The 122,894-nt window shown below is 40.9% G+C and overlaps 21 protein-coding genes and 1 pseudogene across 33 annotated transcripts; 14 read left to right on the plus strand and 8 right to left on the minus strand.

Moving 5' to 3' along the window:
* Positions 1–3,389: 3,389 nt before the first annotated feature.
* Positions 3,390–5,219, plus strand: LOC116193113 (vegetative cell wall protein gp1-like). The gene has a single exon (XM_031521885.1). The coding sequence runs from the start codon at positions 3,505–3,507 to the stop codon at positions 4,882–4,884; it is 1,380 nt and encodes a 459-aa protein (XP_031377745.1). The 5' UTR covers positions 3,390–3,504; the 3' UTR covers positions 4,885–5,219.
* Positions 5,220–6,019: 800 nt separating this feature from the next.
* LOC116215250 (chaperone protein dnaJ 1, mitochondrial) lies at positions 6,020–12,126 on the minus strand. 3 transcript variants are annotated; one of them, XM_031550898.1, is made up of 19 exons: positions 11,847–12,126; positions 11,672–11,762; positions 11,511–11,600; positions 11,344–11,435; positions 10,828–10,911; positions 10,603–10,641; positions 10,262–10,372; positions 10,122–10,163; positions 9,936–10,023; positions 9,279–9,343; positions 9,115–9,177; positions 8,959–9,031; positions 8,564–8,655; positions 8,244–8,315; positions 7,915–7,971; positions 7,558–7,606; positions 7,271–7,340; positions 6,831–6,920; positions 6,020–6,478 (listed from the first exon to the last, which is right to left on the minus strand). In XM_031550898.1, exons 1-19 carry the CDS (start codon positions 11,871–11,873, stop codon positions 6,430–6,432), a joined length of 1,344 nt encoding a protein of 447 aa, XP_031406758.1. In that variant the 5' UTR covers positions 11,874–12,126; the 3' UTR covers positions 6,020–6,429. The 3 variants fall into 3 exon arrangements, with proteins under 3 accessions (XP_031406758.1, XP_031406751.1, XP_031406766.1); XM_031550891.1 differs by having other exon boundaries at positions 6,020–6,455; positions 11,847–12,125; XM_031550906.1 differs by having other exon boundaries at positions 6,020–6,491; positions 11,847–12,125.
* A 560-nt stretch (positions 12,127–12,686) lies between these two features.
* On the minus strand, positions 12,687–14,743 carry LOC116215271 (bet1-like protein At4g14600). Of its 2 annotated transcripts, none has more exons than XM_031550917.1 (4): positions 14,561–14,743; positions 14,336–14,459; positions 13,826–13,882; positions 12,687–13,157 (listed from the first exon to the last, which is right to left on the minus strand). In XM_031550917.1, the coding sequence occupies exons 1-4, from the start codon at positions 14,620–14,622 to the stop codon at positions 12,996–12,998; spliced, it is 405 nt and encodes a 134-aa protein (XP_031406777.1). In that variant the 5' UTR covers positions 14,623–14,743; the 3' UTR covers positions 12,687–12,995. The 2 variants fall into 2 exon arrangements, with proteins under 2 accessions (XP_031406777.1, XP_031406785.1); XM_031550925.1 differs by having other exon boundaries at positions 14,336–14,484; positions 14,561–14,704.
* Positions 14,744–19,613: 4,870 nt separating this feature from the next.
* On the plus strand, positions 19,614–26,591 carry LOC116192351 (pyridoxine/pyridoxamine 5'-phosphate oxidase 1, chloroplastic). Of its 2 annotated transcripts, none has more exons than XM_031520888.1 (14): positions 19,614–19,931; positions 20,708–20,884; positions 21,385–21,423; positions 22,138–22,305; positions 22,394–22,499; positions 22,951–23,117; positions 23,236–23,478; positions 23,824–23,912; positions 24,320–24,370; positions 24,471–24,561; positions 25,183–25,287; positions 25,406–25,476; positions 25,752–25,847; positions 25,992–26,591. In XM_031520888.1, the coding sequence occupies exons 1-14, from the start codon at positions 19,800–19,802 to the stop codon at positions 26,056–26,058; spliced, it is 1,602 nt and encodes a 533-aa protein (XP_031376748.1). In that variant the 5' UTR covers positions 19,614–19,799; the 3' UTR covers positions 26,059–26,591. The 2 variants fall into 2 exon arrangements, with proteins under 2 accessions (XP_031376748.1, XP_031376749.1); XM_031520889.1 differs by having other exon boundaries at positions 19,758–19,931; positions 20,692–20,884.
* Positions 26,592–29,271: 2,680 nt separating this feature from the next.
* On the minus strand, positions 29,272–32,996 carry LOC116212729 (transport inhibitor response 1-like protein). The gene is made up of 4 exons (XM_031547392.1): positions 32,313–32,996; positions 31,793–32,053; positions 30,750–31,251; positions 29,272–30,653 (listed from the first exon to the last, which is right to left on the minus strand). The coding sequence occupies exons 1-4, from the start codon at positions 32,660–32,662 to the stop codon at positions 29,892–29,894; spliced, it is 1,875 nt and encodes a 624-aa protein (XP_031403252.1). The 5' UTR covers positions 32,663–32,996; the 3' UTR covers positions 29,272–29,891.
* A 5,624-nt stretch (positions 32,997–38,620) lies between these two features.
* Positions 38,621–41,202, plus strand: LOC116192928 (GEM-like protein 1). The gene is made up of 4 exons (XM_031521634.1): positions 38,621–39,065; positions 39,493–39,594; positions 40,078–40,349; positions 40,709–41,202. Exons 1-4 carry the CDS (start codon positions 38,777–38,779, stop codon positions 40,886–40,888), a joined length of 843 nt encoding a protein of 280 aa, XP_031377494.1. The 5' UTR covers positions 38,621–38,776; the 3' UTR covers positions 40,889–41,202.
* Positions 41,203–42,094: 892 nt separating this feature from the next.
* On the plus strand, positions 42,095–43,530 carry LOC116196315. Its single transcript, XM_031525982.1, has 2 exons — positions 42,095–42,389; positions 42,871–43,530. The coding sequence occupies exons 1-2, from the start codon at positions 42,286–42,288 to the stop codon at positions 43,271–43,273; spliced, it is 507 nt and encodes a 168-aa protein (XP_031381842.1). The 5' UTR covers positions 42,095–42,285; the 3' UTR covers positions 43,274–43,530.
* A 3,688-nt stretch (positions 43,531–47,218) lies between these two features.
* LOC116195959 (high mobility group B protein 9) lies at positions 47,219–49,773 on the plus strand. Of its 2 annotated transcripts, none has more exons than XM_031525424.1 (6): positions 47,219–47,501; positions 48,007–48,085; positions 48,231–48,396; positions 48,485–48,571; positions 48,830–49,194; positions 49,476–49,773. In XM_031525424.1, exons 1-6 carry the CDS (start codon positions 47,359–47,361, stop codon positions 49,590–49,592), a joined length of 957 nt encoding a protein of 318 aa, XP_031381284.1. In that variant the 5' UTR covers positions 47,219–47,358; the 3' UTR covers positions 49,593–49,773. The 2 variants fall into 2 exon arrangements, with proteins under 2 accessions (XP_031381284.1, XP_031381275.1); XM_031525415.1 differs by having other exon boundaries at positions 47,221–47,501; positions 48,821–49,194.
* Positions 49,774–50,052: 279 nt separating this feature from the next.
* LOC116192135 (thiosulfate sulfurtransferase 16, chloroplastic-like) lies at positions 50,053–52,717 on the plus strand. Its single transcript, XM_031520592.1, has 7 exons — positions 50,053–50,133; positions 50,818–51,026; positions 51,130–51,243; positions 51,372–51,445; positions 51,657–51,727; positions 51,842–51,895; positions 52,344–52,717. The coding sequence occupies exons 2-7, from the start codon at positions 50,959–50,961 to the stop codon at positions 52,416–52,418; spliced, it is 456 nt and encodes a 151-aa protein (XP_031376452.1). The 5' UTR covers positions 50,053–50,133; positions 50,818–50,958; the 3' UTR covers positions 52,419–52,717.
* A 684-nt stretch (positions 52,718–53,401) lies between these two features.
* Positions 53,402–56,569, plus strand: LOC116213471 (meiotic recombination protein SPO11-1). Its single transcript, XM_031548434.1, has 15 exons — positions 53,402–53,478; positions 53,562–53,661; positions 53,793–53,866; positions 53,980–54,081; positions 54,406–54,479; positions 54,589–54,605; positions 54,862–54,931; positions 55,010–55,046; positions 55,253–55,300; positions 55,399–55,457; positions 55,527–55,558; positions 55,638–55,743; positions 55,975–56,095; positions 56,174–56,237; positions 56,338–56,569. Exons 1-15 carry the CDS (start codon positions 53,412–53,414, stop codon positions 56,462–56,464), a joined length of 1,098 nt encoding a protein of 365 aa, XP_031404294.1. The 5' UTR covers positions 53,402–53,411; the 3' UTR covers positions 56,465–56,569.
* On the minus strand, positions 56,475–57,565 carry LOC116213488 (U11/U12 small nuclear ribonucleoprotein 25 kDa protein). The gene is made up of 4 exons (XM_031548458.1): positions 57,226–57,565; positions 56,998–57,103; positions 56,828–56,927; positions 56,475–56,729 (listed from the first exon to the last, which is right to left on the minus strand). Exons 1-4 carry the CDS (start codon positions 57,476–57,478, stop codon positions 56,634–56,636), a joined length of 555 nt encoding a protein of 184 aa, XP_031404318.1. The 5' UTR covers positions 57,479–57,565; the 3' UTR covers positions 56,475–56,633.
* A 234-nt stretch (positions 57,566–57,799) lies between these two features.
* On the minus strand, positions 57,800–58,860 carry LOC116213479 (glutathione S-transferase-like). Its single transcript, XM_031548446.1, has 2 exons — positions 58,553–58,860; positions 57,800–58,461 (listed from the first exon to the last, which is right to left on the minus strand). Exons 1-2 carry the CDS (start codon positions 58,752–58,754, stop codon positions 57,998–58,000), a joined length of 666 nt encoding a protein of 221 aa, XP_031404306.1. The 5' UTR covers positions 58,755–58,860; the 3' UTR covers positions 57,800–57,997.
* Positions 58,861–59,265: 405 nt separating this feature from the next.
* LOC116213463 (mechanosensitive ion channel protein 5-like) lies at positions 59,266–62,914 on the plus strand. The gene is made up of 6 exons (XM_031548420.1): positions 59,266–60,578; positions 60,678–61,096; positions 61,264–61,387; positions 61,556–61,849; positions 61,931–62,133; positions 62,484–62,914. Exons 1-6 carry the CDS (start codon positions 59,811–59,813, stop codon positions 62,794–62,796), a joined length of 2,121 nt encoding a protein of 706 aa, XP_031404280.1. The 5' UTR covers positions 59,266–59,810; the 3' UTR covers positions 62,797–62,914.
* Positions 62,915–63,664: 750 nt separating this feature from the next.
* Positions 63,665–64,451, plus strand: LOC116202132 (plastocyanin). The gene has a single exon (XM_031533627.1). It carries the CDS (start codon positions 63,798–63,800, stop codon positions 64,305–64,307), a length of 510 nt encoding a protein of 169 aa, XP_031389487.1. The 5' UTR covers positions 63,665–63,797; the 3' UTR covers positions 64,308–64,451.
* Positions 64,452–64,551: 100 nt separating this feature from the next.
* On the minus strand, positions 64,552–69,104 carry LOC116202106 (phospholipase D delta-like). Of its 2 annotated transcripts, XM_031533625.1 has the most exons (10): positions 67,953–69,104; positions 67,571–67,687; positions 66,907–67,101; positions 66,369–66,650; positions 66,209–66,277; positions 65,973–66,120; positions 65,692–65,840; positions 65,412–65,588; positions 65,058–65,258; positions 64,552–64,973 (listed from the first exon to the last, which is right to left on the minus strand). In XM_031533625.1, the coding sequence occupies exons 1-10, from the start codon at positions 68,883–68,885 to the stop codon at positions 64,680–64,682; spliced, it is 2,565 nt and encodes an 854-aa protein (XP_031389485.1). In that variant the 5' UTR covers positions 68,886–69,104; the 3' UTR covers positions 64,552–64,679. The 2 variants fall into 2 exon arrangements, with proteins under 2 accessions (XP_031389485.1, XP_031389486.1); XM_031533626.1 differs by lacking the exon at positions 66,907–67,101.
* A 10,604-nt stretch (positions 69,105–79,708) lies between these two features.
* LOC116196022 lies at positions 79,709–81,184 on the plus strand (annotated as a pseudogene).
* Positions 81,185–85,024: 3,840 nt separating this feature from the next.
* Positions 85,025–86,548, plus strand: LOC116192567 (24-methylenesterol C-methyltransferase 2-like). Its single transcript, XM_031521149.1, has 2 exons — positions 85,025–85,609; positions 85,690–86,548. Exons 1-2 carry the CDS (start codon positions 85,130–85,132, stop codon positions 86,314–86,316), a joined length of 1,107 nt encoding a protein of 368 aa, XP_031377009.1. The 5' UTR covers positions 85,025–85,129; the 3' UTR covers positions 86,317–86,548.
* A 3,584-nt stretch (positions 86,549–90,132) lies between these two features.
* Positions 90,133–91,723, plus strand: LOC116193151 (thioredoxin-like protein CDSP32, chloroplastic). Its single transcript, XM_031521935.1, has 2 exons — positions 90,133–90,741; positions 91,121–91,723. Exons 1-2 carry the CDS (start codon positions 90,240–90,242, stop codon positions 91,528–91,530), a joined length of 912 nt encoding a protein of 303 aa, XP_031377795.1. The 5' UTR covers positions 90,133–90,239; the 3' UTR covers positions 91,531–91,723.
* Positions 91,724–99,756: 8,033 nt separating this feature from the next.
* Positions 99,757–100,972, minus strand: LOC116214623 (uncharacterized protein At1g76070). The gene has a single exon (XM_031550052.1). It carries the CDS (start codon positions 100,743–100,745, stop codon positions 99,909–99,911), a length of 837 nt encoding a protein of 278 aa, XP_031405912.1. The 5' UTR covers positions 100,746–100,972; the 3' UTR covers positions 99,757–99,908.
* Positions 100,973–102,448: 1,476 nt separating this feature from the next.
* Positions 102,449–104,407, plus strand: LOC116193843. 4 transcript variants are annotated; one of them, XR_004154335.1, is made up of 5 exons: positions 102,449–102,670; positions 103,096–103,214; positions 103,440–103,590; positions 103,701–103,785; positions 104,101–104,407. XR_004154335.1 is itself a non-coding variant. In XM_031522601.1 (4 exons), the coding sequence occupies exons 2-3, from the start codon at positions 103,109–103,111 to the stop codon at positions 103,577–103,579; spliced, it is 246 nt and encodes an 81-aa protein (XP_031378461.1). In that variant the 5' UTR covers positions 102,449–102,670; positions 103,096–103,108; the 3' UTR covers positions 103,580–103,590; positions 103,701–103,885. The 4 variants fall into 4 exon arrangements, 3 of the variants coding, with proteins under 3 accessions (XP_031378461.1, XP_031378454.1, XP_031378459.1); XM_031522601.1 differs by lacking the exon at positions 104,101–104,407 and having other exon boundaries at positions 103,701–103,885; XM_031522594.1 differs by lacking the exon at positions 104,101–104,407 and having other exon boundaries at positions 103,440–103,885.
* Positions 104,408–104,651: 244 nt separating this feature from the next.
* On the minus strand, positions 104,652–114,902 carry LOC116193810 (transportin-1-like). 4 transcript variants are annotated; one of them, XM_031522568.1, is made up of 30 exons: positions 114,584–114,900; positions 113,629–113,916; positions 113,355–113,444; positions 113,179–113,256; positions 113,009–113,089; positions 112,501–112,551; positions 112,217–112,302; positions 111,500–111,566; positions 111,346–111,402; positions 111,223–111,252; positions 111,033–111,092; positions 110,813–110,926; positions 109,889–110,002; positions 109,544–109,642; positions 108,972–109,097; positions 108,824–108,898; positions 108,641–108,712; positions 108,404–108,514; positions 107,773–107,856; positions 107,551–107,658; positions 106,914–107,015; positions 106,763–106,825; positions 106,591–106,665; positions 106,383–106,454; positions 106,180–106,304; positions 105,926–105,983; positions 105,779–105,847; positions 105,635–105,694; positions 104,955–105,096; positions 104,652–104,849 (listed from the first exon to the last, which is right to left on the minus strand). In XM_031522568.1, the coding sequence occupies exons 1-29, from the start codon at positions 114,758–114,760 to the stop codon at positions 105,013–105,015; spliced, it is 2,676 nt and encodes an 891-aa protein (XP_031378428.1). In that variant the 5' UTR covers positions 114,761–114,900; the 3' UTR covers positions 104,652–104,849; positions 104,955–105,012. The 4 variants fall into 4 exon arrangements, with proteins under 4 accessions (XP_031378428.1, XP_031378421.1, XP_031378435.1 ...); XM_031522561.1 differs by having other exon boundaries at positions 104,652–104,826; positions 114,584–114,899; XM_031522575.1 differs by having other exon boundaries at positions 104,652–104,826; positions 105,926–105,977; positions 114,584–114,898.
* Positions 114,903–114,994: 92 nt separating this feature from the next.
* LOC116193835 (probable prolyl 4-hydroxylase 3) lies at positions 114,995–118,251 on the plus strand. Its single transcript, XM_031522589.1, has 8 exons — positions 114,995–116,556; positions 116,649–116,739; positions 116,836–116,933; positions 117,050–117,147; positions 117,244–117,373; positions 117,498–117,685; positions 117,787–117,876; positions 117,963–118,251. The coding sequence occupies exons 1-7, from the start codon at positions 116,288–116,290 to the stop codon at positions 117,858–117,860; spliced, it is 948 nt and encodes a 315-aa protein (XP_031378449.1). The 5' UTR covers positions 114,995–116,287; the 3' UTR covers positions 117,861–117,876; positions 117,963–118,251.
* Positions 118,252–122,894: the final 4,643 nt, after the last annotated feature.

The raw sequence follows: 122,894 nt of genomic DNA on the forward strand, positions 1-122,894 counted from the left end.
GAGTTCATAGTCTGTTATGAGGCGTCCAATCATGGAATGTGGCTGCGAAATTTTGTCATAGGGCTGCTAATTTTGGATAGCATTGAAAGACCATTGAGGCTATTCTGTGATAATAATTATGTAGTTTTATATTCCAATAACAATAGGAGCTCATATTCCAATAACAATAGGAGCTCTTTGAAGTCTAAGCACGTCGACATCAAGCTCCTAGTTGTTAAAGAAGGAATTCAGAGTGGCCAGCTATCTATAGAACATATTGGTACAACTTCCATGCTTGTGAATCTGCTCACTAAAGGTATACCACCCTCAGTCTTTCACGGGCATGTAACTCATATGGGTATTATGTCTAATGAGGACACTGTGGTTTAGTGGGAGGTTGTACTATTTTGATACCATTCGTTGTATTAGCACATTATGGTTTATATGATTTATTCAGAATACAGTTTATGAGGCATTTCACTCTGAATTAAATATTATTTGATCTCACTAAGGAATATAGTGGATCAATTGGAAATAGGTATGTTTGGATCACATTGCATGTAATTTCCATGATGTATACCCATATTTGATCTATGGTATTGGATATATTAATAGACGTGATTATTAATGGGTCTAGCCATGATAAATGTGTGGCGAAGATCGCTTTGATCCTATATTAATATGTTCAAAGGACCAAATTGTTTGGGATGTTTGTTAGGATAACAATTAGGGTATTTATAAGGCAAAATGTAATACATAACTCTTCCGTAATATATATGTCGGCCCAAGTGGGAGATTGTTGAATTTTGTTTCAACGATGTGACCCGACATATATATATCACATTATGTATTATGTATTATCCTATTAATAAGCCCAATTAAGTGATCTAATAAGGTTTACAGTAATGGGCCTATCCGATATCTCGATAAAATAGGGAATCAATGTGCAAATACCATAAAGGGTAATTACTAATTTTATGATGGACAAAATTAGAATTACATAAACCTTGGGCACTAAAGTGCAATATAGGAGTTATAGTTCCCGAGCCGTACGTTGAATAGAGAGATACCATGAGGTCCCATTACTCAGAGAATCATACAACTCACGCTCTTAACTTACCGGCTTGGAAGACCACAAACTCCAATCGATCCCAAGCTATAGATTCAAGTACGCTTCCGATTCATCGAAATCTCTATGTATTCAACATGTGCGATCCTAGAAATTAGGAATTCGGTTCTAACAAGATGTAGATAGTTAGGGCTTTGGCTTCTTAAAAAATAAATAGTCTCATCCCATGTCGTTGACATGAGTTAATATTTCAATCGTTACTTTAATTTCTGTTTGTGCCAACCAAAATTAATTAGCTAATGAGTTTCACATGTATATGAGCAATATCTGCAACATGGACCATTTTCCCGACGAATTGAGTTTGTATTAGGATCGCACTGAGAGGGTTTGGGATGACTATATCATCCTATTCCTATATCGGTTAAAAAAAGTTAATACTAAGCCCTTCCCGAACTCGTTAGATTTTAAAGGAAAATTCTCAAACCGTACCCACTAATTTAACGAAAACTCACTGGAAACTCATTTTTCGCCCGCTAATAAGTTTGCAAGAAAAGTTTTATGAACTTATCATTATATCATATTGGGGTTTTTACCTAAAATAACCAATGGTTTGTCTGTTTTGTCAAATCTATCATATGCTTTTTTTTGGTCAAATCTATCACATGATTTACTTTTTTGCATCAAATCTATCCCGGCGTTATCTTTTCCGTTAACATTTAACGGCCATACTGACGTGGCACGTGGAGAGATATTGGGCCACACTTGCCACATAGGCGCCACGTCAGCACGGCCGTTAGATGTCAACGGAAAAGATAACGCCGAGATAGATTTGATGCAAAAAGTAAACTATAAGATAGATTTGACAAAAAAAATATATGATAAATTTGACAAAACGGGCAAATCATGGACCATTTTAGGTAAATACCCCTATCATATTTATAGAAAATAGTTTGATATAACAAAATGTATTCAAATACAAAGTACAAATTCCTAGCAAATAATTATACGAAAGAAAATAAATCACAATACTTATAAGTTCATAACATACTCGAGAAAAACGAACCACAACACTTATAAGTTCATAATATTTTCAAAAATAATAAAACACAGCACTTTCAAGTTCATAAAATATTACAAATACTAGAAATTGAAATTATAATAAAGGGAAAATAAAAGAAAATAATAAATGTTATTTTGTAAATATGAGTAATGTGGAGGGTAATTTAGTTAATATACGCTTAACGAGTTGGTATGGGGTTTGAGGTAAAATCCTAAATATTTCCCAAAACCTACATAATCTTGACCTCAAATTCCTAAACCCTTCTCATATCCCAACGGGTAAAACCCATTTAAGTACCTATGAAGGTTTGGGACGGGTGGCTAGTTTGTACTCCCAATGGCTTATGAATTCGATTATATTGGCTTATTAATTAATTCAAATGAATCCGTGAGAAAATACGCATATCGATTGGAGACCTCACCAAGATGAAAATATAGTCATATGGAAATGAAATTGTACTCTGCCAATACGAATGTAAAGTTTCTTTTCTTTTCTTTTTTCATTTGTTGTTATAACAAAATTTTCATATTCAATAACTCAATCGCGTCAGATATATATAACACTATTAACTCAGAGCAAGACGTTTAACACAATCGACTCCTCGATTGATTATACGCTTGTAATCACCCAAACTACAATTTAACTAATTAATCATACTAGAATAATTGGCCCATGAAAATAACTAAATCGACTTTGTCTTGGGGCACTTTGGGCGCATCTCAGAGGGGAACATGATGACCACATATTAGCTAGTAAATGGATCATTAGATGATAAATATTCAAATAATTAGAGGATAAAAGCAATCATTACTTTCTTTTTGAATAAAATTAAAGGATATCTGACCTTCGGTTGTATGAACTTGCAATTGTTAACTTGGTAATGAATTAGTCATATATATGCATTATACTTCAAATAGGAGGGACAAAACTGTTTAAGTAAGATCCCATGATGACTATTACTATATAATCTTCAAATACATACATGAATAAAATCTATTTGGAATACCTTATTATAAATAAGAATTAAGGGCCTAATTTTTTTCAGTTATAAAGGAGTTCTAACTATTGATAAGTTTAAAGAGAAATGTGATAATTAGAAGACAACTCAACGTTTATGCTTTATATATACATATAGCGAGCCAGCCAAGCAACCTTTCCTTGACATTAAAATTTAAAATTGGTTAATTACCCAAAAAAAAAATTGAAATTGGTTGAGGATTTTGGAAGGGAATTTCAACCCTCCAAACACACAAATTAGTACAAATAGAGCCACATTCCCTTGGCCATCTCCTCATCCCTTTCTCTCCTATTCTGAACACTTGCACTTCTCTAGTCAAGTACTATACTGAGGAAGAAAGGCAAATTCCATATCCAACACTACTTCCCTTGAGAAGCAATGAGCAATCCATATTACTCTCCTCCCCCGCCACCTCCACCAGCGCCGTGTACTCCTTCCCCACCTCCACCTCCACCTGCACCGCGTACCCCTTCCCCACCGCCGCCACCGGCCCACCCTCACAAGCCGCCACACCACCATCATCATCATCACCACCACCACCACCACCACCATCACCACAAGGTACCTCCTCCTCCACCTCCAGGGGGATATACTTACCCACCAACTCCCTCCGGAGGCAAATTTCCGCCACCATCTCATGAGGCCCCAACTCCGGAACCACCACCCAAGAGGGGCCAGTCTCCACCGGTTCCAACCCGCCCTCCAACACATCATGGGCCAGCACCACCACCGAAACCTGTCCACCCTCCAAAACCTTCCAAAACCCCGCCGCCATCCTATGGGGCTCCAACTCCGGCACCACCACCCAAGAGTGGCCCGTCTCCACCGGTTCCATCCCCTCCAGGACATCATGGACCGGCAGCGCCACCGAAGCCTGTCCACCCTCCGAAACCTTCCAAGACGCCGCCACCATCCCATGGGGCTCCAACTCCAGCAGCACCACCCAAGAGCGGCCCATCTCCACCGGTTCCATCCCCTCCAGGACATCATGGACCGGCAGCACCACCGAAGCCTGTCCACCCTCCGAAACCTTCCATGACCCCGCCACCATCCTATGGGGCTCCAACTCCGGCACCACCACCCAAGAGTGGCCAGTCTGCACCAGTTCCGTCCCCTCCAGGACATCACGGACCAGCAGCGCCACCAAAGCCCATCCACCCCCCGAAACCTTCCAAGACTCCAGCTTATCCACCTAAGCCTTCCAAGACCCCAGCTTCACCTCCAAAGTATCCACCAACTTACCCGCCAAAGCCTTCCAAGGGCCCGAGCTCACCCCCAAAATACCCACCAAAGGCCTCTCCGCCCTATCTTACCCCAACTCCTGGTGGCTACTCACCACCTGGCTATGGAGTGACACCACCGTCTCTGCCACCCTCTTCTACTGAGATTGTCGCCCCTCCCTCTGGCGGCCACCACACGACTATTATCATCGTCTGTGTTTCTTTAGGGTCAGTCTTCTTCCTGGCATTCCTAGCGGCAGGCCTGTTCTGCCTAGCTAAGAAGAAGAAAAAACCAGTGATGGTCCCTGCCGCTGCGCCAGTTATCGTGGAGGAACACGAGGTGGTCCACGAGAGAATAACCATGGGCCCAGGTGGTGTACAGGCCATGGCAGTAGATATCGAGGATGATGTCATAATTCACGGAGCTGGAGGGGTGGCAATAGTGGGCGCAGCTGCAGGGTGCGGAGGAGGGTCGCCCTGTTCACCTGGAAGGTCCGGAGCTCTCGCTCCCCCTCCAGGACATCGGCATAACTGTTAATCATCGATCTCTCAAGTTGCCCGTGACAAGTTCCAAAGCTATACATTGATCGTCGGTTGGACCTCGTTCATTTTTAATTTCTTTTTGGAACTATATAATAAGTCGGATTGGATTGAATCGTGTGCGAAGTTCAGATTTGTACCCAATCTCTACCTTTTCATGTGTTGCCGTTCTGTATAGGAAGATCGATTCTGGTGTTACTAGGAGGAGAATTATTGCAATTGGTTGTTATTTGTTATTTGTAATTTGTTTTACGTTTTGACTTGAATAAGTGTGATCGATGCGACACAAAAGTTGATGCATGCATGCATACTGGGCAGGTTCCTTACGGTATCCATACAGTGTTTGCACATGGGTAAAGTATTATTAATTTTTGGGGTGGTTAGCTTGGGCAAATTTTTGATTAGAAATTGGAAATCCACGTCAGTCAACGACCTATGCTACGATTGATCGACCGGATATAAAGGGAACACTTTCCTCTCACTTTACTTTACGGGACCGAATGTTTTAGGATCGCCTCGAGTTTAATCGTTCGTATAATGCTTTCCCTTGAAATTCATAGACCGAGTAACTAAATCACATACTCGATCAATTTTTTTTTTTTTGAGATATTATAAGGATTCCCGTGTCTCGTCACTGTATTTTTTTTTTATGCATTTGATCTACGGCCTCCATTTTATCAAAAAAAAATGCCAATATCAATTAAATATTTAGCATCCAACCTCCGATTTTGTAGTGTTACAAAGATAGCAAGTGTTCCTAATTAAATAATTTCCAATAGTAATTAGGTGTCGGCGGCTAATAATAGATATCGAAGTGTGCTGACCCGAGTAATTAATAAGTTAATTCATCACTACATTAGTAAAGCATCGTTTCGCCAGCGAACAATTGGTGCCAAATTGATGCTTGAAGCAAAGACAAGACCATCTTAATATATGTTTTCCAAACTACACAGGAACTGTCGTTATCTTTCTTGTTAGTCATGTCTCAAGGGACAATACCAAGATTGATTCCATGACATGAAAAATAGGAATATTTTCTCGCCTTCAATTAGTGAGCTTTGGTAGATGTCGCTACCCGATCGAACACTCACTACATCCGTGATTTCCAGCCTTACTTCAACAAGATTAAAACGGGCAAGAATCAGCGGAAAACTGAGAGATGAATAGCAATATATTTCTTTCAGAATGGAATTATTACACGTTCTATACAAATTATTTCTCTGCAAGTTAACTAATCCCATTAAACTGGGCAGCTGTGGGACCAGAAAGGGGGAAATTGCTTCCAATAAATTGGAGAAGAATATCAATGGTTCTCGCGACAAAATTGGGCACTCTCACCGAAAAGAACCCGTGCCAAGAAATAGTGGAGCGGATCCTTCATCCTTTCCTATGCGATTATCACTAGACCTCGAATCACCACTTGGTGACACCAAACCGCTTTGGCTCGGATTCAATGTGTTTTCTGAATCTCAAGCCATCATTCTCCTGAGCAACAGGAGGATGAGAATGAAGAGAGACATCTCGAGCATGAACTTAGGGCTCGTCACTTGTTCGAGGAGTTGGGGCCACCTGTAAGTTCAACCAGTAGATAGCTGCTGATAAAGCCTGTTAATCCAGTTCAGGATCGATCTCCATTACAGCCAGAAAAAATTAACTGAGGGATGCACTGATTAACAGGACGAAAAGAAGTTGAAAGAGAAATTTTTTGATTATTAATACGTTGGAAAACAAATGCATCAGCCAATTTAAAAGGAAGTTATCTCCTACAGTACTGAACACCGATTAGAAGAGCCTACGCATGCGAAAATCCTCAGAATCAGTCACTCAATTCGAAGTAAGATCCAGTAGACTTTAGAGTGGGTGCCACCATCCAGTTAAAAGAAGGCCAAAGAGTAATCCCACAAAAATCGAATATGGAATAAAATGAATGAAGTGAAAACATACCATTTTCCTTCAGAAGAGGCATTTTTCTCATTATTGATTTCCTCCTTCGCGAATTCCTCTAATATAGCGCGTTGGCGTTCATTGAGCTCTCTGAATAATAGCAAGAAATTCAACAAACAAATACATTTTGATTGATCAGCTGTGGGAAACGTGAAACAAGTTTGTAACTTATCCACAGGATGAAGCATTATTATGCATATCTGCAGTTTAAGCTAACAAAAAATGGAACTTAAACCAAGAGAGAGTTTAAAATCGATACTTAAAAGCTCAGTAGATGAGAAATCTCTGTTCAATTCAAGAACTGCTACGATGTAATCAAGTTTACCTCCTGATTTGCAAGACATACGCATAAATGATTCTAACCCAGCATTTTTTCAGATTAATAATGTGCAAGCCCATATATTCATCGTTATAGGTTCAATGATTTAAAGGTGACTTACGTAGGAAGATGAATCCGAAATCGCACATACTGATTTCCATGATTGACAAGAAAGCCATGCTTCGGAAGTCCTGCATCAATTTAAAAGGATAAGCACATCTTTGGTGGAAATCGAAACCAGAAAAATTCAAAATGAATAAAACAATAGACCCCCAAGGTTAGTGCAAGTGGGTAGGACGCCCATGTGCTTCTTGGGTAGTCCAGAGGTCATCAATTTGGATCCCCCCTGCACATGTAGCCTTTCGCAAGGCTGCTTATCAAAGAAAAAACTAATGAACTTCTGTCAACCTTTGCCTCTTAGTACCAGCAGCTGTCCATGCTGAACTCCATTTGGTATCTGAGAGGAATATGCAATTAGAGAAGAAATGGTAATATCCACAACAGCAGTTCTGCCTTACAAGTGATGGATCGAATATTAGCATGGAAAACATTTCCAAAGATATCGTCCCTTCATTCCTAAGGTAAAGAGGGACATATTGATAATACAATTCATCAGAATAAAACTTGATTCTGTCGAATCATAATAAAGATGATGCCACTCAAAAAGCTTCCTTCTTCATCCATATCTAAGATGACATCCTTAAATTTTGAAGTTGCTTAAAATCATAATTCTAGATAAGATCAGAAGGGACAAAATATACTAACTTTTACTTGTGTCTTCCCTGACAAAGTCGGTACTTCGACCTTGCCACCCAGAATTGCCTGTAATACAATAAATATCAAAGAGAGTCACCAGAAGTCCTGGGCAAACATTAGCATATGCAAATACACATCAAATTGTTCATATAAAAATATATCTAGAACCGCTGGTAAATTATACAATTTTGATAATGATATCAAAATATATGAGACAAGAATATTATTAGTCTACCTATAACAAAAAGAATATTATTAGTCTAAAATGTTCGCTTCTTGTTAAATTTATTAAAGAAAAAGGAGAAGAAAAATAGGGTCAAATTTGTGTCCTTTCTTACTTGTGTAAAGCTTATTCTCGAGTCCACATATACATCCGCACCATCTCTGATAAATATACGATCCTCAGCAACCTATAAGAACAAGACAGATAAGTACAAGAACTAACATTTAAGAACCTAATCCAGTTGGCAAGTGATAGAGGATAGTAAACGACAGGATACAAGTGATACAACACAAGATGCTGGTTGAGAGCACAGGTACAGAAACATACATGAAACTAGTGACAACAACGAACACAAATTCAAGTCAAACAGGAAGTGACATTACTTTGAGAATCAAATTGTTAAGGAAACATAAAGCAAGAAAGAGCAACTCGTGCCTTCAACTTGATGAACAAGTCGCCAGGCTGACTCCCTCGTGTACCCACATTACCAGCACCTGGGACACGAATTGTGTCTCCAGAATCAACACCTGCACCAACCCAAGAAAGTAAACGTGAAAAGGTCATCCACATTTTTTACAATCTTTCTCCTGAGGCAACTTATTTTCAGCCAATGCCAGAACATTATCTTCATCGACATTTTATCTTGGGACAAAAGAAAGGACAGAAATAATGGAAGCAAGCCCAGATATATCTTTTGCATCACAGGAAAAGAAAACCATAACACAGCCCATGCTTTCGTTTTCTTCTCTGGTCAGTACTGTGCAGTAAGACTATCTTAAAGTTACTAGGATGTTAGCTTTATAAGAAGGTGGCAGCAGAAAATAACCCACCAGCTGGAATTGTTACTTTAACCTCTTTAATGCCCTCAACAAGTCCGGACCCCTTGCATGACATACAATTCTCCTGCTCAAATGCAGAGATGCAATGAAGCAACACGTCAAGCATCAGGATGCTGTAATCCGTAGATGTTTAAGAGAATGTCAAACCTTAACGATTCTCCCTGAGCCTTTGCAGGTACTGCATGTTGATGTAAAGGGAGGAAGTGTGACCTGACCACATGAGAAAACATTCAAGACTAAGGGAAATGATATGATTGCAATTCTTCAGAGTAATATGCTAATTAATCAGCTATGATATATACAGCACTTACTTTCCCCAAACCTCTGCAGGTTGGACATACTCTTTTCCTGGCATCAATTGGATAGCCACGCCCATCTGCATTATGCCAAATTCATGTAATTCAAAAGACAAATGATGATCTCACAAATGATCTAAGATGAAGCACTATTGAAAAAAGATGAAAAGTTCTGATAGCAGATACTGCATCAATAAAACCTAGATAATCAAAAAACAGCGGTTCACTACCCAATAACTTAAAGTTGTCCAGAGTTCCTAGCAAATAATATCTAACAGCGGTTGTAGGCCATTAGGGCACTACAGCATTTCTTGTTATCATTGCCTCTCAACAACTCAAATTACAAATCCAATTATCCAATCAGTATTACTGGATATATAATAACCAATATAACTTTAAACTTCTTGTTCCACCTCCTGTTAATTGTGACACCATTAAAAACTGCATAATAATAGCAAAATCACAACAGTAATGGACCATACTTACCTCTCTACACAAGCAATGGGGCAAGGAGAATTTATGTAAAGCATGGTTCATGAGCTTATACTGATTTCCGTGTAATACGGGTATAGCAGTTTAATTCAACAGAATACACATATAAAAACATATAAAGAAAGAGATGCAACGATAATGGTGAAGCGGCACCACTAGGAAAAGCTGGGATTCACATACCACATAAATCACATGGCACATAGGCTTCAAAAGACAGATGCTTTGTGCATCCTTTTGCTGCCTCAACGAAAGAAAGTGACAGCTCCGCCTGTAAACTCGAAGTGTAAGATAGACATATGTTAGCTTCCGTATTTTAGTTAATCCTGAATCAAGTTGGGTGGGTGAGTGACTAGCGAGGAAGTCAACCTGAATATCAGATGCAAATCGATCGGTCTCGTCTTCAAATATCTGACATACATCAGAAGCTCTTTAAGTAACTGTGATTTATGTTTCGCTAAATTGGGGGAATGATTACAGAGAGTTCTAGAGAAAACAAAAGTTATTACCTCCGAAAAAATCTTTTGGAATGAACTAGAGAAATGCGCTCTATAATTGCGGGCAAAAGCCTCAGCATCTCCCTCATCAAATTCTACATCCGCCGAACTTCTGGAGCGTTTCTTCGTTGATCATAAGATTACAATGTAAAGTCAGTTTCATAAATATCAATTCTTAATAGAGAACATGTAAAAGACAAAAATATAATGCAGCCCAGTAAAACTTCGTGTAAGAACCGTGAGATATATATTTATATACATACATATATAATGAACTGAGAAATAGATATATCCAAAATTGCTGGAATACATGATTGGAAGGATCCAAAATGCAAGCAGGGAGAAGTTGTTACCCTGTCATACTGCGCTCTTTTTTCAGAATCTTGCAAAGTCTGAAATTAAACAGAATAAAAGATTAGCAAAACACAATACCAGAAGAATTCAACGCATGAGACCCTATTTTCTTTTTCTTTTTTTTATTCTTTTTTTTTTGTGGCTGAAAAATATACAAGAAACTTAAGCACTATAAGTTAGAGGGAAGAAAACGAGGTTATCTCCTCCACCCCACTTTCACAAACCTCATAAGCCTCTCTTATCTCCTGAAATTTTCTCTTAGCAGAAGGGTTATTCTTATTTGCATCGGGATGGTACTTCTTGGCAAGCTGCATGGAAGTATAGGAGCAGAAACTTCAATGAGTATGACTTTTGTATGTAACATAAAAACCTTAAACCAATGCCTAAGTTTCACCACAACTAACCAAATGTACTACAGCAGGATATCACATGATCAATGAGATACATAAGCACCAATTTCGCTTACCTCTAGGACTTTTAATCAGGGGATAATGAGACAAGTTCTTCTGACTATATCACATAAAGAATGGTTATAAGCACTACCATTGCATCACGCATTTGGATTCCCAGCAGACAAAACACTTGCATCACGCATTTGGACTCCCAGCAGACAAAACACTATCAAATATTAATATTAATGCCTATGGAGTACAAATTTAATAAATGGATGAATTGGCGGCCGAGGCAGTCCCTTGATTGATGTTCCCCCAAGGAATCATATGCACTCATGATGCACTCACCGCATGAAAGGCCTTCTTAATCTCGTCTCGACTAGCATTGTCCGAAACCCCAAGAATGTCATAGTAACTCCGCTCAGGGGACCAACCTGTGCCTAGAAATTGATCCCAAATAATCAAATTCGCCACTTACTATCGTGATAGCGATAAAAGTCAGATTGTAAACTAACCAGTGGCATGAAAATAACGGTATCCCATTTGCCTTTCCGGGGTTTCAGGATCAACAGATCTTCTGGTAGCAATGCTGCAGCTCTGCAGGGCTGATAAAATACATAGCATTAGACATTTTCCGAGTAGAGCAACCTAAGTCGAGTCAAACGTAATAGCTTACTCCGTGCAAGAAACACCGCTGTCTGTGGTGAAGAATCATTCGCAGCCCAACTCCCTTGACGAGCTATGGAAGAAAGCAACTGCCGCCGGCACTGTAAACGGCCGAAACAAGTCAACACGGAAACGAGAGCTGAATGAGAAAAAACAACTGAAATGGTTCGGCCGATGTTGCTCACCGATTTTAACCACCTCAATCTGATCATCGGAGGTCACACTGCCGGTCGCTGGACAGGGAGAACTTTGGCTTCGAATTGGGATTCTCGCAGGTTAGTGCTTAAAGGCAAGCAAGGAGGAGAAATGAAGGAAGAGGAAGGAATCCAATCGAAGGTGGTATCGAGCTCGTTAGGGTTCTTGTCTTGACCAAAACGGAACGGTCCCGCCGCCGATCGCCGAGAGGTTGCTGAACTTCGATCCTTAAGGCGAACTCCACTCTCCAGTCTTCCCGGTTTCGACAGCCTGCCGCCGAGTCAGAACATTTCCGATGATCCGGTTCAGTCAAGAACCGGTCTGATTAGTGCTAGGCATCTGGACCGGCTTTCTTCGACAACGACCGGCCAGGACACGCCGGATTGGCCTGAGCCCCCCCATTTCATCCGGGTGGGTTGGGCTTTTCACTGCTGGACCCAATTTTTTGAGGCTTTCGCAAGTCTTGGTCTGATTTTCCCATGTGAGACGGAGGAGGCTCTTTTTCTTTTTTCACGATTTATCTTTAATTTATTGATTGAGATTAATTCTATTTTTAATAATTTTCTTTCTCCTTCAGAGCTTTTTCATATTGAAGGGACCAAAAGTCGTGGAGGGTGAGTTATAGAAGATTATTATACAATTTCTAATGATATGAAAAAATAACTAATCAGGGGCTTGCTCAATTTCAAGCTTTTTAGGAAACTTAATGCATTTTTTTCTTTTTTTCTTTTTTTCTTTTAAAAAAATGAATGCATCTTAACATTCGATGCCACAGCCAATAATTAATATATTTACGAAAACAATGATGAGATGTAATCATCGAGAATAGCTAAGTAAATTGTCTCACCATCCATTGATGCTGAAATCAACCAGTCTGCAGACGCAGCAGCTTTCACATATTAGGCACAATGGTAGTTCAATTGACCACCAAGGGCAAAGATTCGGCGAAAAACTGGAAATCTACTCACCTTCACTATCAAAAAGAATCAAATGTCGAATAGAATTTAGAGCAAAGCCTTACTGCAAAACGACTTCACTTCAAATATCATATGATGTCTAAAGTTTACGATTGTACGAGCTAGAGAATGCAGCATATGAACATTGTTTGTTCAGTCTTCTGTGGGGTAGGGCAACAGATCTCATCTCCTAGACATTTTCGACAACATATAGACAATGAAGAAGACCAGTAACGCGAAGGCAATGACATGCATAACATTCCTTGAGCCATACTGGACAATGCTCTTGTTAAGCCTCCTGACATTGTTCTTCACTCCCGCTTCCGCTTTGATCATAATCATTTGCTGTCATGATACGAAGAAAAAACCTCTCGTTAAGGTGTTATGGCTCTTATGCAATACCCCACAACATATCAAGATTATAAAATATGCAAGAGGACAAAATATATAACATGTGCATCCTCCTCGGTAAACCACGGACTTTCTCCAGACACTCGTCATTGCCAATTTCTTCTTTAACAGTTCTTATGTTAGTGCTTGCTGTCAGGGATATATATGTTGCTTGGAATTTTGAGTGAGCTGCTGCAGCCATTATCATTTACTTCTATACTCACTGCTGTTTTGAATCATATCAGGAAAGAATGACAAGCATGTGCCAATTGAGACCAGCACTATGATTGCCCAGAACAGGCCCGTCCAAAACTCGAGTTCATTCCCAGTCTCTCTGTGAGCGGTGACTTCGTTCTCTACCGATAGGTCGTAGTTGTGAATGATGAATTCGAAAAGTTCGCAGTAAAACAAGCGCAAGAACATTGAAAATGCATTATACAATTGGTTTCCACTTTGCAACATACTAGTCTAGATAAATTTTTAGCCGTAGATCATTCAAATTGGGTTCATAATCCATCTAATGGACTGAATCACCGGGAAAGTTAGGTAAACTGCAGCCATACTTATCAAGCAATCCAGAAATCAAAAACGATAACTTAAGAGATTGGTGAGTAACTGCATACCAGCTGATTAAGAAAATCATTCTGAAATTTTGCTTCCGTATGTATATCTTGTGCTACCTGCATTAGAATCACTGAGGTATTAGTTTGGATCAAATAGATGTCAATGAATAAGAGTAAATATGCACATATGCAAGGAACACAGATTACCAAAATCTAAACCAGAAAACAAAATGGTCGGACCTCTAAAACCAGGAGATACCAAAATTGATCTTCCAGCAGAGAGGGAACTAATCAAATCGTACGTAACTAAGTATGTCTTCGATGACAGATTCTTAGGGCACATTCTTCGACCTGGACCGTGAGTTCATTGGACAAGAGCAGTAACGGAACTCCAGATACGGATACTTTCGTGGGAATAATACAAAATATATATATTTTACATCGATCAAAAGTTCAAGGTCCAGAAACCCTAGAATCGTAGCTGCGACAATCATGGTTCAACGCGAGAAAGTACATCAAATTTCAAAATAAGACGCATCAATTTGAAAGATTCAGGCCGAATGAACTCACGTTTCTCAACTGCCGGACTTGATTTCGAAGACCGCCGATCTCATCATCCAAGTCCCCGTGCATCGGATCGATTTGCAGCTGAATTTCATCAGAACCACCAACCGGCCTCGTACTAAGCCCCTCTCTGAACGTATAAGAATTCAACAAAACTGCATTAGACGGGAAACATGTAGAGGACTCAGCGACAGCAGGAGGTAGCCGGAAAACACCAAAGGACTGACTCACTGTGATCTGTAAGGAGAGGCGCCGCCGTACGAAGGACCGGCTCTGTTGAAATTGCTGGCCATCACGGAGGGATCTATCGAGCACAAGCCCCTCTGCCGATCCAAGAACAGCGCCGAAGATGATCACGAGGAGGAACCTGTCCCGGCGCGAAGGCCTCTGTTTCTTTAGCGGTTGAAATGGGGGAAGTGATGGCATGGCGGAAGATGAGCTGGCGGTAGAAAAGACACACTTGTCTTACGTGGCGCTTTTTTATTGGGCGCTCTTTGTCATCTCAGGCTCCTTACATATAAATCCAGAAACACCCAGTAAAATAACACGTCGGTCCTGAATATTTATGTTGTGCCAGACATAATGATCCTAGTATAATTTGGCGGTTTTTTTTTTTTTTTGTATATTTGCATTTAAAAGTCTAATGAGTTCTTAAGCCAGTTTAAATCAGATCAGTCCAAAAAAATAAAGTTTTCTAAATCAAGAACTCGAACTCAAGACTTTATTTAAAAAAAATAAGCGACAAATAACTTAAACCGCATAAATGCACTCCATAAATTCAGGCATCATTTAGTAATGGTCAATTTCATTCACTAAAAGAGAATAAGTTTTTTTTTTATTTTGCATGTCAAGCTCATGTTAGGGAAGATTATCTTCCCGAATGGCTCGAGTTCTATCTCAGCCAACCGAATGTACGAAATCAAGTTTTGTCTTTCACTGGGCTAGGAGGACCGCCTGATCTAACTTTGATCATGCCATACATTTAGTACATATCAAAGTAACAAAGATGGAGTTCCTGACTCACGAGTTGTTTGTAGGACTTAATGTCATATATCTTTAAGTTATCCGCAATTCATTATAATTCAAAAAAGACGGGTTTATTTCTCTTTAGTGGTATTGTAACTTCGCCTTAGTCATCATGTGGTGTACGGGCTCCTAGAACAATTGCCATCTCTTACGCTCTTTCTTTACTCGGGTCATAATTAACTTACTGATATTTCACCGCATATTGAGTAAAACTCCTTATTTTAAACATTCCATCGGAACTTTGAAAAAGCATATTTATAAGAAAATACAAGAAGAGCCCCTTAAGGATCTCGTTCGCATATTAGGAACAAAAAAAAATCTCACAATAACTTATTTTCCCCGTTTGCAGTAAGCGACGATCCCCGTGTTTCCATGATGGAAATCCTTTATCCTGGTTATTCTACCTTTTGTTGTTAAGGCAAATTCTAGGATGAAATGTTGATTTATGTTTGATGGTGAAACGCTATTTTTTTTCAATCCATCTATTTTGTAAGGCGACAGTTTCGCCTGTATAATTTTTAATTTTGTCTCAAATCTATCGGGGCACATATATAGTAAAGTAAATTTGGAGAGCCGCTTTGGGATTAAAAAAATGTTGATGACGTGGACATGTGGATGACTTGTCGATGATGTGGCCGTATTATAGTGGACCGATTTAGATGAAAAAATCGATTTATACGGGTCGATTTACTTTTGCAACATTCGTATAATAGAACCGATTTACGATTTAATAGAATGGCTCATAGAATCGATTTAATCGTTTTCAAGGATTGCGGGCAAGGCCGGCGGCGGCGGCGGCCACTGGCTTTTGCCCATAAATCGTTTGGTTTACTTTTGCAAAATTCATCTCAATTTACGATTTAATCGATTGGTTCACATGACCGATTTAATCGTTTTCAAGGTAAATTTGCCGCCAAGGCTAGTGGCGGCGGGGCGGCCACTCTGTTTTTGCCATAGATTGTTCGACAAACTTTTGCAACATTCGGTTTTCGTTTTGATTTACGCATTAATCGATGGGTTCATATAATTGATTTAATCATTTTCCCATAATTAAACTGGAAAATGACCTCCCGATAATTATAGGATACATGCAATCAGTTATTTTGATTTCCATTTAGAATTAAACGCTAGCTTGTGTTTCATGGTGGAACACAAATCGCAGCCATTAGATCACACCAACTCTTAACCTCATATGTCTATTATTTACATATTTTACCCCTAGTATTTGTATTCATTTATACTTTCTTTTTACAATTTTTGCCACAATACTATACCATGTTCTCGAATCTACCTTCCACTTGTACCAATCATATTCGACCACTTCATTGTTCATCGCCACATCACTAACTCGGCCATATCACATTAACATCTCATCCATGTGACCACAACATTAGCAGCACCAATAGGAGAACAGGTTCAAACCGATTTACAAGTATTATTCGGTTTACAAACATAAATGGTTTACAATTTTGATTGGTTTTAAACCCAAATCGGTTTTCGGCCGATTAGAAGCAGCCGACAATGGCTTCCAACAAAGGGTCTTTGAACGATGATATCTAACTCGGGGAAAATGTCAATGTTTGTTCGGTGATTGTTTCCGACAATTCGGTTTTGAATAATCATGTCCAACTCAATTTTCCGTGGGCCGTTTAAAAGCAGTCGACAATGACTTCTGACGATGAGGTTTTGAACGATGATATCCAACTCAAGCAACATGTCAATGTTTGATCGTTCTTGTTTTCGACGATTCGATTTTGAACAATCATGTCTATCTCGATAATTTTTCTTTTCTATTTTTATTCCGTTGATGGCTTTATCATTTGCTCTATTAATTTCTAAGGCAGTAGCCAACTACTGTCGACAGCGGTCGGCCGTGACCATTTATGGTCATTGGGGGCCATGTTTTTTGGTTAATTCCGATTACACTTTCATCGATATTTTTTTTCCTGAGCACACTTTCCTAATTTTCTCCCTAAAATCAAGGAAACATAATTTATGCAAAGCAAATTACATGGGTTCCATAATTATCACATGTTAATAAGTAAATAAAATACCTAATTTGTTTGGAAATTAGCGGGATTTCTAATTCGCTCCATCCAACTAACAAATATATGTGATTTTCTGTAAATTATCTGAGATTAATTTACCAGTATTGTTCCCCATAATCACAGTCATCTCGGAACAACTTCCCCTCTCACGTTTGAAACTGGGTGAGATTTGACTTATAATTCGCTCAGACGAATTATCATATTAGGACGAACTAACATATGTGTTTTTCATGGAAATTCTCCAAGATTTATTTACCAGTATTTGTTTCCTAAAATCATGGTCATTTCACGATAACTTTCCCTCCCACGTGAGAGAAGAGCTTTGGCATCGGCGACCAATGAATTCAAACAATAGTAACTGGTGCAATATTTTTAGGCGGGAGAACCAAATCTAATATTTCTCAAAATCCCAAATCCCGACTCATTTAGCTTTGCCCAACATGAATGTTGGGTCAAGCTAATTAATAAAATGAGGGACTAGCTCTATCCATCAGATTGCTTTGAACCAATATATATTATAAGTCGGACTAGTACAAATAAACGTCTATCACGTTACATACCCCTTCCAAATCTCGTAATGAATTAAATATTTAAAGGATGTTCATTTTAGAGATAGCAAACTGATATATTAGAGCTAATATGTCCCATTGCACTATCTATCAATCACCTTGAACTTTATAATTGTAATGTAAAATAACCATATAGCATTCTAGGACCATAATGTCGATTTGCATGTGAAATTCACCCTTAAAACCATTTTTATTGGTTACAAGTTAATACTATGTTTCATTGTTAGTTCGATCTAACTCACTAACTGGGTCGAGCCAACATGTGAATCTATAAAATATTATTCACTTTATGGGTTGGTCTGAACTTGTTCATTGTTAAGGTCGAGCCAACATCATCGTCTTAAATATTACGATTAATTTTTCATAAATGAAAATCAAAATAATTGATTGCATGTATCCCATTATTGTAGGGAGGTCAATTTTCAATTTAATTATGAGAAGTTAAAATCACTTAATTTAATAAAATTTATTATGGGAAGGTATCATCCGACCTAAAAAAAGTTCGCAGTTTACTTATAGGAAGTTAAAATCCCTTAATTTATTGGAATTTATTATGGAAGTTAAGATCCGACTGAATAAAACTTGCAGGCACTAGGATAGAAGGAAGACTTGGGTAGCAGGCGGACTCAGGTTGTCGTCACCTTCGTCATTGAACTTCGACAAAAGCTAGTGGCTACTAATAGCCTTGGGGGCAGTCTTACATTGAAAACAATTAAACCAATCATATCAACCCATTGATTAATGTGTAAATCAAAATGGAAACAAATGTTGCAAAAGTTTGCGAAACAATCTATGGCAAAACCAGAGTGGCTGCCCCGCCGCCACTAGCCTTGGCAGCGGATTTACTTGAAAATGATTAAACCGGTCATATGAACCAATCGATTAAATTGTAAATCAAGATGAATGTTTCAAAAGTAAACCAAACGATCTATGGGCAAAAGCTAGCGGCCGCCATCGCCGTTAATCTTGCCAGTGGTCCTTGAAAACTATTAAACCAATTCTATGAACTATTCTATTAAATCGAAAATCAGTTCTATTAAATTGAATGTTGCAAAAGTAAATTGACCCATATAAATCGGTTTTTTCATCTAAACCGGTCCACTATAATACAGCCACATCATCGACATGTCATCAACATTTCTTTTAACCCTTAGGCAGCCCTCCAAATTTATTTTACTATATATGTGCCCGATAGATTTGAGACGAAATTGAAAGTTATATGTGCGAAAATGTTACCTTACAAAATAGATGGACCGAAAAAAAGAGCGTTTACCATGGAACATAAATCAACATTCCATCATAGAATTTGCCAATATTTTTAATAATGTCTTTTTTTTGTGCTTCCAAATAGTCATTTGCTTCCGTAAAGAACGTATGGTCAAGTCGATCGAGTGGTTGATTTCAACCATTCCATAAGCATAGTTGATCGAGATGAAAGTTATTCCTCGTTTCGATAATAGAGTGCCATGTCCAAATGGGCCAAAATACACGGGGCAACATGGAATCTCAGCCTGAAGGCTAAAAAAAAAAAAAAAACAACAGCAGCAACAACAATTGGACTAATTTGTATGATATCCAATAGTTTCGGGGAGCTTATGCAAATAACCGCAAGACAGGCACTTTGGTCTCTTTCGAGTGGAGGAAGATGCAGCCACCGGTGCCTGCCGGGAACCACCGACCGCCACGCGCTCCATCTCCCCACTCAGAACGATTACGAGAAAGCTCGAGTCGGACCCCATAGAAGGGAAGGGTAGAGATGAAAAACAACTGTACTCGAGCAGCTACTTTCTGGAGCATTCGTCATCATCCTCGTCAGCACGTCGTAGGATGTGGTCACTTCTACGCACCAGAACCCGAACAATGACATGTTTCTTGCTCACCCAATCACTCCTTCCCCTTAGCTTCAACCTCTGTAAACCATCGCCGGTGCTCCACAACAACCTCTCCTCTCTCTTTCTGGTGAGTTTCTCTGCTACCCGCTTGAGCATTCAATGGGTTGATTGATGTGCGGCTGCTGAAACTGAAGCTACGTGCAAAGCCTAGGGGTAGCAATTCGGGAGATTGTTCTTGACGAATGAAATTTAAATATTGAATTGTTCTTGGAGTTTGAGGAAAATATTGCAGTTGGCAACAGTTGCAAAGCCTCTTATCGAATGTAGGTGGAGTTTGTTTTAAGAGGTTGAGTGTGAATATTGTGGTGCTGCTATAGAAACAAGAGATCGTTTATTCTTTTCTTGTACGGTTACGAAGGGCATCTGGTTGAGCATCATGAGCAGGATTAGAATATGCGAGTCTCAGGTTAATTGGAAAACAGAGGCAGACTGGATTCTTGCTCAAAAAGAGAGAAAGCTAGACACAGTAATTTTGAAGTTGATCTGGTCATATTATATATATTGTGTTTGGCTTGAAAGAAATAGAAGGGTTTTCAAGGAGGAGGTGATGTCGGTTTCTTCCATTGTCAAGAGAATATTGTTTTTTGTAAAGGCGATATTGCAGGTTTTCCCTAATCTCAAATACAAGTTAGGAAATACTGTTGTTTGGCTTGCATGCCACTGAGTGTGTTTAACATTGTATGGTTGAAAGTTTGGCATGCATGCCATTGAGTGTGAGTATGTTGTTTGCTCCTCAATGAGTGTTGTACTTGTCTTGCTTGTACATATGATTAATTAAAGTGGAAGTATCATCACTTATCCAAAAAAAGAAACTGAAGCTATGTTAGCCATGTGCGTTTTCAGGGTCTTTCCCGCTATAACCCGAGTTGGGGCCTTGCGACTCGCCCGCTCTGTTCAAGGCCACTCAGTGAGCTGCAAGCAATGGCCGAGGACTCTGTCACGTATCTGACACAGCGAGAAGCTGCTGAGATCGACGAGACCCTCATGGGTCCTCTTGGGTTTAGCATCGATCAGTTGATGGTCAGTTTCCTGAAACGATGAGTTGGTGTTGACTATAGTGTGCATTGGTGTATACTTGCTGCCTGGCTTCAGCTTAAGCATTCACATCAAATGAACTGCTTCACATGGCATTTGAGCCCCCAGACAAATACGGGTTCATGCTAGTTAGAGTAGTTAATGTCCAAAGTGTAATTAGACAACTTCTCCTATTGCCTTTGGCTTAAGCTTCTAGGACATGTTAGCTTCTGAGCATAAATAAAGAACCATGTTTTTGTTGCTTATCCACTCATAATCCTTGGTTTTTTGCCTGAGCTGAGGTACTGCTGATATGTGTGACGAATGTACTCGTTCAGTGCGCTGTCCTTGTCCTATCATCTTTAAGCTTTACAAAGCACTTACTAGCATGATTTTATTATGATGAAAGTATTCCCCCACTATGTTCTAGCACTTAAATATGGGTGTTGCTGCTGATTGAATCAAACTTTTACGAGTTGATTGCATGATGTGGTTGTCTCTTGTAGGAATTGGCTGGCCTGAGTGTGGCAACTTCAATAGCTGAGGTAATGGTTCTACGTGTCTTACTCTCTATTACTAGCTTGTAACATTTTTGTCGATGCACTCGTTGCTCTTTTGCAGTACATTTATTGTCATTTTCTTTGACTGGACCTGTAGTCATCATCTTAAACAAGGATAAAGAATGGGGAATTCCTTAGACTCAGACAGTTGTTGATGTCTCCACTATCTATATTTTTGAGCCCCAAAATCTGCATATCTTGTATTCTCCCCATGATATTCTTAAATAAAGATGTTCTTTATGCTTCATTGAGTATGGTTTCAACTCCATTGCTTAATTAGACTTGAAAATGGCTGATGCAGCAATCATATATACTGCAATAACATATACATAACATTAGTTACTGATTATACACACAAGCATGCACATGTGCACGCTGACTGTTAACAGTTCAGCCTGCCAGAAAATCTCTTGGACAATCCAAGAACATTCTAGTTAGCTAATTGCAGCTGTCCTTCAGTGTTGCAAAATTTTTTATTGGGAAGTCACAAAGTTTTATTGACACTTTATCAGTAGCATGGTATTTCTAGGCCCCTTATTTGCCTGTTTTTAATTGAAATTTCACATATTTAGCCACAATCAGTCTTTCAACCGATGGTCCTATATGTGGGAGGGAATTTGGATTTTAAGAGAGACATAGTTTTCAAAGATAAGCTTCTACATGGGTGGGTGAAAATTTGAAATGAAATTCTTTTGGCAGGTATATAAACCGAGTGAATATAACAAGGTTCTTGCTATTTGTGGGCCTGGTAACAATGGCGGCGATGGGCTTGTAGCTGCTCGTCATTTGTATCATTTTGGTTACAAACCTTGCATTTGTTATCCTAAGCGTACTCCAAAGCCTCTGTACACTGGCCTTGTTACTCAGGTACCAAAGATTGTACCGTTTATCTGAATCATTAGTTTATAGCTATTGACTGAAAGCTGAGTTGATTGTTGACCTCATGGTTTTGCAGCTCGAGTCCCTATCAGTCCCTTTCTTGTCAGTCGAAGATCTTCCCTCAGACTTATCAAAAGACTTCGATATTTTAGTGGATGCAATGTTCGGCTTTTCTTTCCATGGTAATTGTCTTCTTCTCATTACATTATAGAATTTATTCAATGGTTTTTTTATCATATGCGAGAGATATGTGTTATCTAGCTATATGCTGTTTTAAGATTATTCCTAACGTTATCCTATTGTCCTGTATCACTTCTGATAATTAGGGAGATGAATACTGGATTTAGTTGTTCGGCCTAATGTGAGTGACGGCTATCGTTCTCTCACGCCTTTTGAGAAGTTTCATTGCCATGATCCTAATCTGCTGAATCTGAAAAGGCAGTGTAAATAAAAATGCAGTCCAGTATGAATTACGGAAGGAACAAAAGATTAATATTTGTAATAAATAGTTGAAGTGGAAGTTTCTGTGGTAGTAATAGTGATATCTGATGACAAATGCATGATCTTTATACGGTGCTTCTCACAATTCTTATTTGATCTTTCATGATGCTTGCCCTCGAACACATTCTTCAGGTGCCCCAAGGCCACCTTTTGACAACCTGATCCAAAGGCTGGTTAGCTTGAACAGAGGTGATGTTGCAGGCAGAAAATCTCCTGTAATTGTTTCTGTAGATATTCCTTCTGGATGGCATGTTGAGGAAGGAGATGCTGGTGGTGAAGGAATCAAACCTGACATGTTGGTATGTTCCTTAGAGAGGCACAATGGTGTTTCATTTTTAAATTCAGAATTCATCAGCTAAAGTTTTAACATTAGTCATGCTAGTTTTTTCAACCGATATGCAACTTCATATATTCCAGGTTTCTTTAACTGCACCGAAGCTGGGGGCAAAGCAGTTTCGTGGTCCCCACCACTTTCTAGGCGGTAGATTTGTCCCTCCAGCTATTGCAGAAAAATGTAGGCTTCATCTTCCCCCATATCCCGGAACTTCCATGTGTGTCCGCATTGGTAAGGTCCGAAAAATTGACATCTCAGCAATGAGGGAAACCTATGTTTCTCCTGAGTTTCTTGAAGATCAGGTTGAGGCCAATCCTTTTGATCAGGTACTGGAGTACAATTTGAGGTCTCATTAATATCAAGAAAACATATACAAAATGTTATTGAAAATTTCCGTATTCAGGTATTCGAGGACCTGTACAACAGACTGTTAATATCTGAGATGCAACCAAAATGAGCATAATCATGATTGGAATGCCTACACGCGGGCGGTTTTGTGTTTGTAGCTAAGCTGCTGAGTTGTGTTCAGATATACATTTTGTCAACTGTATAATTGCCAGAGAATTAGCTGATTTTTATTATCTTTTACTTGGTCTTGTCTCCGGGGTAGTTTGTTGTAATGAGCTTGGACCTGTTATGGTGGTTTAATATATTCTGCTGTTGCTTTGCAGTTCAACAAGTGGTTTGAAGATGCAGTGGCTGCTGGGTTGAGGGAACCAAATGCAATGGCATTGTCAACTGCTGGAAAGAATGGAAAGCCGTAAGTTCTTTTACTTATTTATATTTTGGGGCTTTTCCCATATAACCAGATAATTATGTGCCTCTTCTCGAAGCCCATGTGTCAGCCATAAGTTTGCCAGTCTTCTGTCTTTCAATTACCTGTTTGGCTCTCTACTGTATCTACAAACTTCAGATGATCTTATTTTCGTTTTGTTTGTATTCATATAAATTTGTCTATTTGTAACCCACGATTTTGTTGTAACTTCCATACATCATTCGAGAACTTAACCAATTAGACTAGCGTCACATAATTTATTTACTGGTATAAATGATGTATTTTCCTAAAGTTCCTTATGTTAATTCATCCAGAAAAGATGGAAGAGTCTGTAAAGTTCATTATTACTTGGTTGCTCTCTACCTTAACTTGTGTATTACTATTTTGTACAGATCTTCTCGAATGGTGCTGCTTAAAGGAGTTGATAAGGATGGATTTGTTTGGTTAGTCTTTTGTGGTGCTATATTATGCCTTGCTTGCTTTTCTTCATGGAGAGTATTGATCTTTCTTTTCTGGACTTGATGCTAATATTTTTCAGTGCAGGTACACCAATTATGGAAGCCAAAAGGCACGCGAACTGTCCGAAAATCCTTGGGCGTCACTTCTTTTTTACTGGGATGGTCTTAACCGCCAGGTAACTCATCTAGTTCCATGTAATATTATACTTATTAAGGCCAAAATCCCTACTTTTCGGAATCACACTGTCGCAGGCTGGTGAGTAGCTTGGTCATGGGTGTTAACTGAGATCCAATATGTAGTACTGGACGAATAAAATAGCCTAAAAGGTCCTTGTACAAATATACACTCAATAAATTAGAGGAAATGAGTATGTCAATTCAATGGGTCCTCAGCCAATATGGCAATGGCTCTTTTCATTAGAATTGGACTGACTAGATAGTAGATTCCAGCCTAAGCAAACTAGACAAACCCGGCGGTTTATCTTTTCTGCTGAAAGAGATGATGATTGCCTTTTATTTTTTTCAAAACTATCTCGTGAAAGAAATAATTTTCCATGAGTCTGCATATATCTTGTGATTCCAGTATCTTCCAAGAAGTTGTCAGTTGTCACTGATTAGCACTAGATATATTGTAATGTCCTATTGTAAAATAATTGTCAGATGTTTATTCAGTAAAATACTTATATATTACAGACAGATCTCATCTTACTCTCTACTATTTTTCCAAGTCGTTTACATACAGTTATATTCACCACTCCTGGAGGATTATCTTTACTGATATAAACTTTGATTTCTAGGTAAGAGTGGAGGGATCAGTTGAGAAAGTCCCTGACCAAGAATCCGAGCAATACTTTCATAGTCGTCCTCGAGGGAGTCAAATTGGAGCAGTTGTCAGTAATCAAGTAAGTTTTTTTTTTGGCTGAGTAAGTAATCAAGTAAGTCTTCTATAAGAAGCTAATGAATATATGGAGATTATAGACAGCACGACAAAGTCTTGACATTTTCTGGGATTTCCTCCAGAGTTCAGTTGTTCCTGGAAGACAGGCCCTGCGCCAACAATATACAGAAATAGAGGAGAAGTTTTCAAACATGTAAGATTTAACATTTTAAATTATTTTTACTTTTTCGTATATCTAGATACTTGATACTGCAAACACATATTATATGGGCTTAGAAAGTAAAAATTTCTTGTTGGTATAAATGTGTTGAAATTCCAGATGGTGCAATAACTGAGTAGATTACTCTAAAGCGTGATGGTTTAAGTAAGAAAGAACACGAGAAATAAAGAAATTCCCTTTCTTCTCTTAGAATGAACAATGAGTAAGAGGAGCTAAATGTGCTTGCTCTCAATTTTTGCTATGATCAGGAGCGTGATTCCGAAACCCAAACACTGGGGAGGATACAGACTGAAGCCTGAGCTTTTCGAGTTTTGGCAAGGGCAGCCTTCTCGTTTGCATGATAGGTTCGTCTCTCTTTCATCATTCCCCCATGGGAATGGATCATGCTCATCTAATCCAATTATTATGGAATGTTCTCCACTAGTCATTCTTGTACACATTTCACATTGTCCATTCATCAGAGTAACCTATGAATGTTCTGTTGATAGGTTGCAGTATTCACCTCAAGAGATTGATGGGAAACGTGTGTGGAAAATTGTCCGTTTGGCTCCCTGACTATCGGCTTTGGCTTCATCTTTGTGAAAATCTCAGGATCTCAGTCAAGTTGCTTCTGTAACGAATAAGCAGGTACTCCTCTGATATTACCTCAGGTTAACAAGGCTTTTGACTAAACCTCGATGATCCTCGATCATTATCCTGGTCGTCATTGCATCATCGAAATCTTTGTGCGTTGCATGATTAGAGATTGACTCGTCCATTAATAAGAATATATTCTCCTCTTGTACTCATGGAAAACTCCAAATACAGGGAAATCACTTTTCTTTTAGTTGCAGTGGCATGGCAAATCATTTGGCATGCCTTGATAAACCTTATTCCTAGAAATAAAAAATAAAAAAAAATTAGTGGGTTAGCTGTGAGTTGACTACTCGATAATTCACTCACGGCACGTTTGGTCCGAGCGACCGAAAGCAAATGAAATGGAGCCATTGCATAGTGTAAGTCCTGGATCCGTTGCGTTTCTATGCTTTGATCACGCCATCAGTTTTGTATAAGTTATTTTATACTCAGATGTCAATTATTTTTTTTCTTGGATTGACTCTATTTGTCGGCTTAGTAAAAAGCATGTTCCCAAATGGATCTTCTCTTTATGGGATGGTTCTTAATGCTAAAGGACAGTTGGGGTTTACATGAGGGCGATGCGCCGTATTTTTGAGTCGGGTCCACTGTGAGAAAAACATGGGAACATTGAAGATCCCGACCACTTAATATCGGCTCGAGCTGTTCTATTTCCGATCTTATATTCGTGGAACAGATTGGAGGGTTGTCACAATCTGATAGGACGTTGATGAGGCAATAACGACCACAGATTAATCTCGATGCGTGTTTGAGGAAAACGAAGTTCCTGTATGCCCCGGATGGTTATATATGATTACGAGGTCGGGCGAGATCTAATTGTGCATCGGGTAATTTCGATAATAGTCAAATCTGCCTTGAGCTATGAATCTTTGTAGGTGACCTAAATCACTTGGATTAGTCTTCTATGTAATTTGACATGTGATGTGAGAGATCAGTTATCTTGATTTGTGAGATCTAATCCTGCCTTCCATAATAATTAAAAGGAAATATAAAAAGGAAGAAGAAAAGAGAGAGATAAAAAGTCTTTGGTCAAACATTCTTATTGGGCGATCTAGGATTACATTTCTTTGACAGTTTGACATAGACATAAGAAAAGCAGTTAATTATATGAAGAAATTCGGAAAAAAAAAAGACTTTCTTTTCTTTTAGCCTCGACTTTCTTCATGTATTATAAAATCAGGAAAATCTTTAACTGGCGGGGATAATTATTCTTATAATTTTCTCGGCCAATATTTCAAATATTTTCTTAAAAAAAAAATTTGTTGGCAGCTGCAAAATTTGAATCGTTGGCATGATCCTCAACGAAAGGGTTGAAACCTCGTTTGGTCGTACATGGATGAGTAGACAATTTAGGTTTATGTCACAACATGATTCCAGTTGGTGTCGAGTTATGGCGATGTATAAGGTGTTTGTCGATTAAAACAAGTGTAGTTAACAAACTCCAAAAATTGCCTACTGGCTCATGTAAGTTTACAAGGGCAAATAGGAACGAGTATAGTGGGGCTCTTGCTCGACCAAAGGATGTTGTGGAATAACTGAATCCTCGCCGAATTATGAGAGAGAAAAAATTTACTCTTGGAAACTATGAAATTAATGTTCTGTATTAAATGTCTAATATCTCGATATGTTGTCCCCTTTGTAGTAGTAGTAGTAATAATAATAATATGATATTCTGAAATTAATGCAGATAGAGGGAATTTAATATGTTTGAGGAGCAATTAAATGTACCCCAACTCCCACACTGTACACGAGGCCCCCAGGTTTGTCTTGGCCCTTCAGAGGGCCCACACCACATTCAAATGATCAGGTTGTGGTCCCACCTTGAGATGGGCAGTCACCAATCAGCCCAAAGCATCTGAACTCTGTCAGCCCAAACTCGACTCTTTCGCCCCTTTATATAATCAATCATCAAATAATAAGATTTAAGCTTGGAAATTAATGATCCACGTGATCACCAAACTGCGTCAACTTAATGCCCCCCCCCCAAAAAAAATTATTATATTTTTTTTCCTATTTCCTTTCTGAATACATCGGAAATTTCCTTCGAAAACGATACCGAATTGCACCGTACACTTTTTCTCAAGGGGGGCAAGCCGAAGACAATGACGCCTTGCACCGAAGGAAAGGAAAGGAAAGGGATGGAAGAACCAAAGGATAGGGGGGGGGGGGGGGGGGGGGGGGGGGGGCCCGGGACTCAATCATAGAGCATGTCAATTTTAATGTATATGTATATGGGTGAGATGAGAAAGCAAAGGCTGTAGTTCATCGGGTCATCCTAGAAAAGGGCTGACCGTTCCTCCCACCATAATAATAACAATAATAATACAATACAAAATGGATAAGAAAGCCATAGCCAAGTCTCTTCCATCCCCATTGTCATCTTATCCTTTTCCTTTATCTCCACCCGGGATCCGTACACCATGACTGACCTAGTCGCGGAATCGAAAGGTAATCATTGATCTATAGCGTCGATCGATTGAGTTCATTGATCTTATTTTTCGGCGTCGGAACAGAACAGGAAGATAAGGGGAGATTGGTCCCCTCGCTATGGCTGCTTACAACTAAGAAGACAAAGGGAAGTGAGCAAAGCTCTGTTCCCCATTTGCTCTCATTCCAAATTCGCATAGTCAGATCCCACTCCCACTATATGAATCTCTCTTTTAACAATCAACTGAAAAAGGGTATGATCTTCAATCGGAAAAAGGGGGTCAATGAATATACTGGATAAGGGGTATAAAAAGCAAAGATCCTCCGGTACAGCGGCTTCGATACGTATCGTACCAAAAGGACCACCGCATCAGTACTTGCACAGCCAGATCTATCGCGCGAAATGAGAATCAAAGAGGGAGTAGAATGATAACAAGTTCCAGATTGAGCGGATTAGTCTTGTATGACGGTCTAGTTCGGGAAAATTTCTGCTCCTTCGTGCCAAACGCGTCATTAAGATCGGGACCCCATGAGGCGGGGCCTCCAACATGTACCTGTACGACACTTTCCACGCATAATTGATGGGTGGGGCGTCTCAAACAGTCAATTTGGTGAATCCAACATTTAGGAAAAATAATTGAGGCCAAAAGGGGAGGAAGAGAAAATAAAAAGGAAAAAGACATGGAAGTCCCCACATTAGTATAGTTACATGGTCCATCTGAATAAAATTTTTTTGCTGGGCATTTATTATCCACTCACATTGCTAACAGTAACAACAATGATGGAATTCAACAACAGTCAGGGAGAGGGGGGAAAAAAGGGGCTACAACAACATTATGTGAGACAACTAAGGAAAAACCAAACATTTTCAGGAAGGGGGGGGGGGGGGGAAAAAAAAAAAAAGGCCGAGGACATCAGCTATCATCAGTTCTAACCATTTTAACTAAAACTAGGAATACAAGAGAAACATCAGAAGGGGCAAAAAAAAGAATTATCTCGCGAAAGAGGCTGACCGCTCGCTCGTCCGATATCCTCCCTTTTATCCTCTTCTTTTTATGTCGAATGAATAAGAGCGTAGGGGTGAAAGAAAAAGAGAAAATCTGAACACGTACCATTACAACATCTTCGTGCAGCCCGTTATTTTGCAAGATCCATCTGCTTGAGATTCATATTCTTCTCGTAGCTTCATTTGCCGAGCAAGGGCAGAATTTTACAAGGTGGAAGCACCTTTTTTGCGGGTTTATGTAAAACTCACCCGCAAAACTCGAGCTTTCCTTCCATGGCATGGAGTAATCAAGATGAACCCAACCGACTTGGCTGCCAGGCTATAATATGGTCACGGACTCGGATGTGTCGTTCCTAGGCCCATCGAGGGACCTGTACATGTAGAGCACATCGACCGCGCCATCATCCATCTTCTCGTTCCCTTCGTAACTTAGCAGCTCAACGACAAGCCGCGGCAATGCACGGGCGACTTCTCGGCAACCCTGACGGGATAAATGGCAAGAGGACATCCAAAGAAATCTCATGTTGTAGTAGTGGTGCAGCCCAGAGAGAAGGGCCGCATCCCCGAATGGGCTATCCCGAATCTCAAGCTTCTGCAAATTATGACAACCCTCGAGCACGTACTTAAGGCCAGTATCGCTGTCTCCGGCAAAGGCCACTGAAAGGGTCCTGACCAATTTCCCATACTTCCCAATGTAGGCAAAGGCCCTGTCTGTCATAAGGCCCGATGTGGCCAGTCGGGTGAGCTTCTTGCAGTTCATGACAATGGCCCCGAACCCTTCGTCCATGGGCTCTCTTGTCACATAATCAGGCTGGTGCCGGCCCATTATGCAGAGCCTGAACACGACAAGGTCAGGGCAGTTCTTGGACATGGCAATCACAGCGGCATTCGTCATACGCTGGCAGAAGTATAAAATAGATTCCAGCTTTGGACACCCCTCAGAGATTGCCTGGAGGCCTACCTCAGAGACGGGCCCTTCAGCATCCTCCTGAGGATCAAAAGGGAAAACCCGAAGCTCCCTCAGGTCCGGGCATGCGGCAGCCACAGCCTTGAGCCCCTCATCACACACAGAATCAAGAACCTGCATAATCACAAAGATGAGAAAGCTTCTTAGTCCACGTTATTTTTTGCATAAAAGGGAAGAAAATCAACATAAAAGAATATGCAGCTCATTTACCCAGAGTACTTGGAGTTTACGGCATTGACATATGATCGGCTTCAGCTGTTCCACATTGATATTGGCATGGCTCAGATTCAGCGACACGAGATTTGCGCAAACTGGGTAGATAGCAGGCAGATATTCCGGCACAATTTCCCTGAACCCAGAAAGACAGACTAAAGATTTACAGGCAGAGAAGGCTGACGCATAATCGTATTCCTGATCGCTGGCACCCTGAGCTTCTGAGGGTCCAAATGCACCGGTCCCGAGATGCGTGAGCTGCGGAGCTCTCACCATTAACCGATATAACTGTCCTAATGAGACTTCACGGTTCAGTCGAAGCTTCTTCAATGCCGGGGACCTCGCCACCAAACTCTCCAATGCCTCAAAGTTTATTGGGCATTCTACATAATCGAAAATGAGAGATTCGAGACAGGTTTCTCCCTCCGGGAAACAAGATATCCAATCCACACCATCATTCATAACCTCAGTATCACTTAGGTCAAGAACTCTGAGTTGACTGGAAAACATGAAAAAATCCAACAAGACATAAATCATCCACAAGCCCAAAATTCACATTACCCAAAAAAACACCCAACCAGTTCACTGTCCATACTCCAAGGAACATATATGACTTCAAGTTCCATATCATCACCAAAAGGGAATGAGTTTCTCGGTGAAAAGCAAATTAGTATTGGCAAACAGCAGTCTCTGGTAATTCATGTTCCAATTCATTGTAAATCTGTGCCGACTACAGTCCTTACTAAATTTGGGAGATAACAAGTTTATTGCAAAAGCAAGTCAAATCATAATTCTGACATCCACTAAACAGAAAGCCATTGCATCAATAACTGCTTGAACAAAGATATCGAGCGACTCCAAAGCTTCAAAAAAGAGAATGAGCAAAGGGAATCACAAATTGTGCAGAGAAATAACACGTCACGCGGAAAAGGCAAGATCATTTTCTCAAACGACATAAAGAAATTTCTAATCATTCAACATCAATAACCCAAAGGAACATCTGAGGAAAAAATTTCCATCTCCAAAGATCCACATTTTACCTGCACTTGCTGGCGATAGCTGCAAGTCCACCGGTCCCAAACCCATCACAGCACACCAGCTCCAGCTCCTTGAACCCGACGAACGAGTCTCCAAGCAGGCATAGATCCCTGTCTGTGAGGGACATCCGCTTCAAGTACACTCTCTCGAGCCAGGGGTACGCCTTGCCCATCGTAGCCACCCACGGTCCGAAGTGGGCCCCCCAGTTCAGCGGCATGAGGTTGAAGTCCGCGAACCTGGGCCGCCCCTTTATCGCCACCGACCTGAAAGTAGCAGACCCAAACGAGTGAGCCGTGAGTATCCTAATTCCGGGCCAAGTCCTCGATAGGCATAGGCAAACGAATTACAAGATTATGATTATTGGTGGATAGGTAAAAGTGTACAACTACAACAGTAGGCGGAATAATTACTCGGGCAAGGCTCCTAGTACTTACCGGTCCTAGTCCTAGTACAGATACTGTTTGTCACCGTGTCCATATGTAAGGTGTGATATGATTACCGACATGTAATCAGGGAGCTGACCTGACACGGGGGAAGCGGGCGGTGACGCGGGAAGGGGAGACAGAGTAGCAGTTGCCGATGAAGACGTGGGACCGGGTGAGGGCCTCGGTGCGGTACCAGGACTTGCAGACGAGGGAGGCGGCGTTGCGGTCCCTGCGGGCAGTGAGGAACTGGAGGACGTGCTCCAGGACGATCTCGAGGACCCGGTCGGGGTGGGGGCTGGGGTGGACGGCTGCGCAGTTCCGGGTCTTCTTGGATCCGGGATCCGGCGGTTGGGGACGGCCGGGCTCGTCATCCTCGGACATTGTCTCGGCGGGGCTGGGGCTGCAGTGGTTCTGGTGGTGGTGGTGGAGGTGGTTGTTCTCTGACATGGTAAAGGCTGAAGCTTTGATGGGTCTCTGTCTCAAGATTGGATCTTGATTTAGATCATTAGGTCAGAGAGACAGAGAGACAGAGAGAGAGAGGAAGGAGGGAGAAGAAAGGGATTAGTTTAATTGGTTGGATTGATGGAGGAAGTGGAGAGGGAAGGGGGAAGATGGGAAGAAAGAGAGGGTTTTCTTCCTCCTTCTTCCTGCTCTGCTCTGCTATGCTATGTTCTGTTCTGTTCTGTTCTGTTCATTGGGATTTTTGGGGTTTCTACCTTTTTTATTACTCTCTCTCTCTTTCTCTCTCTAACTCAACTCCATGATAGATATGATATGATATGATCTCTTTCTCTCTCTATCTGTGTCTCATGTCTGAACTATCCAATGGGTCTCCACTCTTTCTCCTCCCTGCATTATTTGCCTCCTTGCTTGCCCCAACCCCCCTCCCTTTACCTTTTCCTTGTCCTCTTACCAACCCTAAAAATATAAACAATTAAAATAACTTAATTATACAAACATAAATAAAATTAAATGAATGATCAGTCCTCGTAAACATTACGGTAGTAATTTAATCGACAAACATGTAATTACAACCGATCCGACACCCGATGTGATCGTCATGCAGAAGACGACGATTCGGGGATTCGAACTCAATCACCGATGTGAACTCTCTATCTGTGCAAGTCATGGTAGCCTACGGCTCGACTGGCTCCATCCTTTGTGATTGTTGATATATGTTCGTCCGTTATTTCTTATCGTTTCAAATATGAAATCTCATAGTCGCCGAATATTCTTCAGAAAGAAAAAGATTGGGAGTAAAATGTTTGTACATTGAATGTAAATCAGTATTTATTTCTTTGAACTCATTACCCGCATCTTGTTGATGTAACATGCCGTCTTCCTTAATCTCGATTGCACAATTTTCGGGTGATTAAAGCTAGTAATTTAAAACAAAGTAGATTCGGATAAAGCAAAGTGAAGAATGAAGGAGAGCGTGATGATGGCTTGTAATCCAAGAGAAGTGAAAATACTTTTTAGAGGGAGAATCGGATGAGTGGTGTGGTAATAATTATTGGAGAAAGCCATTATTATTGAAATTTAAATATGCTGTTTCTTTCTCTTTTTTTTTTGTTAATAAATTTTTACTGGTTTAAAAAAACTTGATGGGGAACCTAATATTGGCTTGCTAACTCTTAAAAGGAAGAGGTCTTTTACAAGTGCGACTCGAACTCCCCATGATGAGTGATATAAACATGCCATTATTTTATCATTCCTTGACAATAGCATTACCCTAAAAACAAAACAAAACAAAACAAAATTAAATTGTATAGTCAAAGGTATGGACAAAATTTCCAGGGAGTTGGTATGTATAAATCAATCACAGGCCAACTGGAGGTTCAATGATTTCATATAAAAAATATGTGTCACAGTTTGCATGCCGGGACTAATATTCCATTCCCTTTCGTAAAACGAGTGCCGTCTTTCTGGAATCACGAGACAAAAGCTCGTTCGGGATTTCAAATTTATCTGCCTAATTGGTAGAATGGATTGAAAGTGACTGCTCTGTGAATTATTTTAACGATAACGTAAACTCTTTGCTCCTTTGTTTTTAGGGAGATGACTCGTGGATCTAGAAGACGATTACAAGAATAAACGAGGAGGCGTGACAATGGAAATTTCAAGAATAGAAAACCGAGATCCCGAGAGGCGGCAGATCGTCACTACGCAGAGCGCCATCTCCATGTTCAAATGATCTTCGCCGATCAGCATCTCCTTCCTATACTAGGAATCTTAAATTTATCCATAACTTGTAAGAAGATGGAACGTCCAAATGGGTCATGAAAATAATTTCCAATCTCTTGAAAATATGAATTAAAACGGATTTTTTTCTCAACGAATTAATTAGTCGTAAGCTATAAACAGATTTGACATATCAATTATTAAGGAAAAAAGGGGCTTCAATGGCGTGGATCTAATAAATAATATCAACATAAATCTTTTTGCTTATAACGTCAAATGAGGAATGAGGGATTGCAAAAGTTTGCAAAAAGGTAAAACCAAACATTTTTAGTCCAATGATCGACCCTTTAATCCAATGAGCCATTTTTGGCTATGCAGCCCTCGAAAGAAACATCAACGAAGCATTTTTGCTAAATCGGCGCCATGCAAATCAGAGAAAAATCACTTTTTGGAGTTATCGTGAGATCAATGTTCGTTTTAGGTTCGAAATCAAGCCGAGTTCCCCGCTTTTCCGACTGACACGATATCGTCGGTACTTTTCACCATTCATATGCAAATGATTGGTTGGGCCCGGTTTAATTCTGAGTTTAGATGATCCATTAATGGAATCCTGAAATGCACACTGCATTGGGCTCTTAGTACCTAAAGGTGATGTTCAGAAAACAAGCCGAAAAAGGAATAGGGTTCCCCCTTAAGTCGGAAAATAAACTTTTGGATCAAAGGCCCGTCCGGTAAGGAAAAGAAACATAACCCGGATGCAGCTCCACACGCCGGCACGACTTCTGCTACATAAGATCCTAGTCGATCTTTATGCAATTGTTTCAAACAGTCGGAGAGTCTCAATGTTCGGCATACGAGTACATTTTTCATTTTCCATTATCCCGTACTAAACGTGCAATTCATGGACAAAAAGCCCAGAATCTTTACGCGAAGGAACCTTGGACTTTGTCTGGGGCAAAGATGTTAGGTTTGAGATCAATCGGAGCCCACAAGCCCATAATTTAATTTATAGGGACAAGGGGACTGGACTTGGGCTCCATATTTTGAGGGAGGGGGGAAAAGGCCTTCTCGAGTAGTGAAAGACCACCAATAAAGGTCTCGATTAACGTGATTGATTAATCGGGACGATATTAGATGGTTGTGATACATCATCTTGTGTTGAGTTTGCGTTATCGAGTCGAGAGACTAGTTTCTCGGAAAATGAGATATTTATGCACGTTCGTGTTTTTGAAAAATCCGCTGGTAATTCGTACTCATTTATAACACACTTCGTATTCAAGCTAGTGTCCTAAGCATACTAGTAAAAAATCGATTCCAATTAAGATGTGTGCAGATATATATATATATATATATATTTAGTAATGAAACAATCCGTATTACAAGAACAAAGCCCAAGAATGGGCCCTCACCCACAAAGACCCAACATCAAGGCCCACCCATACAAAACGAAAGCCCACCGACCAATTGAAAACCTTCAGACCCTAAAGCAAAATTAAAATGAGATGGCTACAATTATCTGTAAACTGCAGAGAAACAAAGTTGACAGTGGCAAAATCACAACCCTAGAGGTATTCTAATTTTCTTTTTTTAACTTTTTTTTAGAAATATCACAAAAAATAAAAACTTTTACATGTCTTGTGATATTATCACATGAACTCCGTTACAAATAACCGTTATATACGAGACTTTCTCCTCCTCCACACCCCGAGCTGGCATGCGGCCGCTGCTTCAGGAAATCATTACTAACTTCCCTTCCAAGATGCTTGATGCTTAGAATCCTCCCTTGGACAGCATTACGAATAGAGCTATATATATAAGGAGTATATGCTTCAGCATTATGAACCTTCTCATTTCTGGCTCTCCAAACATGGTAGATATAGGCATGCCAGGCCAACTTCAAAAGGATGACCTGAGTAGATCTACCTTTGAGATGCTTAACAGCCCAAGAAAATTCGAAATCCCAATCACCCACATTCCTATGAAAAATTATTCTTCTGCAACACCTCCCCCCCCCCCCAGATTTCTTCAGTGAACCTGCAGGTGAAGAAAAGATGGCTCCTGCTTTCCTGTTCTGCAACATGTTGTGTCTATTCCAACTTCCGAACGAGCAATTCTATCAAGCGTGGCTAGTCTATTATTGATAACCAACCAACTGATACAGCTATACCTTGGGATATATTGCTGGAACCAGACTAGTCTATACCATTCAACCTTCTTTCCTTCCTTCGTTCCTTCCTCAGAGAATCCCAAGCACTTGCTATTAGAAAATTTTCCCTTCTTGTTAGCTGTCCAAATTACAGCATCTTGCTTTCCTTCTGTCAAGTCAGTGCCTTCTATTCTATAATTTGCTTAATCAGTTGCCTCCTTTTGTCTCTACAATGCTCTCTCAGCCAGCTGGGATTATCAAATGCAGCGGCAACCGATGCATACAATGGGACCCCATATCTCTGTTTTTTCGAAACTTTTATCAAAGGGCGATGGTCATTCATGCTTGATAAGAGGATAAGCCACATCTCTTAGCTCTAGCAACTTCCTCCCTCCAAGCATAAGAGTGCATTCACTGGGTATATTTAGGTTCCAGAAGATCCTGCCCTCGATAAGATATTCGTTGACCTGACCAGGCTATCCAAAGAGATCCAGCCTTAATGAAAAGCAGCCAAACAAGTTTCAGATTACAATCTATGTTCCCAGTACTGAGATCCTTTAAATGCGTGCAGATAATTAGCCATACCCTGTAACAAAATAAATGATTTTTTGTAAGATTTGCAATAAATTAAATGGCGTGCTTTACTGTTGTTGTCTGTTAACAGTATCAGATGTATACTTACGATTAGAAAAGCAAATCTTGATTACGGTATGGCGACCACGACCGTATGCAAACTCATAATAAATCTTTGTTTCCTCACCATTTCTCAATTTTCTTTTTCTTGTTAACGAAGGATAATGCTTAAGAACTAAGTTTAAGGTGCACAAGTCAAAACTCAAGATTTTTTCTTCCCCAACATATTGTCTTTTTTTTTTTCTCTCCTAATTATATATATATTTTTTCTTGGCCCGGAGTGTATAGACTTCACCTTACTAATTCCGGGACTCTGTGAACCATCGATGGCACACGGAGAGGATAATCACACCAAAAGCGTTCCAGTGGCTCCAAGGGGTTTTCGAATCCGGGATCCGATTGATATATAAGCTCCTCCTTAACTATTAAACTAAACTCCTCAAAGTCTCTCCTCAATTATATCATTTATTCACACACACATATATATATAACTAAATATCCTTAATCTATTAATTGAAATTTCATGTTTAGACGTTTGGCAATAGTCATGAGATAATTATAAAGGATTTCGACCCATGTAAAAACGGTTGGCATGAAACACAGTTTGATAAGTGCATGTGCATGGTTTACATTCTGGAATATAATCGAGGGGATAAATTTAATTTTAAAGAGGTCACGAATTTTCGACTTTGAGACTGAAAAGTCGAAAGACTCGTCGTGATAATTTACAATAAAAAGAGTAAGAACGTCTTAAAATGTATTGTCGGGTCCTGATAGATCCCAATTTATTACTTCTTCGTATTTATGTGCGTAAACTCAATCCGTTCTATTATAAACTGTAGACTTTTTTTGCACTAACTGCAAATATCCAAAGACTTGTCATGATAATTTGCGATAAAAGAGTAAGTACGTCTAAAAATATCTTGTTGAGTCTTGATAAATCCCAATTTATTACTTCTTTTTCTTATTATTTACGTGTATAAACTCGACCCGTTCCATTATACTCCGTTTGGTTTCGCAGTTAAAATCATAAATTTAACTTTAACTTTAACTTAACACACTACACAACAAAAATACGCATTTCTCAAATCAAAAATTTATTCAACACACTACACAATCATATGTCATTTTCCACAATCAAAATCAAAATTACTTTGACTCTGAAATCAAACGCACCATAAATATTTTTTCCGGCAATAATTACATGCGTTAGCAAGAGGATGTGAAATGCTCCGAATTCTTTCATGTAGGAGAGTGTTTGATCATCTCGCATTTCATTTGGCTCGAAAGAAGGAATGGCTAGCATTTTTCAAATTTCAAATGATGGATCCGAGAAAATTTATTAATTATTAAGTAAAGAAAAATAAAATAAAATAAAATAAAATAAAGGAAACGTTCCGTGGGCGGCAGATGTTCATTTTGACCGTCTGGCTTTCACAACAATTCCGTACAAACAAAACAAAAGGGACCTTCGTTTTCAGATACAAACCGGAATCGTCGTATTGTTCTGTTCCCCAGATTTCTTCTCGAACTCTCCGAACTCCATAACTGAAAGCTCGCAAGATCCAAATCCCAACCCCAATCGGCCTCCCCTATTAACGATGGAGCAGAGCCAATCGGATCAATCCCACCCCCAGAAACCCACGGATCAATCCCACCCCGAGAAACCCACGCAGGAGCCCGACACCAAGCACGACAAGCTTCACTCCCCCGATTACTCTCCCTACCCAAAGCTCGACCCCGCCGACGTCGCCCCTCCTCCGGAGAACTGGTCCAACCTCACTGCCTCCGCCCCCCGAGCTCCGATCTCCGGCGACGCCGCCACCACCATGCCCGCCGAATCCAACCCCTATGTCACTCCCGCTCCTGCGCCACAGTCGTCAGTGAAGAGTGAGTTTCTTGTTGGAAAATTCGAGTGTGCAATCTGTAAATGCCCCCAATTAGCTGCCTTTTGGAATTTGATTGCCGTGCTTTAATTCCTGTTCATGTCATGTCAATTTAAAATGCCTCTAATCTCTCTATTAGTGTCGGATTGATTTGGTTCAGTAACTGGACAGATTTATTCCGTGTCTATGTTATCACGCTCGCGTGATTACGTGCTTTGGACACTCTGTCAGTTATTCAAGTCATCTGCTCGAAGCTCGTGGATTTTCGAATTATACACTCTAAGAAATGATTGAATCGTGTCTCTTTGCTGGTCGCTTGTAGTTATTACGGGGATGACATTTGGGATTTCCGGTAGTTTTATTTTGCTGAATATTGCCAACAATTTTTATTCATTGGGCACAGAGTTTCAAAATCTTGCTATTGTGGGCAGATACGGTGGACTCCGTGAAGGATGTGCTCGGGAAATGGGGCAAGAAAGCGGCTGAGGCAACTAAGAAGGGTCAGGACCTTGCTGGGAATATGTGGCAGCACCGTATGTCCCTACCCCATTTTACATATCCTGTTAATTTTGTGTCTTGAGAGTTACCAGTTGGTCGGTACCTTATACCATCGCACAATTCTCCTCAAACTTTAAATCCTAGCTATCTACTCTCTCGGTGAGCAAAGTATAACCAGACCAACATGAATCCGTGGTGTTTTTATTTGCTCTGCAAATAGCCTTGCCCCTTACAATATAGTTGAACTTGAAATGAGTGAGATATTGTTCAAGAGTCACTTGGATTGGAGGTCCTACTGAATGGTTACATTTGCTATTAATTATTAGGCAATAAGTCTTTAGACGTTATCATTTCTTGTAAAGCCTGCTCTGATCTTCAGTGTATCGACTCAAATACCATGAACCAATTTTAATTGAGTGTTTTGTAGTTTCTCTGAAAGCTACTCCTACTTTGTGCAGTTTCATTGTCTTAAATTGTATCATTTGTACGAGGCTATTAATTCTTTTTCCTATGAACAGTGAAAACAGGCCCTAGTTTTGCTGATGCTGCTGTTGGTAGAATTGCTCAAGGAACAAAGGTTCTTGCCGAAGGTGGTTACGAGAAGGTTTTCCGGCAAAATTTTGAGACTGTTCCCGAGGAACAGCTCCTGAAGTCGTATGCATGTTACTTGTCCACATCTGCTGGTCCTGTTATGGGCACTTTATATTTGTCCACAGCAAAGCTCGCATTCTGCAGTGACAATCCTCTCTCTTATAAAGTTGGTGAACAGACTGAATATAGTTACTATAAGGTTTGTTCCGCTCCTCGTAATTCTCTTTCTCTCCTTTGTGCTTTGTACCCGCCAAAGCATGAGCACGATTATTGTTGATTTCATGAGCTGGGATGATGTTAGTCTCTTGGATTTCATCTGGGTTTTACATTATTAGCTATTGTTGTTAGTTGATCTGTGCAGTCATTGGACATTGAAATTATATGCCATAGTGATACACATAACCGAACAACAATCTATCTTTTACCAATCATCTGAATATTTTGCTGAATTTCTCATTCTCGGCCATTCCTTTTATACTCTGTAGTTTCCCTTTGCTAAAACTCGTGACCAGGATGATGATTTATAGTTACCATCGTCTTTTCCTTGCATTCGCGTAGGTGGTCATTCCACGACATCATTTGAAGGCTGTGAACCCATCAACAAGCAGAGTCAATCAAGCCGAGAAGTACATCCAAGTGATCTCCATCGATAATCATGAATTCTGGTTCATGGGCTTCGTTCACTACGACAGTGCTGTCAAAAACCTGCAAGAAGCCATCCCGCCCAACGCCTTGTAATGCTCCGGACATGAATTTTGACATCAGAATCATACTGGAATGCCCTGGCCCGTGTATAGATCATGCTTGTTCTATGATAGCTCCAAAATCTGCGAATCTAAAAACCATCATGGTTAGATCTATTTATCTGTCGGACAAGAAGATGTAGACATTGTGTTCAGTTTTGTGAATGAGTGTTTCCCTTTGCATATCCAGTTCATGAACAGGGGATCGCTGTTGTATTATTCGTTTGCATCTCATTTGTAATATACTCCAATTTATTTATTTGAAACGGGTCCAATAATAGACATGTTGAATCCGTATGTTCCTGTTCAGATATGATTTTGTTCATCTGACTGACGAATGGACTCGAAGCTTTTTCGACACCTAGTTGCTTAATGAATAGGTTTCTATATTCCGTGTGTGGTGTGACTCAGATTGTCGTACATCGATGAGATGAAATAGATGCTATAAAATAAGCATATGCAATATGATATAATTGAATGACAATGTCACAGCGCATAAAGGAGTTAACTGTTAAATGAGAAAAATTCATGATCGTGATATAATACCACTTTCTTTAATCATCATGCGGCACACTAATCCATGATTCTTGCCCTAATGTGGGCAATCAATTACCACTGATCTTGGTTTTAAAGGTGGGCAATTATCAAAAAAAGGAAAAGAAATAAGAGAGATGGCCACCCAAATGCAATTTAATACAGTGTGTACATATATTATATAGTTTTTTCTTTCTTCTCCAACTCAGTTTCTGCCTCCCAACATGGTTGGCCCAGGACACATCCCCGATGAGAAAGTCGCGTTTCATTTGTATTCTATGATTGACTCCGTAAATATTATTTGAGTATTCAGGCATATAATGATGATTATAATAATATAAAAATATAGATTCCAAATCACGACACGCGATGCAATTAATAAATGGGTTAGCAGATTTTAACTGCACACAGGAGCCGAGGGCCCATTCAACTCGCTTCGTTGCCAAAGCAAATACTATGACAGAAAGGAGATTAATCTCAGCCAATATATGCTAAGCACAATTTCTCGTGATCCGATCCTAAAGGGGAAAAGAAAACGCGGATACCTCTTCATAGCAAGAACTTGTCAGAGAAGGAATGTCCCTGTGAGCCCCCTACCTTTGCAATTAAATTTTTATCGTTTATGGCAACTGCCTCAATTTATATCCATAAACAAATACGATACCTTTCGCGCCCACTCATAATGAAAAAGCCCTATAAATTACATACCATGATGATACAAATGCCCCCAACCAACCATGTTCATGGCTTCCTCCTTCTTCCCTTCGTGACCAATTCTCTCTCTCTCTCTCTCTCTCTCTCTCTATATATATATATATATATATATCTGTCTGCCTGTCTGTCTGGGTCTCTATCTTAATGGAGCAGCCTCGGACAAGAGGGGAGTGTTGCATGTGTGGGGATTATGGCTTATCCGAGGAGCTCTTCCAATGCAAGGTGTGCCAGTTCAGGTCCCAACACAGGTTCGTCCCAGAATTTCTCCAGCCAAACCTCCGTATATAATAGATACATCTAAGAATCAAATCATACGCATATATTTTGGTTTTCGTACTCGGGTTTTTGCAGAATACGAAAAGGGTTGCTACGTTTTCACACGTAAGAACTCCCCTCCGGCACGTTTTGCTTGACCTGCGGAGTCTGGGAAAATGCAAAGCCCGTGAATTTTTCGGTCACGAAACATCTCCTCCTCTTGACGTTTTCTTGATCATTTACCGTGAATAAGAACGATTTCCATTTTGAGAATGATATCAAGTCTTAGTAATGCGAAGTTTGGTAGGGCGGAACGGAGACTGGATCGAGTATATGCCGATCCATTTCCATTCCACTGTGCTGGACATGGCCTTACTAGGAAAAGCGGTAGTGTCGTTTTCAAAGAAGGCGAGCCATATTCATTGGAAGGATCGGAGTTACGTTTCTGATCGGATTGGACAAAACTCTCTGCAGATATTGTAGCAATCTATACCCGAAGGCCGATTCGTACCGGGTCTGCAACTGGTGTTTGAGCCGAGAGCAGGAGAAGGTGGCGACCCCAATATCCTCGGACTCTTCTTTGCTATCAAGCAAGAAGAGGAGCGGCGAAGGGGATGGAGTCAAGAAGACGAACGATGATGGTAAGTTAGGTGGTCGAAGTGCTAAAAATCTGGATGGGACTCTCAGCGTAAAGTCCAGAGGCTCGACCAGACCGTCCCCCGAGAGGGCTGCCAGGAAGAGGATCATTACGAGGAGGGAGCTGGAAGAGAAGCTGAGGAGGACGAAGGCAGCGGAGGACATGTCGAAACAGCAGCAACTTGGGTATAGGAACAAGGTGAGGAGGTATAAGCTTTTGGATGAGGTTTCAAGCTGTTAAGACAACGAGGACGAGGACGACGACCCTGATGATGAACTCGAACGGGACACACACACACACACACACACACACATATCAGTTCTTGTATATAATCAATCACATACTCTCTCTTTTTCACTTTTTTCTTTTTAAATCCTGGAGGGTATTTTCGATCCCCAAAAGTCATAGGTAGGAAGAATGTGTAGGCTGAAGAAATTGCTTGGAAGTTTTGGACCCGCGTCGGGTCATATCCAGTATTGCCCTCTTCAAGCCGTTCAGATCAGTTGCTTATATATATGCTCAACAGTTGATCGATACTGAATTCGACTGGAATAGGAAAATGCGGTGGGAAACCGAGGTTAGGACGCTCCAACTGAGACAATAATGGTTCGATATAGATCATTTGGAATAACAAACGAAATGTGTGGTTGTAGCTTGTTATTAGAGAAAGAACGTGGGAGGAGGGGTAATTGGACTATGAGCAAAACCGAGGAATCACCTCAATCCTACCCCTCAAACCTACCTACGAGATTTGTGGTATGTGTATTAGTAATATCGAGTTTACGCGAAATGGTATTAGCCGAATCATTATTTTGAAAGAAACTGATTCGAAACTCACTTGACATGGATTCTTATGATGATATGTGGGTATGGGCTGGAGCGCCACTATCGGGCTTATACTTCGCGAACATGCTTGAATTAATTCAATTGGATTTTTCTGGGGATCTATATATACAAATATTGTCATCTATCATTTGAATAATTTTTTTTTATTTAAAGAACTGGACGGGCCCGCCCAAGAATTTCATGATGAAATGTAACTTTAAGGATGATTTTTTTTTTCATTTTTAAATTTCCATCTTAACTAATTCGATTTTTGTAAGCCACCCAGTGGAGGTCTGGTATGGAAGGCGGAAACTGTCTCCTCGGATAACATAAGACCCCACTCTGACTTTGACTACTAAGATTATGAAGCTCATGCAGATGCAAGGTCAAAGATTGTTGCACTCTGATGAAGGAATGATAGTGCAGTGGCATAAGACGTCGATTATGAATCAAGAGATTTCGAGTTTAATTCTCATCAGTGTAGACGTATCTCTTTATTTCGCTTTATTTTCATTAATATACCGACTTATTGGCTTCCTTATGACCCGAAATAGGGATTTTTTTTTTTAATCACACTCTTCTTTTGAAACCCGCACAAACGGCTTTGATCTCTTGCCCCGTACCATCAGCTCCTTTGAAACTCGCCTGTGGCATAGAACTTCCCAACATTCCTCAGAACTTAATCGAAATATCAAAATGAAGGGGGGGGGGGGGGGGGGGGGGGGGGAGAAGATAATTACAAAAGCCCGTACGAAAGATCTACTCAGTGATACCTCGAGTAAGATACCGTCATATAAATTTAAATGGCTCGTTTCTTGGATACCGATGAGCTTCACTTTTTAGTTTTTACATGGAAATGGTAAAGAAATTCATCGAGAATGTAAATAGTTTGAAATGTTTATTGCATTTATTACTCATTTTAGCATGTCCTCGAGGCACTACTCAGCGTAGTCCGATTGCGTTTAAGAGTTCGATGGTTATTTCAATGTTCTAACATATGAACATTTGTAAACAGACGAAACAATGATTTTCACTCATGCTCAGAAATTGTCGTAGAACCTGCAAAACAAAACATGAATTTTTTATTTAATGGTCGTACAAAATTTTCGGGAGAAGATGGGAATCTGGAAAAATAAAAACGAAAGCTTCTGAGGAAAAGCTTGAAAAGAGCTTCGAAGCAGAGAAATGTCAGGTCAGGCTTCGACTGGCGATAACTGATAATTAATGAATGAGGAAGGAAGAAAACTTTCTTTCTACCGAGCAGAGCAGTGGAGTGAGCGAGTAATTAATGAGAGATAATTACATAAAAACGAATTAAAAATAAAAAGGGGTTAATGACCCAAAAAGTATTAACATTGATACCTTTTTTAATTTTAACACAAATTTTATTTTTTGGCTAAAAATGACACGAATATATATATATATTTTGTAAAGTTAGACATTTTTGTCTTTTTTCATCCATTTTGAAGATGTGACGGAAAACAGTATTTACGTGGCAAACAGTATTACCCCATGTTAGTAAAAATAATAAAAAAATTTAAGGAAAAATAAAAGAAGAAAGAAATGCTTTAATCGAAGAAAACATGAGGGCCTTGGCTAGTCACCGCAACCCCGATTAAGGTCGGTGACCTCAGAGGGCGTCAGCAACCCCAATCGGGAAGTGATAGTCGGGATCGAGGCCTTACCGGTCAAAATCGAGAGAATCCCCAGTGGTAGAGGTCGGGATCAAGGCATCACTCGTCGGAATCAGGATAACTCGTAATTTGAGGATTCCCCCGATTCCGGTTTATAGGTCTTCATCTCGTCCACCACTCCCCTAATTAGACTGGTTGGTGTTATTTGGGATCACCGGCAACTCCAATTGGGAGGCGGTGACACACCCTTTCTTCAATGAATGCCTCTCTCTCTCTCTCTATTTATTTTTTTGTTGAAGTGGCATGACACTGTTTACTCCATAGACACTGTTTTCGGCCAAGTCAGTAAAATAGATGGAAAATGACACAGACGCCTAACGTGGCAAGAAAATCAAAGTTTATGACTTTTTTTTATCAAAAATAAAGTTCGTGCTAAAATTGAAAAAATGACCAAAATTTTTATACTTTTTGGATCATTAACCAAAAATAAAAATGGTAAATTTCGACGACACTCATTATAATTTGTAAAATAGCTAGCGACACCTCCTGCTTTCAAAATTATCCACACACTACCCTTCCTTTCGCTAATTTCTATTGTTTTTCTTAAATCGGGCTAAATTTGGTACGAGTAAATAAATAATGTAACATGTCAGTTTGTACAGTTTCGTGACATGGGATTCACATGACAAAGTCAATGTTCTCTTGGTACTATGTCAGCGAAAGGACAAGTAGTATGTGGTTAATTTTTGAAAAGAGGTGTGTCGCTGGTCATTTTACAGATTATAGGGGGTGTTAAGAGTGTAAATGAGACGAGACTATTCGAGAATGGTTCGAGTTTGGCTCGATGAAAGCTCAAATTTGGCTCGCTCTTATTAAACTCAAGCTCGGCTTGAGCTCGCCAGTTAAACAAGCCGAGCCGAGTTTAGTGGTATTCGGCTCGTTAAGCTTGCGAGCCTAAATGAGTTTTTATATTATTATTATTACTATTATTATATGTTTTGTGATTTGAATTTGAGTACTATCAAGTTGTAATCGGTATTTTCGGATTATATATTTTGTATGGTATTGTTATTTTATAATTTATTTATAATCTTTTTTCTTTGAGTTTAAACGAGCTCGAACTCAAGCCTAAGCTTGAGCAGAGCCTCAGCCCGAACTTGAGCCTAAGCTCGACTTTTCTACTAGATTTGGCTCATTGGCCAAGCTTTACTTGAGTAGAGTCCAAACCTTTGATTTGTCTGACGAGTCGAGCTCAAGCTTGGACTTTCGAGCTTGATCAAACTCAAGCCCAAGTTTGAGCCTAGAAAAATTTTGACGAGCCCAAGCTTGAACCTTGTACATTTGGGCTCGGCTTGACTCATTCACACCTTTAAGGGTGTCGTCGAAATTTAACCAAATAAAAATTTTAATTTTCTCTTCTCTTTCAGAGTGCACCTTAATATTGAAAATCCTATGGAGCTCTAATTAATTCAGTTCGAGTCGAGTCAACCCACTAACGAATCAGAACTCTCTCAAGTGAATTTTCTTTATTTGACAAAACTCAAATCCGAAACATTACTTAAGGAAAACTTCTTGAACTAATTGTTGAGTAATTTTTTGTTCTCTTTCATTTTGTTCAAAAACCCCAGAAAAATCCAAATTTCCATAACCGTTACTTCACATTACACGCGGACTGCCCTCTCCTTTAATTTCCATTAGCCACCCCCATATTAACTGCATTCCCCCTTCTCCACTATTCGAGCACCATTTCTTCCTCTGAAGCAATACTTTTAGCTTTTTCTTGTGTTTGTGTGCGTGTGTTTTTTTTTTGGGGGGGTGGGGCTCTTTTCTGGTGGGGCCTCTTGATTTGCCGGCGAGGGGGGTATAATGTTGCCCGCGGCTGTGAGAGGCAAGGATGGCAGCTTCCGGTACCCAGCGGCGCTTGCCCCCCACGATGCCGTGGTGAGGGACCCAGCTGTCTTCCTGGACACTCTCCGGCGGTTCCATTTCTTGATGGGCACTAAGTTCATGTAAGCTTCCCCTTTCTTCTTCTTCTAACCCAAAAGTAACAAAGAAAACAAAAAAGAAAAAAAAAATCCTCTTTTTGATTTTTATTTTTGCAATTTCATGCGATTTATGTGTGGATTCTGTGAATAATGCTTGAGGTTCCCCCTGTTCTGCCAAAAAAAAAAACGTTTTTTATTTCATCGAGTGCACTTTTGGCAGTACTTGTCACTATTTGCCAATTTCCATTTGAGGGAGAACATGTTTGATGTTTCCTACTGTTGAACTTGATCTGAGGTGAAACTTTCCTCGTAATTATCGAGTAGGGAGTTCTCGCTCCGATGTCTAGGCTACGTGTCTTGAGAATTAGTCGGGTTGTCGGCTATCTTGAGAAGAAAAAGAAGCAAGTCAGCACCTTATGCCACTATACCTTTTCCTTGTTCTGCTGTTTTCCCCCCCTTTTTTGACTGAACATGTCCGCGTGTATTTCATGTTGCTCAACTCTGCTTTCTGGTCAAACTTGTCTAAAAGGATTCCCGTGATTGGCCGGAAAGAACTTGATCTGCACGTCCTCTACGTGGAAGTTACCAGCAGGGGCGGTTATGAAAAGGTTTAACCCCCGTCTCTGTCACACTTTTACTCATTGCAATGTTTGGCCACGGAAAAGTGCAAATGGATTGGGACGGAAGGAGCATGCAAAATGCAAGCATTCGATTTGTTCATCAATGCTTGAACCTCGAACTTTTCTTGTTTAGGTTGTTGCGGATAAGAAGTGGAGGGAAGTAGGCAACGTGTTCAGGTTCGGTCCGACGACGACGAGCGCTTCTTTTGTGTTGAAGAAGCACTACATGAGCCTCCTGTTTCACTACGAACAGGTTTACTTCTTTAAGCAGCAGGGACCACCACGGACTCCTCCATCAGGTACTAATGTTATTGTTGCGAATACGATGATTTTCTTCTTGTTTGATTTTGAGGGCATGGTTTTCAGAGTTCCCTCTTGTTTCCACAGTTTCTGAGCTTTCACATGAGCCGAAAATGCTGTTTAAGGACAGCCCCTCTGATACTAAAACAGATTGCCCCAATTGTGTAGGACCAGGTATGGCCTGATCTATACTTTCGTTCTTTATTGAACTCTTATGTTAAAAAAACATGGGGGTTGATCATTTTCGGAGGAAAAAGAGAATCAATGTGGTTTTTCTGGTTCTGATTATGTTCCGAGGCAGGAGCAATGTTTAGTTGGGAAAAAAAAAAGTGACTTATCCATGTGCTACACGGGTCTTAACCTTGTCCATCCTCGTACCACATAAAGATGGAGGATTATATTCTTTTTATACTATTCTCGTAGGAAAAGCAGGCTTTTCGGCCGTTGGGGTAATCGATGGGAAATTTGAATGTGGTTATCTGGTTTCGGTGAAACTTGGCTCGGAGATCCTAAAGGGTGTGCTTTTCCATCCTGTGGATCGGTCATGCCCAACTCCCTCTGTTGTTCCCCAATCTAATGCTTTGGTGCCTTATTCTCGTAAAACTCGGCATGGGCGAATGAAGAGGTGGAGCAGAAGAAGGGGAGACCCTAACTACCCCAAGCCCAATAGGAGCGGCTACAACTTCTTCTTCGCGGAAAAGCATTACAAGCTCAAGTCTCTGTATCCCAACAGGGAGAGGGAGTTCACTAAAATGATTGGTGAATCATGGAACAAACTCAGCCCCGAAGAGCGGATGGTAATTCTAATTGCTCGTATCTATTCCCTTTTGAGCTCAAACATATGGGAAAATCATATATTGTTGGGAACTAACTTGTTCATGCTCAAAGCCTCAAATCATGATTATTGAGTTTCTATTGCCTTTGAGAATGGACGATCGAGCTGATGCTCTTAGAGCAACCCCTGTTATTTCTTAGGCAGACTAGATCCGGCTGTTACTGTTTTATTCAATGGGGCCTACCTAACAACGTATCCTAGTCGAGGCTACTTTTTGATGCGGAGTCTAATTTGCTTTTACAGGTTTATCAAAAAATCGGGTTGAAAGATAAGGAGAGGTACAAGAGAGAACTGCAAGAGTACAAGGAAAAGTTGATGCTGGGGAAAAGCTCGGAAGCTGGGATGAAGCCCAACTGTTAAATGCAGAAGACGAAGAGATTCCTAGGATAGATTGACCAGTAGAAACATTGAACAACATCAAATGACTTATTCCTTCGATGCTTTAACTATTAACCCTTCTTGGTCTATAAGTATTGTAGTTTGGTACAAGAGAAGCTGTAATGTCTCCATCCTCATAAGTTCAATATTAAACTTGTCCTAATACTGCTTCGAATCTAAAATTATACCATTCCAAAGAGCAAATTGATACTTTAAGATCAAATCTTTAGAATAGGGTGGAAGTTGGTGATTTCGATTTTTATTTTGCGCTCTGGCCAACCAAACAACTAACAAGCCACTGCCCATTATTTTACAGCCAGAAGTGTTGGCTATTGATTAAAAATATCCGAGCTCCTAGTACTCGATCCGGTTTTGATTCCCTCTAAAATCTACGTGCCAAGTCACAGATATTATATATATATATATATCCAACTCTATACTACTGCCTCCTCAGACCTTCAGAAGGTCAGGACCAGGAGACTATTCACTATTGTCCTCAAGTCCTGCAATTCTCCATTGCAAGGTAACGATGTTAATTTTAGTGTGCTATTTTTCATGCTGAGATTCGTTTCTTCGTGTTTCTTGATCTGCATTTGCTTTAACTGCTTCAAGTAGAAGTACTGCGATTGCAATCTATCCCGGGCGAGGGAAAGGCCGTACAATGTGTGAAAAACTCCTGCGTGGATTGGTTATAGTCATTCTCTGCTGGTGTGAGGACATGACCCATACTCATCTTGATGTGGCTATTCATGCAATCCCTCGACCCATCTTGAGGTTACTGAGGCTCGTAGAGCACATCGAGCGCTGGCTTTAGGTCAGTAACGTTCCACGAGCAACATGAGTGAGCGAATACCATAGGATCGCAAACTCTATGCGAGACCACGTCGATTGTGTTGCTACGGTCAGTAGCACTAGGTTAGAACAGGGATATGAGAACCACATCTATTGGTGCTCGAGACGACCCGATTATGCAGTCGATACAGGTTTTCTAAGAAATGTCATTCACTGTTGAAGCATGGAAGTGAACCTTTTCCAAATTTTGAACCACCGAATTGTCTTTTTCTAGCTTGAAAGGAAATAAGATAAATTTCTTGACAGAGAAGAATGATCTGTCCTTCCTCAAATTACCTTCCTAATTTTTGCAAATTCCCCAAAAGGGCTTACCCTTGCAAGATATTTATTACTCCTTATGCCCCCGGTCAACCAGGAATTGCACAAGGCAAACAGAATTAGCTCACCGCGCGGGTTGCTGGCAAGCGTATATCAATATAGAGAGCGAAAGCAGAGAGACGCACGGTCCACCAAAAGACACAGAGGAGACAGTGACGAACTTATCCGAGACGTGACCATGGCTTCTCCGGTTGTCGTCTCCCGTTCCATGCTTTCGGCTCTTCGTCCCCGGTTCCACTCCTCCAGGTTTTCACTCATATGATGATAACCTTGTATCGCTCTCCTTTGTTCTGCTATAATTTCGATATTCCTGACTGCAAGGAACTGTTTGATTGTGCATTCGATCTAGGTGGGTTGCTAGCTTTGTGACGAGCGCCGAAACAGTCCATGAAGAACCGCGATCTGTTCTGGTCGATGCCGTGAAGGGTCTTCTCGATGCGGGACACAGTTATGTAGATGTCAGGTGATCAATATAGTTATGCTGGCGAATTCTTCCGATCCAATACAGTGGCTTCGTAAATACATTTGATCGGGATGTTTCGGACATCCTTTTCTGATTTGCTCTAAGATGTACAATTTTTTCATCTGTAGGACCTGTGATGAGTTTACTGCAGGGCATACCCCGGGAGCCATAAACATTCCTTACATGTTTAAGACCGGGACAGGTATATACAAAAATCGCGTACTATAATCCTTCTCAACTGCGCTTGCGTATTTCCACGCGAATTTGCTTCCGTTTGCAATGTTATCTGATTTTCGTTCGATGAATTTAGAGTGAAAACAGTTGTATGATATGTGAGTGGCTTGCGGTGTTCATGGTGTTTCGAGTAATTTCTAATTCTAATGAAAAGTTGTGTCATGGGCATATTGACCTAGGGATGGACAAAAATCCAAAGTTCTTAGAGGAAGTATCATCAAGCTTTGCCAAAGAAGACACATTTCTCCTGGTACATAATATATATATATATATATGTTTCGATTCACAACCATGTAGGCTGACTCCGACCCCGTGCTAGATTGCTTTTCTTCACGTAATTTGATCGATGTTATTGCTGCTTTAGGGATGCCAGAGTGGAAGGAGGTCTCTCATGGCCGCACATGATCTACATTCTGCTGTAAGTCTATGATCATATCTCAAGTTCAACCGTCAATCGATTGTAATTTACTTGAAAGCCTCAATGCAATCGACTAATCCAACATAAACTTGGCAATTCATCACCCAAAACGGCACAGTAACAACGGAAATTTATAACTATCAGTACAAATATGCTACCGCTGAAGCAATATATGTAAGCATGTTGAGCTTGGTTTTTGACTGTCTTCCTAGTATACAAACTGCTGTGGCAGAACTCAACAGCAAATATGACTTGAATAATTATAACTCGCGCGATAGAAGTTGTCAAGACTCGAAATGAGAACTGGCAACTTTGATCCCATTTTCTACTTGCACTTTGTTCACCAAATAGTCGAGCGTCACTGCTTATCACTTTTGCCGTTCCCTTTGACTGGTGGACCTATCACGCTAAAATCGGCCATGACCGTGCTTTTTTGTGTTTGTTGCAGGGTTTCCGGCATGTTATTAACGTTGCAGGAGGCTACTCAGCATGGGTACAGAATGGGCTGCCCACTGAAAAGTGACAATGAAGCAGGCAGCATCGGCTATTACCCTCCTAGAAGCACAATCTGGGCAAATGAAATCTCTTGTGAATCTGAACGTAAACGAATTTTATTCTCAATCGACGATGGTTCGATCCAACTCACTTCAGAAATTTGCTCATTTTTCGAGAGCTTCGGTTTGTTTTTATGCTTACTGTTCAGGAACTGTAAAATTTTACCAGGTCCTTTAGAATATTCTTTCTTATCCAACTCAAACGCTTAGCTTATTCATACGATTCGTTGTTTTGTAATGTTTCATCTGGGATTACAGTTTAAAGGCTTGTTTGGTTTCGAAGTGTGATTTTAAAATCACACTTTAATTTAATTTTACTCACAACAAAACAAAATAACTCATACAAAGTTAAAGAGTGGGTCCCATTTATATCACTCTTTTTTCTACAACAAAACAAAATAACTCATACAAAGTCAAATGATGGGCCAATACATAACTATTTATACTGCTCTTTTTCAAAATCAAAATCTGATTTTAAAATCCTACTTTGAAACCAAATGCAGCATAAGATACCCTCTCTCTTGCTCATCATGTACACTCTTACCGGACACTATGCGCTTAACGCATGTTGATTCAAAAAGTAAGACAAATATTTCGTAATATTTTTTAAGTGTGCACTACCTAGTATCCGGTAATCTAATGAATTCGAACTAAATCAAGTTCAAGCCGAGAAGGTCCACTAAGGCAGTCGGTATAAATATTTGTATTTTTGTCGAAAGAAAAAATCAAGCCACATGTTTGCTTTTCCATTTATTGAAACGTATTTAAAAGTAAAAATTATAGAGAAGAAGAAGAAGAAGAAGAAGAAGAAGATGAAATGGTTATTATTATGAGATGGGCCTTTTCAGGTCCAACTCTAGCCGGTCTGGAGTTACCCGATCCATAACCCGTGACCCGAACCGGACATTCCCCCTATAAGTAAGTTTGAGCTTGAGACTTGGCGCCTGGAGACGGAAATAGAAATGCTGGAGGAAATGGAGGGAAATGGAGCGATTCCCCAGTCCAGTGATGTGCTCAGAAAGATCAGAGGTTGGCGATCGTTCTTCTTCCATCTCGTCGCTCTTGATTGCAGTCCTCATCGATCAGTTTCAGGAGTTCTGATTTACTCGCAGAGCTCACGAAATCTATAGTGATGGATCTCAGCCGAGGACGCTCTCCGACTCTTTCGATCGACCGCTTCAAGAACTACTGCACTCGTCCAATGGGGAAATGGTGATCTCTCACGTCTATCTTCTGCATAATCGTATGAATTTTCGGGATGCATGGCAGCAAAAGGCGAATTGATTTTATGTATTGCATGGGATGAGCTTTCTTATTTGTGTTTATGGTTGCTCTCGTCGCAGCTGCTGCAGCTTGGATTTTCCACTCGGGAGGGAAATTTTGACTCTTCAGAGAGAATGCCATGCGCGCAGGCTTGGTGAGATTTGAATCGAATTTTCCTTCTTGACTCAATATCCCATGGTGTTTGCATTTCGAGTTAATTAGGCGGCCGTTGTTGTCAATTCCGTTGCGTCTCCTGATTGCTTTCAGATGTCCTGCTAAGGGTGCTTCTGATTGTTCAGCAACTCTTGCAAGAAAACCGGCAAGGGTCCAAGAGAGATATTTATTACATGCATCCCTCTGCTTTTTCAGGTGAATATGGGCGAGGATATGTATCTATGTAGAATATACATCCTGTGCTTTAGATTATTAGTGATCAAACGCTTCTCCAATGATCGACTGAATTTTGACTCCAATGCTAGCACGAATGAACATATATATAATGGTTAATGCAATTCTTAGGAATGCAGTATTGATAATATTGGCATCAATTGCCGATTACCTCAGAGAGGCAAACAACTGAAGATTGTCATTGGTTCCTAGATATGGTCAACTTGGATCATGGAGGATCTCTCTACAGAAGTCCTTCAGTACTCTCGGTCCATTTTCTCAGATTATTTGCTTTGTGTAGTGCAGAGCAGCCAGTGGTCGATCGGGCAATCAATGACGTCTGCATCATTCTACTGTGTAGTCGCCACAACTTAAATGTGGTAGGAACCTCTGAGATTTCTTAGTTTTAGAGAGTTTGGAATTTAAGTCTACTTCAATAGCAAATGGTCTAATCAACATTTGGCCTTTCTTTCCCTCCTCATATTGCAGGTTTCGGTTGCAAAGGGGTATGTTACTATGATCTGAGTTCATGTTCTTTGGGGCTGAAAAAAATAAGTGTCTTTCATAATTGTGTTGGACAAGAAATGTCAAGGAACTATCCAATTATAATGTGCTGTCAATTGGTTGTTCGAGTTTTAAGCTTAATGTAAGATTTTTAAAAGCCATGATATTGCTTCTGCATATATGTGACTTCATGGTTTATTGTTGTTCAGTTCAGCAAGCTTTTGTTCTTTCCTTTGCTTCGTTTTCTCTTTTCCACAGGTTGGTGATGGGCTGGTTAATTTTTACTGAGGCTGAGAGAAAGTTTGATTGCATAGCTAGTCTTAATACTGTGAGTACATAAAAGTTTGTTGCTTCCCTGTGGCCGTACCTACTTAATTGTGAGACTATCGTTTGCATTCCCTTGCAGGCCCACTCTGTTCCTGTGAATGTGGAAGAACTTAAAGGTATTCGAGTTGATCGGGCTTGTAGTATACATTTATATTTGGGTCATTAGAATGGTTTAAGTCCATCCTAATTGCATTAGAAAGTTGGTAAATGGATGGAATTCATCTCAACTTATCTGTATTGAAGGATCTAAAAATGGATCATGTTATTAGTGTTTCACGCACCATTTGATAGACTCACTTCTCTCCTTCAATCTTCCTAACAGATGTTACAAGTTCTGCCCAGTACATTCTAGTTGTGGAGAAGGAATCAGGTGAGATATCCATTTATCATTTACATGGAGAGAAGTTTGATCATTGAAATAGATTGTTTAGTTGACTAATTATCACTTTGGGAACTTTTGTTGGGTAGTCTTTCAGCGACTAGCAGATGACCGCTTCTGCAGTGCGAATCGCTGCATTGTCATTACAGTAAGCACATAAACCTACAAGCAGCTATGCTTATACATCTTTCCTCTCCTAAAATTATTCTTTCAACAGGGAAGAGGTTACCCAGATGTTCCCACGAGAAGGTATGCTCAACAAGAAGTCTTAACATTGTGAACACTGCATCTGTTCTTGTTTATGTATACGAACATCTCCCCTGACCAGGTTCTTGAGGCTCCTAATAGAGAAGTTGCACTTGCCAGTTTATTGCTTGGTAGATTGTGATCCATATGGCTTCGACATTCTGTCCACCTACCGATTTGGTTCCATGGTTTGTACCTGCATCTACATGTGTTCTAATATGTTTCCTGCAACCTGTGATATATTATGTCATTCATGAGTTATGCTGATGCTTGGTAAGATGGATTTGTATTAGCAAAGAGAAATAGGTAACTTGAATGGTCAGTCGGGCATATCCGCATTATGGTGGCCACTCTCTTGGCTCATTTACCCTTATGTCACTTCGAAAGTGACCTTTTCTCATCTTTGTTTCCTCCCTAAGCAAATGGCCTATGATGCAAAACTTCTACGAGTCCAAGGCATATGTTGGCTTGGCGCCTTTTCTTCCGACTCAGAGAAGTACAATATTCCCAACGTGTGTCTCCTTCCCTTGACAGCTGAAGGTGAGTCTTCCGCTTGTGTCGCATTGCACATAGTTTACGTATGCCAGCATAACTTGCTTAAACCAAGTGTACTTTCAGACAAGAAGAGGACCGAAGTGATGTTGCAGAGGTGCTACTTACAACGAGAAGCGCCAGAGTGGAGGTAGCTTCTCACCCATTTTCCTTTATCAATTCCTATCCTGGTCTGATTGCATACATACGAATCATTCCTCCATCTTTTTCCCATTTAATTTTCATGGAAGATTGGAGCTTGAGTTAATGCTGCATAGAGGAGTGAAATTTGAAATTGAAGCCTTGGCCGTACATTCAATTTCATTTTTGTCGAAGGAGTACATACCATCTAAAATCCACGGGAAATTGTACATCTGAAGAGAAGGCAGGAGTGGAGTTGCTTGAACAATTCACTTTTGTTGTAATTCCAAACAGAATCTAGGCGACATGCTATAGATATTCGAAGGTGCTCGTTCCGTGTAATATATCATAACTGCATCAAAGATAGGTACGTACTACAAGATCCCATAGAGAAACAAATAAATGTTCATAACCGCTTGCTCAGGCCATGGAAGAAACGGTGCTTCTTCCTCTTGGAATGTCTTCCAGAGTTCTTTGCCGTAACAGAGGGAATAAAATGCACCTGCACAAAACATAGAACTCGAAACGTTTTAGGTCAGTACCAAGGTCTTATATAGAGACTTGTTTATTAAGGAAATTGTCGGGATTGAAGGCACAAACCTGGGAATTATGACGAATTCCAAAATCTTGAAGTGGAGAGCTGTCGTCCAGCAGCTTCTGGTTCTGGTATGAAAGGCAAAAGTTTGCCCAGACATGCTTCCTGATCATATTCCCAAGTTAGAAACATCATAGGAATTGAAAACAGCAGGAAGGATAACAACAGACATTACCATGAGATTTGACGATGACCCATATCGGACTGCTCTGTATCGTTCACTTTCTTCTTGATGGCGAGCTTCAAGTCCTTAACCGTCGCAGAATTCATGACCACCACATCTTCACCAAAACACCAACCCGGTCAGAAATGAAGGCTCCACTTACACATTTGCTTTGCGACCACAGCGCACGCAGAGAAACTGTTCGTCGAAATGCCAGATTGAGGGGTATAGAGAGAGCACCGAAGGTGGAGCCGTCCAATCTGAGGATGGAGAGGCGCATGGCGCTGCCGAGCTCGAGGCTGATGAGGGTGTCGACGTCTGATAGGGCGGGGTTCTTGGGGACGTCGGCGAGTATGGGATCGCTCAGCAGAGCCGCCAGCGTGGAGTACAGCTTGGCCTTCTTTACGTTGCTGTCGTTGTATCCTGCCCCTCCACCTCCACCTCCGCTTCCGCCGCCGGCCTCGCCACCATCTCCCTTCGAGCTAGACTCCATTATCTTTGCCGCCACCCCTCCTCCACTCTCTGTACTCTTTTCGACGTCTAATCAGGAGGAGTTCCTTTTTTTTTTTTTATCTTTGGCCGAAATGGGACAATTTTATTGAATCGAATAAAAATTAAACTGAAATTTTTATTTTTTTTTTCTGGCAGAATGGTGCGTTTTGTTTATTCTGATTATTTTTCCGTGAAATCAACACGTGTTTATTTATGATTTGTCCTTGCTCAGGCGTCGACTTGCTCCGATCGCCAAGTGCTTATGATGGATTCCGAAATGCAGGGTAATGTCGGTCAGTTCTTACAAGTAATTGCGAAAATATTCAAAGAAACCCCGCATTATTGTCAATTTGTCATGAAATGACCGATAAAAAAAAATTGCCATCGACTAATGAAGTTCACTCGACAGGATAAACATTGCCCAACACAAATAACATCATAAGCTCCCTTATCCATCCCTTATAATTGGGGAAAATAAAATTACATCATAAACTTCCGGCGAGCCTGCCATCCATTCGATTCAAGGCCCCTTCTGCTGCTGCATCTCGACGACCTTTTTCCACGACTCTCTGCTCGAGATCTCCTCCCACCACCGGCCCACGTTTTTCCTGGACCCAAACATTGCATCTGCCCTGCCGCCGGCAGTTACCAGGTACTGCGTATTGGGCAGGTGGGAGAGGTCGGCCATCGTGAACTCATCCCCGGCCAGGAACCGGCTGCTTCCTAGACGCCCCTCGTACACATCGAGCACCTTGGAGAGCTTCTCGTCGCTCTGCCTTATAAGCCGTTCGTCCTGCTTTATCCCCATCCTCGGCGCGAATGCGAGCTGGAACACCAGTGCCGAGCTTGGCGGGTTGTAGCTCTGCCCCTCCGCCTCCACCCACTGGTCTATGGAGGCCTTCACCAGCGGGTCCGTCCCGTACAGCCCCTTGTTCCCTCTGTCCCCGTACTCGTCGCATATGTACCGGCAGATGGCTCTCGACTCTACACCAACGAAGAATGTATACCCCCGTTGATTACATCTGCAACGATTCCAGGAAATTCCAAACAGAAGATTTTCGGTTTGTTTTTTTACCGAACAGAGTGATGTAATCGTCTTGGAAAGCAGGGACTTGGCCAAAGGGCTGGATCTTCAGGTAGTCGGGCGACTTGTGGTCGCCTTTGGACATGTTGACGGGGACGAGCTGGAACTCCACGTCTTTCTCGAGGAGGCAGGCGAGGACCCTTGACACGGCGGTGGATAGCGGGGGGCCGTACACTTTCACCGGAGCCGCCATCGCACGAGACCAGATATGGAGGAAGAGTCAGGTTGGATCAGAGCTCCTGCTCAGTAATGGCTTTTTTTCCACAGGTTATACTCTGCTTCTGGCCGTCCACGTTGAAGCCACTTTATCCCTTCCTTGGGGTGTTGGGAGGATAGGTGGATGAGTTGGGTCCCACCCAGTTCAAAGTGAAACCTAGCTTTAGACTTTTGAGGGTAGCTACAGCTGTAAAATACTCCATGACAAGTATTACCGGATTTCGTGATATCCGTGATTTATTTCCTTATTGTATTCGGAGATATTTCCTTATTATATAGTCTTGTACTATGGGATAGATAGGTGACGGGATTAATTACTGGTAACATTTGGCACTCTTTCATTGCATTCCTTTGACCGATGGCTATATGTATGGAGACAACATATCAATGAAAGTTAACATAATCATTAGCAGAAATCTTGATTTTGTACTACAAGTATCCTCCACCGGGTCCACCCATTCAGTCTGCGCATGCATTTCGTTCACAATAAAGATTGGTCCTGAGTCCTGATCAAGAACGAGGTGTCTAACGAACTCCCAATCGACCTCCACGATGACATGACAGGATCCCAAGGTGCCACACGTGCCCTTTGGAGAAGTGGGTATTCAGTATATTTGCAGAGCTAATCTACGACACGGCACACGTCAACCCTATCGAATTGAATGCACTGCATGTTCCTCTTTGCTGATCTGTCTTTATCTTCGAACGTGTTGGTCCGGTGAAGTGTAAACCGCAGATGAACCGGATCCGAAGGGTTCAGCCGTTGAGAGAACTCTCTTGAGACTCCACTTTTTCCCTCCTTTCCAAGCAGTCGCATGACTTGTTCTGTCATCAACTTCCCCAACTATCCTCCCCCTGAATCAGAGACACTGTTAGTGCAGGAGCTTCTCCATACGGAGCTCTTGAGAATATCCTAACTCAGAAAAATGTAACACTCACCCCTCTTAGAGTTGTAGTTTAGCTGTAGGCAGACTCGGTCGAACCCCTCGGATTCAGCGAACGTCTGCAGGCTAATTGTTGCCAAAGAATTAGTATGGCTGATCCCCACGAACAAAAGCAAGTGGAAGTGGTGGGGCTCAGTGGCGACCGTAATGACCATGGCCATAACATCAAAAGCCCGGAAGTAACTACCCCGAGAAGCGATGCTTGGCGTTCCGGTTCTCCAATGCTCAACCGCAAGACAAAGTCCAGGCTACTGGACCCTCCCGAGGAACACTTGCAGAGGTCGAACATTTTTTCGGGTGACTATTCTGGGCAAGTCGATGATGGCCACCAAGAAGACGACGGGGATTCGGATGACATACCCGAGGAATACAAGAAGACCGAGCTCAACTTCTGGTTGGTTCTCCAAGTAGCGAGTCTTGTACTGATTATGGTGGCCTTAGTGTGCAGCCTTGCGATTCCGGAACTGGAGAGGCACAAGGTGTGGGATCTTCCGCTCTGGAAATGGGAACTGTTGGTTCTCGCTCTGATCTGCGGGCACCTGGTCTCTGCTTGGGCCATTAGGCTAATCGTGTTCTTGATCGAACGCAACGTCACACTGCGGAAACGGGTTCTATACTTTGTGTATGGTCTTAAGAAGTCTGCTCAGAACTGCCTGTGGCTCGGACTGGTCTTGCTGGTTTGGAACTGCATATTTAATCGCAAGGTCGAGAAGGAGACGAGGAGCAAGATTCTGCGGTACGTGACCAAGATCCTCTTATGCTTTTTGCTGGGCACGGTGATTTGGCTCCTTAAGACCTTCCTCGTCAGGGTCCTTGCCTCATCGTTCCAAGTGAACACGTTCTTCGAGCGGGTTCAGGTAATAACCGATGTGGGACAACATAATTCATGTAGCCCTCTTTTCATGGACAAGCGCAATAGGAATTTCTAAATAGAACGATCCTGGATCATTTTGTAGGAGTCTCTCTTTCAGCAATATGTGATCGAGACGCTCTCAGGGCCGCCACTGTTTGGAACCCGGAGCACCAACGAGGAGAAGGCAATGGCAGAGGTTGAGAAGCTACAGAATGCAGGGGCAAATGTTCCCTCCGACCTCAGGGGCTGCCTGATTCTGAATAGAGGAAAGCGCTCAGACGATGGCCGAGAAGGTAATATCCCAGTTGAGCAGCTGCGCAAGCTGAACCAGAGAAACATATCGGCTTGGAAGATGAAGAGGCTGATGAACATCATTCTGCATGGGTCTCTTTTGACTCTTGATGAGCAGATAATCGATAAGCCTTCTGTAAAAGACGAGGCTTCAATACAGATCAGAAGCGAACGCGAGGCAGAAAAGACTGCCAGGAGGATATTCCGGAGAGTGGCCAAGCCCGGATCAAGGTAATTGGTAGTCTCTCAGCTTCCTTTTTTTTTCCTCAAAAGCTCCCTAATAGAGAAGATTCACAAAAAAAAATACCAAATATCAGTCCTTAAAGCAATACGGTATGTCATGGAATGTGATTTCAAGTTCTACTATTCTTCATCTTTGACTATTTTCTATGCGGAAGGTACATTTATTTGGATAATGTCATGCGCTTCATGAGGGACGATGAAGCCTACAGAACAATGCATCTCCTTGAAGCAAAAGCTGACCATGAGGGAATCAGCAAGGAAGCTCTTAAAAATTGGATGGTAAGATAATGCCAACCGTCTTTTCTCCAGTTCATTCACACTTTTCCGTGTCGTAATTTGAATATACTATCTCATGAAACTAATTACCGGCAAGGGTCACGTATAACTGCTTCATCCTGTGAACATATTATCTCTAGTCATGTTCTAGTTCTTTCCTCATTTTCCCAGGTAAATGCTTTTAGGGAGAGGAGAGCACTCGCCTTGTCCCTGATCGACACGAAAAAAGCTGTGGACAAGCTTCACCGTGTGCTGAACTTTATCGTGGCATTCATCATCATAATAATCTGTTTAAGTGTAATGCAAGTCGCTGTCACTCACTTCCTTCTCATCATAAGCTCCCAAGTTCTTGTGATGGCATTTGTTTTTGGGAGTACCTGCAAGAATCTGTTCGAGGCGGTCATTTTCTTGTTCGTAATACACCCTTTTGATGTGGGAGATCGTTGCGAAGTGGAAGGAGTCCAGGTAAACGTATCCTAGTGCAGACTGTCAAATTACAAGTTCCTTTCACATTACCTCATATCGACTCTCTATGTTGGCTCGCAGATGGTGGTCGAAGAAATAAATCTACTTACGACTGTGTTTCTGAGGTATGACAAGCTAAAGATCATATATCCCAACAGTGTTTTGATGACCAAACCCATTGGTAACTACTATCGAAGCCCGGATATGGGAGATGCCGTCGACTTCTCCATTCACATTGCAACTCCATTCGAAAAGGTCAAGATCATGAAGGAGAGAATAGTAAGGTATGATCAATATTGAATCACACTGGTTTCAGTTTCCCTCTCGCTGGTGCACCGGATTATCTTGATGGGCCTGGACTGAAAAATCTGGCCACGAAAGTCGGCGATATTAGCCTGGCCACATCGAGACTATATTGCAGCAAATGCGCATCATCTTATTCGGCTTTAATTATGTTCCATTGGGTGGGCTGGCATAGGACTTCAGGCTCAACCATGGACATGGCCAAACTTGGGCTAGGCCTTGTAAATTGGCCTGATTTCTGCCGGGATATGATCCTCTGGTCTATTACTTGGACATAAGAGTTTAGGGTGCATATTAACCATTCATTTATTTCCTGTTTTTCAAATCCTAGGTACATTGAGAACAAGAGCGACCACTGGCAGCCTGCTCCGACGCTGGCGATGAGGGAGATTGAAGGTCTGAATAGAGTGATGATGTCGGTTTGGCTCTCACACAGGATGAATCATGAGGACGTGGTCGAGAGATATGCGAGGAGAGCCCTCTTGGTTGAAGAGATGGTAAGAATCTTCAAGGAACTCAATATTGAGTACCGCTTGCTGCCCCTGGATGTGTATATCAGGAGTATTGCAGATAGGAGCCCTGATCATCGACATCCTTCAAATGAGACAATCTGTAGTGAAACCGATGACTTCCTAGGATATTAGGCTGTGAGATAAAAAAAAAAAAAAAAAAATTTAATAGCCAATTACGTGTTAAAAGGAAAATCAGTTCATGCCAGTAATTTTCCGTACCGATTCCGAAGAAGGGCTTTTCTAGATTTGATATCTCGATGGTTGGATGGAAATTGTATGTCCATGAGGGTATAGAGCAAAAATCGAAGCTTCAAAATTGTAACATGATGACAAGATAAGAAAACACGACAACAGACAGTTTAGTGGACTATCATATCATATGCTGCACCTTTGAAGGAAAATATCTTCAGCCTATTGAATGGACCCGGACGAGTCTAATAAACATCCAATAAATCTTAAGCGACGAAAATATTCCATCATTTTCACTTTAAATCATCATCTCCATCATCTTCACAATGCAAAAACATAATCTTTTTCTTCTTTTTTAAAACCAATCATCCTCTTCCATTCATCGTACTTCTAATGTCCGCCTTTAAAATAAGAAACAACACGTTACGTTCGGATTCATAATCAGCGAGCTCCGCCACTCAAATTCAAGAACAAGGAGCTGGCTACGCCCTGATTTATAAGCAGCCGTAAGAGATATTCCCTGTAAGCGATGACATGTAACATCGGAACACGCTTTGCACAAGAAACGGAAAGGATCAATGTATGGTCGTGTAACCGACTATGCGCGCTACATTGTCGTAATTATTATCGTCATCATCAATCTAGTATGGAATTTAATTTATCCTCATGGCAAAACATTATATGCCACGTAGGACGGGAGATCATGTGAACCCGCCAACCGGAGAGATTCTTAACGGATAACCCGATATCTTCTTCCCTCACTCACTCCCTCACTCGCTCGTCATCCATTCCATTATCCCTTCCACATAACCTACCCGCCATTTTCAGCCACACAAAACCCTCTCCTTCCCCTTTAAACTCCTCTCCTCCCCTTCCGATTAAACTCCCCAAACGCAGAGAAATCCCCTCCCGCAGAGTAGAGAAGAAAAGGGTTCTGCCTTAAAATGGCCGCCGTCACCTCCGCCGCCGTCGCCGTCCCCTCATTCACAGGCCTCAAGGCAGCCTCCAAGCCCGCCGCCGTGGCCGCTAGGATCCCTGCCCCATCCTCCGCCGCCCCTAGGCTCGCCGTCCGGGCGTCACTCAGGGACGCGGTCGGGGCCGCCGTCGTGGCCACCGCCGCCTCCGCAGCCCTCGCCGCCGGAAACGCCTCGGCCTTAACGGTGCTGCTCGGCAGCGGCGACGGGGGCCTCGTGTTCGAGCCCAGGGAGTTCTCGGTCGCCCCGGGCGAGAAGATCGAGTTCAAGAACAACGCCGGGTTCCCTCACAACGTGGTGTTCGACGAGGACGAGGTGCCCCCCGGCGTCGATGCAGGCAAGATCTCCATGCCGGAGGAGGACCTGCTCAACGCCCCCGGTGAGGTCTACTCCGTCACCCTGACGGAGAAAGGGGACTACAAATTCTACTGCGCTCCCCACCAAGGGGCCGGCATGGTCGGGAAAGTCACCGTCAATTAATTTCATCAGCTTCCGCTTGCTGAATGTTTGGACACTTTTTTTTTCCCCGCTTAATAAAGTTAGAGCTTCATCGTGTAAGATGTGTATAATGCCTTGGCGGACAAGAGAATGTATGAAACCGAATGGCTTCCTGTTCATCTCGCATTTCCGTCTTGCAAAATCGCGTAAGATCCATGAAAATGTTTGGTATGAAGGAACATGATGCAAGGATTTGGCCGAACGGAAAGAGGGTCCCGGACCGACATGAAGAAAATCGACAGAAGTCGAGTAATATTTGATTGTTCATTTGAGGGCAGTAATGTGCAAATAATGTACAATTCTGAGAATGTATAAAGGAACAAAACAACAGGGTATAAACACCCCCGAAGTCTCTTATGTCGTCAAAGCATCGGGAAGTGTCGTGCGAGAACCGAGCACCTTCCCGCCGACGTCGGGGAAGGTCTCGTGTCCAGGTAAGGGGCTTACCTTACCGTCTGCATCGACCTCAATGGGATACTTGAGGAGATGGCCCTGTAATCTTGTGAATTCCTCGGCAGTGAACTTCTTCCAGTTATCTTGTGCAATCTTGTTCACACTCCTCACGCAGGACAGATCTTCGGGTTCCTTGAAGCAGTCTTCTAGTATGCCCAAGTGCTCTGCCCACAATGACATCCTGTACCCGTATATCTGCAAATAATCGACTTGAATCGCATTATTTTTCTTTATCGTGATCTAGTTCTCGTTACTGTTAATACTATTGTTGATAGAAACCTGGCCGTGTGGCCGTTTTTTTTCTCCGCTCTGTATATGTTGGGGCTGATAGGCTCCCATTGCAATCTCGGTGTCTCTCGAACCGGCCATTGAACGTTGGTTAATATTCGCCGATCCTATTATCACGTACTCATCATCCACTATCATTCCCTTGGCATGGACGTATATCATAAATCTTTGAAACTTTTGAGAAGCCAAAACCTGACCAAAAGAAAAGTGAACAACATAGCTATTGCGAGGCTTTTGCTTAACGTAATGAACAACATATAACTATTGCAAGCCAAATCGTATTTTGGAGGAATTTACGATAGCTGTAGATGAAATCAACATAACCATTGCATTGCTTTTGCTTACCGTAGTGTTGCCATTTGATGTCTGATCAGTTTTGTGATTTAACATCTCGTTGGGCAGTTGTTCGCGATTCCCTAGGCAATAAAAGTTTAGATAGTCACAGGGATGAGAATTCTCGTGATTATTTGAGGAGCTTAATGCCTCTGCTATGATTTCGTACATCATCTGCATTGTCTGTCCCTGCGAAATCAATGTCGAGAAAGTTGCAAATACCAGCTCTCAAGTGTTCGATTTAATTTAAATGTTAAAAGAAAAGCGCAACGCAGGTATTTCACCGAGTTACCTGCCAATAGAGAATTTCTTGGACGGAAGCAGAGGAAGGGACTCCCTCAGGCCACATAGGGATCACGATGTAGACCGCAAATCTTTCGTTTGCTCTAATTTTGCTCGCAGTCTTTAGCGCAAGTTCCATTGGGATCAGATTGTCAGCACCTAAACAAACACACAAGGGATCCAAAGAAAGATGTTTTTACAACGGAAATTACTGATCAGGGCGAGCTAACTCGAAGAAGAAAAGCAAGTTCCAGTGGATAGAATTGAATAATTGTCGATACCGGGTCGAACCTGCGATCTTATAAGAGGGCCAAGCATATGAAGACCCGAGAAAATACTGATTCTCGATATAAATGAAATTTTGTGCAGACCTGATTGCTTGAATGTAAGCTGTCTGAATACTCTTATCTATTACCAGATTCTTCGCACAGACAAGGTTCTGCAAGATGGTAAAAATGAAATAGGACTCAACACACTCATTCTGAGGATGCCAAATATCAGTCTGAATATTTGGTAAGAAGTTTGACCTGAGATTCTGCAGCAAAAACATCTTTGGGGAAGCCTTGCAGTGAACCGGAATCAATCGACCGGAATATCTGTTGGTGTCGGAGATATTCTGGTTACTGGAGCAGGCTAAAGAAGATCAAATTCAATTGTTTTGGACCCTGTGAGATTTCAAGCAATTACCTGAACATGCCAATTTTCGGGATCATCCTCCTTGGAAACCCATAAACTGGGATCGTCTACTGTGGTAGAAGGAGAAGGGCTCAGTATCCATGAGATCCTTTCTATCTTTATTAAAGCGTCGTCGTGCCACCGAGTAACCTTCTTGAAACGTTCTCTGAACTCTGACCATGCTGTTGCCCTTCTCCATCGCTGCTCAAAGTTCTTTAGCACATCGTAAGCAGCAGGACCCTCGATCTTGCAGTGCAAGTCATGCCATGGTTGCCTCGGCCCTTTAGTCCCAGCCTATATGAAGGGACAAAAGCGTGAAGATCAAATCTTACATTACTAAGTCAATATTAGATTCTCTGCAGCTGAAGCCTTAGTACAGCTTCATGCACTTAACACCTAAGATAGAGCAATTATCATAAGATCGAGTCGTTTCCCACGACATGAAGCAGTCAGCTGGTTTCTATAATGCTAAGTATTGTCCTCAGTTCTGAAATTAATAGGTTTTTCCAAACCCAACAGATTATCCTTAGGGCCGACAACAGACACTCACAGAAAAAGTGGGATTATGGTAATCGTTTTCGTAAATGGTGTCAAGATCCCGAAAGAGGCGGTGTTCAGGAGTGTCATAACGGCCATCACAGAGGTCCAGGCCTCCTATAAAAGCAGTAATGTTCCTGTTGTTTCCACGTGCTTGTGTGTCCACAATCACACATTTCTGGTGATGAGTAAATAAAGTCCCGACAACCTGAAATGTACAACGAAAACCAGAAGATAGTTTAAAGACACGAATCGAGCGAACATGAGACGTGCCTTCTCCACTATTGATCTCACATAATCCGGAGAAAGAAAACAATGTCTCTCCCACCCCCCACCCCCCAGTTAAGCTTCATCTAGCAGAGCAGGCCTAATATGAAGTATTTATTGATCTGCATTTTACGTTGTCATTCATAATTTCAGTTATCTTATATACGTTCCTCTGCTATTAGGGTGCAAGAAATTCTTCGTGACGCTTAATGAAACTTCAGGTGAGGAGTCCACAACTGTGGTATTCAATAGATTATGCTCATAAAGGCTGTCATCAAGAGAGCGATTTCATTGCCACGAACATCTAAAGGCAAATAAAATGTCAGGAACATTCTTCAGGAAGTTTGAAACGAACAGCATTGACATAGAAAAAGCAAGAGAAGACTGGACCATGGTATAATTAGGCATGCCTGTTGCTTGAAAATGCTAAGCTTACTGCTGGCATAGCGGGGGGACAGCACGCAAGTAACAGACGAGTGCTTAAAGAACTTCCGAGTTTCCTCGTCATGTGTCTGCATCACTCCCGCCTGCAGAGGGAATAGGAAAACCCCAGCAGGCCCAGATTATAGTAAGTGATTATTCAGTAAATGAATGTAACAGAAAATTAAGTCGGACATGCTCCCAATCAATCAATCAATACCCAACAGGTTATCACGACAAAGAACTTAGAACTGTAATCTGAGATGATAAGGGAATAATCCTACACTATTATACCAAGAAGAGTCTCTAGAATTGACTGCTAAAAACGAATATCGGCGAAGTATCACCAGTCAGAAGCCGAGATCGATTTACCGTATTGATGAAGAACTTGCTGTGGGAGGTCTTGTCATCCCAAACCAAGAGCAGAACTCTCACTCCTTCCTGAGACTTATACTTCAAAAGCTCCCCGAGGTTCAAGTTCCCTCCACTGGGGACTTCCCTTGTGGGCTCCCTCACCAGCTTCACCTTATGATAGACCGACCAGCCTACGATATAGATCAAATGATGAGCCTCCAGGATAGCGTGGCAGATATCTTCCCAGCAGTTCTCGTGTTTGAACAGCTTCCCATTCCCGAGCTCGATACTCGGCGAATGTGAATCCGCCACGTGGGCATCCTGGTACAGGGTCACCGACCCACCCCGCCTCATCGGGAAGTAGCAGTTCTTGATCCCGAAGTTTTCGGGATCTGCCCGAATGCCCCTCGTGTACAGGGCACTGTCCTGGCAGGGAGTGAATCTCATCTCGAGGCGGAGAGCGCAGTCGGGCTTCGGGGGCTTACCATTGGCGCCAATTATCGGGAACCACCCCTCGACGGGCTCCCCGGATACAAGAGCCGGGCTCGAGGGGACTGTCGCGACGCCGATCATTTCCGCCCCGAACATGTCGTCGTCCTTCACGTGGAACTCGATGTGGGCAGCTGGATGGGCCAGCGGGACCTGGAACCGCTCGTTCCAGATGGGGTCCTGGGAGTTCGGGATGACGCGGGTGCGAGCGACCGTGGCCCCTGCCAGGCAGACGGCCACATAGGGGTCGCTGGTGATGATCTTGCCGAGGTGGGGCCGCCGTCCGCCGGAGCCGGAGAAGGGCTTGCGGCAGGAGCCGAAAGCAGTAAAGCAGCGGCGGAGGCGCTCGGAGACGAGGTCCATATTTGGGAGGCGCCTGGCCTCCGCGATCTTCAGCTGGAGGTCGCCGTGGAGGAACACCGTGGAGGCTGCGGAGTCGGGCGGCGAATGGTCTCCCGCCATTGGTCGGAAAAGGGCTCTCTCTCTCTCTCTCTGTGCACAAATCTGTGTGCCTCTGGGAAAGTCTGAGCTCAGAATGAGAAACGGTTACTGAAGAGATTTGAGAACTCCGAGGTTTGGTGTTTTGTGAACTGGCAGAGAAAGAGAGACAGAGAGAGAGAGAGAGAGAGAGAGAAGGGGAAGAAGTGAAGGAAGAGTAGATGCATGATTTCCAGCCATTAATGAGCTTACAGTAAATAAATAAATAAAAAGTTGCTTTGACTCTTACGTTAGAACACGGTTGAAGTTTTGAGTTTGATGGTCGTTGGGATATGAAGAAAAGCTGAACAGCTTTTTCATCAGTGAGGCTACCAAACTATGAGTTTCAGCGGATTCTCCTCCGTGAGACCGTTACATAACACGACCAGAAAGAAATCTACGAACATCACCTGCCATTTTTTGTCCCCGGTCCGATGAACTCGAATGTTCCTCGTTGGGTCTTTTTAATCTGATGAAGATCATATATACCTCAGGACTAGGAAGATGGAGCTCATCAGTCAAGTCAAATGTTGAATTAAATATTCAATGTGTGTTATTCATTCACTCGAGTAACAATTAATTAATTAAAATAAAAGTGAGTGAAAATTTATGGGATCACGTAGATGAAATTTTATTAGATGATATACGGCCACTTGACTGAGCAACGCTCCCTCAATACTATGATAATTTTTGGCGGCTGAAGGGATAAGAAATGAAGTGAGTGGCTTCCGCATGAATTTTTTTTTACCATAAATGGGAAGGCTGGCCAAGTTTGACTCTTTTCTACCACAAATAGGAAGACTGCTCTGCTGATTATGTTTCTTTCTTAAGCTTATGTGTTAGAGGGAGCTTATTCGGTTTCGGACCGGAACTAGTCAAGTTAAACACAGTCAATTGCAAAACGAAGTGAAGTAAAGCCAGTTGATTATGTTATATTTCTAGTCGACTATGTTTAATTGGACCGATTTCACTCCAGGACTGAATAAATTTTCGATGTTAGATCTCATTAGGAATTAGGTAAGTTGCCGAGAGAGGTCTGGTTGACATCCCTCCCCCCCCCCTATTGATATAGCTGTCTTGTGAGACAAAGACTTGTTACTTTTCCATGCACATTAAGCATTTTTACATGATAACAAATTGTCCCTTATCACCTATATGTCGCCAGATTCCAAAAAAGCTTTTATGTGGCGAGATTAATATATATATTACACTATATAACTTAACGTTGATAAATATTCTTAAATTTATCTCAATGTCGATTTATTACTTGAAGTATCCCAACATTACTAATTTGATATCATCATTTATTCCTATGAGATAGTTGGTAAAACAAAAATAGCAACGTTGGAAAATCTCAAGCGAAAAATCAACGTTGCGATAGATCTAAAAATATATGTCAATGTTAGGTTATATAGCGCAATAAACAAAAAAAAAAATATATATATATATATATATATATATTCTTCCTCATATGTATTTCCGTCATTAAAAATTCATCAAATAGTTTGCAGAGGATCAGACGATTTTTTTTTAAGGAAATCAAAGATGCTCTCGTAGTGGCATTTGGATCAATTCTTTGTAACGCCTCACATTTCACAAAAATTTTGATTTAATGACATAGGAAATCCAACAAAAGTCCGCTCCAACTAATCAGATGCAGGAGCTCTTCCTGAGTCGTCCAACCTCAGCATCAAACACCCCAATTAAACTTCAAATCCATGGTATATTCCTATAACATTTTCAAGCGAAAAAAAAAGAGTATATCCCAATATTAAAATACTAAAACCTTTAATAAGAAAACCATAGATGTGCAGCACCTCACGTCGCGTTTGTCTTTTGATCTGATGTTAATGCAATGTGAAATGAAAATTGTATGCATATTATATGATTTGGTGTCCGAAAGCACGTTATTTATTCGATAATATATTATTTAGATCTTCCTTAAAAGGGCGGAAGTTACTTATGGATGCACAACGGTATCATACCAAACGTTCATTGTTGAGCATGTTAATTTGCAATTGGATCTGCATTTGATTTGATTTGATTGGACCACCCCAACTATTTTTTTATTTCTTTATTTCTCAGTGTATTCCTTCCTTTATATAATGACCATAATTAAATAATTATCATGAGAAAATTGATATTTTAAAATGTAAATAATTACAATATTAAATTATATAAATATATATTTCTAGCAAAAAAATGATATAGATATATATTAAAATGAATTGCTACAACGTACGAAATTTTAAAAATTATTTATGATTTATCATTTAAATATATTTTATAAATGTGAATTAATTATATATATATATATTTACAATTACTTCATTATTTTAATATACATGTATTTAACTTTATATATATATATATAGGTATATAAACTCCAATGGATTTAGTCTAGTGGTTAAGGATGAGTTCATGTATCCATTGATTGTTGGTTCGAGAACACTTGGGACCACAGAAACTCCATTAGTGTGATTACATGTTCCATATGCCGCAGGAAATAACGAGCCTCGATAAATTAGTCAGGCGAAATTCAGAAACCCTGATGTAGAGAAAAATACCAGACTCAGAATATTCCCCCACCGGGACGAATCTCACTCAATGGATACTCGATCTCCTTCTATTATTGTCTTCTACTTCTCGTAGACTCGCTAATTTCACGTGTTTGACTGTCATTGTTCTGAATGTCCTGGACCAAGGAAACCGAGGTCAGTGAGGACTCGGGAAGGTTTCTCGAAAAATCCCCTCCGATGCTCAAGTTAGAGTCTTACTAGAGAGAGGATTAAATTCACAATATATGAATAGTGAACTTAATTAGTACCTGAGTGTAGGATTGGTATTTATGGAGATTGTGCCTGAGCTATTCTAGGCATGTTCGATCATTATTTAGGCTTGGGTTGGGTCCATTAAATCAGACCAAGTCTATTCGTCTGCAATCGTCCAGTCTCATCCCACTCGATAGAGGCGCAGGATTTATCAACGAGTGGGAGTGGGAAGAAGAGGCTCAGCGAGCCTCCCATGGCTGGAAGAGGTTCAACGAGGACCTCGAAGTGGGGAGCGTTTGTGATACTTGATGGGCCTACTCGGGGAATATCGACATCTTTTGGGCTGAAAGGGGCTCGATGCCTTTCCCTGCCAAGAGCTTCAACGGAGCCTACTCGGTCGAGGGTACGTGCCATGTCCCACTGCTGGAGGACGTCTACTCCGAGATCTTCTGGGTCCTGAAGCCCTAGGGCTTCTACGTTTCGTACGAGTGGGTCACCACTGACAAGTACCGGCTCGAGGACCCGGCCCATGTTGAGGTCATTCAGGGCATCGAGCGGGCTGACACCCTCCCTGGACTCCTTGGGCAGTCCAACATCACGGCAACCGCACAAAAAGCGGGCTTTGAGGTGGTCGAGGAGAGGGACCTAGCCTAGTCCCCGACTGGCATGTTGTCCACCCGGCTAAAGATGGGCCAAGTCGTTTACTGGAGGAACCACATCCTTGTGACGATGGTCGTAGCCCTAGGGATCATCCCCAAGGGCATCGTGGACGTGCACAAGATGCTGTTAAGGACAGCCAGTTACCTGACCCAAGGAGGTGAGACCGAGATCTTCACCCCAATGTACATGATCCTCTGCCGAAAACTGGACTTGCCAATGGTAGCGCAAGATCCTTCATCCAGCTAAATAAGTTTGGATTAATTGCAATATGGCATAACTCCAGCTCAGTCAAGCTCCGAGTTTTGCCTTGACTTATCCGTTGATCTTGCAATTTTACTTGCCTTAAATTCCATAATCTGCCCCTTCTAAGTTCCACAATGTCAATTTAGTGTCAATTCTCGAGATCAAATCTAAAAGTATCCTTGGCAGAACAATCTACCCAAAATATGGAATAGATCACTAATAAGAATTGTTACTATGCATACGATCGGAGTGTTAATTCAAGATATAAGAGAGAAATCTTATTTACAAATATCATTTAAAATATATTTTGAGTTATTATCGGGACAGAAAAGATTTAAGATCTTTTTATCTAATTTGAAGCATTTCCTTGAAAAATAAAATTACTAATTTGATTAAGGTTTTTTTGCCAACTGGTATATTAAACTTAATATTTGCTAACTATTGTTTTTTGACTCAAATTTTTTAGTCCTATATTATATATCATGGCCTAATTATTTTTAGTGATTATTGAAAAAATAGGTACTTTATAAAATAAATAAAATCGATTCCATTGCGAAGCGCACGAAATTTTTCACTAATACATTATAATCCAACTTCTAATCCATCGCATATTCCTACATTTTTTAAGGAAAAAAACATATATTCCAATATTTAAATATCAAAACGACTAGTAAAAAGAAAACATAGATATTTAAGAATTCACTTACCTCATGTTGTCGTTGGATCCAATGTTAATGTAATGTGAATGCATATTAAAATTGTAGTGCACATTGTACCAATGTCGTTCAAAATTAGCATGCTATCTATTCCGGAAAATATGAACATTCAGATCTTAGAGGAAGTTTCTTGTTGGTCGAGGAATGACGCACATAATGGTGTCGTTGAGTACAATGGTATCTTTTTTGCCGGATATGTATAGTACCATTGTTTATTCAAATTTCATCGATGGGTACCTTAGATTGCATTTTGATTTTCGAGTTTGATAAATGATTAACTCAATTTGATTTTGTACAATAATTGTAAATATTGATAAATATATTAATATATGAGAACAAATATATATATATATATATGAAAGTATATTAAAAATTTATTATTAAATAATTAATTTTAAAAATGATTCGGAAAAGTATGAGTGATAAAATATTATTAAATGGATCAATAAAAGTGTTGGCTGAATGGTAAGCAGCTCACCCCCATAAGAAAGAGAATACAAGTTCGAATATCAGGAAGCGCACTTGTTGGGAGGGAGAATAACTTTTAATGCTTGATCTCCGGACTAGATTAGCCAGATCCCATTGGGTTTCTGGATACCAGGGTACACACCGAAAAAAAAGTATTATTAAATGGAAGAAAAATATAAAATTATTATTATTATATTGTTAAATTTGAAAAAGAATATAATTGAATTGGGTAGAGTTGAATTATTATTCAAAAAATGGACGTATCATTAATGATCTGTGATCGATGCACATTTGATTTGATTGGACCGCTTGGGTCTCTACGATTTATTTATTTTCTTAATATAAGACTCTAATTTAATAACCACAATTATTAAAAATTAAACAATAGACCATTATCCATAAATAATTCTCACACGTGAATGTGTGGCAATCTTTAAGGCGGTCAATGGCCTGCATAAAAAGAATATCATTACAATGAGAAGCCGCAAATTTACAAGCTCAAGAGCTGCGTGGCATGGGAGATGCAATCTGAAAAACAGCAACCGGGAGCCAAATGTAAGTACTTTTAAGCGATGTATTTTTTGAGTAAATAAACTGGAAAATTACATTAGTGGTCCTATAAGTTTGTTAATTTTTGACATCGAATCCTATATGTTTCACTTCGGAAAAACAAATCATAAAAGGTTTGGAAAAGTGTCAGCGTTAGACCTAAATTTAACTAACCGTTACCGTCCGCCTACGTGGACTTAACGCCGTCAAGTTGGTCGGTACTGTGATGACGTGGCACGTTCCTATTGGACCGATTTGAAATTCGCGATTTTCAACCCACCTTGGTCTAATCCGACCCGACTTGCTTCCATTAATACCGTTTCAGCCCGACCCGACTTCCATCCTTTCAACCCGAGGATGAAGCAGAACTTCACATAAGATTGGCTGCAACAAACACAGCATTCATCTTGCACCGACACCGGGAAGTCGGACTAAAACTAGCATAGGCAATGGCATCAGGGAAGCCTATCGGCGTATGCATTGATACCATAGAGGATGCCATATCCGGAAATGAGATTTAGGTGAGAAAAAGAAGATTGAAACAATCGGAAGCCATGGAAGCTGCTTTCATTCAAATGAAAACATGAACATGATGTGAGTTCCAGCCGAAATGGGTAAAAAAAGGAAACTTTTTCTTGACTGAGAAATGGGAATCTTGCAGCAATTTGGCCGGTGGGAGGATATTGATGATTTCAATTCAAATTTTAACTCTTTTTAGCCCCCCAACCCCCCCTCTCCGGCCTTCTCTAGTGCGCGATCCTTGTGTCGTTTCCAGAGTACATGATCGAGACGAATCTACCAGAAAAGGTTTTCCGTCTCAATGGCTCCGATCATTCTCCGTTCTTCTCATAGCCTCAGGCTTTGCACAGAGTCCTTGTAGAGATATCGAAAATCCCCCCGAAGCGGGAATGAAATGAAATCAATGCGGATTGTTTTGATGTAATAAGGAACACAGATTGATTCAGATAGAGAAATTTCATAAGTAAGGAACTCAATACACAACAAATAAGAAAGCAAACAAGTGCAAACCCTACAAACTGATAGAGACGATCACTCGCAATCCTTGAGGCGCTCGACACGCTGGTTGAGCTGCTCGGGAAATGGGGGCGGGTGTTCCTGTATGGAAATGGGAAGGGTCGAGCGCAGACTGCGCCTTGCTGAAAGACCAAAGTCCTGCAAATATAAACCTAGATCCGACATGGAGAAGACGAGATCGAACCTGACGGAATTGATCAGGCTCAGGCGGGGCTGCTCGAGGTGCTACGGTGCCCGTGATCGGCAGTTTATAGGGGCGGCGCTGGGTTGCGTGGAGGAGAGGAGCCGCGCTAGGGTTTCGGGCATGGGGAGGGAGTCGGGTGAAGAATGAGACATATGGATCCGAACCCGACCCGATTCTGGATGGGACCCGACATCCGGACCCGAACCAAATCGGTCCAATAGGAACGTGCCACGTCATCACAGTAACGACCAACTTCACGGAGTTAGGTCTACGTAGGTAGACGGTAACAGTCAGTTAGATTTAGGACCAATGTTGATACTTTTCCAAACCTTTTAGGATTTGTTTTTCCAAAGTGAAACATTTAGGACTCGATGTCAAAAATTGACAAACTTATAGGACTACTAGTGTCATTTTCCCGTAAATAAACTATTAGTGTGAATGGTTTAAGAGATAAGATAATACCAACTCGAAACCAAAAAAATTATGCATTGATTTCTCATTTCGTACCCCTTTATTTTTTATTTTTAATATTGAAAGGAACGCAAAATATCAATACGGGGAAGTTTGACATGATAAAGGACGGTGCATATTAGGATCCGAAGGACTGGAAAGTTGAACTCGTGTTTGGTCGGAGGAGAACATAGGACCATATTTGGACAGTACATTTTTTTGGGCCTTGGGATGGGCCTAACTTGGTGGGCCCACTTGTACCGGAGCAAGCGTGACGAGTCCAACTAGGTTTCATCGACCCATCCAATCCTTCCTCGTAGGGAAAAATAAAAATAAACAAATATTTCTCTCTCTCTCTATATATATATATATATGTGCGCGCGCTCGCAAAAAGGAGAGGGAGGCACCGATACTCCAATTTTTAAACCTCAGCTCCTTATGGCCCAGCTCTTCAAATATCTATGATATTAATTAAGTACTTTTATTTATTATGTAATTGACATTTATTAACCCAGTGTAATCATGAAAATTGTCAAAAAAAAAACTAATTTTTGTCACGAATAATAATCCCGCTTTATGCGTGGGTGGGCGGCTACTAAAAATCATTTCAGACCTCCTACAAGCTCACGTCCTTTTGGGCTGTCGAGAATAGATACCTAACGGCGTGACTACGCTTTGGCCTGAACGCATGGGACAAGCCATTCCCCATGCTGCCATGTTCTTTTCACACTTTTTTTCTCTCTCTCACACACACTTTCTTTTTTCTTCTCTCTCAGACTCAAATGATCCTACTAAGGGGAAAGTCCAAAAAAGACGATTCCATTTTGATTTTAATATGATAGGCTTATGAATTTAGAAAGTAATACACAAGAGAACATAAATCGAACAAGAATCTTTATTAGTAAAAATCGAACTCATATACACGGGTGCTGGTCGTCGCACCCCGTGTAACTTTAGAGTTCTACTCCTGTATCTATAGCCAGGCCCAAGAGGGACACAGTGCGCGCTGTACTCTCACTGGGGCCCACTTACCAGAGGTCGCTTTTCCATAAAATTTCATCACCGAATCCAATTATGGTCTTGAAATTTTCGATCAAAAGCTTCGCCTTCTCCTTACTTTCTTCTGTGAGTGGTTCGTAAGAGAACCATAAAAAAAAAAAAAGTGGACAATCGCCAAATAGTAGAGGAAGATGGACAAATATTAAAGCGGAACTGTCAAGACAACGTGACTCCTTAATCTATAATCGTTGGATCATTTCTTTTGATTAAGAATATGAAAAAGGTAAGGACAGCTATATGATCCGCGTACAACTTTAGGGGCTGTTGCAGTAGATCTCGAATAAGATTGAATCTATTCGTATAAAAAAAGGTGGATAGGTGTCTAATATAAAAAAAGGTGGGCCGATATATAACTTACAATGAGAACCAGAGCGCTCTCGTCGATACCTTCATCCTTCAACCCTTCAACGGTAGCTTTTGTGATCTCAACCTCCTCTGCTTCCTTCACTTCTAAGGCAGAATCCAAAGAGCCCGACATATTGATCGTCTTCAGAATTAAGCTTGCGCCGCAAGGTTGCCTCACCCCACCTTTATTCGAGCTGTCAGCAAGCTCCTCGAGCACGATATCTGCCTGTGGGAGCTCGTCAAACGGGGAGAAGATCATGAACTTTGCAGGCAAAAGGGGCGATGCGGGGCATTTCTACTGCAGCATTGGAGCCTTATATATATTGCACAGTATCGTCCTATAATGGACTTCCCACACATACGCGGCATGTTTATGTTGAGAAATTAGATTATAAATTTAATTAGGTTTATTATTCAATAGATTACTTCATTTAATCGTAGATAAGACCGAGATTTCGAAGAGTGTGGATTGATACTTAAAGGTCTAATTGTTGGATTTTATTCAACAATGTGGTCACGAATTTGTCTTGGTTAGTGACAAACATCTATTTATAGATTATTAAAGTAGACTATGTCTCTTTGCAGTCTTGCAATGAAGACCTATGTTCTTATGACGTATATCTGTTCCGTTTCGATAATATTGGGCATTTCTAGTCGATCGACCTTCCTTTTTCCCACATTAATATATGAGATATATGAACATAAATAAATATATTAAATGAAACTTCTATCCATATCCATATCTATATATATAAGTAAAATTGTATCTTATTGTAATAAATGCTATCTCATTAATATAAAAAATTATTTAAATAACATATTAAAAATTAAGAGAATTGATTTAATCAAATTAAGTCCCATTATGAAAATCCAATTAAAAAATTAAGTGACAATTAAGTATACTAATAATTATTTAATTAGATATTCACCTCATTTCTATTAATATTAGAGCGAAATTATTGTAATATATAAAATTATGGTAATATAAAAAATAAAAATAAATAAATATTGTCATCAAGTTCTATATTTAGAAAATACGTAACAAGTTTTATGTGAATATCTATAAAAATATGTATATTATACAATTATTAGATAAATATATAATGCATTGATATCATTAGTGAGAAAACATCTGTAGAACCATTGAAAGTCAGTCTAATTTTATTAAATTATAGAATGAAACTTCAAATTAAATTCGAGCATATTTTATTAGAAGGGTAAAATTATTGTAATACGTGAATTTATTGTGATATAAAAAATAAAAATTATATATTTGAATAAGAATGTCATCAAAATTTGTATTTAAAAAGTACATAAACAATTTTGTTTGAATATCTATAGAAATATGCATATCATATATTGATCGATTAGATAAATATATAATGCATTGAAACCATTAGTTAAAAAATATTTCTCGAACCATTCAAAATTAGTCTAATTTTATCAATTGATTATCAAATGAAACTGCAAATTAACTTTCAACATATTTTATTGTGTTAAAGAGCAAATATATGTTTCAAAAATCAGAATAATTGTTATAAGAAAGGATATATATATATATATGCATTAAAAATGAACATATATATATATAACACCAAATGATATAAACACTAAGAAAAAATTTGGTGGTATATAAAATTTCTAAAAATCATCACGATCCTATAAAAGAACAAATTTATAACATAATGCTATTAACTGATAAAAATAAAAATAAAATATAAAGATAAGGATTTTATAAACAATGTTTCAAATATATAATTTATATTCCATTTACAAAACTTAATATAGTAATTGTTAATTTAAAAATGTGAGCATATTAATTAAATAGAAATTATTATTATAATAAGTTTTATTGAAAAATAATTAAAGATTATTTTTATACTAAAATCAAAAGTTAAAAATTATTATTATTTTTATAAGTAATTTATGTTTAAAAATATAAATAATTACAATAAAAATGATATAGAGATATATGAGTATGGACAAAAAAAATTAGTGAATAATGACTCATTTAATTTATAATACGTTATATATAAATCAAATGTAGATACGATCAAGCATTATTATGAATTTTTTGTCAGTAAAATTTTCAAGAAAATGACTGAAAAAGAAATCCACCGCCCATGCTATTAAATTATTAATAGTTCGAATCTCAGGAAGCGCATTTGTTGAGAGAGAAAATAACCTTTAATGCTCGATCTCTCGATTGAATTAATCAGACCCCATTAAGTTTTGAATACCAAGGTACACACGGGAAAAAAAGTTCAGTGACAAATTGAGATAATATGGAAATTTCCCCCACGTGTCCCATTGGTAACCAGCCCCGTCAGTGTCAATTACCCCCAAACTCCCCCATCCATTACCTTCTTCTTCGCAGACCAGTCTTTTCCCCGCTCTGTCTCTCTGCGCTCTGTTTGCTTCTTCCAATGGCAATGGAGTCTGTTGCTATCTTCTTGACGGGCGCTCTACTGCTGGCCGGCCTCTACTGGTTCGTGTGCGCGCTGGGCTCGGCGGAGCCGAAGGGAAAGCGGGCAACGGACCTCTCCGGCGGCTCGATCACCCCCGAGAAGGTGCAGGACAAGTACTGCGAGTACTGGTCCTTTTTCCGCCGCCCCAGTGAGATTGAGAACAAGGACCAGGTCCCCCACTTCGTTGACACCTTCTACAATCTCGTAACCGACATCTACGAGTGGGAATGGGGCCAGTCTTTCCACTTCGCCCCCTCGGTCCCCGGCAAGTCCCACTGCGACGCCACCCGCCTCCACGAGGAAATGGCCGCCGACCTCATCCTGGCCAAGCCCGGCCATCGCGTCCTCGACGTGGGCTGCGGCGTCGGTGGCCCCATGCGCGCCATCGCCTCCTACTCCGGTGCCAAAGTCGTCGGCATAAACATCAACGAGCATCAGGTAAGGCACATTGCCATTTGCCGCTTTTAGATTAATCGATTCATGATTCTGAACTTTTCGTTTTGGCCGGCACCAGGTGGATCGGGCCAAGGCGCACAACAAGAAGGCCGGGCTGGACGGGCAGTGTGAGGTGGTATGCGGCAACTTCCTCGAGATGCCGTTCCCGGCCGAGAGCTTCGACGGGGCCTACTCGATCGAGGCTACGTGCCATGCCTCGCGGCTGCAAGACGTCTACTCCGAGATCTTCCGGGTCCTGAAGCCCGGGGCCCTCTATGTCTCGTACGAGTGGGTCACCACTGACAAGTACCGACCCGAGGACCCGGCCCATGTTCAGGTCATCCAGGGCATTGAGCAGGGTGATGCCATACCTGGACTCCGTGGGCAGTTCAACATTGCAGCGACCGCACAAAAAGTGGGCTTTGAGGTGGTCGAGGAGAGGGACCTGGCCCAGCCTCCGGCTGGACCGTGGTGGACCCAGCTAAAGATGGGCCGGGTCACTCACTGGAGGAACCACATCGTCGTGACGATCCTCGCAGCCCTGGGGATTGTCCCCAAGGCACCGTGGACGTGCACAAGATGCTGCTCAGGACAGTCGGTTACATGACCCGAGGAGGTGAGACCGGGATCTTCACCCCAATGTACATGATCCTCTGCCGGAAACCGGACTTGCCAGTGGAAGCACAAGATCCTTCATCCGGCTAAATAAGTTTGGATTAGTTGCAATATGGCATAACTCCAGCTCAGTCAAGGTCCGAGTTTTGCCTTGACTTATCCGTTGATCTTGCAATTGTACTTGCCTTAAATTCCATAATCTGTCCCTTCTAAGTTCCACAATGTCAATTTAGTGTCAATTCTCGGAATCAAATCTAAAAGTATCCTTGGCAGAACAATCTTACTCAACATATGGAATAGATCACCAAGGTTGCCGACACCCACAGAGGATGCCGGGAACCTCAAGGGTGGGGTCTGAGTCTCCAATTGATGGCCTTTGTCTCTGAATTGATCGGGGTCTCGAGTTTGAGATCCCAATCGATTCGGGAGTGGGGCCATCAATCTACGGCATCGACCCCACCTCCATGGTCACCGGCATCTTCTGCGGGTGCAGATCTCAGTGGTGGGATCAGGGTCGTCGACCGACAACCTCGGCCCCTTCCTCTTGTTTCCCCCCTCCCCCCTCAAATTTTAGGATCAAATTGAAAAAAATTTGAAAGTTTGGAGCTAATAATGTCAAAAAGAAAAGTTTGGGGACTAAAAGTGATGAAAAAATTAACGATAAGGTTCATTATGCCTCATGAAGTGAACATGTTATTTGTCTCTTGAAAAATCATATGGTTCAATTTATTTCAAATTCAAACCACAAGGAGATTTTTGTATTTGTTTCAAAATAACTAAATAAATAAATAAATATATATATATATATATATATATATATAATTGGAAAAATGAGAGGAAGGCATCGCCACTTCAGTTTTTAAACCCTTGGCTCCATATGGTCCACTCTTCAAATATCCATGATATTAATTTAGTACTTTTATTTATTACATAGTTGGCATTTATTAATCTAGTATATTAATTAAATCATAAAAATTGTAAATAAAATACTAATTTTTATCTCGAATAATAATCCCGCTTTATGTGTGGGTCGAGCGACTGCTAAAAATCATTTCGGACTACAACCTCACGTCCTTTTGGGCTGTCGAGAATAGATATCTAATGGGGTGACTACACTCTGGCCTGATCGCATGGGAAAAGTCATTCCCCACGCTGCCAAGTTCTTTTCACACTTTTTATTTCCTCTCTCGAATGATCCAACTGAGGGGAAGACCAAAAAACGATTCCTTTTGAATTTTAATGTAATAAGCCTATGAATTTAGAAAGCGATAGATAAGAGAATATAAATCGAACAATAATCTTTGTTAGTGAGGATCGAACTCATATACACGGGTGCTAGTTGTCGCACCCCGGGGAACTTTGGAGTTCCCTGCCTGTATATATAGCCAGGCCCAAGAGGGACACGGCCCGCGCTACACTCTCACGGGGCCCATTTACCGGAGGTCGCTTTTTCAAAAAATTTCATCACCAAATCCAATTATGGTCTTGGAATTTTCGACCAAAAGCTTCGCCTTCTCTTACTTTTCTTCTGCGAGTGGTTAGAAAGAGAACCGGAATGGAAAAGTTAAAAACCACCGAAAAGTAGAGGAAGATGGACAAAGATTAATGTGGTACCGTCAAGACAACGGGACTCCTTAATCTATATTCGTTGGATCATTTCTTTTGATTAAGAATATGAAAAAGGTATGGACAACTATATGATCCTAGATTACGCGTACAACTTTCGGGCTATTGCAGTAGGTCTCGAATAAGATTGAATATATTCGTATAAAAAAGAGAGTAGATAGGTGTATAATGAGCCAACGACTGCTCATCTATCATATTGGTATTGAAAAAATCCTTGTGAGCCGTTGTGGACGGTACCTGTGAAATGAGAGAACTGATGCTCGAGCACGAGAAGTAGTCCAATGCTTGAATAGGGTGCATAATTTTGAACACAATATTAGATGGCTGTGAGTTATTCATATCCCATATGTAACTTCCAACCGTAGTTGAATGCATTATTCTATAAAGTTCAAAGCTCTTGTTTTTTTGTCTTTGTTCTACTTGGTGGCTACGAATTCATCTTGGTTAGTGACAGACATCTATTTATAGATTATTAAAGTAGACTCTCTCTCTGTCTCTCTCTCTCTGCAGTCTTGCAATAAAGACCTCTGTTCCTATGACTTATATCTGTTCCGTTTCGATAATATTGGGCATTTCTAGTTGATCGACCTTCCTTTTTCCCACATTAATAAGAAAGATATATGAACATAAATAAATATATTAAATGAAACTTCTATCCATATCCATATCTATATATATAAGTAAAATTGTATCTTATTGTAATAAGTGCTATCTCATTAATAGACAAAATTATTTAAATAACATATTAAAAATTAAGAGAATTGATTTAATCAAATTAAGCCCCGTTATGAAAATTGAATTAAAAAATTAAGTGACAATTAAGTATACTAATAATTATTTAATTAGATATTCAACTAATTTCTATTATTATAAGGACAAAATTATTGTAATATATATAATTATGGTAATATAAAAAATAAATATTGTCATCGAGTGTTGTATTTAGAAAACACGTAACAAGTTTTATGTGAATATCTATAAAATATGTATATTATACAATTATTAGATAAATATATAATGCATTGAGACCATTAGTGGGAAAATATTTGTAGAACCATTTAAAAATTAGTCTAAATTTATTAAATTATAGAATGAAACTTCAAATTAACTTCGAGCATATTTTACTAGAAGGGTTAAATTATTGTAATATGTGAATTTATTGTAATATAAAAAATAAAAATTATATATTTGAAATAAGAATGTCATCAAAATTTGTATTTAAAAAGTACATAAACAATTTTGTTTCAATATCTATAGAAAGATGCATATTATACATTGATCGATTAGATAAATATATAATGCATTGAGACCATTAGTTAAAAAATATTTCTCGAACCATTCAAAATTAGTCTAATTTTATTAATTGATTATCAAATGGAACTTTAAATTAACTTTCAACATATTTTATCGTTTTAAAGAGCAAATATGTGTTTTAAAAATCAGAATAATTGTTATAAGAAAGGATATATATATATATGCGCGTTAAAAATGAACTATATAAAACACCAAATAATATAAACACTACGAAAAAATTTGGTGATATATAGAATTTCTAAAATCATCACGATCCTATAAAAGAACAAATTTATAGCATAATGCTATTAACTGATAAAAATAAAAATAAAATATAAAGATAAGGATTTTATAAACAATGTTTCTAATATACAAATTTATATTCCATTTACAAAACTTAACATATGTGATAAGTTTATAGTAATTTTTAATTTAAAAATGTGATGCATGTTAATTGAATAGAAATTATTATTATAATAAATTTATTGAAAAATAGTTAAATATTATTATTTATACTAAAATTAAAAGTTGAAAATTATTATTATTTTTATAAGATAATTCATTTTTAAAAATATAAATAATTATTATAAAAATGATATAGAGATGTATGAAGATGGACCAAAAAAATAGTGAATAATGAGTTCTTTAATTTATAATACAATATATATAAATCAACTGTGGATACGATCAAGCATTATTGTGAAGTTTTTGTCAATAAAATTTTCAAGAAAATAACTGAAAAAGAAATCTGCAGCCCATGCGGAACTAGTTATACTATTATTAGCTAGTACGACAAAATGGACTAGTTTGTAGTCATGCGAAATTTTTTTGATCGATGAGCTGGGATTTCCCAAAAAAAAAAAACTAAGCTAGCTGGACAGCTCCTAGAAATTGTAACTTAAATTTAGTGACCGAATATTAAAATTGAGATAAGATGGAAATTTCCCAACGTGTTCCTTATTTATTTAAGAGATTCACTCTTAATTAAGTTTTTACTTTTTACCACGTACGTTAAGCGTTTTTGGGCATCCCCACGTGTTCTTTCCCGCACTCGCACGCGCGAATGTCCAAAAATCGCTCTCTCTCTCTCACTGTCCCGACGCTGCTGCGTGGCACACGTGGATTCTTTTGCTGGGCTCTCATGGACCCATTTGCTCCCTAACAATCTCTCTCGACCCTCTTGACCGTAAAAGAAACGTTAACAAATGCAAAACCCCGTCAATTACCGCAGAACGTCCCCATCCCTTCCCTCCTTCCTCTCAGACAACTCCTTTCCCCTCTCTCTCTCTCTTCGCTCTGTTTGCTTCTTCCAATGGCAATGGAGTCTGTTGCTATCTTTTTCACGGGCGCTCTGCTGCTGGGCGGCCTCTACTGGTTCGTGTGCGTGCTCGGCCCGGCGGAGCAGAAGGGGAAGCGGGCGACGGACCTCTCCGGCGGCTCGATCACCGCCGATAAGGTGCAGGACAAGTACCGCCAGTACTGGTCCTTCTTCCGCCGCCCCAGTGAGATTGAGACCAAGGACCGCGTCCCCGACTTCGTCGACACCTTCTACAACCTCGTCACCGACATCTACGAGTGGGGGTGGGGCCAGTCCTTCCACTTCTCCCCCTCCGTCCCCGGCAAGTCCCACCGCGACGCCACCCGTCTCCACGAGGAAATGGCCGCTGACCTCATCCTGGCCAAGCCCGGCCATCGCGTCCTCGACGTGGGCTGCGGCGTCGGCGGCCCCATGCGCGCCATCGCCTCCCACTCCGGTGCCAAAATCGTCGGCATCACTATCAACGAGTATCAGGTAAGGCACATCGCCATTTGCCGCTTCCTTTTAGATTAATCGATTCATGATTCTGAACTTTTCGTTTCGGCCGGCACCAGGTGAATCGGGCCGAGGCGCACAACAAGAAGGCCGGGCTGGACGGGCAGTGCGAGGTTGTATGTGGCAACTTCCTCGAGATGCCGTTCCCCGCCGAGAGCTTCGATGGCGCCTACTCGATCGAGGCTACGTGCCATGCCCCGCGGCTGCAGGACGTCTACTCCGAGATCTTCCGGGTCCTGAAGCCCGGGGCCTTCTATGTCTCGTACGAGTGGGTCACCACTGACAAGTACCGGCCCGAGGACCCGGCCCATGTTGAGGTCATCCAGGGCATCGAGCGGGGTGATGCCCTCCCTGGACTCCGTGGGCAGTCCAACATCGCGGCGACCGCGCAAAAAGTGGGCTTTGAGGTAGTCGAGGAGAGGGACCTGGCCCAGCCCCCGGCTGGCCCATGGTGGACCCGGCTAAAGATGGGGCGGGTCGCTTACTGGAGGAACCACATCCTCGTGACGATCCTCGCAGCCCTGGGGATCGCCCCCAAGGGCACTGTGGACGTTCACGAGATGCTGTTCAAGACAGCCGGTTACCTGACCCGAGGAGGCGAGACCGGGATCTTCACCCCGATGCACATGATCCTATGCCGGAAACCCAACTTGCCAGTGGTAGCACAAGATCCTTCGTCCAACTAATAAGTTTGGATTAGAGGCAACATCGGTAGATCAGACTCCAGCTCAAACCAAGCTCCGAGTTTTGCCTCAACTTATCCGCTGATCTTGTCATTTTACTTGCCTTACTTTTTTTGTAATTTTATTACTTGCTTTCAATTCCATAATCTGTCTTTTGTAAGTTCCATAGCGTCAATTTTAGCGTCAATTCACGAACTTAAATCTATAGTATGATCGAAAGAAGAACTTATCGGAAGTATGGTAGAGATATCGCTAATAAGGATCGTGATGATATGGTCAAAGAGTCTTAATTCAAGAGATCTAAGGGGTTTTAATACAGTGACATAAATTGCTTACTCGAATTTAATAAATCATGAATTCAACCATTGCTAACGGGGATTTTTTTTGCCTCTTCATTTCATATTTTTAAGTCTTATATTAGGTCCATAAACATACTTTTAAAAGGAAAAAGGAAAAAGAAAGATGAGAAATCTAGAGAGGGTTGAATCCCAAAACCGTACTCAAGGCATCAAAGTCGCCCAGGTAGTCCAATTTTCACTCACTTACGCTCCGTTTGGTTTCATAGTAGAATTTTAAAATCAGGTTTTAATTTTAAAAAAGAGTGGTATAAATGAGATTCACCTTTTGACTTTGTATGAATTACATTGTTTTGTTGTGAAAAAAAGTGATATAAATGAGGTCAACTCTTTGACTTTATATGAATTATTTTGTTTTGTTGTACTTAGAATTAAATTAAAATTATGATTTTAAAATTATACTCAGAAACCAAACAAGGCATAGCAGACGACCTCTTTCTTTTTGCCAAAGCAAATGATAGGAATCTTATGGAACTTTCACACGTGCTTGAGGAATACCTCTCTTAGTCGGGCCAGTCCATGAATAGGTTTAAATCCTTGATGTTTTTCTTAAAAAACACCCCGAACTAGCTAAGGAATCACTTTTGCTCCCTGCTCAATCCGAAAAACGGGGCTGTAAATTCCAAATATCTCGGCCTTCCTCTTCATATCCTAAAGGCTCGCACCAAATCATACTCCTATCATTGATCGCGTCACCAGCAAACTCACTTCCTGGAAGTCCAAACTTTTATCCCAAGCTGGTAGGAGTGTCCTTATCCGAAGTGTGGTATCAGCTCTCCCTACATATTTGATGTCTACCTTCCTCCTTCCCAAGACCATCTCTAATAAGCTCGATTCCTTGTTCTCCAATTTCTGGTGGGGCACCTCATCTTTAGGGAGACCCAAAATTCATTTGAAATCATGGGACTCTCTATGTACCCCCAAAAACACGGGAGGTCTTGGGAAGTCGATGTGCCATCGTTTTAGTCTACTAGCATCTTTTGATTCCTGGAACTTACTCTATATTCACACAGACTTGAATTTTTTAGCTCACAATATTGCTAAGGGAACAAGTGCTTGTAAATATATTGGCCCAATTAACATCTCCAATCTCCCTTCAAGCCTTCTATGGCGAGAGACAGAGATGTGATGATCAATTATCCTTCTAAGTTAAATAAATAAATAAATAAATAATATATATATATATATATATATATATATATATATATATATATATATATAAAGAGGATGAGAAGGGCAGGAAATAAGCAACTTTTTGCAAAGTGGCCAGACCCAGAGAGCACCGACTCCCTTGACTCTTCTTCTTGTATTGTGGGGATCGTTGCTTTTGGCCATAGACAGAACAGACGAATTATAAGACATTTGCCTACTGTATTCCTTGGCTCCGAGCCTCCTTTTAGCTGCGGAAAGATTATTATAAGACATTTTCATTAAAAAAAAAACTAAAAGGAATATCCACTAAGCTTTTGGTTACTTATTTGGGAAATTTTAACATAATTCTGTGTCATCGTAACACGAAGTCTCCCCATCATTAGATATGTAGTAGATCGTAGGATCCACGTGCATTCAACGGTAGAGAAAATCATGTTAGCATGATATGGAGTCATGTTAGAAGGGTCTATACGAAGATTTCCGTCTGTGTTGTCATCTTTCCATTTGATTTTTTCAGCCTGGAGTTGTTGATTTTTTCAGCGTGAGAGTTCATATTTTGGGGCCACCAGACCCCAACTAACTTTGGAACTTCCATTCACACTTCTATTACTTAAAGCGATCGATCCCGGCTTTCCATGACAATCAGATTAAATGATCTAAATAGGAAAATTTGGGTGTGATTGAATTTTCACGTTTACACGAGACGGGACGCTGCGGATATTAATAAGCTTTCCTCCTTGTTTCCGGATCTTCTTTGCACGAGAAAGCTGAATCCTAGCTAGCTTTTGGGTCGTGGTGGAGTTGGACTTCGGGACTTCTAGCTCCGTTTGTTTTCAAAGTCATGATTTAAGATTTTAACTTTAACTTTAACTCAAAACACACATTTCAAAAGTCAAATTGGTGGGCCCCATATATTATTAAAATACAATCCCATTATAATTAATTATCTATATCTTCCATTCATTTTATATTTCAAAAGTCAAACTGGTGGGCCCATATATTTTTGTCTTCTTCTACAATCACAATCACAATCACAAATTCGTGACTTTAACTCCGAAAACAAACGCATTGCTAGCTTTTGGCAAAATTTCCGTCTTTGGTTTCTCTCTTTGCATGGCCGAATAAGAGAATGTTTTCTTCATGGAACAAAGTGTCTGGTGGAGTAACTTCAGGAAACTGCACTCCAAGATTTCCTTGCCCGTTCCTGCATTCTTTCTTCATACTATATATACTTCGACCTCTCGGCTTTAGCTCGGCTCGGTACTGGACTCCAGTGATCTACTGAACAAAATTCAAGTGGGACATATTAACATATTTTATATATACTAACAGATAGAATTGTTTTTTTTATCATAGAATTGTCAATTGTACTAGTTACCGTAATTCTGTACCTATCTAGATTTGGATTGTTGTTCGGGGATAGATTGTCGATCTTTTTCACATAAGCGTGCGAGAGATGGATCAATCCACCCATATTGGATTGTTGTTCCCTTCCTTATTTCAGAAATGTGACTGCGTTGCGTTTTTATTCAAGTTAGATTAGACGATGGAGAAGCAATTGGGCTTTTTACGCTTCATTGGGTTTCATTTCATTGCAGTCCATATCAATCGCTTGAATTGGAAATGCTGGCCTATGGCCATCTCCTGGCCCATCCATATCACAGACCGTACAGCTAATTTGAAATCAATTGAACTTTCGAATTTATGGAGAATTCTAACATGACCCAGGGCCAGACTGACATTGTGTTCCCTGACCATCGGATGCCCACAATGACCGCAGGTCGCACACGCATCCGATGCTAGGGAGCCGTTGTTGCGGACTCCTGGATTCAGATCAATTTTTATCAGGATGAATTCCTTCGTTCCAATTGTACCCTTTTTTTTTTCTTTTTCCTTTGTTCCATTAGTATCACGTGGCGTCCGGTAAGGTAGTAGATAAATCTAGATTCAAAACCGATTGGTTCACTAAAGGATAAATGTAAAATTCTCATAATCATGAATTTTCTCCATTCACAAAACTCGAATCAAAACGTTATTCTCTTATTTTCATGCCAGCCCATTTAACTTCATTTTCAATCTTCCATACAAAACGTTCTTGAATACCACAAGATTCAAAAAATATCTCGCTACGATGGATAACTATCAATCATCAGATCACAAGCATGTTCATGGCACATTCCTCTACAAATTCCAAAACCATTCCAATCATCGATATATCATTGAAAAGGAAAAAAAAAAAATCAGTAGTCCTAACCAAAGAAAAAATCAAGCCCAAAGTAAACCCAACGTGTGGATGAGATGAACCTTCAAACAAATGGAGGAGTGGATATCATCTCCCACCTCCCCATTGATAGCCATCAACTGATCCCACACTCACTCTCAAGTTCTGAAGCTTCCTTCCGCCTAAACCCCCTAACAATGGCTTCCTTCACAACCTTGCTATCCAAACCCTCTTCTCTCCTTCTCCCAGCTTCCACTAGCAAAGCCTACAATCCCCTGTTCTTGGCCCCTCAACGGTTATACTTCGCCGTCCCCAGACCGTCCCTTCGGCACCTTCAGACGAGAGGGGTTCTCGTGACGAGGGCGGCAGCAGGGGCAGGGGCGGCCTCGGCCGCGGCAGGGAAGAAGGCAAGCAATGAGAGAGTGCAGCAGGTGCACAACATCGAGGAGTTCGATGCTGCGCTCCAGGCGGCCAAGAACAGGTTGGTGGTGGTGGAGTATGCGGCCAGCGACAGCTCCGAGAGCAGCCAGATGTACCCCTTCATGGTTGAGCTCAGCCGGTCGTGCTCTGACGTAGACTTCCTCCTTGTCATGGGGGATGAATCGGACGCCACGCGGGCACTCTGTTCGCGCGAGAAGATCGACAAGGTCCCTCACTTTAGCTTCTACAAGGGCATGGAAAAGATCCATGAGGAAGAAGGTAGTTTTATTTAATCAGATTATTCTTAGAATTAATTTTATTTTATCTTTAATTATAAGGGAGGTTCATGGATAAAGCCATTTTCTCGATGCCAAACTTAGATTTCTGAAACTAGTTAGTTGACAAGTACTCAAGTGCTATATATATGGTACAAAAGCTTGTTAATGTATGTGTATAGGATAGATTTCAATACCTCGATGAACTCGGGACAGTACAAACTGATCTGTAAACTATTTCAGGGCTAGGTTCAACTGGATATATATGCTGAAATGCATACTATATATCACTATGGCAGTCGATTTTCTCACAAAATAGTATGATCGATCAATCGAATATAAGATAGACTTACATTTGAGAGTGGTTGAATCGAATCACGCAGGAATCGGGCCGGACCAGCTGATGGGGGACGTGCTGTACTATGGGGACAGCCACTCGGCAGTGGAGCAGCTGCACTGCAGGGAGGACGTGGAGAAGCTGATAGAGGACCATAAGGCCGACCACAAGCTCATCGTCCTCGATGTCGGTCTCAAGCACTGCGGGCCCTGCGTGAAGGTCTACCCCACAGTCCTCAAGTTGTCGAGGCAGATGTCCGACACGGTGGTGTTCGCACGCATGAATGGCGATGAGAATGATAGCTGCATGCAGTTCCTTAGGGATATGGATGTCGTCGAGGTCCCAACCTTCCTCTTCATCCGTGATGGGAAGATCTGTGGACGGTATGTCGGGTCAGGCAAGGGCGAGCTCATTGGAGAGATCCTTAGATACCAGGGTGTCCGTGTTACATACTAATATGAAGTCTCCTCCATTGGGGGAGTGGAAAGGGAATTGGAATTGGATTTACTATTTGTTAAATTGGGGCGACAATTCATGAATATTGATGTTAGCAATACGGATGTTATAGCTGCAAAGACGTTATCGTTACGCGCTGACCATTGTATCCTATAATACAGTGTTAGAAATGGTTCGCCAAAATTTAACTTGATTCGAAGAATCTTTGATAATCTTATAATATATAGTCCCTAACGGCGGAATTTAGCTCATGCCCTTGAAGCCTCATATAAGTTGTTAAACCTCGTCCATAGAGAAATGACCATGAAAAGTTTTATTAGTGAAAATTGAATCGAAACTTCTATACTGGCAAATCAAACAATTGACCCAAATTCAACTCGATCTCAATGTACAAGCAACTATGCCTGCATATAGGGATACAAAGATAGTGAGATGAGAGAGAGGATCAGCCTCAAAGTGAGTGTAGATTTCGTATTGGATTTATTGGGGTAATCAGGAGATGTTCCTATGGACTTGGAGTCACCAATGCCAATGCTTTGACCCAGAGAGCAGCAAATCGAAGGAAAGTGCAATATCGGCCAATGGGAAGATAATTCTTATGGATTCCTATTGATCCTACGGCCTAATTCTCTTTCCATGCCACATATATAAGAATGGATGGATCATCTTGCATAAATGCATAAGGAGTGAGAAGTAGCTTATCATGGATTGTTTTGCATATAGTGCCATATTCCCAATTGTGGCTACATGATTAAAAAAGTTTTTATCTTTTAATGAACAAACCATATTCAAATCGAAATTAGTCGGGATCCGTAGGACACTCGGATTCCAGGTGATGAATACTAAAAGGAATTGTTTTTTTCCATCCAATCTCAACATACATCATAAAGTTTAAGATCACTCCCACACTCTTTTTTTTTTAATCTCTCCGAGTATATATCTTGTTTCTCATGTACCTTGCAAGTATGATAAGAGAAGTCAAGCATTGCGGTTGATAGTACTCTCCTTTGTTGAGAGCTCTCCCCTCTTCCCTTTGTTGGAAGCTCCCTCCCCCCTTCTTCTTCTCTTCTTCTCCTTTACTCCTGCTCCTTTGCAGAGATCTTCAATGGTGCCACCCGCCTCTCCTTTACGCACTCTTATTGCTACTCTTAATGATGCAAGCTGCTCCGAACTACTCCCTGAGCTCCCCCCACCAACCGTGTACTTTATTCTTATGATTACACTAATGGAACTTCAACTATCCATCTCATTCCCCTTACATTTCCCTGCGCCAGCTCCTTCAGTAACTCCCAGTACTTCCAATACACTTCTGACCCCGCAAGACACCCCACCTCCAAGCAGAGCGACCACATTGGACCCTACTAAACTCAGCATTAACCTAGCAGAGATTTTCAATGCCCACATGTCCATGGCCCCATCAGCAGAGGTGCTCAAGCTCATAGCAAATGAGGAAGAGCCTCCTGAACCTGTCCCGCCCACCCTCATTGTCAAGCCTTTTGGCTTTAGAATCGCCCCCCCTCCCCAAGCTCATCATCCCACGACTCATCCAAATCTGGGCTGTAAAGAAAGGCGTCTCAATAATTCCTAACGACCGTAACAAAGAAATTCTGGTCTGCCTCTTCAGGGACCAAAGGGACCTCATAGCAGTGGAAAAATGAGGAGTTTACCACGTCCAAGGCGCCCATATGATGCTCGAAAGGTGGGACCGGAGCCTCCCGCTCGAGGAGATCAATTTCTCCTCAGTCCCATTTTGGATTCAGCTTAGAGGCATCCCACCGGAGTTGCTTTCGAAACAAAACATTACTCAGCTTGCTCAACAAGCAGGCACAGTTATAGAAATTGATTGGAAGAACAAGGGTAGCACGCCTAAATGGTTCGTCACCCCTCAAGCCCTGGTTAGAGTCCCTACTACTAAGCCACTTTGCCATGGATACCTAATCGCCAGAAGGAACAACTCAGCCTCTTGGGTCCACTTCAAATACGAAAACCTAGCAACTTTTTGCTACGATTGCGGTGCCCTTGGCCATGAGCAACGGAATTGCAGCTCAAACCTGGCCATCACCCCCGATAAATTTGGCCCATGGCTCCGTTTCGACCTCAAGAACGACATTCCCCCTCCTCAGGTTGCAGCTGTGCTTGAAACTGCCTCAATCAGCCCCTCTACCACCTATTGCCCCCCACCCCTAAACCCAATCGGCTCCTCGCGCACCCCACACTGTTCCCCCAAACCCTCCACTCTCAGCGGAGGCTCAGCCCCCAAGAAACCGTTCAAATTATTTTTCAACATCCCTGACAATCTGGCAGCCTTCGCCCCCGATTTTGACGTGCCCCCAGAGCTATCCCCTACCCCTAAGGCAGAGGAAGGAGCCGTTGCTGATGGCGATATATGCAGAAGAAAAGGGGAAGAAATCGACCTGGGACCAATCTGGGGAACAAGCTGGGGACTCAAGCCCACCATCTGTTGGGCCTGACAATAGCCTAGCCCAGTCGGAGCAGGCCTGGGATTTTAACGTCCACTCCTGCAGCCCGATGGACTCTCTCCACTTGGGCCTCACCAGTGCTCTGGCCTAAGATTCCTCCCCTGCGGCCCCTTACCACCTTACCTCCCATCCGCCCTGCCCAATCGCTCCCGGTCCATTAAACTCCTCCCCGCCAGCAGCCAGAAGATCCCTAAAGTCACCTTCAGCCCTAGTTCGAAAAAGAAAAATTGAATTTCCTATGGAAGAATTTGCCAAGCGAGCTGCCCTAATGTCAATGTCCTACGGTGGGACTATTAATGAGGCCCACCAATTCCATGCAACCTTCCCAAGGCAAATCCCATCCTACAGAAGCCACCTCATCTCCTCATGGCAACAACCCGATCAATCCTATTATGTGGAGGAGATGGATGATGATGATTCTCCCAATGACATTCAAATGGCCGAGGAGGCGGGCCAAAACATGCTCCTATCTTACCCATGAGTCTTCTTGCTTGGAATTGTCGGGGTATGGCGGGAGACCCGACAGTTCGCGCCCTAAGACTCCTCCAAAATAAATACCAACCCAACATGATTTTTATTTCTGAAACCAAGATTGAATCAGAACGATGCAAGAATCTTGCCCTACGATGCAAACCGAATGGAATTGTCTCTGTGGATGCTTTAAACTCTGCAGGAGACCTCTGCTTGCTATGGAACACCGAGCTCAAGGTACAGATTCTCCAACCCTCCCCTCATTATATTCATGCTCTTATTGACCATGGTATCCTGCCTGCCTCTTAGTGCATTACTTGTGTTTATGGTCGCCCTTTTGCACACTTGAAGCATAACTTCTGGTCTGATCTAGCAAATCTAGCAGTTGGTATGAATTGTCCCTGGATGCTTGTTGGTGATTTTAATGAAATCTGTTCTAGTAATGACAAAAGTGGAAGAAAACCTTTTGCTTCTTCAAGTCGCCCCTATCTTGATGACTTCATGAGCTTCTCAGGGTGCATTGATCTAGTTTTCTCCGGTAACCCCTTTACCTGGAGAAACAAATGAACTGGAATTGCTCACATTAAGCAGAGACTAGATCGTGCTATTGCACATGATGAATGGCGTCTCTTATTCCTTAAAGTCGGCGTCAAACACTTGCCAAGCCTCAAATCCGATCATAACCCTATTTTGGTAAAGCTTTGGATGAAATCTGCAAATCACCCAAAACCTTTCCGGTTTGAGGAAGTTTGGACTCGTGATCCCAGTAGCTACGAGGTAATCCAAAATGCATGGAAGATGGTTGTCAAAGGCTCGAAGGCTTATCAATTTTCCTGCAAGATCAAAAACATGAAAAAGGATTTGAAAAATTGGAACAAAACTTGCTTTGGTATATGTGATTCTAAGATTGCAGGGATCATCGAAGATCTTGATGAGCTACAACGGCATGACCCGAATGCCGATACAAATCAGAAGGAGAACTCCCTCCTTGCCGAACTTGATGAGATTCTCTTAAGAAAAGATCTAATCTGGCGGCAAAAATCTCGGGAGCTCTGGCTAAAAGATGGCGATAAAAATTCCAAGTTCTTCCATCTCTCCACCATCATCAGAAGAAGAACTAATCACATTGCTGCTATAAAAGAGGAAGGAAACCAATGGATTGAAGACCACAAGGGGATCGGTCACTATTTTCTTAAGAACTTCAAAGATCTTTTCACCTCAACTGGCCCAAACTTCCCGGACGATCTAGAAGGACTAGTGGAACCTATCATCACCTTTGAGAAGAACACTCGTCTTATCTCCCTCCCTTCCTCAGAAGAGATCACCCACGCCCTGAACTCCATCCCTAACCTCAAAGCTCCCGGTCCTGACGGCATCCCATCATTAGTCTATAAGCACTATGGCAGCATCATCAAACCTCTCCTCATCTCGGCAGTTCAAAACTTCTTCAGCTCAGGCAAAATCCTAAAGGAATGGAATACCACCTTCATCACTCTTGTTCCTAAATTAAAAAAGGCATCCACTTTCAAGGATTTCCGGCCTATAAGTCTCTGCAACGTCTGCTACAAAGTCATATAAAAAATTCTTGCAGAGAGAATCAAACCCCCGCTTCAAAAGCTAATCTCGCCGAATCAGACTATTTTTATCAGAGGAAGATGGATAAACGAAAACAGCCTTCTCGCCCAAGAGATCATACACGCAATGAAGATATCAAGAGCTCGAAGAGGTTGGGTCTCCATGAAAATCGATTTCATGAAAGCCTTTGACAAGTTGGAGTGGAGTTTCATTCTCACAACCCTCAGGCAATTTGGCTTCCACGAAATATTCATCACCTGGATCTACCAGTGTATCTCCACCTCCACTATGTCTGTACTAATAAATGACTCGCCCCATGGATTCTTCTCCCCGAAAAGAAGGTAAGGCAAGGTGATCCTATTTCTCCTTACCTCTTCATCATCTCCATGGAGATTTTGTCTTGTCTCCTTTATAGGGCTGAAGCGCAAGGGGTAATCAGAGGAATTCAAATCGGTAGAGCCGCCCCCAAAATCACCCACCTTATGTTTGCTGACGACTTGCTAATCCTCTCAAGAGCTACCCTTGTTGACATTGATAATATTAAAAGAATTCTTGACAAATTCTGCTCATGGTCGGGGCAAGAGATTAACTTATCAAAATCAGGAGTCTACTTCTCAATGAACACTTCGGTCACATCTTGAAGAGATATCAAAGGTGCAATGGGAATGAGGAAGCTCAAAGAAGACTCCCGCTACCTTGGCAATCCGTTCCTATTGAAGAGAAAGCGAAAGGAATCTTTCCAGCTCATTATTGACAAAATAAAAAACAAACTTTCAGCTTGGAAAGCAAAGTCCTTATCTTGGGCGGGAAGAGCTACTTTGATAAACTCTGTAATATCCTCCATTCCCATCTACACAATGTCCCTATTTTGGCTCCCCAAATCAATCCTGAAAGAAATTGATCGAGCTACAAGTCGCTTTTGGTGGGGGAATACAAAGGAAGTGGGCCATTCCTTCACTCCTAAAAGCTGGGCCTCCCTGTGTCAACCAAAATCTTGCGGAGGCTTAGGCTTCAGAAAGGCGGAAGATTCGAATCGAGCCATGCTCTCCAAGATTGTTTGGGCTCTCACCTCCAATTCAAATAGCCTTGTGTCCCTTGTCATGAAGGCCAAATATGAGAACTTCATCGCGCCCCTCCAACGTTTAGTGGCGTCTGCTTCGAGCATCTGGAAAGGTCTCAATTGGTGCAGAAGCATTATGCAGGCAGGTACGTGTTTCTCCATTGGAAAGGGCGCTTCCACCTCTGCGTGGCAGGACCTTTGGATTCCAAGTAACCCGCTCTTTAAACCGTCCCCAAACATAGGTATTCTTGCAGAACCGGACACCAAGGTACGTGATCTAATGCTCTTTCACCCCAAAAGGTGGAACATCCCCCTGCTCCACAACCTCTTCGACCAGACCACGGTAAGAAATATCTTGAAAATCCATATCCCTCAAGATGAGACTGAAGACACTGCTATCTGGACTCCAACCTCTTCTGGCTCTCACAGTGTTAAATCCTTCTACCTTTTGGACCAACATCACAGATTCGACCCTGCCTCATCAAGGATCTGGAAGAGCCTTTGGAAGCTCAAGATTCATGACCGCTTAAAAATCCATTTATGGAGATTTGCCAGTGAATGCCTCCCCTGGTTCTCTCAAAGCGGCACATCCTGCCCGTTTTGCCGAACCAGTTCCGATAACTTTGCACACCTCTTCCGGGAATGCATCTTTTATCGTGTGGCTTGGAGGGAATCGCCATTGGATTTTCGCTCTGAAGCAATCCCATGCACGACACCCGCTGACATAGTCAATTTCATTGTTAACCCGCCTGACTCTATTTCCCGGCTCTTGTCTAATTATCTTTCCTTTTCTCTTTATGGCTCTATCATTTTATACCATATCTGGTCACTAAGGAATGAAGTTTTGTTTGCAGGGCGCATTGCAAACTTATCTGATTGTCTTCGCCGCATCAGACGTGCCTATGAAGAATTTAGCTCCTGTCAAGCGCCTCAGCCCCATTTTGATCCCGTTCCTAACTCTGGCCAGTGCAAGAATGTTGCGCCCTACCTCAGTGAAGAGTGGAGCACCATCCACACTGACGCTGCCTGAACTACTGACTGTGCCTATCTTGCTGGCACCAGGAATAATCCAAACATGCCAATCTCTCACTCCTGGGTCTCCATGGCTGAGTACTCTTCCTCCCTGCAAGCTGAAGCCAAAGCAGCCTTACTGGCAATTTCACTGGCCCTCGACCACGGATGGCGTAAGGTCTGGATTAGGTCCGACGCTCTACTGCTAGTTGACGCCATTATTTTCCCACATCGGTCGTCGTGGGAAACAAAAGCATCGTTTCTGATATTTTTGCATTATTACCTAAGTTCTGGGACTGGAAATGTACTTGAATTCCTCGTTCGGATAACTCACAAGCGCACGACTTATGCCAGATGGGCATTAAGTCAAATTTTCCTCCCTTTTGTATGTTTTAGGGTTATCCATGACTTGATGTACCGTCTCTTCATTAATATTACTCCTTCTACCTTATTTATTAAAAAAAAAAAGTAAGTACCTTGCAAGTGCTGAGAAGAATAAGCATATCTTTCGAGATAACTCTCTTTTGTTTTATAGACTTGCAAAGAATCCTATCAACAGGTGATTGATGATGGAATCAAAGGGCAATTAAAAGCAAAACCCCGCATTCATCCTATCTAATGCAAACTAATATTATCATCTCAAAATCTAAGTTCTATTTTTCCCCCTCTTGCAAGCATTTGAGTCCTTAATTTGATTCAGGATTTAGATCAAGAGATTCTTCTACTCTCGCAAGTCTTACCGGATCATTTATTTTCCCTTTTCCTTATCCCTTATTAGCGTGAATTCGAGAATAGAATATAATTCACGACCTTCATGCAACTGAGTGTTTGGATTCTCCTACAATTTTATTACATGAATTAAAAGACTTTGGGGGGGCCTGAACTAAATGCGAACAGAACCCACTGAATGCAACCGCGTCTAATTAATAAGGTCCAGCCCAGTTTTTCTGACCAAACCCCCATCCATCCCCTGACTATGACAAGGAAACCACTCCCTCTCTTAAATTACTCCGACGAAAATAATAATAATAACAATAATAATAATAATAATAATAATAATAGTGATGATGATGATGATAACGCGAATTCGATCTGTTTCTCGTTTTGTTCCTTCTGTTTTTGGCATGGCAGCTGTCTCCCTACCACAACAAGAACAGAAACAGAAACAGAAACAGCTGCTGCTCTAGTCTAGGCAACTAATTGCTCAACAAAATTATAGCCCGATCGGAAACTTGATGCATTGACACACATTCTCATCCATCTCAAATTGAAAAGTCACGGATTTGATTTTCATTAGTGATTTTCCATATTTTTTCATCTATTCCTCCTCTTGGTCTATGTTTTTTGTAATCGAAAAGGTAACAGACAAATTTGATATTCATCTTCTGGGCATTTGCCTCCGTTTATAATCTTTTAGATCAACTGACATATTAACACGACGGATTGCAATCTAAAACTTAACGTGTAATCTCGATGCAACGCGATCCAATTCAGATTTACTTCTGCAAAATTCTAGGAACAGAAGTGTACGCGAAATCAGAGGATTTCGAACTTGCATAATTCTCTCAGGGTGGAATACTTTATGAATAATAATCACAAGCTAAAAGGGCAGAAGACCAATGCTGAATATGAGCAAAAGTGTATGATCTATATTCATGTATTTGAATGAATTATACATGCACGGATTAATTCCAATTACATAACAATTTATCATTGAAAAAAAAAAATCGCGAAACAGAGGATTGAATGAGGAACGGACGCACTCTGTTAATGCTTGCTGTTCAGGGGTGCAACTGTAGAAGCCGGGGCGGGGCCATTGTCCGCCTCTTCCACAGGTTTATCTCCTTCCTCGGCTGCAAATTCATTCCTCCATGACCGTCTCCGTCTCCGACTTCGCCTACGCCTCCTCCTCTGCCGACCAGAATCGGTGCCGAGAAGGGAATCATCACCTCCTCATCTTCTTCATCCTCTTCCTCTTCCCCTGCCTCACGGTGATCCCTCTGCTCAGAGTCCGCTGGCGCCACCTGCACCTCCGACCAGTCGAACCCTGCGAACGCCTCCCGCCCACTCGCGAACCGCCTCATATGACCCAGTGCTGGCCCTCTATCCGGCAGCCGAGCCAGCTCTGGTGCCACATCAGCACTGCTGCCAGTGGACTTCTCCCCTGCCCTTCTCTGTTTCCCGCCGCCAAAGATCCTCCGAATCGCCGACGACTGCTTCTTAGGCGGGGAAGGACGCTTGCTCCGAGATTTATCCACCTCGGGCTCGCTCTTCTTCTTCTTAATCTTATTCTTCTTGTGCTTGATTTGGCCCATGCACGAGACCTTTGGGGAGACCGGCTCGGGGGCTCCGAAGTCGAGCTCTTCATTCCTCTTCGTCCTCCGGCGGGCCTCGTCGGGGATGATCGAGACCATCAATGGCCCGGAGAATCCCTTCCCGACATGGGAATGATTCCGGTGGTGAGTCTTGTTGTTGTTGTGATTCTCTGACGACCGGCCGGGGCTGAAGGGCGGGTTCTGGAAGGAGACGGCGGAGGCGGCGGCTCTAGGAAGCAACTTGAGGAGCTTGCTGCTAGTTATGCTTCGCTTGTTTGGTTTGGATTGCTTGTCTTTCTCCATTGTCAGAATCGTCAGCCGGAGGAAGGGGACGATCAGAAGAGATCGGATGTTCGCTCTTATCTGGTTTTGGGGTGTGTCTGTGTGTGTGTGTGTGAGAGAGAGAGAGAGAGAGAGAGAGAGACAGCTTACAATGCTTAGGTGGGGAGGATGTGAATTGTGATGGGAATGGCGAAGAGATTAAGGAAGGAGACGAAGTTATGTCAAGGTTGTGTTGTGGGCTTGACCGTGTCAAGATGAGTATGGAGACAGAAAGAGATATATAAGTTTCATATTTGGTCAATATAAATTAAAAATATATATTTGAAAAGTTAATCCAACAATCTCATATCATATTGAAATAATTTTAAATTCAGTTCGAACTCCTATATTTATTTTATAGGATTCCATCTTGGACATATGAAACGATGTGTAGATCAATTCTTTATGACACAAAGAGCCTCGTATCCTCAAATGAATTGCTCCGCAGCCCCCTCGTGAGAGGATTGTTGCCAAAAAAGTCGATAGAGAATCGGTCGCGAACGAATTACGTGGGATTGGACGAGTCATTAGGCACGAGGGCAATATCGGCGATAGAACAACACCAAATATTATTGAGAAGCCAGATCTTAAATGAATGGAAAGCTCGCTTGTCGCATTCGAGTCGTAGATATTATTGAAAGATCCTCAAACGAGGTTGTCTTCTTATAAAAGGCAACATAATAGAATCGGCGGGTAAGCATATAATTGCCATACAATTAATGAAGCAGTCAAAGGGATTGGGTCCAATGCACGTCGGTATCTTCTGCCAACATCTAAGCCCAGCGTTCAAATTGACTTCCTCATAGCAAATCTGCATTAAAAATTGACTCGTCACCGACAGAAATAAAAATATGTAGATGAAAATTGACGAGGTATGCTCTTGTTCAAAATTCATATGTGCTTCCTATATAAAGGATAATATTCCAAAATTTGAACTTGCCTTTTAGGGTCTTTTTGAAATTGGCAAGAACTTTGGGATATTTGAACTCTCTCTATGAAAAAAAGATGGGAGATTCTTTTCTAAAAGCCACGATCCAAGACCCGCAATTTCCACTTCAAATTGTTGGGGATGTTATAGGTGAGAAACCCTTTTGTAATTTTGCCTTGACACGTGAGAAAACGTCAAAATGATTCTGTCAAGCAGATAAATGGATTTACTAACACATGAATAATAAATGATAAAATTTTTATAATGAGATAATTTTAATTTATTCTTTCTCACCACGTCACTATGAAAAATAATAACGTAAAATTTCCCTTTTTTTTTTTGCTAACCCTTTAGTTTTAAGGGCTAAAAATATAACATGGCATTATATTTGGACCAAACAAAATATGTAAATATATTTCGTTGTAAACTTAGCCTCCACTAATCTTTCATTGATTGTTGGCATGAAACATGCCAATGCTACGTAACATTGTGTCGCTTCCGACCGAAAATGATTTCCGATGACTTCACAGTTTCCGAACAAAAAAAAAATATTTATATATATATATATATATATATGTATAGGAGATCAATCCATTTTCCATTTTTCTGAGATACAAAATTGTAAAATTACACTTGAAGCAATTCGTAATGGGCTGATCAGTTCATCTGCCAATTTTTGAAGGCCCAGCCCAATCTTCCATTTTCCATTTTCCCATTTTCCATTTTCCATTTTCCATTTTCCCATTTTCCGCGGTTTCTTCTCTCCTCCTCCTACTCTCCTGAAGGTTCTTTCTCTCCTCCGTCTCTAGCTGCTGCTTGCTCCTCATTGTGTGTTGGTCGGTGGCATCTGATCCACCGAGCGCACTGGCTGCTTCCGCCTTCTTCTCGGCGGCGTTTCTCTGATCTGCAACGCAGACGTCGACGCCTTTCGCGCTTCTGAGGAGGATGATTGAGCTGCTGCTCAGCTGAAGCGAAAGAGGTAGTAGGTACTTCCACATTAGGGTTTTTGTTTACGTCGAAATCTCTGTTCTAACCATTGAGTGATGAGAAGAGATGGGATTGCATATAGCTACTGAATGGTGATTTTAATTACTCTATGGATTCGTTGATTTGGGGAGGTACTTGTGTTCGTTCGCCTGACTTGCTGAACCCAATCAGCTCCCACAACTTCACAGATCCGCCAATGTTAGGGTTACATTTGAACTGAACTGGTCGGTCACCTGACTGTCATCAGTGGCTTTTCTCTTTAATGGATCAATGGGATTCAGTATACAGACTGTTGTCGATTGAGTGACTGAATACTTGATTTTGTACATTGTGTGTACGTTTCTTCTGTTATTCGAAACTGAATTTCCCTCGTTATCTCCAGTCTGATCCTGAAACGGGTAAATATGTTTGTCGAAGGATTGAACCTGTTATGGTTCTATCCTTAAGTTTGCAGGATTTCCTTCTCCGAGCTAGAGTTCTGAAGCTTTACCGCCAAGCGCTGAGGATTGCTCGAAGAGCGCCCGATCATGCTCAAGGTTATGATTCTAACCTTACAACCATTATATGTTGTGCAGTGCATATACTCTGTTAACTATCGATCCATCCATCCCTAATTCCTGAATATTCAACCTGGTCTCATTCCTCGACTGTTGAATCACACGATATATCCCAGTGGAAAAGTAGAGACATGAGCTCAAAATGCCTGGTGCACCACCTCTTTCTAGATTATTCTGACATGCCTGGATGATTGGACTTCGCAGCCGAATTGAGGCAGACGATTAGGCGAGAGATTGAGAAGAACCGGGACTGCAACGATAAGCAAAGGATCCGTTTCTTGATCAGTGACGGGCTGGAGAGGGTGAAAACTCTCGACGAAATGCTTGACATGCAAGGCCACTGAAATGGTGAAAGGTTAAGCGTGCCTTTACTTCGGCTACAGAAATGGTTCTTTTTTATTATCATATGTAAGAAAAATAAGTTTCTGGAGGATTATCCAACTACTTTGTTGTAACTCGGAACAGGAGTTAGAGCACACCCCTTGGTTCGAGATTTTGTATCAATGGCTCAGCAGAACTTCAACTTCCGGATATCTCGTTACATGCCCGGGTAAGGTTTGGTTCTGTATCTTGTAGAGCTACTATATTGATGGAACACTTTCCATGCCTTCTTGCCGTCCTTTCCATTTTCTTATTGATCATTTTTACGACATGAATGTGTTTTTTCGCATACAATACCGTCACATGAAACATATTGGGGAGAAATTTAATCTCGAGACAGCGATCTTCGAACCACAGCCGATGGAATTAAATGATCTGCTTTTCACTCTCCTTGGCGGGGCGACCCCCCAGTATTGTTAGATTTCTGCTGAAGTTTTCTGATGACCTGATCACGGGCCTGACCTTTGTTGGATCGATTCTGTAGGGCTTGGGCCCAGCCCAGAAGGAACTGTTTATGAGTTCAAACATGGGCCCAAGAGAAGCCTAGACCGAGACTATTGAAACTAGGTCCATTGCGAAGCCCATACTCTATTGCAGCTTGAGGCCCAAGCATTAGCCCATATCCACTCCGATCGATCATACTCGGCTCAGTTTCCCGTTGAAAGTCGAGAACCGAAAGGCATTTGTATTCTTATGCTCAAGTTCACATATGGGTTTCAAGATCATTTAAGTGATCACTTGAACGATATGCCAATGACAGAAGGCCTCTAATGACTCCTGAAAGTTGAGCACTCACTGCTCTTAGTATCGGCTCTAATGCGGTACAATACGATGATCAGTCCCATGCTATGCGTAATGGGAGAGACAGTTCCCATGATTCTTTCAAGGGAAGCAGGCGCAGTGCTACAAGGGAAGAGAGAGGGGAAGACAGGAAAGAGAGAGATTAGAGACATCGGCCGAAAATCTTGAAAGGGAGGAAGAATTGACTGAGAGGCAACGCGTTTGATTGGACTCTCAAATGCAATGACCAAAGTGTAATCGGAATTGAAGTGCCTCATGAATTTCATTGGTTTTAAGTGCTTGAAAAAGCCGCGTTATATGCACTATATAACATATATCCTGTAACATATATCCTGCTTCGCAAGTTTATGAGGCCGCAGCTGTGTACTGTACCAATAGCTTCATGTGGGCATTCTGGAACTGATGATGCCTGGAAAGAGAAGTTTTGAGAACCTGTCGGAAATTAGTGAAAGCAGCTTGCAAAACCAACCGAAGCATTACCTTCATGCCCTGGGCACCTGAAAGCAGTAACATAATGTAAGGCTGACCAGATAATACCTGTATTTACTGTGTAGACTGGTAATTGATACCCATATGTCTCTCATAAGTCCGGACTTCATATGCCGTAGTTCGTCAATTTGTGCCTCTCTGGTGGCTCCAGCATAGACAGGCATAACTCCCAATCTTGAGCACGAAGAGTCTGCAAAATCACATGCATTATTCTAAATTAGTAGGCATTCGACGACAATGGGAAAGACTAGAACCCAAGATTACCAGCTTTCACAACTTTGTAAAGGTTTTTATAATATCAACAGATCACTGAGAGACACAGTTTCATGCTGCATAAGAGAGAGAAATCTATTGCTGCAGTTAAGCATGCAAGGCCTTCATCTAATGACTATTCTGCACCAGCAACGGTTATTCTCAAATTTTCAAATGATAATAGAGGTTCAGAAATCCACGCATGAAGGCTTATCTTGATTCATCAGAAATTACCGAGCGACCATCCCAATTCAGTTAATTCCACGCAGTGTGGCCTCTCGGTATATTCTATCTCACCCCTGAAGGGCAGTGCTAGGAAATAAATGATAAAACACACTTTCATATGGAGAAGTTAACTTTTTGAGAGCAGTTAGTTGTAGTCATCTCAAATTTTCATGCACATGATAGATTTCATAAAGCCGGAGTATGGGGTAGCATGACATATCGATGTAGGAGGAAAAGAAAACGTATAGAACCTGTTTAAACATATTTAAGAGCTGAGAGACTTGATCATGTAGGTCTTGACTTCTAATTACCTGAAAGAAACAAGGGCTCCAAATCAGAAGCAAAAAGAAAACACGCTAAGTTTTTTAAATGAATCCACTTTTCAAGCATCATACATTCCAGCTCGCTATGGATTTGCATATGTACATGAGTGAACTCAAGGCTCCAGAAGGATTTAATCGGACCTGCAAACAGCACATGTTTCTATGAGAGACATGCAATAACTATGTCAATGAAAGAAACTATTGAGGACTTCTGCATACAATTGCACAAAGGCCACGGAAGGCATCTTCCTTTTCAATGTCATCGCGAATCCTGTTGCTTAGGCATTGTTCAATCAGATAATTGTAAGTGTAAAAGAAAACCATGATAGTTAATATATCAATAGTTTGACCTAGAGAATTTTGTCCTGCACCCCATAACTTTTAAGTGCATATTAATTAAGTGAAAGTTTCACTATCTCTCGCTGTGCACAGATATATCGGAACCATTGATTTGAGATGGAGGTGACACTTACCTGGAGAGAGTAATACACCAAAATTGAATAAAATGTTCCAGATGGGGTGACACTATCTCCGGACACACCCAGGAGAGCCTCCCAAGAGTTATAGCAGCATTCTCTACGAGAGATCTATTACAGTTCTGTGGAATGCCAGACGTAAATTCAGTGAGACTGGAAGAATATTGCACATGCATTTACGGCAAGAAAATTAGTAATACCTGTGCATGCTGAAGAATTGGGACAAGGCATGACATCAGAGTCATGACGATAGAAGAAATCTCATGCTTAACCTGGCAACAAATGAAGAATCCATCTAGTTTTACGTACAACAAAGAATTTTAGACCTGAATTCTGCAGCCTAAAAACATCATGAGATAGAAAATGTTTGCAATGTTTTGGCAACTTTTGTTGGAAGAAAAGACACACCTTAACTGCCATTTCCCCAATTGCCCAGCATGCATTATTTGCCACTAAAGCAGATGCAGACACTTGGGGAGTTTCCTGCGCAAATCACATTCCTTAAGTTGAAACTCACAGGATAACCTAATGTTTGGATTCATAGATATCAGGACCTAAGAGGGAAAGAAATTGCCCTTACCAATTGTTTGGCTGCAAGATTAATGAATTCTGATAGACGCGGATGCAAGTACGCTGGACAGACCTAGTTACAGAGACCGCTATAGATCAAATACATGCATTTCATGAAACGTGATTCTTTTTTGGAAAGAAGAGTATGGGAGTAAACTCACTCTTGCAAGGTCCCCTAAAAGTGCAAAAGCACTTTGCCGGACATCAGAATCATGGTCCATGCAACATTGTAAAAGTAGGTCTCTTAAGAGGCTATTTGTAACCTAATAAAGAGATTCAATCAGCAGAAGTGTGTATATAAATCTATAAAAGCGACAATTATCAGCATTTGTTCAATAATAGAATCTACGAAGACAATGATCCTTGAATAGCACCTACGAAATAAAATGCTAGAAAAAAGCAGGGAACAGACTGACACTCAGTAATCCTCGAAAATCAATCAGGAATGTGATAAATTGATGGCCACTTATTGATTTAAAATCCTCCAGAAGACGCACCCACACTGAGCATTGCAATGAAAGCCCTAGAGCTGGCTTCTCAGAAAATTACTTGGATTTTTTTTCGGCCGACCGACACCAACATGATTTATAATATATTGCAATAATATATAGGAGCAGGTATACAAGTGGACAAAAGAAATCTAATGGAATCTATGGAAGGAGATTCATACCGAAAACTCAGACACTCAATCACATCTCCATAAAAGTTGAGCCATTGTGTACCATGGATAGAGATAATTATACATAATTCACTTATATATGTAAGTCATTAAAATTCACATATAACGTCAGTGATTACCAGAGCCTCAATCATGCTACCAAGACCTTCTACGAGACCAGAGAGCAAGTCCAAAGCACAAACCATAAACCCACTGTCATGCTGTACACCAGCTGACACAGGATCAACCTAAAAGACAGCATCAGTGTTCACTTAAAAGGTAGACTTATTTTTCCTGCCTCACATAGGAGGTATGCAGAGAGTATTGTAAGAAGCAACTTAATTTCATAAACTCAGCTAGACCTTGGCAAGGAGCTGTGATTGGATGATAATCATGCACCTCACAAAAACCGGTTGAGCAAATTGACAAAATCCTGTCCCCAGAGCCTGAAAGGAACACATTCTAAAACATTTAAAGTGGGTTAAGAATTGTTCATTTTATCAAGCAATCATTTACAGTCATGATTCAGAGGGAAAAGTCATATTAGGAACATTGAGAATGTGTGAGTTCTGTTTGCATCTAATCAGTGTCAGTGTCCTTGTTTTTATTTAGTGTCTCCAATTATTTAGCATCTCTTATGCTTGAACACGACACATCAGAGCAGGACCACAGAATTTGGCCCCTAAAGCTTCAAATTATCTCAGACAGGTCAATCAAGGTATGCTTGGCATAAGATGAGGGTAGTGCATGATTATATGCAAACTTCTACTTACACCCCTTGAAGGTTTCCGATAATTTATATTACCAGAATGTAACAAATCTCACACTATACAAGCATTATTCTACTAAATGGTATTAGGAACAAAAATCATTCTACAGTTGTCACATTCTACCCATATAAAATCGACGAAAATCTTGAAGATAATTGTAGTTCGAAGTACAATTAACTTAAGCATTCATTGCAAATGCCCATGAGAACAAAAGATAACATACTTGTGCAATTGATGAAAAGCACTCAAGCAATGGAAAAAGTTCTTTGTCTGAGTTTGACAGCTGCTGCCACTTGGAGATTAATGGGGGTATTAAAGTATCGATATATCTGGGCTGTACATCATGAAGATGAAATCTGTGAAATAAGTATATGCTAAACTCATGGCAACCTTAAATTTTAAGGTTGCTTCTGGATAGTAATCCCAGAGAAGTTAAATTCATTAAAAAATAAGCTAATACCTGATTCAGTTCTGCACCAACAGCATCAGCCAATGCAGCTATTGCATCATACACAATTCGAAGATTTCGTTTCTGCAGAGAAACCAAACAAGAAAATAAAGTAAAGAAAAGATGTTAAGTTTCTTCTCCAATAAATGTACACTGTCACCTGGAAAAAGAGAAATTTGTAGTAGGCATTAGAACCTGATATCTTTCAAAGGCACTTAAGAGATGCTGAAGAATAATTTCTAAATGTGGAACTAACTCGTCAGCAGCTTCCTGAGAATAAATAGGTAGCGAGTTTAAAACTATGAATTGCTAAACTTAAGTAACAAAAAGTTTCATAAAAGACCTCTTCAAGCGTGGCAAGAGCTGAACAAGCTGCCTCTTGAACCCGCTTGTTACTGTCTAAAATCCTCCGAAGAAGACCTGCGAGCACTTTGTTGAACTGATCAAGGCCTTTTTGGTTCCCAATACCCTGTAGAGAAAATACAGAGAGCTGTAGCTAAAAGATATTCATTGTATTGTATTCATAGAAAGACAGCCCACAGGAGTGCAGCATTCAAAATTGGGGGTTTTCTCCTGCATAAAATGGTAAATGTCATGTCAAGTCACCATAGATCTTCTGCACGGACTAAAATCACAAGAGAGGAACATGGCCAGACTCAGTGATGGCTTTAATATGAGACTGATTTCTCCCTTTTATAAAGAGAGAAAACAGAAGTTCTATTTTTCTTTGTCTTTTTTGCATGCTGGAGCCATTGAAGGGAAAGCAAAACCAAGTACAAAGTTTAGCCGGAAGAAAATCTTGAATACATACTACAGCCAATAAAAAGAAAACCAGATGACACCTCATGGGATAAAAAAATGTTCCCTCGAGATTATAACAAAGAGAGAAAGATCGATACTGGTTTTGTCGAATACCTGTATAATGAATCTGCTGAAACGAGAAAGTGTCCAGCAAGTTATACTTCGAATTAGAGGGAACTTATCATCCAACAGAGGGATGAGGAATTCCACAATCTGCAGTAACAAATATATAACCAAGGCGTGAGAAAATCAACATGACATATAACCGAAGAAGTTTGAATATAATGGCTTTATAAGAATTCTTCCCTGCAATTCAGCTCTCTGACTTGACATATGAAGATAGACTACAAATCTTTTTTTTTTTTTTGGCTGAATAGATAAACTAGAAATCATATTAACCTCATCAAAGACACTTGAAACTTAGAGTTTATAACGGAGGCACATATGTAGCTATGTTACCTCTAGCAAATGAGGATAAAGGCCTTCGATGCTACCCTCAGCTATGGCACCAATTGCCAGAACTGCAGCCTCCCTCTCTTTCCACGTTTCATCGGTAGATGTAGAAAGCTTAGCCTGGGTTGAGAAATCAGCTGAGATTTGTTAACAAATTAGTCCAAGAAAAATCCTCGAATTACTTCTTACTTGAGTCCTGCATCTTTGGTGTTATAAGAAACGTTTGGCAATATTGTTCACGATCACAGTTTCTGTCCTATGACTTGCATACATTGAAAAACTAAATAAAATAATAAATAAATAAATAACTAGACCATGCATGAGCTGCCTTTTAATATCTACTGGAAAAAAGAGTTTCTTAATCAGTAGAAAAATGCTCGACTCTCAAGTCAATACTATTCATGTGACTAGAAACCTCATATCCAAGGACATGAAGACACATTGTACGATTTCACTAATCAAAGCTAAATTAACATGCCACCAGCTAATCACAGTTTACCACTAGGCCAATTGCCACTCCTTCCCTTGCTGATCATCCAAATGATACAACATAAAGAAAAAGATAGGACTGATAAGGCAAATGAAGAGGGAAAAAACCATTTATCTAATTGCTAGTCAATTAAAAACCCATCAGGACAGTGAAAGGAGATGCAATTCTAGATTTGTTATGATATTGAATGCGTAAGACCAATGTATACAGGATATGATAGCTAACACTCAGTTAGACCAGGCAGAAGTTGAAAGAACAAGTCACGTGAAGAGTTTGTCAGATTGAAGCAAAATTAGAACGGCACATATAAATAATATAGGAGCAGAAACGATGAGTGTTGTTCATATGGATATAGCATGTCATTGACTAGAAACACATTAAATATAGTTCCAAAGTGGTAAACAAGTCAAAAGCACCATTCCCTGAATTATCTCACTAACCTGAACCAGAGGCATCAGGATTGGAAGAATATCATCGCCATAATAGTTTGAAATAGTATCAAGGCTGGCTGCACTGCATTTCCTCAAATTCCATATGTTAAAACTATCATCATCCTGCAAGCAGAATCTAAATAAGAAAAAAATACAACTGACTAGTTATGGGGCAATAATTATTAAAACTGTCATCTGTGGAGAATATATTAGAAGATCAAGCAATTACATCATTTTTATCATCATCTGATCCATGAAATCTGGAGGAATGGAAATGAGGCTTTATGTTCTGCACATAAGAATTTACCCAAAAAATTGGAGAGTTGTATGTACCAAGATATCAACGCAGAACAGAACCAGGGAAAAAAAAAAAAGAACATAAACAGAAAAATATCCTTTAAATAGAAAGGCAGCAAAACCTGTTCTCTATCTGGAAGAGAGTCATCCTCCTGCAATTAAATAGCTGAAAGATAAATTAGTGGATCAGTGAAAGATATAAACAATCAAGGGATAATCAAGAACAGAAACACCCCCAAATACACCTCTGCCTCGGCAAGAGCCTCATCATCGTCCGCATAAGCCATATTTGTCAATAGTACCTGAAAAAAAATCAAGAGACAGCAAGATCTGATTAATTTCCCTTTTCATAGAAGATTTTACATTTATAAGGATAGTATGCACAATTATGAGCTATACCGGTATCAAATGTTGCAAAAACTCTCTCAAAAGGTCAAGGTTTGCCTGCGAGTCACAGTAGGTGGACCTTTTCCATAAAAAAGACAATAGGAGGTGAGAGGCTAGTCTAAAAACACCCTTGAAGAGGAAATAACGCTAAAACAGCCAAGACACAATATTAATCGTACAGAAGGACCATTACTCAAGAAATGGTTATAGAGATCACAAAAGGAAAAGCAAGATAGCTGGCATGTCAACTGTGTTAATGACACCCAGGTTCCAAAAGAAGACCTCCTGTATCAAAACAACAGAAGGGCAAACACTATGTTTGCATTTTTGGTTGAGTCAAATCTGAATTTAAGAAAGCATTTTGATCTAAATTATGAGCTTGCACTTTCCACCTTACTAAATAATGAAAAAGCCATCAGACTTTCACTTGTAATCCCTCTCTACATTATTCACCTTAAATTCTGTATCCAAAACGCCACTTCATTAACAACATAACCTACAAAATACCCACAAAAAAAGAGAGCATAACCTACGAGATTCTTAGGAGTTCCATCACATATAGCATCAGAGCAGAAGATGAGAGTTCAGCCAAGCATATTAATACATGTAGTGTGTTAGCATAGATGAGGACAGTTTCCAGCAAGGAAAGGATGCCTTTATCTTACCAAGAACATGCAGCGACAGTATTTTGGCTTAAAAGAAGCAATATGACACAGGCAGAAGCAGTACCAAAATTCACAAGCCTCAAGAGCTACTTCATCATCACTGTCCTTGTTAGCTTGAAGCATAAATTCGGCTATGCTTCTCAAGTGAGGCTGCCATATAATATAAGTTGCATCACTGAATACTCTAGCTTTAGTGAATAGCCAGAGACACTTAACAGATTATCATTGGGGAGATAAGAGTATAGGAGTAATATCAAGTTCCTGATTAAGGATGAAGTATAAGCTGACTTGTAAAGCCATTACAAGATTGGTAACAAAGCATCAGGAATTCAATACGATGCCACTTACTTCCAGAAAGGCTGTTTGAACTTCAACAAGCTCCACGAAAGCCGCACAAACCTGGTAGGCACACAAAGAACCTAATAAATAGTAACCTTAAACCGAGATAAATCCAGCCATGTCCAGATCTAACTTCTCTCAGATTGAGGTACAGCTTCCACACCATACTGACCACAGTAAAACAACACTCTAGAACTGTGGTCAAGCATGTTGTTTTAAATGAGGACGGGGATTTATTATACATAACAGTCAAGTTCCCCAATGCTCATTAACAGCAAGCCACCAACATGTGTAGGATTTCCTGTGTGAAATAACAAGATGATATGTACTTCTGAGATGAAATGAAAGTTGCATTGTCGCCATATGATGAAAGATATATTTGCAAACTCTGAAATAATGTTAAGCATTTTACAAACTATACACATAAATGTAAAAGATAATTTGTAACTCACAACAATAATAATGCATCAAGGCACTTCATAATTTAGAAAGCATATTCCAGATTAGGACTACTAACCAATTTCCGAACCTCTGCAGCAGAATCACGAGAAAGAACAAGTAAACATTGGAGGAATCTATCCATGGATGAATACAATGCCTACAAGCATAAGCCAACACGAGTGAATCTTTCCATAAAACAAAAAAATTGAATCACATGGATACATCAGAAGAATAAAGTATACTTACAGCTGGCATCAGCATGATGAACTGTTTTATTGATTGTAATGAGAGCTTCCTCAACGAGGCGTGTGGTGACTCAAAAAGCTAGTTCAAGAAAATCATTACAATCATCATCAGCAAAAAACGCACGAAAAATAGGACTGTCTAGCCAAGTAGTTTTTTAAAAGACGGACAATCTTTACCTGAAATAATCTTGGTAATAGTACATTAATTGGCCGTTCACCTAGTCCAGGAAAATTTGCAACAAGCTCTTCTGGAATATCTTCACAAATCTAGCATGCATAAGAATGCCATTCATCATCCACCACAAGCTTAAAATTTTAAGTCCATCACTCTGACCTTTCTTCTTCCCACAAGGAAACTCATAATGGCTGAAGAGATTCTAGCCGAGGTTAATTCCCGATAGGGAGGCTGCATCCATTCATAGAGATAACACAAAGAACTTGCAATATATACCTTCGATATAGCATCCATGGCACCTTCCATGTGGTTGAGGTTATCACTGTCCAAGCACTGCAATAGGGCTCCCAACAACTCTGGCCAAGTAGAAATTCGTCCTTGCTCAACGATAACACTAATTACTGTTCCAACGGTGGATTTTATGTTCCTATCTGATGCTCCTAAACATGGTAATATCTCTGTCTTTATATATGTCTGACACGAAGAATCCAAGGAGTTGAAAGAAGTTTTCAGATTATTCTTAAGAAGGAGACCGGCTGCTTGTCGAATCTCAACTGATTCACCCTGTTTGAGAAATGACAGTTAACAATTAAAAAGTGAGACATCCTATCACCCGCCTTGAAAGTCTCTCTCGTTATGCAGTGTTGCCAAGGTCAGCATGTTAAGGAGCATTCTCAAAGGAAAAAAGTCACGATCAGGGGCTTTGATACATGAGTAGGGATCGCAATCAAAGTGTGCTCATAGGGGCATAAGGAGCAATGGCTGATAGAAACCAGTAGTATCTTAAACACTCAGACATGACACTGTGACACCGTATGAAAATATCTACTACTATAGACTGCAAGCTAAATCGGGAGCATATTCAGTATTCATAATCATCTGCTCGCAAAGAGCACCAACTGGTCCAAGCATTTTTAGAAAACACAGCATGTTGTTCTCAGGTTCCTCAAACATGATTACTGATGCAGACGAATAAACACCATAACCCTAACTGCATTAATCCGACCAGTCCTGCATTTAAAGAGCAACAACGTCCATGGCAAGCTTTCACAGCTTCCTTCTTGATAGAAACTTCAACAATCCACGTAGAAATGAAACAAACACTGAGATTAATGCAAAACCGACTACTCCTTCGTAGCAGTAAACCCTGACGCCACGCCTCAACAAACAAGCCGAGACTAACAGCGTAAGCTGGTAGCTTGTATAGACTAGAAGAAGTTAGTGGAATCACCTCGGCACTGGTAAAGATGAAGGCGAGATAATTGTTGAAGTCCGGGAACTGGCTGTAGTGCTGGAGCTGCTGCAGAATGCGAGACTGGTCGGAGGTCGGACGAATGTGCTGCCGAAGCAGGCCGCATATTTCTCTCAGGCCTTCCTCCTTGGGCTGCCAGACAGCTTGAGCAGCCATTGAAGCTCCTCCGACTGAGTCGGAAGGAGATGGCGGTGTCGGAAGGAGAGAGATGGAGAGGTTCGCGCACTGACTGAGCTGAAGAAGACGAAGATCAAATGATGATCGAGTCGTGCGGACTGTGAGTGACAGTGTGGAAGCGAGAGCAGAAGCAGAAAGGAAGGAGGTTCTGATTCTCCTCCTCGGGTGCCTGTCTGTGAGCTGTTTTCGGAATATTGCAAGTCATGCCCCCATATTTGCTGGAATTTCTAGTTTGGACCCAATATTTAATGGTGAGCTGACGTTATGGAGAGATGGTGACTAGTAAGCCTGGCCCGGCCCACAGGCCCCACACACAACAAGCCCATGCATTGGCCCATAAAAAAATAAATGTTCAACCAAAAACAAGTACATAAATAAAGGAAAAATTACCTCTCTCCCCCGAACTATTGACGCAGGATTTTCAATTTTTTTAGGACATTTGCCCCCCAGAAAACTTTATTAGTTCATTTTTCTTTTTGGTGTGTATCGGTGTTTGGAAGATCAATGAGTCTTGATTATGCCTGTTCGTGTCCGACTCTATTAGTGTTATGAACTAGTCTAAAATAACCATCATATATGGTGACATAGTGGTTCTAAATTTAATCACATATGGTTTGGAAACTCCAAGGTCTCGAGTTCAAATCTCCAAAGGAATATATGCTAGGGTGGATTCTTCAACTTGGGCCTGGGTCATTTTCCGATTTCTGTGAACTATACTAGATCTCTGATGGTATCACGCTGACAAGACCAGTGCTTGCATTGGTTGTTCAGTTCATCTGATATGTTCGCGGTTGAATACGAAATCCCGTACTATGACGTAGTGAGAGTGGTAAAGTTACCATTACTGTTACCCTCCATTTAATTCATTAAAAAAAAGGAAAAAAGAACCAGTCTATATAATCTTAAAAGTAGGGCTCGACTAATAACCCAAGAAAAGAAAAAGAAAAAGAAAAAGAAAAAGTAGGCCTGGACTAATTTGAATTACATGTTAATCTTAGACCGATGGAAAGCTTTATTATTATTATTTTCTTTTTTCAGTCAGAGATTTTCATAAGCATGGAGACATGATAATGCCCTTTTTAAGGTAAGCAATATCTGATTGAGATTAATCCATTAAAAAATGTGATATAATAGCAGTCCTGTTTACCTAGACAGAATAAAAGGCAAGACTTTGACTTGAGAAAATGGAAAACGAATTAAAGTGGTCAAAGCGAAGGGCCTTGCTAAAACCTTGAGCAGCCCACAAACTAAACCCCCAAACCGCCAGCAAACTTCTTGGACAAATATGCCCCTGAGTTTGGAAACCCAGCAGCCGTCCTTCCCCATTTATTGATTCCGTAAATAGGGCTAAACTCGAGGGGCAAAACCGTCGTAACAGTAAAACTGTCCCACTGATTCCTTACTAAACCTCCGGCCCACCCGCTCCTGTTATAAAGGTGTCCCGCCCGAAATACCATTGTCAGCACATTTGATATCAGTTCTCCTAGCACATCCCTTCATGCATCGATGGATCCAATCCTGAAGAGGCTTAACTTCTTTTATCGATCTGTGCGGGTCTTGATCGCGGCCCCGGCAATGGCCAAAGGGAAGTACCGGCGTGTGCAGGCTCTACGGGCGACGAGGTACAGGGCGGTGTTGATGTTATTCCTGGGGCTGACAGCGGTGTTACTGGCCCTGCTCATACTCGGCATCGTGTCACTGCCCGTCGGGAGCCATGTCTCCCCGCCCATTCCTTTCAGCTCCCTCACCGCCCTCAGGCGTCAGACCTCTGAATGGTAAGCATCCATTCTTCTTCGGCTTCTATTAGTATCACTTGCTTCATTTTCTTTCTTCGTGTTTGTGTTGTAATGGGCATGGAATCGCGCAGGAGGAGAGGTGAGGGGTTGGGGACGAGAGGGAAGCAATGGACTCAGGTGCTCTCATGGGAGCCCAGAGCGTTTCTCTATCACAACTTCCTGGTATGTGCTGCTCCCTCGGGCCCGCCTTTGGCTCCGTTGTCCTTTTCCGATCGATCATCGTATATATAATCGTTGAGATCCTATTGTTATATGCAGTCGAAGGAAGAATGCGAGTACTTGATAAGCCTTGCTAAGCCTCACTTGGCAAAATCAACTGTTGTCGACGACAAATCCGGAGGAAGCGTAGATAGCAAGTTAGTATTTAAATTAATTTAACTGCAGGAGCTTTGCACTGCAATTGCATCCGAGAATAATAAACTGAAAACTGGGTTGGAGTGACCGGGTTCTGATGTTGTTCGGTTACCCGCAGCGTCCGTACGAGCAACGGGATGTTCCTGAGGAGAGGACAGGATAGAATCATCAGGGACATCGAGAAAAGGATTGCGGATTTCACCTTCATCCCCGCAGGTATGACAGTTTTACCTCTGCTCCCCGTCATGATACATCCACGATAGCGATGTGGTCACGCTTCGTAGTACAGACACTCAAATATCCCATCTGCAGAGCATGGAGAAGGACTACAGATTCTGCACTATGAATTTGGCCAGAAATACGAGCCTCATCACGATTACTTCGGCGATCCTTTCAACACCAGAAACGGGGGGCAGCGCACTGCCACTATGCTGATGTATCTGTAAGATTGGTTTACGAATCTCACCGCAACTATTACATTACAATTAGCTTCTCGATATTTTCTTATTATGTTTCGAATGACGATACATGATGAAATAAATTTCATTTCTTCGTTGCTAATACAGATCAGATGTTGAAGAAGGGGGAGAAACAGTTTTCCCGTATGCGAAAGCAAACTTCAGTGACGTGCCCTGGTGGAACGAGTTATCTGAGTGTGGGAAGAGGGGATTGGCTGTAAAACCAAAGATGGGGAATGCGGTGTTATTTTGGAGCACAAAACCTGATGGCACGGTCGACCCTGCAAGTTTGCACGGTCAGTACAATTGCTTAACGATCTTCTTTCCAATTATTATCTGGATCGACTGTCCAATCTAAGGGAATGTTTGCTGACGGGTTATCTGGGTTTTCGACCAGGGAGTTGTCCCGTGATTAAAGGAGACAAGTGGTCAGCACCAAAGTGGATGCGTCTCGAAGAGTACAAGGTCTAGTCGACCATATGTGCAGGTTCGCTTTTATCATTTCAGCAAGTCATTGTTTTTAGTTTTCGAACTAAGCCGGTCTCACTCAGAGTTCACATCTACTAAATGCAGGGAAGGAACTGTACATAACGGCCCGCTGGATATCACACAAGGAGTAACTAATTTCATACAACTTACCCCGAGATGCTGATATATATATATATATATATATATTTTTGAATAACAGAGTTTGTGTATTTATATAGCCGGCGGTTTTGTGATTTGTAGACTTGCGAGATTGTTCTTTAAAGTGTTTGATTGATTCTTGATAGCAGAAGGAAAAATGCACCTTAAAGTGTAAGTTCTTATCTTTGTGAGTTCGAAATCTCCGTTATATGGAACTGACTATATCAATGGATCATTCTATGTTATCACAACCACATTCACGTCTAATGAATATCCGACACTTCATGCATATTTCATATATATGGCACGAAAACGCCAAGAGAAAGATAACATATGAGGAATGACGACTCTGCTGAAACGAGGAACTTCCCAGCAATTTATACTTCGAATTTAACGGAACTCATTACCCAACAGAGGGATTGAGATCGACATGACAAATAACCGAATCCCTGCAGTTCAATGCACCAGCTTCACACATATAAAGAGAAACCATAGCTCATATTAAGTTCATCAAAGGCACCAGAAACTCATTAGTGTTCATAACAGTGCCATAAATGTTACTATGTTACCTCTGCCAAATGAGGAAAAATGCCTCTGATGCAACCCTCAACTATGGCATCAACTGCCAAAACCGCATCCTCCCTCTCTTACTAGGTTTTACATGTATAGGTAGAAAGCTCTGCCTAGGTCGTGAAATCAGCTGAGATTCGGCATAACAATGTATTCCCCGAGAACATATCTTCGAATTGCTTGTTATTCGTGTCCTGAATCTTTGGTGTTATAAGAAATATTTATGTTAATCAATAAATGTTACTGATGCAGATGAATAGACTTAAGAGCTATATATAACTACAGAAATCCGATCGATACAGTCGTATATTTAGAGAGAAAAGTCCATGGCATACTTTCACTGAGACTTTCTCCTACATAGAAACTTCAGTAATCAATAAACGTAGAAAACGAAGCAATGAGACTAACGCAATCTGACTACTAGCTAGCTCCTTCATAGCAGTAAAACCCGACCTGTGCGCCTCAACGAACAACCTAAAACTTCAGAATCCTCTGCATATAAGTTGATAACTTATCTGGACCAAGAAGTGGAAATTACCTCAACACTGGCAAAGACAAAGTTGCGGGCGAGAATCGAGATAGTTAATGAAATCCGGGAATTGGCTGTACAGAATGGACCTAAACTAGTCTGAGTAGCAAGCTAACCTCTCTTTTTTATTTACTGAATAATGCAATTTTACTAGAAACCGGCATTAGTACAAGGAAGGCCCTCAAACACGCAGAGAGATTCAAAATTTGCTGCAAAACCGAACTGGCTTAGAGAATGGGCGTGGGGGTTAGAAGACCGAGATACCCAGGTAAACGCCAATCCGACAAAAAGGAAAGAAGGTGCCTAATATCCAAGGTAATGCTCCTAATCTCCCATGGGACATTCCGGGGATTAACTAAAGCATCCAGTACTAAAAGAGCATCACATTTTGGCCAAATCTTCGACCATCTCGCGCTGAGAGCCATGGAAACCGAAAGAAGGACAGCGTAGGCTTCGGCTAACCTCAAAAGCTGAGCAATTGATCTTATTAAACATTAAACTAGTCTTGAAAGCCCGTGCTATGCATGAGTGTGCACCAATGGCTGACTCATTAACATTTCCTGAATCGAGTGTATATATATATAAAATTATTTCTTGGGTTGAGTATATATATAAAATTATATCCTGGGTTGAGTACATATAATTTGTGAGGTTTATAAAATATATTTATATTCAATAAGTTCGGTTTTGGCAAGTAATATATATTTGAATTTGATCCATCTGTACTATTTGCAATAGCTCAAATTATTTTTGTTAAAAAGCATCACACCTTCACTTTTAAATTTCATCATAGTCATCAAAATAAGTTTCTTGCTATTGCGGTCAGACTTGTTCGTTAATGTAGCTTGAAAATCAAGACATACTTGTATATTAGTTATAGAACAATTTAATATAATTACATAAGGCAAAAGATACATATATTATTTTATTTTTATAGATGCGTAATACAAATAAAAATTATTTTCATAGATGCATAATACAAATACAAATTATTTGAGTAAATATAGTGTATGAATTAGCTTTTTGTGGCTTTTCATTACATAGATAAAATATGTTTATTCGTTGACAGTTTTGTTTTTACCTATAGGATATGGTAGAAATCAAGTAAAAATAACAAAAATCAAATTAATGATGTAAAATAATAACAGGAGTACGAAGTTGATGTTAAGATCGGAAAATAATATACCTGAATTAGCTATTACAATCTCAATGAATTAACTAAGAAGGACAAGAAAATTTTTATGAAAACACAGAGAAAATGAAGAAAGTGTAGATTTTTGTATTTTGCATCATTTTGGATAGGAAAAGTATGAAACTGTTCGAGCTTAAAAAAATAAAAATAAAAATTATGGATATATATTTCATTTTAAATTATCTAATAAGACAAATATAGAAAGAGGGTATAGTGTTATCGTCTGAAAACTAAGAGGTTCCGGGTTTAATACATCATATGGAACTATATGTGCCCTTTTATTAGCTTATTTTATTTTATTATGAACCTCTATTGTGTATAATCAAAAGAAAAAGAAAAAGAAAAAAACTTGGATGCAAGGCACAGATAATGAGATATGATATCAGATTTTTCTTTTCGGCAGGCGAGATATCATATCATATATTATTCTGAAATATTTTGTACAATAGATCTTAGATTATATTACGATATATATTTTGTAACCTATTTGATCAACTCTGGGTGAGCGTATTTTTTCCTTTTCGTCTTTCTTTATTTAATGAGTGAAGCTGTTTGTGTCCTGGAATTAAATTGACTTGTGCGAACATCAATCTCTCGTCCACATACAGAGATAGAGAGAGAGAGAGGCAGCGGTAGCTACAGAGCTTTGATTTGAGGTCTTTGAGAAGTATTAGAAGGTTATGGACAATCCATCACTGTGAGTAATTTAACCAAAGCTAGCTAGTAATTTAACATAAGTTTCCGAGTCATGCATATATCTTTGTAATATAAAATAATGTGAACTGATTTTGGATATTATGTGTGATATGTTTACTGAATTGATCATTCGACGGCTTAGGTGGGATGCAATGGTTTACGTAGGCGTGACGTATATAGAAGTTTTTCGATGAATATATATAGAAGTGAATATATAGACAACAGGGGTCAATAAGACTCTATTCAGTAGACTTGTGCTCGTCTGATGTTGATATAAGCTTACTGCAACTTTGGGTTTGGGGCATGTATTGATTCGGGGCGGCCCATATATATTGTTCTTCGAAAATTTTATCACGTATTGTAGTACTCTTTTCTCGAGTTAATCGCAACAGTGTCTCCGAGATTGGTGAACCCTGTACTAGAAGCTCTGAGTTTGTATTGACTCGATGGTAGAAAGAGCTACACTGCAGTGGAACCACCTCCGCAATCATGCATGGACTCAGTTAGTTTAAGAGTGAATTACCCGCTAGTCTGTCGAGATCAACCGTTTTAGATGAGTTCAATCGATGTACTGTCCGATAGTATTGGTGATCAAAGTGAACGGTAGAAGCACCAGCTTTATCATGTATTTTAATCGGAATTTGTATTTATGACTCATTCATAGAAAACCGAGGATCATTATATTTTAGAGGGAGAAGCCTTGTGTTCGTTCTTGTGCTTGGAGGAAGATACTCAAGCTGAGGAATAGAGCTTATTCTTTGCTGAAGCATGTCATTGGTAATGGTTTGAGCACCTTTTTCTGGTCAGACAGTTGGCCTGATAAAACTCTTTTGTTGAATGTGGTTAATGGCAGATATGGGATTCCTCAAAAATCTACTGTGGCTGAAGCTCTTAGGTGCATTGTATGGGGCCAAAGGGTATTCAGGGACAATGATAGGAGAATTCTGCAGCAGCAAATGACAGATATTACCTTGAATCCTTGCAAACAAGATTATGTCTTATGGACAGCAAGCCATACACGAAATTTTCCGTTTCTAGTACTTGGGCTGTCGTGAGAGGGAAGGATAGGAAAGTTTCATAATGTTAATTTCTTCTCTCTTTTAATACGAAATCTTACTTTCAACATTCTCCTTCGTGCTTTTTCCTTCTTCTTTTTTTGACTAATACACACCCAGTTGCGTGAATACTGAACAAACTAAACTACAGCTAAGCGTTTTGTGTTGAATGGATCATTCTACGTTATCACAATCACATTGTCATCGCGGAATATCCAACATTTCAGACAGATCTCATCATATGGCAAGAGAAAGCCAGTAGAAAGATGACAGATCTTATAGGGAATAACGATTCTGCTGAAACGAGAAAGTGTCCAGCAAGTTATACAGCGAATAGAGGGAACTCATCATCCAACTGAGGGAGGAGGAATTCCAGAATCTGCAATAACAGTTGTATAACATGATCACCGACGCAGACGAATGAACTCAATAACTTTAGCTGCAACTGCATGAGTCCGACCAGTCCAATAGTTAGAGAACGACGTCCATGGCATACTTTCACGGCCCTCTTGTAGATAAAAACTTACATAATCCACAGACAGTGGAGATTAACGCAATCAGCCTACTCTTTCGCAGCTGTAAACCGTGACACGACGACTCAATAAACAACCTCACACTCACAAAACTGAAGGCAAGGTAATTACCAAAAGACAGCTTTACGAACCTGAAACAGGTTTCGGGAGGGCCGTCACATGGTCAGCTAAGATTTTGCCTACTCATCAAATCTTGTCATGAAATGGAATCAAGTTGTTTAACCTCAAACTTATACTTACAAAAGACTATTTAACCAATTTTCTGATAAAATATTAAGTTTTACAAAAAAAAAATGTACAAAC

This window comes from Punica granatum, chromosome 1 (genome assembly GCF_007655135.1).
Source record: "Punica granatum isolate Tunisia-2019 chromosome 1, ASM765513v2, whole genome shotgun sequence".
Lineage (NCBI taxonomy): Eukaryota > Viridiplantae > Streptophyta > Magnoliopsida > Myrtales > Lythraceae > Punica > Punica granatum.

Bases quoted from the DNA above. Each gene is read 5' to 3' on its own strand.
- LOC116193113 (XM_031521885.1), top strand. From the start codon at position 3,505: ATGAGCAATCCATATTACTCTCCTCCCCCGCCACCTCCACCAGCGCCG.
- LOC116215250 (XM_031550891.1), bottom strand. From the start codon at position 11,873: ATGATCAGATTGAGGTGGTTAAAATCG. The intron at 10,642-10,827 runs GTTTGTGAAAGT...GTTTAATTTCAG, and splicing joins AGATAAGAGAGGCTTATGAG to ACTTTGCAAGATTCTGAAAA. The intron at 10,164-10,261 runs GTAATAACTTTT...GATGTATGTCAG, and splicing joins TCCAAAAGATTTTTTCGGAG to ATATTTGAAGACGAGACCGA.
- LOC116215271 (XM_031550917.1), bottom strand. From the start codon at position 14,622: ATGGCCAGCAATTTCAACAGAGCCGGTCCTTCGTACGGCGGCGCCTCT. The intron at 13,883-14,335 runs GTGAGTTCATTC...ATTCTAATGCAG, and splicing joins AAGTCCGGCAGTTGAGAAAC to GTAGCACAAGATATACATAC. The intron at 13,158-13,825 runs GTATGCAGTTAC...GTATCATGACAG, and splicing joins ATGATTTTCTTAATCAGCTG to CAAATGATTATGATCAAAGC.
- LOC116192351 (XM_031520888.1), top strand. From the start codon at position 19,800: ATGTGGTCACTTCTACGCACCAGAACCCGAACAATGACATGTTTCTTG. The intron at 25,288-25,405 runs GTAAGTTTTTTT...GATTTCCTCCAG, and splicing joins GAGCAGTTGTCAGTAATCAA to AGTTCAGTTGTTCCTGGAAG. The intron at 25,477-25,751 runs GTAAGATTTAAC...TGCTATGATCAG, and splicing joins GAGGAGAAGTTTTCAAACAT to GAGCGTGATTCCGAAACCCA.
- LOC116212729 (XM_031547392.1), bottom strand. From the start codon at position 32,662: ATGTCAGAGAACAACCACCTCCACCACCACCACCAGAACCACTGCAGC. The intron at 32,054-32,312 runs GTCAGCTCCCTG...TGCTACTTTCAG, and splicing joins GCCCGCTTCCCCCGTGTCAG to GTCGGTGGCGATAAAGGGGC. The intron at 30,654-30,749 runs GTAAATGAGCTG...GTGATTATGCAG, and splicing joins GTAAACTCCAAGTACTCTGG to GTTCTTGATTCTGTGTGTGA.
- LOC116192928 (XM_031521634.1), top strand. From the start codon at position 38,777: ATGGAGCAGAGCCAATCGGATCAATCCCACCCCCAGAAACCCACGGAT. The intron at 39,066-39,492 runs GTGAGTTTCTTG...TATTGTGGGCAG, and splicing joins GCCACAGTCGTCAGTGAAGA to ATACGGTGGACTCCGTGAAG. The intron at 40,350-40,708 runs GTTTGTTCCGCT...GCATTCGCGTAG, and splicing joins CTGAATATAGTTACTATAAG to GTGGTCATTCCACGACATCA.
- LOC116196315 (XM_031525982.1), top strand. From the start codon at position 42,286: ATGGAGCAGCCTCGGACAAGAGGGGAGTGTTGCATGTGTGGGGATTAT. The intron at 42,390-42,870 runs GTTCGTCCCAGA...AACTCTCTGCAG, and splicing joins CAGTTCAGGTCCCAACACAG to ATATTGTAGCAATCTATACC.
- LOC116195959 (XM_031525415.1), top strand. From the start codon at position 47,359: ATGTTGCCCGCGGCTGTGAGAGGCAAGGATGGCAGCTTCCGGTACCCA. The intron at 47,502-48,006 runs GTAAGCTTCCCC...CTTGTCTAAAAG, and splicing joins TTGATGGGCACTAAGTTCAT to GATTCCCGTGATTGGCCGGA. The intron at 48,086-48,230 runs GTTTAACCCCCG...TTTCTTGTTTAG, and splicing joins GCAGGGGCGGTTATGAAAAG to GTTGTTGCGGATAAGAAGTG.
- LOC116192135 (XM_031520592.1), top strand. From the start codon at position 50,959: ATGGCTTCTCCGGTTGTCGTCTCCCGTTCCATGCTTTCGGCTCTTCGT. The intron at 51,244-51,371 runs GTGATCAATATA...TTTCATCTGTAG, and splicing joins CACAGTTATGTAGATGTCAG to GACCTGTGATGAGTTTACTG. The intron at 51,896-52,343 runs GTAAGTCTATGA...TGTTTGTTGCAG, and splicing joins CACATGATCTACATTCTGCT to GGTTTCCGGCATGTTATTAA.
- LOC116213471 (XM_031548434.1), top strand. From the start codon at position 53,412: ATGCTGGAGGAAATGGAGGGAAATGGAGCGATTCCCCAGTCCAGTGAT. The intron at 53,662-53,792 runs GTGATCTCTCAC...CTCTCGTCGCAG, and splicing joins ACTCGTCCAATGGGGAAATG to CTGCTGCAGCTTGGATTTTC. The intron at 55,047-55,252 runs GTATTCGAGTTG...TCTTCCTAACAG, and splicing joins GAATGTGGAAGAACTTAAAG to ATGTTACAAGTTCTGCCCAG.
- LOC116213488 (XM_031548458.1), bottom strand. From the start codon at position 57,478: ATGGAGTCTAGCTCGAAGGGAGATGGTGGCGAGGCCGGCGGCGGAAGC. The intron at 56,928-56,997 runs GTAATGTCTGTT...GAATATGATCAG, and splicing joins GGTCATCGTCAAATCTCATG to GAAGCATGTCTGGGCAAACT. The intron at 56,730-56,827 runs GTTTGTGCCTTC...TGTTTTGTGCAG, and splicing joins GAATTCGTCATAATTCCCAG to GTGCATTTTATTCCCTCTGT.
- LOC116213479 (XM_031548446.1), bottom strand. From the start codon at position 58,754: ATGGCGGCTCCGGTGAAAGTGTACGGCCCCCCGCTATCCACCGCCGTG. The intron at 58,462-58,552 runs GTAAAAAAACAA...TCGTTGGTGTAG, and splicing joins CGATTACATCACTCTGTTCG to AGTCGAGAGCCATCTGCCGG.
- LOC116213463 (XM_031548420.1), top strand. From the start codon at position 59,811: ATGGCTGATCCCCACGAACAAAAGCAAGTGGAAGTGGTGGGGCTCAGT. The intron at 61,388-61,555 runs GTAAGATAATGC...TCATTTTCCCAG, and splicing joins AAGCTCTTAAAAATTGGATG to GTAAATGCTTTTAGGGAGAG. The intron at 62,134-62,483 runs GTATGATCAATA...TTCAAATCCTAG, and splicing joins ATGAAGGAGAGAATAGTAAG to GTACATTGAGAACAAGAGCG.
- LOC116202132 (XM_031533627.1), top strand. From the start codon at position 63,798: ATGGCCGCCGTCACCTCCGCCGCCGTCGCCGTCCCCTCATTCACAGGC.
- LOC116202106 (XM_031533625.1), bottom strand. From the start codon at position 68,885: ATGGCGGGAGACCATTCGCCGCCCGACTCCGCAGCCTCCACGGTGTTC. The intron at 65,841-65,972 runs GTTCGACCCGGT...GTGTTTGTTTAG, and splicing joins GCCCTCTTATAAGATCGCAG to GTGCTGACAATCTGATCCCA. The intron at 64,974-65,057 runs GTTTCTATCAAC...GATTATTTGCAG, and splicing joins AAAAACGGCCACACGGCCAG to ATATACGGGTACAGGATGTC.
- LOC116192567 (XM_031521149.1), top strand. From the start codon at position 85,130: ATGGCAATGGAGTCTGTTGCTATCTTTTTCACGGGCGCTCTGCTGCTG. The intron at 85,610-85,689 runs GTAAGGCACATC...GGCCGGCACCAG, and splicing joins TCACTATCAACGAGTATCAG to GTGAATCGGGCCGAGGCGCA.
- LOC116193151 (XM_031521935.1), top strand. From the start codon at position 90,240: ATGGCTTCCTTCACAACCTTGCTATCCAAACCCTCTTCTCTCCTTCTC. The intron at 90,742-91,120 runs GTAGTTTTATTT...CGAATCACGCAG, and splicing joins AAAGATCCATGAGGAAGAAG to GAATCGGGCCGGACCAGCTG.
- LOC116214623 (XM_031550052.1), bottom strand. From the start codon at position 100,745: ATGGAGAAAGACAAGCAATCCAAACCAAACAAGCGAAGCATAACTAGC.
- LOC116193843 (XM_031522594.1), top strand. From the start codon at position 103,109: ATGGTTCTATCCTTAAGTTTGCAGGATTTCCTTCTCCGAGCTAGAGTT. The intron at 103,215-103,439 runs GTTATGATTCTA...TGGACTTCGCAG, and splicing joins AGCGCCCGATCATGCTCAAG to CCGAATTGAGGCAGACGATT.
- LOC116193810 (XM_031522568.1), bottom strand. From the start codon at position 114,760: ATGGCTGCTCAAGCTGTCTGGCAGCCCAAGGAGGAAGGCCTGAGAGAA. The intron at 113,445-113,628 runs GTATATATTGCA...TATGCATGCTAG, and splicing joins CCATGGATGCTATATCGAAG to ATTTGTGAAGATATTCCAGA. The intron at 106,666-106,762 runs GTAAGGGCAATT...TGATTTGCGCAG, and splicing joins ATCTTGCAGCCAAACAATTG to GAAACTCCCCAAGTGTCTGC.
- LOC116193835 (XM_031522589.1), top strand. From the start codon at position 116,288: ATGGATCCAATCCTGAAGAGGCTTAACTTCTTTTATCGATCTGTGCGG. The intron at 116,740-116,835 runs GTATGTGCTGCT...TGTTATATGCAG, and splicing joins TTCTCTATCACAACTTCCTG to TCGAAGGAAGAATGCGAGTA. The intron at 117,374-117,497 runs GTAAGATTGGTT...TTGCTAATACAG, and splicing joins GCCACTATGCTGATGTATCT to ATCAGATGTTGAAGAAGGGG.